The sequence below is a fragment of the Esox lucius genome, chromosome 23 (assembly GCF_011004845.1).
Source record: "Esox lucius isolate fEsoLuc1 chromosome 23, fEsoLuc1.pri, whole genome shotgun sequence".
Classification (NCBI taxonomy): Eukaryota; Metazoa; Chordata; class Actinopteri; order Esociformes; family Esocidae; genus Esox; species Esox lucius.
The window spans coordinates 17,940,087-18,058,650 of record NC_047591.1 but is presented as its reverse complement, the minus strand read 5'-3'; the positions used below and the strand labels follow the sequence as shown (position 1 = coordinate 18,058,650).

Below are 118,564 nucleotides of genomic sequence, written 5' to 3'. Positions count from 1 at the left end.
TGGGATAAAATTAGGATAGGGCAAAGAGAACTGCACAAAAAGTTCATGCTGAATAATGGCAAGGACTGTGAGTGCGTGCGTGTGCACGTGTGCGCATGCAGTGCATTCAGAAACACTGCATCTCAGCCTTGACAAGGTCACTTTGCCATAGTTTTGTAAGTGTTAGTGAATGTTTGAAAAGGTTTCATGCAGGCTTTGCAGATTGGGTTTATTCCAGCTTTATCACTGCGTGCTCTCAGGCCTTGTCACAATTGTAACCAATTATCTTTCATTTTTATCCTCTGAGCCAAACTATTGTCCAACTCCTTTAAACAAAATTCCTCTTTTTTGATTTGGCTTATACAGAAACCTTTTAGTTTGCCAACAATCATCATGTCAGTCAAATGGGAGTAGATTGGATTGAACAGATCAAACTATGGCTCCCTCCTCTTCATGAAAGTCTCCTGTTTCCATAGTTTCAAGCCAAATGTAATATGTTAGCTAAGTGCTACTATGTGTGTGTGTGTGTGTGTGTGTGTGGGGGGGGGGGGGGGTTACTGAGAAATTCAAACAATAACAATAAGTTATTTTGCTAAATAATAGGCTTTTGCTTAAAATAAGTTACTGCATACGTGAGACCCCAAGAAACTGCCCAGGCCTACATACCTTGCCTGATATGAACTGACCAGGAACCACCTTCATTCCCCTTCAGTCCTGATAAAGATCTCTGGCTGTTCTATTTTTACTAAGCTGGTGGGGAAGGGGGGGGGGTGCTGGTGCTCGGTTTGTTCTTGTATCAGTCATGCTACCTGTTTATGAGGAAAGACACTTTCAGCCACATGTGCTGACAGACATAATGTTGCTTGATGAATATCTCCCATTAGTATTTGTGCAATTGTTGACGTGCCTGTGCCCATATACACATTACACTGAGGCTCTGAGTTCACGGATTTAGCGTGGGGTTAACGACATTTTCGCACACTTTTGAAATAGCGTTTACTCACGTTTTCATTTAGTTAATTATCGTATACCCCCTTTTGTTGCGTTCCTAGCGTTTTACAACGCTAAGAACGTTAATATTATTGATCTAAATTATTATTTTGCGAATGTTTGGAGTCATGCTCGTCATGTTCAACTGCGCACGCTAGCGTTGTTTTCACTACTCCAGCCACCTGCTTGTGCGCCCCCGACAGACGTTAATCAACTTCATTTCAAACAGGTTAGTACAAATCTTTGGCACAGGCCAATGCAAGCTACTAGCTATTTCAATACGGTGCAGACGGAAAGGCCCGACATAAGGAACTTATGTGCATTCACCTTCGCGTCTGTTGTAGAAAAAGAAAAACGCACCCAAAACAAAAAACAGACTCGTGGAAAATGAATGTTTAAATGGTAAAGTTGATGATATTTCTCAGCTGGCTGGCTAGCTACTACACATTCTCGTAACTGTAGCTCAGTTAGCTAACAGTTCTCGGCCGTTTGGGTGAAACCTCACAAGTAGCTAATGTAGTTCATTTATTTAATCAGTAAATTAGTGCAGTGAAATACAAACCATTAATAATTCGTATGCCAATTAAAACCATTTAAAACTTTGTTTTACAGAAAGTACTGTTTGAGGGACTCGGTGATGCTGAGACGGCCTCAGTGCGGGAAGGGACAGAAAGAAGACCAAGGTTAGTGCTCTGATAGTGCTCAGATTTGCGACCGATTTGTACATTTATTAATTGTTTATCATCAGTATATCCGCACCGGTGTACTTTAGCTGTTTACAATGCGTATTTGCAGTGCAGCTCATATGCGATAATAAACATGAATGTGATTAAAAGGTGAGGCATTTAAATACGAACCTTTTCAAATGGTATCTTTTGTGAAATCGGTGTCCAGTCCAACTATTTTTGGAGGAATGGCGTGATGTGGATTTAGTGGAATTCATAGAAAATTACACTAGGCCTTCCCTCTTAATAGACCTGCATGAAACGCAGTCATATGATACTGTTAAAAAATATAGTTTTGGTTTATCAGTGATCATTACTCTTAATACAATCACCCAGAGGAGTTAATAGATTACTCTCCGTTTAACCACTACATAATTGTCTGAGATATGATCATGTACTGTATGTGTAGCCTATCATCTGCAGACTTCTACCCCTAGTAGATTGTAATAATATTCGCAGAGTGTTCGGGGTCATTATTTTGCTGAAGAGAAGGTTTTATAAGTCAAAAGTTGCCATTTTCTTGTAAGGCTTCCTCTCACGAAGCATGTAATTTGATGCCAGGTGTCTCTGCCGAATGCTGACCAAGTACTTCACTGGATTTCTATCTGTCACTCAAGGAAGAAACCTTTAACAAAGGTTAATCTGATTGCAGACAACTTTTGAGTTCTTACACTGCATTTTCTGTCTTCACCTTGCCCATTTTCTTCAAGGTTCTGTGACATTACTTCTAACCATCTTACAAGATATCAATTACCTTTTGGACAACATAAGAAGTGATTGTTAATTCTATTCTTTAGAAATCAAAGAGATCTCATATCTTAGATTTCAAAGCACAATAGTTTTACTTCCAAAATATGTTGTTTTTTTCGGATGGGTGTGTGTCTGTGTGTATTTACGTTCTGGATAATTCACAGTAATATTATAGCCAAACCTGGGGCAACAACTATTGTGGTAGGCTGTGCAACACTGTAGCCCATTTACCTTGTCCTATTATTAGCTCAATATTAAGCAACTACAGGGAATAATTAGGGACACGATCTTGACTCGTTCTGTTCGGTTCTGCTCTTGGCAACAGTTCAGAATCACGAGTTATTACCAGAATGTAATTCACGTGGCTACAGATGTAAACATCTCTTACCATGCCGCGTGTTAAATTGAAAATATATAATGAAACAGCCGGAACCCAAAGTCTCCTCTAGAACTATTGTTTGGTCTGTGGATGTCACATATATAGCGGATGGTGCTGAAAGGACAGCTCCGTCGCTTTGGCGCGAGGGATGCGCATCTTGTGTCAAACCAAATACAAGAGGATTCCTATAAATAATTAGTGTGTGAAATGAAAGAGTACTGTCTGGGATCAAAATAGAAACCGATGCACACCAGACACGTTTCTCTGTGCAGCAATCTGACAGGTTGAGAACCAATGTTCAACATCTTAGAGAAACATGAAGGTTAAAAAGTTGCACTACTTCGTTTTCATCAGTGTATACTATTTTGATTGCTAATCAGAGGTCTTTGCTACATGCAAGCAACATGTGCAAGTGTGAAGTGATTTAACACATCCGCACTCGCACTATAGCAACAGTCAACCTGTGTGCGGAAAAGGAGAGGGTGTGTCCTTGACGTCGTTTCTCAGGAAAGACGCACATTTCGGACCGGGTTTACTTGCTTGCTATTCTGCACGGCGTTGTGATGACGTTGCCAAATAGGGACACGAAGCTGAAGGTGACAAATCAATACGGTGAATGGCAGTTTCGTCCGATTTTATCTATCCAAGTTTTGAGCATGATGAGAGTGCAGAAACTGAGACACACGCAAAAAGCGCTGCCTTAGGCTTGGGTTACTGGCTGAGTTAACTCGTGCAAGGAGGAACTAGAGGGACGACAAGCTCCCGATCCCGTTCTTCTAGATCACCAACAACGATTGGTGGAGTAGGGTAGTCCTACTTTCAGTAAGCGTAATGGGAGCTCCAGGCTGATTTTGGAGTGGCTGCGCTCAGCTGAATCCTGAAGGGCTTTTCTGGAAAAATTTTAACGGAACTGGGTGTGTGCAACACCGGGTTAGCTGTTACTCTGGACTGCACTCGACATACTGTCTTTATCAAGTCATGTCTTGTAAAGAGCGATGGGCAAGTTCGACGACAACGAGAGGATAATCCTCAACGTTGGGGGAACCAGGCACGAGACATACAAAAACACACTGAGGACCTTGCCGGGGACTCGCTTGGCTCTCCTCGCCTCGGATTCTGACATTGAGTCTGTTTTGGATCAGCTGCAACAAGTCCCCGGCTTCATAGAGTACAACGCGCGAAACAACGAATACTTCTTTGATCGCCATCCGGGGGTTTTTGCCTATGTCCTTAATTATTATCGAACCGGGAAACTACATTGCCCGGCAGATGTATGCGGTCCGCTTTTTGAAGAGGAGTTGTCCTTTTGGGGCATCGATGAGACGGACGTGGAGCCTTGCTGTTGGATGACATATCGTCAACACCGAGACGCGGAGGAGGCGCTCGATGTGTTCGACATAAACGTTGACAATGGAGACGAGGACGAGGAGACGGGGAAGAGATTTGGCATTGAGGACGTGGTTGATCCTAATATCAGCCGCTGGAAAAAGTGGCGACCTGTGATTTGGAATCTATTCGAAGATCCCTATTCTTCCAGAGCGGCAAGGGTAAGAGCGCGCGGCCGCTTGTAAGGAGAGCTCAGATAACGGTCGAAGCACAAGTTCCCCCTATCCTTTGTTTCCACTAAAAACATAATCACATATTAAATCCCCCTAATCACAAACGAAATATAACAAAACTGTTACATTCGTCCATTTTGAAGTTTCGTTAAAAAGAACATAACTGATTATTCACATTTCCCCCATATAGTCTACCTTCAAACTTTTTTTGTTTTATACTCAATATTGTGCCTGTTTTTGCCGTAGGCTTCACAATTCTGCACTCAAACATGCAAATGCACTTTAATTGTTGTGCGTCCTTTATTTTATATTCAGCTACACTGCTTGACCAAGAGAATGAGAAATGAATAAACTAATGGATACATTAAACAAACAATAGCACTTAATTCAGTTTTTCCGCACCAAACGTGTTTTTCTACCTTCTATGACAGTTGGGTTTGATATTGAACATTCGCATGATCGGTTTGCTGATCGGGGGTTGATGGAATGGTATACAATATCTTGAAACAGCACGTTGATAACTTGTACCATTTATGTGCAATCCCCTATCGGGAACTTTAGCCTATGTTATTGTATTAAACACATTTTACACACACGGTTAAGGCGGTTATGTATTAAAATGTGTAAGTAGCTAAAAATATCCACTCTTTAAATGGTTATCCAATAACATACGCCACAAGTCTAAATTAGTATATAGCATGAATATAAAAAACACTTTGATTTGATTCTGTTAAAGTAAATTCCATTTATGGTCATTTTAAAATATTAGCCTGTATAAGAAATCATTTCAGTCGTTAGGAAATGCAGAGGGCATTTCTGTAACTGGTTGGCATCCATCCATGAGCTATGGTGGAGTAAAAATCGAGTTTGCAGTCAATTGCTTCTTTTTTGACATCTGACCAAAGTTAGGGCCAGCCTTCTACATATGTACCGCACCTTTCTCCATGCCAACTGTATACTCACGTGACCAGTGAAGGACACTAGTAGCCTGCAGTGCAGAATCAGGACACAAGAGGCTCCTGGCTGCCACCCTGTCACAGTGTGTACCCCGTTGTTTTTAGAAACTATAATTACTCCCTCTGCCATCTCACTCCCACCTTAATGGTCTTGCTGATTTTCAGCTCATATCTCACTAGCAGCAGGCCCATTTATAGCACCCCATGGGTGGTGCCTCTAAGCAGACAGGTCTGTTATATATTTCTTCTTCCAATTTTACCTACTTTTTTTTTACCATTCCCAATTTTATGGCGTCCAATCCGTGATCATCACTTTTCCTCGTTGTATCAACTCAGAAGTAAGCTGGAAGCAGCACACAGCTTGCTCACCTCAGAAGTAAGCTGGAATTGACACGTTGGATCAGAGGACCACATCTGAGCGTGCAGGCGCCTGCCAACTGCCACCAGGGGTCACTGCAGCGTGATGAGGCGAGGCAAACTCGCCGACCATCCCTTGAGACAGTTTGCACTATTGGTGCTCATTGACCTGGGACAATAACGCAGATTAATTGCGATACGGACCGCTGCGCTGCTTAGGATGCCACACAGGTCTGTCTTAATAAACTCAGGGCCATAACCGTTTGGGCTGATATAGATACAAAGACATGACCTGTACAGATGTTAGTTATTAATATGATCTCTCTCTTTCATGCACCTTTCTCTTTCATCCTGATTAAAGGTTGGGATAGTTGTCTTGCCGCCAGCACCGCGTGTATAGGGCGCGCCAGACGTGTTTTTAACTAAGTCTGAAGGGGGAAGGGAGGGGTGTGTTGGCTTTGAACTTGTTCTGCACCTCGCCTTCTCCCATCTCCGTGTCAGTCTATATCCAGGGAACATTTAGTGGGAGGGTATACGGCGATGACACACACACACACACACACACACCCAGATCCCACGTCAGGATTCAGAACCGAGAGACACAAAGAAGGAATTACGAACAAATTCCCGGCTCAGTTATCAGCGGTGGTACTTCTGTAATTGCCTTGAAAGAGGCTGCTTCCCCCCATGCTGCTCTGATAATGTTAATACCATGTTACAGTGGGACGTCCGTGGTGGATGTGTGGTGGGCAGGAGGAGGCCACCTGGCAGTCTACCTTTGATCCCTAAACACTGCCTCATGTTATTCCCGGGCCCCTGGGACTTACTTTCTCCCCTTGATTGCTTCAACCCTGAGATCCTTCACCTCCCCGGACGGGCGACAGGACCCCTTGGCCGTCTAATCCTCCCGTGAATGGGTGTTAAAGTGGAACAGTGGGTATTTATTCCCATTGGAATAAGATGACCGCTTGGCATTGCGGGGACTCCTCCACCCAAAGTCGCTGTTATGCCAGAGAAAGACTGATGTGAGCAGGCATAGACACCAGGGGAAGTCCATGTCAAGCACAAAATAACCGACCACTCCCCACTTCTCACATGACCTATTTCCCATATCTAGGATGCCGAACACAGGTCCTGGTCAGTTATTTTGTGGGTCATCTCCTCTCTTGTCGTGATGGGTTTTATTAAACAAGTGTTTGAGCTTGAGTAGTTCTCTAAAATTGTTTTACATTTCTTGCCAAACAGAGGTAGTAATGATGAAAGTGCTCTCCTGACGCCAGCTAGTCTTCCCTTCAACTTTGACCTTTTTAATAAATTGGACATGAGTAGCAACGCACCACATTGAGGAGAGTAATATATTGTGTGCAGTGCATGGTGGGGGTTATGGTGATTAGTGAGTGTATGTGTCCAAAAGGGCACACTTTTCTCTGACACCCTATTGTCTTTAGTGCACTGCTATTGGCCAGAGACCAGCAGTGTCCATTATAGGGAATAGTATCTTTTTAACAGGGCCATAATGATTGGCACCCTTGAATTTAATGATGGAAAAAACTGCCTTAAATAAATAATGGATTTATAAAAATATTGTTTGCTGATATAGTAAATTATCACTCAAAATGATAAGGGACAAAGCAATTTGTACCTCGTTTTCTATACCTGCATGCTAGGATTATGGCGCCAAGATTTTCTTTTTAAGCCGTCAGAGAAGATATAGATAATGGACTATTCCTACAGTATATCAATAATATTCCCAGATTTATTATACCTTTTCTCTACACACATGGACTGCCTTCTTCAATTAAAACCAAATGTTTTTAATGGGTTATGTTATGGATTAACAAACATTAGATTTTTTGAATTTTAAGAATTTAAGAATTATTTCCTGATTCAACATTTATTTCCCTGAGCAGTTTTATCAGAATAAAAATAATATAATTCCCTATTATTATGTGGAATTGCTTTCTCATTTTATTATTTACCAAAGGTGCCACTGAATTTGGACCTGATCGTATGTGACTGTATGACATGAGTTTCTCCTCTTCTGACATCAACCTACAGACATCACAGTTTCGTAGTGCCTATGCTCACTGAAAGTCTGTCACAAGAATACCAGATAGAACTGGGTAACCGATGACCCATTGGAGGAGAAGCCTTTAAAAAGAGTTCCATTAAATCCCCACCCCGATGTCACACAACAGAACGCCAGTTTGCTCCTCCATCTGTGTATGCTTATGCTAGCGCGTAACGACAGCAGTTAGTGTTTGTGCATGTCTTCTGTGGCCTACGGCCCTCCCTAATGATTAATCCATTTATTATTCTCCCATTCATGTCTGCTGAGTAGCCTATGCGCCTAAACTGGGCTTTGCGCGCACATGTGTGTGTGTGTGTTCTCTGTGTTCTCCTGTGTTGTTAATCTGTTTGTTTGTCTCTCCTTGTATTTCCATAGTTTGCCGTAGCAGCAATGGGATGGTAAACCCCGCCCCCCCCCCCCCCCCCCCGTTCATTATCATTTCGTTTTGCGCCTGTGGAACTCAAAGCGGAGTTTCCTCTCCCGTTGCCCGACCCGGACTCTGTGCTCCGCTCTCTTTTCATTCTCCATGATCCCATCAGAGACTGATGCTTTGCTTCCCGCCACTTAAGAGGTTAAACCCACACCCGTCTGGGGTGCCACTGCCGCCCACCCGCCCGCCGCACGCCTGGAGATGCTCCCGACCCCCCGGCCTAGGCTTGCGCTCACTCAGCCTGTTGTCATGGCAACACCCTCTCTCTTCCTGTTTCTCATTCAGAGCTGCCCGGTCCATGAAACCGATTGATTTCAGGAATTCGCTCAACCGTGACTCACCCCCACCAAACCCCCCACCCCCCCCCCCCCAACCACAACAACGCTCCATAACATTTTATTTACTTGAATATTGGATGCGAGAAAGGTATTAAATCCTTCTGAGTGCCAATAGTACCTTAATCTCCATGCATGTGTTTTGAACGGCTCCAGTACGGTGCTGGGTGATGAATGTTATGTTTGCCTGCTTCTTCCTGTGGCAGATCGTCACGGCCACAGGTGTGTTAAATTGAGACTGCCTGTGTCATTGTGGCTCCTACGGCCCTGTTCCGCCATTGCCGGCATGTAGGCGTATGCCAAGTCGGGGAAAAGTAACCTGGGAATGTTGCAACAACTGACTTCTGTGCCCACTGACTAAATTCAGCCTGACATGTCAACAGACAGACCTGACGGTGGGTTCAGGATGCAGGACAAATGGCCGGCTGATGGCGGGTGGCGTCAGTGTGCTGCTGGGTATGTTTGTAGCCACTGCCAGTCAAGCTAATCTCTTCCGTCAATCATCCCACGCCACACTCTTTTGGAGTGCAATAACTCACGGTATTAGAGCGGTACGAGCCACGCTGTTTCCTACAAGGAGCCAGTGTTTTGGCCTTTGACACCCAAGAGTGTCCTTTATTTTGCGCCAGCGTTGATGATTGTCAACAATATCACGGCATGTAAAGATGTTTCATGGATCCGTTCTAATCAAAGCATGAGAGCTTGTCGCAGTAGTATGTAGAAAGGAGGGTGTCTTCAGCATTCTCTCATGATAACCAGAGGGTACGTGTGTTTTTGTGCAAACCTTACCAGTGAGAAGAAATTCAGTTTTTGGGCTTAGCGGTTAGGTTTAAGGTAAATGTTATAATTCGTTGTTTTGTAAATTTGTTAGGGAAATAGGATTTTCAATGGGAATGGTGTAACATTTGTGTGTGTTTTGTCGCTAGGTCTGCCCTTGTTTTATTAAAGTTATGAAGACCAGAACTTAAAATGCAACCTAATGATGAAATTCTGCCCTTCCCCAAGTCAAAATATTTCTATTTTTGGCTTAGACATTAGGTTTAGGGTTAAAGTAAAAATTAGGGTTAGAGATTTGAGGATTAAGTGAAATGTTTGTATGTGTGTGAATATGAGAAGGTATGTTCCTGTATTCTTTTTGAGGGAGCCTGTCCATATATGCATGACTTAACCCCACACCTCAGGGAGAAACCTAAGAGCTGGTCTACCGCTTGCAGAACTTCACCAGGATGCATTTGCTCTTCCCTTACTCACTCTCTTCCTCCCTTCATTCCTGCATGCTCCATCTTCCAATGCCCTGGTCTAAATCTGTGCTTCTCAAATCTCTCCTGGGGAGCCCAGCCTGGTCACTGTATTCCATGTATTCCAGAGCTAGCACACCTCAACTTGTCAACTAATTATTAAGCTCTTGACTGCTGGATTCAGGTAGTTATTTCAGGTGGCTAGTTCAGGGCTACAACCATGTTCTGAGACGGCTGGGGGTTCTGAGATGTGCTTTGAAAACCACAAATGGAACAATATTCATCAGTAAAAACAGACACTTTCTAAAGGACCACATTGCCAAGAATAGGCCATTGAGCATGGAGGATGGAATAACAGCTGTCATCCTTGTCCTGGAAGGACAGGGCCCAATGGGTTATAGGAAGTCAGACATGTACACATCCTCTTGTCCTCATCCTTAAGAGATTCTGATTTGTTAGAGCAGTGTCCCCCAAATAGTTAATGTTTGAGAAGAGGGGGATTAATGCTACACCCCTCTCACAGCAAATGTTTGAAAAATGCCTCTGACGCGTGATGGTCGAGCATGATATGCATTTGAAGTACACCAATGTGACTTTAACATCTAGTGCATGTTACGGAAATGTGACCTCAACTTTGTTGTTATTGGAATATGACTTGAGCATATGACCTCAACGTGAACACAGGGGTCCAGAGATTATATTCAGAGAGTGGGTGAAGCGAGTGGATGTATACTTTTTCACCCATCTAGGCAGAAGTACATACCACGCCTGGACACATTTCAAGGAGAGCGCTTCTTACCATCTTTGTGTCTGAATCTAGAGTCTGTTGATTACTTCCAATGGTGACACGCTTGGTAAGAAGTTGCCGGAAACGGAAAGAACACCCAGTCGAAATGGAGAGAAGGAGCTGGATCAAAAAAGCAACCCAACATTCACCACTGAATGTTAGCGTAATCGACTCATTTTGCACAAATTTCATTATAACATAATAGGCAAACTTACTGTTTCACAGACTTTAGCAGAGTTGCACGCTTCCTGATATAATTTGATGTGTTCATGGGCACTGCCTCCTCTCCATTCTCAGGACCGGTTCTGTGCCACCTCAGTTTCACCCCTCCAACCACATGACTAGCTTGCATATTACATTGGAAACTGCACTTTAGAGTGTTCCGAGGGCAAGGGAGATACTATATATCACTCCCTCTCATGAATGCATGGATGTAATGGTGATGGCATGCATGTGAAAGGTGTGTGTTCCTACTTCCCACACCGTGCTCCTGTACCGCCAAGCTGGGCCCGACATGCGCGGGCCACATTAGTTTTAATAGAAACACCATTTGTCTGGGAGGGGTACTACATTATTAATGCCCCTTTACTGTTCACTCTAAAAGATTGAGTGCCTCTCAAGGACAATGGGCTTATTACGCATGCCGTTTTTCCTTTGCTCTCCCTCTGTTCCTGCGCTCACGCATTAAAATTTGATTAATAAAACCGATTTATACTTTTTCAAAATTGGCCCGCAATTGGCTGTCAAGGAACACTTTATCAGTGGGAATGATGAGTTTGGGTGTTGAACTCTGGTAATGCTTAAATCCTCTCACTTGACAGTATCATATTTATGTTTAGCTTTTTTATGTCAGGATTTACTGTATGGTGAGTTTTCAGTCAAAGGCCTCACCATTTACTGGGAGTGTCCACGTTGTTGTTAAGAACTCTGGGTAATTTGCCAGAGGAGTTGTCATATTTAGAGCCTTGAATATTCTCAGGACTCACTCCCCCCTTCTCGTGTTAGCAGCCCTTTGATTTGCATATCCAATCTTTCATTTACTTCTTGGAGTGGAGAGAATTTATTTTACAGACTGGGACAAAGGCCAGGCAGCAAACTGAAAATGTCATGGCTGCTACAGGAGTGGCTGAGATGCTTGACAGCGAGATGCCGAAATGGAGTTGTCACCTCCTATTTCTCCTGATCAGGGGGTGGACTGATCACATCACCTCCAGACAGCTGCGCTTCATTTGAAGCAGTAAAACGTTGCAAAGCCCCCCCCCCCCCCCCTTTCCCTTTCCCTTTCCAAATACAAGTGACCGAATGCTGAATGATATCATTTATTTTCCTTGTTTTTCTGAAGTGTCTTTGTCAAATGCTAGTTGCACTCCTTGTAATCCTGGCAACTAAAGTAGGCAACTTTCAAAGACTTAACTAGGCAACGTTTTCACGTTTTCATAGACGAGGCTTAAAAGGGATGCCCATTATTTAAGGCAGCCAAACGGAGCACAGTGGGCGGCCAATTAGAAGAGAGGCGGATCACCAGAAACTGAAAACAGAAAGGCAGAGGCAGAGAGAAAGCGAGCTTGAAATCTCTGATTGATCATAGTCAAAAACCTTCAGGCCTTCTGTGCAGTTGTGTGCAAGAATAATGTCGTCTTGTGATGATGGTTTCGCTGGGGTCAGATTTTAACACCCACACCATGACGTGTGTTGTCATCAGTGTATATGCTGTCATTAAAGGTGGACTTTATGTTTTGTGTGTGCTAATCCCCTTTAAGTTGGACCTGGGCCGTTAATATTTGTCGGGAACGGGGAAGGATTGCAGATCTAGAATTGGGTCCCTTATCTTATTGTCGTCCCCATTAATGATTAAAGGTCATTATGCCACAGGACCGTTGGAAGCAAAATAGCCTCATAACATCAAAGAACCACCACCATTTCTACTGTATATATGAGGTTCTTTTGTGCTTATGCATTCTCCTTTTGATGCCTTTACTAACTACTTGGTACGTGGCCCAGAGACCAAATTTTCATGTAACCTGACTAAAGCTCTCAGTCCTATCAAAGTGCCTGTGTAGGCTGGTATAGGCTGGCCATACGTTTGCTTTTGCTTGGTAGCATAAAAACAATGCTCTTTAACCATGCTAACTAGTGACGGGTTTAGTGTTAAAAGATGAAGTTGACACACTGATACACTATGACCCTATTGTGGTTTTATTCACACATATGAATAACCTTTCCAGTGTGCCTCTTCGTGACTGTGACAAAGGGTGGTTAGTGAAAGCAAACCCTTCCAGCTTGGATACTGACTAAACATTTTGGCGTCTGAATTGGCATGTTTCGTATAAAGTGCACTGCCTTTGACCATAGTGCCCTGATTAAACGTAGGGTACTATGTAGGGGTTAGGGCGGCAGTTGAGATGGGCCCTATGTGACCGAAGACTCTCTGGAGGTATTCTCAGGGAGGAAGCGAATCTCTCTGAGGGTTTAGTGAGCTGCCGCGTCTGTCCTCTGGCAGAAATCCGAAAGTCAATCTCGTCTTCACTGCACGTCAGAGGACCGATCACTCCATCGGAGATAGAGGTTGATTCTCAATTTAATTTCCTTTACTTCCCACGTCTTCATATCCTCCTCATCCTTTTTCTCAAAATTGATTGGCGGAGTAGATCAGCTGAAGAGCATTGGAAACTTCCGTAAATGTGTTTTTAGAAAGAGGCGAGGAGATGACTCAAGGAATTAAGGAAATACAATCAAGATGCAGGCTGATTAAAAAGGTTAGATGGTCTACCTCACCAGAAGCCCTAGTCATTTATTATTTTTTTATAAGGTTAACAGGTCGGTGATCAATGTAAATATGGGAGAATGGGAACAGATGTGTTTTCACGTTATAAAGTTATTGTTGACAAGTCTTCAGGGTTGCAGTAGTGTTTGAGCTGGGCTTTCCATTTTGGATTGCTTAAGATCACACTTCTGTGTAGGTGAATCTTGGCACCACGAAAGACAGTGAAAGGGGCATTAACAGGTTTTTTTTCAATCTCAGGCTCAAATCAGTTACTTTGCATTTGGCTGGCTTTATACACTTGAGGCCTGTCCTTTTGTTCTCTACAGTAAGTTGGGGTCAACTGAAGACAATCAGTGACATGGTTACATTCCTTGGCGTTTGTAGTGGCGGCATAGATTTTCAATGTAATGTTAGGAAATAATGAATAAAGTCAATCAGATGGTTTTATGTTTCAAAATAAAGTCCAATGTATATATAATCAGAAAACAATTTGTAAATCGCTAGCTTCTATGGGCATCCGAGATGATGTTTGATATGTAAATTAATACAAATAACTCAGTGAAATTCTACGAGCACCATGTCCAAGTTGTCACAAATTTGATTTATTATTCCTGTGCCCTTGGAACAAGGTCACGTTACATTCACAGAGATGGGTGAAGGGAGATGAATGAACGTTCTGAAAAAAACTAAATTTTTCTAACACTGGCAAAGGTTGTTTTTCTTTGTGTTCAAAATGGGTACTGCTTATACCAGCTGAGAATGCCAACGTTGGTCAAGGTTGCCCTTTGTATTTCTTGAGTTCACAATGCTGTGTTTTCACAAAACCTTTCGGTTTCGTAAAAACCTACCAATTTGCATTCTTGGACCACCTAATACAACAACGTATAAACATAAAAAACTAACAGCCTCTCAATGCTAGGGTATCTCTGGGTTTGTCTGTTTTTACGTTTTAGTAATTTGGCAGATGCTCCTGCCCAGAGAGATGTTTGCGGGTAAAGAGCCTTACTCAAGGTAGCAACAGAAGCAGCTGAATACTGCATGATATGCTACATTTTGAATGCAGCGTGTTCTGTGCCTGGAAGGAGGCCCTTCATTGGTCTGGACTAAAAGTCGACAGAGCCCGTGTGAAGGTTTATCTATAAAAAATGGTGAGAAAGGCTAACTGTGTAACAAGGTGGAACATCCTATCAGACGTGCAGGGGCCTGCTTGTGCATGGGGAGGGCGGTCAGGACATCCGACAGCTCACACCTCTCCCGGGACGGGGATACATTGGCGAGTGCATGTTGAGACAGAACGCCGCTGCATTAAAACCATCTGTCACGTCCTACTTTTGCGGCGCCATGAATGTTTATTGACAGGCTGAGGCGTTGTCAGCCCCTTGGGCTTCAGAGCGTGCCACCTTCAACGATACCCCTGCCACCCTTGACGCTTTACAGCAGGCCCACTGACATTAGAAAACTGAGACGCTGTAGGGCTTTGGGCGATTGGAAGGTTTTATTATCAGCTGTGGGTCGACCTCTGATTTGCTGCTGGAGAGGCGACACGTGCTTGTTCTCTAAAACAGACAGGGGTCAAAGGGAGCGGGTCTTCGGGGAGCCACCATAATGGCTGCTGGGCTCACAGCCACGCTGTGACGAACCTTCGTAAACCACTGAGGTGGTTGGTCACGCGCCCCCTAGGTGGCTGTAAGATTTTGTGAGCCGGCCCTCTTAGCGTCCTCTGCCTCCGATCTCTTTCTAGCTCAGAGTGACCTTTTTGCTCTGCCCTCTGAAAGGTTCCCTGGGGGCAGTTTTATGTGGCGCACTATTGAGCAAGGTCAGAACGGTAAAATAGCGTTTGGAAAATAGTTGGGGGGGGGGGGGGGTGTAAGGGGGAGGGGGGAGCGGGGGAGGGGGGGTGTTCGACTGGGTTTCTGAGAGTTTCTCCCACTGTACATTTATATGATATCAAGTAATTTTCTCACTAACTGTATTGAAATGTTTTTGTTACAGAAATGCTGACACCAGAACGCCCTCTCTTCCATTCGGGAGGCGTTCTGTCTATTTTGAAGTTTTTTGCACAAACATGCAAAATTACATACAATACATACATTCAACTGGTGAGGACAGGCCAGGGTATTAGAGAAAGGAAGCAATTAGTTCATTTACAAGCAGGATCCTTGAGGCATTTATTGATTTATATTGCTTTTTGGATGAAACAAATGTGTACAGGAATCAGATTTTTCTTTACATGGGTTTACTTTCAATTTTGTGATGTTTAACAATAACAGTGGACATGGATGTCTACCCCAATCTACTTTTACCCTTCTATTTACAAATGATGACTCAGTGATATAAGCCCCTCCCCATGCCTGGTAAGCATCTGAGTGAAGCATCATTCCTAATAGATAGCATGCTAATTAATTTGATGCCCTCATACAAGGGTTGACGTGAATGGGGAACTCAGACAGATGGGATGTGGAAAAGTACTACCCAGCACTGTGGGGTTGGGCAAGTCTAATCTGCCTGATTTAAACGTTGCTTTCGATTGGCCCTCTCGGCTATGGCTGACATTAGCGATGTGTACGGCTTCCATGCCAAGCCCTGGTTCTCAGAAATGTTCAACAGTGTATGAGAGGATTTCTCTAACCAGATGCGTGTCGGGTGCTAATGCTTTTTGGCGTATGCTGCTGCTTAAAAATGAGTCCCAAATGGCTTAGTGGCCCTGTCAGAACATGTGCACAATGCATAGGGACTAGGGAGCCATTTGGGACACGGTCGCCGGCGCTCCTCAGAGTAAACACGAATAAGGAGAGTTTTTAAATAGACACTGGGCTGAACTGAAGGGCTTTTTAATCCTCTACGTCCTTGATCCCTTCAAGCCTGTTTTGGCCGGTAGAGAGACATGACTAGCTTGGAAAGGTATAACTGCTTGTTTCCCTCCCAGACACATTTTCAGATACAATTGACATTTCAGGAAGGGCAATATTTTAAAATGTACTGTAGGTTTCCTAAAACTGTCGTATAATAACTTGTCTGTCCCATGCTGGGTATAGAACTAGTGTAAAAACAAGAAGAGTTTCCACATCTGGTTTTCAGGGGAAAGAAAGTTTGGCCGAAGATTCTGTATTCCTGAAAACTAAAAACGTTGGCTTTCTGCCAACGACACAGTGTTGACCTGGTATTGAACTTTTACTTTCATTGTACACAATGCCTGCTAGATAAACTAATTGTTCATTCATTGTAGCTCGTTTGTGTGTATTAATGTGATTCTAAGTCTGTAACCTCTGTGGTAAACTGTTATGTCTCCAATTTACCATGTTCCCTCCTGTTGCCTTGGTGATCCATCAGATCAGACCGCCCCTGCCAAAGGAAGCTGTTTTTTGGGGGGATCCTTTTTAGGAACTGGGTGAACTCTCAGCAGGATTGGATTCGAAAGCACCTCCCTAAAATACCATCATTCTATCACTGTATGATTTTAGGAGCACTTGGATGCCCAGCCTAGTCATCCATCAGAAAGGAAAGAGAGACAGGAAAAAAGAGACTGGGAGAGATGGGGGTGATCAGAAATGGAGATAAAATTACAAAGTCACTAGTCTCTTTGGCTAAGCAAAGTGAGTTGTTAACCCCGGAGGCTGAAGTGAGCCTGATTTCAGTTGTACAGCTCAACTTTGAGAAGATTACCTGTTTGAGCTTATCATGGACAAGTGTCTCTCGGACAAGCTGAGTGACATAAATGGGTAACTTTCCCTTTTGGCCACACATTTGCTCACTGATTCCTTTACCAGTTTTCTATTTACCCCCAGTCATTTTCCCATGGTCTTTCTGCGACACATTTATATTTGATTTCAAGCCCTCGGATTTCACACGAAAGTAGAATCACTTTACATGAAGCAGACCTTATTACTCATACGTAACTACGAAGTTGTGCATGTAATAAAACCACATAGAGCTACTCTTTTACATTGTAGCCCTTTTTGCAGCTCTGATTGACTTAGAGTCAGTGCAGTCATCAGATGTTAACTATAGGGGGGCAGAGTGTTAACGAATGCATCATACTGCACATTTCTCTTTGTGTTTGACACTACTGTCCTACTAAATGCAGTGTACTAACTGTCCTACTAACTGCAGTGTCAGGTATAAACATTGTGGTGTGTCTGGCCTGTTCACGGACGCTCTTTCAGCATGTAAAAGGATGCCTTCTTCGCTGGCACCCTCGTGCCCCCCCCCCACCCACCCACCCGTCAGACAGGCAATTATGCTATTCACTCTTCTCACAGCCAAACTAACTGCCTGTACCGTGACACTCTCTCTTAGGTTCTAATGTCATGCTCTTCCATGTGTAGTGCACTAGTCTTAACCGGGGTCCATAGGTTCCGGATGGAGAGTAGTGTCTTGTTTACAGAATGGGTTGCCATTCGGGACACATCCTCCAAGTTCCTTTAACACAGTTCTGGAGTGAATCCTGCTAGAGGGTCTTCCGCTGAGCTCCAGCACCGCTCAGTCTGAGTGGCTATCAAAGCCGATGAGACATCAACGTGGAAGTGGATGGGCCCCATCTGTTTCCCTGTTACACACCTGGTTTACGTCCCAAATGTCAGCCTGTTCCCTTTGTAGTGAACTACGTAGGGATTACGGGGACATTTGGGATGCGTGACTGTTCCTCCCTCCTCTCTTGGGACTCGGGATCTGATTCGATCACTACAGGAGCTCCTGTCGCAACTGTCTTGCTAATCTCATGGTCTCATCTGCTTGCTTCTCATTAGTGACTGGTAATAATTGTGTCGTGCTCTCACATACACTGACTTCAGTTAGTCTCTCGTGGAGAATCACATCCCTTGATGAAGAATTTAAGCTAATTCGATTGTGTGGATGTCATATCACTATGGCACTCCCAAGCATAGTCTGGGTTCTGGTGCATTTTTGTAATATATACATTTTACCATAAAGAAATGTATTGAGTCAAATCTCCCTTTTTTTGTTGCTTTTTTTTAAAGTATTGTGGAATTTTAATGAGCAGATCCTTCCTGTCTTACTGACTGGACTGTTTCAGAGTGACTGATTTCCTACAGGAGACCCATGGCTCTGGAGAGTCCCTGCACCGCACCATCTGTGCCATACTTGGACTAGGCTAGCGAGGTAGATATCACACAAGCCAGCAACGTCACTCCAGACTCTGTAACCACAGAAGTCATGAACAAATAAACAAACAAACAGCCTGACAGTAAGACACAGATGGACGTCACATCTCAGACTCTGAGGGTCCTTAGAGCGACAACATTTAATTGAGAAATTAGAAATCTTCTCAAAGCCGCGGGAGATCAGGGAAAGTCCTCGTCGTCTCCGCGACTGTGACCTGAGTCGACCGCTGCTGGGCTTGTCAGAGTCATTGCCTTGATATGTCCCGCGATGCATTGCTTGTTCGTGGTTGTCGTCATGCCACTTCCCTGATGTCTGTGAAGAGACCGGGAGGGAATGGATGGACCTGCTGTTCCTCGCTCAAAACCTTCCTTTTCAACTTTTTTGGAAAGGAAAGAAAAAGGTGCAGTGGTCTCTCAATTTTTTCCGGAGCCGTATATGCTATTGATACACCCTTGGACGCCCGTATCCCATATTTCACATTCCATAATGTCATGACACCGTGCAAAACAAGGCCTGAGGAACTCTCGGCCGGGATGCTTGGGTTGCGAGAGAGTCCCAACATGTTGGCATTTTGCTCACCGGTCATTCATTTGGGTTCTCTCTTAATAGAACAGTGGTCAATCCTCTGAGGTGGGTGAACAGAACAGCACCACAGATCATCCACAACCTAATCTGCATTTACCTATCAGCCAAGCATGGAACTTCCCTGACCCATGTATTCAACACATCCATTTTGCCCCACAGTGTCCTAAGTAGGGGTACGCTGTTCCACCAGACTGTTCAGACCCATTTTGTTTCCTGGGTTTATTCCAATATCCCTCTACCCTTTCTGAGGAAATAGATCTGAGCCCAGGCACCGTAAAAACCCTCACAGTCGAGGATTAATAATATATGGGACGTTTTATGGACAAGGGAGTAAAATTACTCCGGTGAAGCCAGTGAATGTGACAGCCCTGGGTGTTGGTAGCAGGTATGTGAACTGGTGGTGATGGTGGTGGCCGCGGCGGATGGGGGAGCAAGGTACGACTCCTGCCCAGCAACACTAGTGGTATTCTGGTATGCCCCTCCCGCGGCCTCACTCCCACACAGCCAGATTGAGAAGGGTTTGGGCAGTGGGTTCGACGTGACCCTAACGTCAATGGACAGCCGGCCTTGGTTTTTTTAACACAGAGGACAAGCTGTATCCCCATTGGCACCCTATTTTGTGCGCTACATCGAGCTCTGTTCAAAAGTGTCGCACTATGATGGAGGTGTCAGTCGACGTGGGTTGGCTCAGAGAGACAGGAGTCCCCTTGAGATGTTTCACGGGTGTTACAGGCCGTAGCCTGACGTTGCGTCGTCTCTGATCATCTGTATCCAGGGTAATGTCAGGTCTGTGCAAAGACGTGTGGAATTAGACTATTGATTCGGGGTGACTTGTCATAGTAGGTATGGTACTTGACATACAGTATTTAATAACTGTAAGCAGTGGCGGCTCCTGATTAGCTGAGTATTAGGAGTGATGCCAAGGATTGGCAGAATGTTTTTATTTTTATTTCAACAGACAGACACCCACTACTATTTCAGGTTTCAGGCCTTTGACAGTGTCTTGCTATCCAAAGCCTAATCACTTGTTGAAGAAGCGCGGTAAAGCATCAATACATCACCTCTAAGCCCACTGACCAAAACAAGTCTGAAAATGTATTTGGAATAAAATCCCGAACCATAAGTAACAACAAACCTCTTTGAAGGTAATCTTAAAATTAAACACTAAAGCCCACTTCCTCAGCCCAGTAACCTGTCGCCAAGGTTGCCTTGCTTGCTGCAGAATTTGTCATCTCAGCCATTCTAATGAAACCGTTTCGCTAGCTTGAGGAATCGATAATAGCTAGCTAACATGAGCTGATGCAGCTAGTGGATCTGTAAAATGCTTGCAATCACCTTAAATGCTTCTACAAAGACCTCTCAAAACTCTGAATAGAATAAATTGACTTATTACTTTGCATTGTGGCAACACTACAGACCAGTAGCCTGTTTTTTATGGTTTAGAACGTGCATTCAAAATCGGTTAAAATGTCAATGTTGTTGTTTGTTGTCCCGTAAACACAGATTTTCTTATGTTCCTTAACTGTCTGCTCGAAAGCTCCACAGAGTTTATCACTGTTGCTCAGCTTTTATATCCCAATGAACTTCCAGGTTGTGTTCCCGAATACTAGCACGTTACAATAGCTTCCTTCTAGCAGTGTTGCTCATATATAGCTAAAATGTGGCTAGCTTAAGTGAGTATTTTACATGTGCTCCGCTCCGTGGTGTGGTTAGGTCTTGCATACCGGGGCTACAGCACCATGTCTTTTTGGAGTAGCCTTGGGCCTTTTGATCCAATTCCAAACATAGATTTGAATTATTTTGGTCTGATGAATTTGTATCACCACACACATAGCTGAGCGACGATGGCTGCTTGGTTTGTGAGATGACATTAATGAAGCTAGGATGGTGTTAAGAAACACAAGCAGCAAGAGCAATGTGGGTTTGGATGTACTACTCCCCCAACTCCCCCACCTCCCCAGACCACAACGATTGTCCCAAGTCCCTAGTATCTCGCAAGTCCGGTTACATCCCTGGCTCTGCTTGTGTTGTCACTTATTCCCAGTGCTTTAATTAGGATTTGGGAGGTGGCGGGGCCCCACAACCAGGGCCCCATTATGGTCCGGGTGACACTGGAAATATGTAACCTTGAATGCAATCCATTGTCTAGGCTCTAGGACCTATCCCAAAGAGGATAAAAATGCTTACAATGCACTACTTTTGACCAGAGCCAGTTTGTCCAGTGCACCTGGTCAGAAGATTACAACTAATGTACTATATGGGAATATATGCAAACACTAACTTACAGTCTTGTTCTTTTTGTCTGTCCTTCCCTCTGAAGGTAGGTGTTCTCCTTCATTCAGAACCACAGAATGGTTGGGATATTCTAGAGTGAGAGAGAAAGAGAGAGGGAGACTAAATAAAAAGCATTTAAGGCCAGAGCTATTTTGTCCCCTGGCCTCCTTTTGGTTTGGATGTTTCACAAGAAGGTTCTGAGAAAATATGTCTTATAAGGTCAAAAACGGAACCACTAGGTATTTATAGCAGCTCCCATTGTAGACGGAAATTCAATAACAGACAAATCCAAGGACCGGAATTCTTCCAAAGTTGTCATCAGTAAAACGGCTCCAATTCCGATTTTTCACAGACGTGGTGTGATTTTAAATGCACTTGCTTTTGTCTTTACCCTTCTGTCCCTCAGTACAACACCCCCCCAAACCCCAAATCATCCCACCCGTTTCTCAGCTGGTCCAAGGCTTTAGCTGAAAGTAGTGTCCGCAGCTACGAGTACACCTGTCATTGAGAATGAGAGACCTCTGGCTTGGCAGTAAACACTAGTCCCCTAGCAAAGGACACGTTTTATAGTGCCCTATTGTGAACTCCTCCAAATAGATGTGATTATGGCCTGTGAAAACCCATGCTACAGTGTCCTGACAAGTTGCCGTCGTTTTGCATATATCCCATTGCTCTTATAATAGCAATTCTGGCGGTGCGTCACTGTGACAAGGCCATCGCGGTCCAACGTGCTGCCGGCTAGTGCATTGTATCAAACTCCAACCGTGAGTCATTTAATTGCTCACTGTCATATTATAGCATCGGCAGTTCCACAAGCCCATGGGAAGAGTAAGCAACAGGCCATTGTTGACACAGATGACAAATGCAGTGATTCTTTACCGTTTCATAGCCTTGTTTGGTACTGTATCTTACTGAGAGAGGAGGGCATCTACTCTGGTTCCTCAGTTATGATGTGTAGGGTTTGTGCTAAATGACAAGTTAAAGGATTTTATGGGGAACGTTCTCTATAAAAGGCTTTCTACATCAATACCTTCTAACGGCAAATGATGTCAACATGCACAACAACAACAAAAAAAAAAACTCAGTAAGTGCGAGGCTTCTGTTTCCTTCTGAGAATCCCTGTCTGCTGGCTCACTTCTACAGTGTATTTCCTCTCAGTACTGGCTTCAGTCAGGGCCTCTTTATAAAAGTGTTGTTTTATATTACATCGTGATGCTGAACGTGGGAAATCAATAGTCACTAAATCAGAGGGCAAATATGTAGGTTCTGGGGAAAATGTTAACACTGTGCACTTAAAATGAGTCGCTCTGTGTATTGTTTGGTCGAATCGTTCACAACCCCTGAAACAAGGGGCCCGAGCACTAAATAAAAAAGGTATTACCTCAAATATTGTCTGTTTCTCGAAGCTCCGTACTGTCACCTGGAGTGGTCGGGCCTGTTTCAAAGCACATAATGAGAATGGAGCAACCCCTCACCTGAACCCAAAATGATCTGTCAGGACAGGAAGAGGTGCAACCCACATACTCTAAATACGCACGTATACACAAACACCCTGGACACCAGGTTTCTGTATGTCTCCGGGACTCATTTTACCTTGACCTACATTTTTCTCACAGAGGGTTGTTCTAACACTGGGCTGCTCAGTGCTGGTCCTGGAGATCTACCGTCCGTTCGATTTTCTCTCCAACCCTGGCGGCGACCAACCCGACTTGGCGTTCTATCCAGCACGCTGTTGGAATCAGGTGTGCAAACTTAGGGCTGAAGAGAAAATCTACAGGATGGTAGCCGTCCAGGAACAGGACTGAGCACGTGTCCTGGCCCAGCGACCAATCAGCTCTTTTAGCATGTGTTTGCATTGTAGAAATCGCCCGAGAGTGATTCAGCTCCAGACATCGCTGCAGAGAGGAAACATTTATGGGTTGGGCCTTTACCCGGAGCATTGAGTTTGGGTATCCAGAAAACCTTTACACACCAGTATGAATATCCATGTATGTCCCGCCACCCTTCTCCCTTCTACTCCCAAACCCCCACCTCCCTGGATTTAAACCCCCCAGAACGCTATCCAGCCCCCACGGCGCAGTGCTGTTAGACGAGATATTTGGAGTCTTGCTGGAACTTATCCCAATGGCTCGCCTCTCATGTTCCCTGCGCCCCTCCTCCTCCCCTTTTTTCTCACTTTCTACACCCCCCCCCCCCCCCCCCCCCAACCCTCCCCCCATCTGAAGGAAAACCATTTAGCTTTTTTTTTTTTTTAACAGGACGTGTATTTATGTGCCTCTCTCTTACAGCTGGTACCGCAGGTAAAACCGAGGGATTGTATCTGGCGGGTTGTATCATCCTGTTCTCACAGCCTGGGCTGGGGCTGTGTTTATTTATAGACATTTTCATTTGTCAGATCCTTGGCCAACCCCTCAGCCAGAAGAAACGTGAAGGTCCTTTTTTTTTTTTTCTATCGTCAACATTTTTAGACGTGAAGTGAAAACACCAAGTTAAGGTGGAAAATGGCAAGCCTAAGAGGTCAGATATTGGCAATTTGTTCACCGGCCAGCAACAGAAAGTGGACCTCTGAAGACAGAAATAGCCCTGTTTCCCTGCCAAGTCATCTTCAGCCAATTTACTGGAAGAGAGAGCCCTGGTTTGTGGTGTCCTGGTCACAAGGCAGCCAAAGGCACTCCATGTCTCCCAGGGCCTGCATCATCCAACACCTGTCACAAGCCCTACCTGCTTACAAACCCATAAATATATTCCACATGGCTTTCACATCATTGGCTTTCCTAGTGGACAGTGTGTTTTTCACTTCTTCGAATTCCACATGGTTGGCTTGGCACGGATGCTTTGGAGGAAAGACGGCAACTGCATGAATCTGCTGGGAGTTGTTTCCGATGAGACAGGCCTTTTGATACAGCTAGATAATATGAAACGGGAAGGAAAAGGGCAGAAAAGGAGATACTATATTTGTACTATATAGATAGATTTATTGATACAGTAGATAGATCTACTCTCTGTTTCCAGTATATATTTGCAAGCATGTGTTGGGGTGGAGTTCCTTTTTTTTGGAGCAGCACGCAACATCGTTGCATTCCATGTAGAGAGGATCTTCGTCTTCTATAAAATCGCCCCGTAGCTACTGAATATGTGGAATAATCAGAAACACGACTTACCAGGTTGATATTATACACGTATTCGCTCCTATATCCGTTAAAATACAACATCTTCCTTTTCTGGTCGCAGACCAAATGCCCCATGTTAGGTAAAACAAGATTGCTACACTCTGTTTCATACTCCGCTAGGTATGTCTTTCCCTAAAACCAGTGCTCCAATTCCAGGGAGCATGGGGCATTTGGGGTCAAATGTGTGACCCCAACAACAATAACTTTGGTAATTTAAAACCCTACATATATCAACTTTACTATATGACAATATCCACCATTGTCTTCCTGTCAGTGTTGACGGGCATTTGACTACTCCTCCCGGTAAAGCTCTAATTCGTCCTTCTGTGATTAGTTAGAATTAGTTGTCTTTGTTTAGAGCAGTGGTGTCAAACCGGTTCCGTGGAGGGCCGAGTGTCTGCAGGTTTTCACTCTCACCTTGTACTTGATTGTTTAATTAGGTCACTAATTGGTTAGTTTCTACCCTCACCTGGTTGTTTAGGTCTGAACTGGGAACCAATTTATAGGAAAAACCAAAAAACCTGCAGACACTCGGCCCTCTGTGGAATCGGTTTGACACCCCTGGTTTAGAGCAAATGCAGAGAATTACAACATCAAACCAATGTTGGCCATTGGAAATATGAAGTGTGTGGTGTGTCGCCGTGGACGAGAAGGAGCGCTGGGGCGTGTCATCACAGAGAAGTGATCCCATTGGTCATCAGTCATCTCTGGGTCGCAGCGGAGGTGACTGATAGTCACCGTGGAGATTTGGGAAATTGTTTTTATCCTGGTCTGGAAATACAGAAAAGATCAAAGTAATTTCCTTCCCACATTGCTTCCTCCCTTTTTGTCTTTCTTTCCTTTCTTTCTTTGTCTGACCTAGAGAGACAATGACCTTGAAGCAGTTGGATGTCCATGCTGCTTCGGTCTTCACACACACACACACAAACACGCAACAAACACACGTACATGTGCACACACCCACACAGACGAACACGCTCACTCACTCACACGACACTCAAACGTGGTAGAAAATTACACAAAAACACACAAGAAGCAGTTCACTTACGCCCCACAACGACGCGTACGCGCACTGCATTCCCGTTAGATGAGCTCATCTGAGTTGTAGCTGTCCACATCCAGGGAGCAATTCATTTGATGTTCACCCAACACCCGTCTCCATGGCTCTACATGCAGCCTTGTTGTGATGGTTGTCATAATCTGGAGGGTAAACTAACCGTTCGCTCCATCCATTGTGTCTTTTAAGAATAGATGAATCACCTTTAAATCAATGCCTGTGCCTAGACCCATCATAGTTGTTTGGCAAAGACGGGCTTCGTCCGGGCCATGGTTCGTCCCTCTCATTGCCCTATCTGGATCCCTTTGGTCCCTGGCCAACAGCAGAGAATGATTTAGGCCGATTTGGGACTCTGTCTCAGGCACCGGCGGAACTCAGCCGGGCTGGGGGGACTGGGGGTACTGGGGGACGGCAGAACTAAAGGGACGGCAGGACTAAGCCGGGCTGGGGAGACTGGGGGACATGGGGGTCTCGTTTAGTTACGCTCGCTGTCCTCCACGCCCACACTTTTCGTGAAGAAGCGTCTCGAGGGAGAATGTTCACCGGCTCACTGGTACGTTTACCAAAAATTTATTTGCATCACCTTTTTTTTGGTGGTGGTGTTTGTGGTGTTGGTGCGGGGTGGGGTGGGGGGGGGTTGGATAACTGGTCATTGGTGCTTTGGGTCTTCTGTGTTTTTGTGCACTAGGTTATATCCTCCACGAGCTCACTACAGGCTGGTTGGTCTGACTAGATGTGAGAGTCCTTGATGGCCTCCCTGCATGTCTCCTGACACTCAGTGTTGATTTTTGGCTTGGAGTCAATGTCTTAGGCTTCCTGACTCCCTGCCTGTGTGTCTGTTTGCTCTCAGGTCTGTCTCCCTGCCTGTGTGTGTCTGTCTGTCTGTCTACCTGCCTCTCTTTGACTGTCTTTCTACCTGCCTGTCTGTCTACCTGCCTGTGTGTCTGTCTACCTGCCTGTGTGTCTGTCTGCCTCCCTGTGTGTCTGTCTTCCTGTCTCTCTGTCTGCCTGCATGTCTGTCTGACTCCTGCCTGCCTTTCTGTCAGCCTGCCTGCTGGCCGACGTGCCGGGTAAGGCAGGCATATGCGATCACTGTCTGCCGGTACGTGCCTGCATGATGCTTTTGCGAGGGAGCCGAGCGATCGCTGCTCCCAAATGTCATCTCTTGCTACTCTGGTTGTACGGCAGGCTATAAGGAAGTCAGACAAGCGTGTTAATTCACAAAAGCCCCTCATTGAAGTGCAACAACAACAGGTTATTGTATGACCGTTAGGATTAGCAAGGTGGATACACAGCATTTGAACAGCGCTTATGCATGACGGACTGCATTCTATTCTTGCTTCCTCTGGAATGAGTTGGAGAGAATTTCTGTTGGGAAGTTTGTCATTTAATCTTAATCTTTGTTTGTTGGGCCTTCTGATAAGTCCATGTATTTGGTTTCAAACATTCAGCGTTACATTAAACCTGTCACAGTATCTCTTTAATCTGCATTTAAAGTATTATTTTTGTATCTTCCAGTTCCGGTACTTAACTATTTATTTTCCAGTAGAAGAGACTGTTTCTCTGGAATCTTTTACAGTAGGACTTGGATTATCATGAATGGTTAATTCGTTTTTCTTCTGCACTTGAGAATGATTTTTCTGGATAAATGTATGATTAGTCTGTTTCCTTTTTAACTCCATTATTTGAGGAGGAGGTGTGAAGATAGATTGCTGGACTGGTTTCTGGTTGCCTTTGTCGTCTTCCATCCCTCATTGATAGGGTTTTCCTTGCACCTGACCTGCAGTAAAGTGACTGGAATTCCTTACTTGGAATTCCTGTCTTGGATTTTAGTAAATAAATGTGCTTATAGAATATGCAAATAGAATACGCACGTCAACTCAGAAAGAATACTGACATTGAAAAAAAACAATTCTATTTAAGTATCAGTTTTCTCCTGGAACAGGCAGGTTTATACTGTAGTTGGGAGTGTACAGTATCAATGTGTTATGGATTGCAGGGAATGTGTTACATGGCATTAATGATATGGAATAATTTAACCTATAAAGATTTGTACACTTTACACCTCATGAAAGACTCTGAACAATGATGGTGTATTATAAACAGATTTCTAACAGCATTGTTAATTTTCACTTCACTGCCGTCTCATAACACAGAGCTTACTGAATTTGTAATATGAATTTAGGTAGCATGTTTTACCTGAGCACCAGCCTGTGCTGGTCTGGGATCTGATTGCAAGCACAAGTGACATGAATAATTCAACGGGTTCTCCATAAATAGATTCATGGGGATGTGATAAACACCCGATCACTTTGATCCGGTTTTGACGATTTTTCTTTTTTCTTTTTACAAAAGCTCATGGAGCAGCTTCATTTACTCATACTCAAACGGATAGCACATGGAAATGATCATTTGCTTGAGTGTGAGGTTGTTGTCCAGATTTCCCATAATGCACTCTGTGACCTCTGAATAGACATTGTGTGTTTTATGTCTCTCTTCCCTGTGTATGTAGGTCACAAGTAGTGCACTACATGGAAAATAGGGTCCCATTTGGGACATACCATTGTCTCCCAGTAGAATAACAGACAGCAGCAACCTATATAATAGTGCATTTATAACACGGGCAAACTGTCTTTGGTACTGGTTAGCCGCTCACGTAGACAGCGGATTTATATTCCACTGTGACGAGGTGTTTCGCGCTTTCCCATGTTCACGTCCCAGATGGATTCACGCCGTGTCAGGCTTGCTTTCAGTGTTATGAATGTGGATGGACGCCCTTTATTGGCTTAAACCCTCTGTTCCACCCCAGTTTTCGGCGCATCCAAAGCGTGGGAATTGTAATTCAACACCGGCATGCTGTCAGCACAGGCCTCATTCCCATGACCTTCAGTGTACATGACTGGGGAAGATCAGTGGTCACCGGCAAATCTCCCTGAATCTAGCAACGGCATTGGTTAGCCCAGGCTGTTGTTTTACTGTGTGTAAATAGGAACAGCGGGGTACAATCGTCTCAAGATCCCTTCCCTTCTGGGATATTCCTAGCCGCTCCTCTCTCCGCTCTTTTGGGCTCCAGGCTGGACTGGAGCACAGAGCGACAGCTGCTGATGTGAAAGTGAGGTTGGCTTCTGTGGCGGACACCGCTTCCCGCCCCACATCACCCCCTCACCATGACAACCAGCACGTCTGACTCTGGGAAGCAAGCGTTTGGGATGAGGCCCGCGCGGACGTTGACTGGAACAAGCAGTGGCATTTATCCGCTGGCCTATGGGACGACGGGCAAGCTCTGTCACACCTGTCCTCGTCCTCAGAACGCTTACTCAATGGTAACTTATGTAATCTTTTGCGCTCGCGTCTCCATAGCAACTGCTGCATCCTCATCCGCCTCACCAGGCCGCCGCCGTAGCCAGAATGGTGCATCAGACGTAGCAGTAATAATGCCTCTTGATAACACGTCAGAAGAAGGAGAGAAAGTGAGATCTGAGGAAATGTTGGACTGTCTTCGGCGTTTGTGATGTTATTTCAGCGTTGACATTTGTCCCGATACCATATTTATTCTCGCTTCAAAGCTGAAGGTGTGTTACGTCCCACAGACCTCACAATGTGGGCATTCTACCTGCTCCAAACGCCATAATTCTATTTTTGAATTCCTTTACAAGTGTTGGGAAAGGGGAGGGGGGAAAAAACATAAAAAACAACAACATAAAAATACAACCATTATCAATCAATCGTTTGAATAATCAGTCATGTCTCTCCGGTTGTCAGCCTGGCAGGTGTAGTGATATAGTGCAGCTCTGTCAGACAGACGTGTCAGCTTGTCTTTATGGCTGTCCCTCCCCATTCAGCTGGGGGCCTCTAATAACTCATGTATGGAAATGAATAGAAATAAACTGAATGCATTTCTCCATTGATTCGAAATGCCCAGTTGTGGTTATAATTATTTGTTTGTTCTAGACCCGCAAAGCCTCGCAAAGCTCCCTGATCCCACCAGCCTGCAATCTCCTAGGATCAGAGTTCAGGGGGCTTTGCAAGGCTGTATTATGTTCTCCTCCAAGGTAAAAGAATTTTGCAAATGTGATTTTCCCAAGGCAACAGTTGTCATGTCATCCCCCCTGAAATAACGCAGTGCCACCATCTGGACCAGTCGGTGTATTTTTGTAAAATGGCAGGTCGCGTCATTTGCCTGGGCTTAGTCATCATGGGCCAGTGGTTCCTGAGATACATTTGCCCGGGCTTAGTCATCATGGGCCAGTGGTTCCTGAGATACATTTGCCCGGGCTTAGTCATCATGGGCCAGTGGTTCCTGAGATACATTTGCCCGGGTTTAGTCATCATGGGCCAGTGGTTCCTGAGATACCATCTGTAACTTAAGTGCAGTATTTATAGAAGTCAGTTGTTCCCTTCGCTGACTTCATCCTGGGGGACAACAACCACTTGCTCAGTAATTTAGTCAAGATTTGACCCGGGGCCTTCAGGGGGCCATTTTGGATGTTTTGGTCGCCAAGGACCTGGTCAAGTTAAAGGGCGAGAGAAATCCAGTCAGGTGGAAAGAAATAACCCCCGCCCTCCCTGCCTTCTTAGCTTTGACCTTGAAGAAATGGGCCCAGCTTGTTTAATTTCCCTGCCAGGCCTGCAGGTTACCCAGCATTCATTCCCCTGGCTGCATACTCGAATGGTCGGGACACTTTGGATGATGAACAGGGATAATTTACGCCGTCCGCCTCCACGCGGAACGGCACCACCCACCACTCGTCCCCAGCGCCTTTCAGACTGCAGCACTTGGGGTATTGGAGAGGGAATGTCCTCCCAACCTCTGAATGTCCTCCCAACAACTGTTCATTGGTGACCCGTTTCAGTAATGCTTTACAAAAAAGTAATATTAAAAATTTAAAGTAACGTCATGTCAAATCTGTAGCAAATTACTATCAGTGGAATATTAAAGTTCTTCTCATTTAAGCAGCGGTTTTATTTTTGATCAAACACTGTTGGAAGGAGTATGTGTGTGTCTGTGTGTGTCTGTGTGTGTCTGTGTGTGTCTGTGTGTCTGTGTGTGTCTGTGTGTGTCTGTGTGTGTCTGTGTGTGTCTGTGTGTGTCTGTGTGTGTTTGTGTGTGTGCTCGTACCCGCATGTGTGTGTGCGTGCTTGTGAACGCGTGCATGAAATTGCTCGTGCATGTCTATTATATGTCCATAAACTTGATTTGCCATTTAGAAGACACTTCTGTTGAGATCCACTTGATGAGATGTTTGTTTTTGTAAATGACACTAAAATATGCATGTATTCCGGACGCACTGGGAGAGCTGAACAAAGGCCTGAAGCCTAGATTCTGACATGGACTAGATACACACACATACAGAGGCATGCGTTGCACACACACAGACACACAAAAACATGCAGACAGGCATAAACACACGCTGGCCGACAAGACAGACACAAACACACCTACTGATCAAGAAAGTGGAGCATGTACTCCTTTCTTCTCACTTCTGTTGTCTACCTGGAGAAGTCTTCTGAGAAAAGATCTTTGTTTGCCATTGCCATTTTGATCCATTGTCAAAGCTGAGAAGACAATGTGAGTAGGTCTTCACAGACTTACTATGGAAAAGGGTGCTCTTATTTAGCATTTCCTTGTTTCAATATAAGCTAATAAGGCAGGAGAGCATCCACGCATTTACTTTTTTGTGACAGTATAGAGTACCTTGGCATAGTTACCTTTATATATGGTTGCAGGCTCATACTGCGAAGGAGCTGTGACTTCTCTGTCAGGCATCCGTTATATAATTCTCCTTGTTCATTTAGTCAAGCTCACTGTTATCTGTAGCCACAGCATACAGAAAGGTGTGTCTGGGTGTCATCCTGTAGAGTATTTAGTGACGAAAATGGGCAATGGGAAAGCAATGCGGCGTCGCAGATAGTTTTGCAATTACCTGTCTCGCACGGCCAGTCCATCAATGCACTGCTTCACCATTACGCCGCTATGCATTGGCCATTGTCTCACCCCTAATGATAGTCACGGGGCCCTTGTCTCACCCCTAATGATAGTCACAGGGCCCTTGTCTCAACCATAATGATAGTCACGGGGCCCTTGTCTCACCCCTAATGATAGTCACGGGGCCCTTGTCTCACCCCTAATGATAGTCACGGGGCCCTTGTCTCACCTTTAATGATAGTCACGGGGCCCTTGTCTCACCCCTAATGATAGTCAGGGGGCCCTTGTCTCACCCCTAATGATAGTCACGGGGCCCTTGTCTCACCCCTAATGATAGTCACGGGGCCCTTGTCTCACCCCTAAAATGTGGCTGTAGAGTGGAGATGGCCAGTAGGGGGGAGATGTGGACGTGATGTATGTGGACGTGATGTGTGTGTCAAAATGCGTATTAGCAGGTTGCGTCCCGCGTTTGAATTGAAATTGAATTGGTGTTGTTTTAACCCCTGACCTTTGACATGTAAAGGTTTGAAATGAGAGTTAGGAATGGGTCACCTCTTCTCTGGGAAAATTCTTATACATAGCGAGGCACAAGTGAATGCCTGAATTTTACAGTTCGTCTCTATACTCTTGTTTTTGGGGGAACCTTGATGAACTGAGAGTCTGTTTTTCATCCCCCCACGTACATTTTATGAGCAAAAGTAACAATGAATTATTCAAATTAGAACGTCTGGAAATTTGATAGGCTATTTTTAGACCCGGCATCTGGTTGGTTGCCAGAAACTGATGGGGTTTAAATGGGCGGACCGCGGCTCACATGTCACCACGGTGAAGGAAAACAGTCTGAGGGAGACAGTGACGAAGAAAAGGGTAGAGAAAAGCATTAATCTCCTTCATACAGGAAGGTTTTACTCTCCTAATCATCTTGACTCAATGTTGATTCAACCTTTTCTCATTTGAATCCAAACCCATCCGCTTTCTGTTTTGAATGCCAAGCATTACAGATATTGGCTGTTTGTCTGTAGGCACAGAAATTCCTTCTGGGTTGTGTTTAGGGAAAAAACGGGGGAAAGTCCTTTCCGTTCTCTGCAAAGAACACAACCATTCGTTCCCCCTTGCCTTTCTTTCCTGATTTCAATAGCTCTCTCAATCGCTTTCTGTTCATCTCTGTAGTTATCTCTCTCTGTAAATTCAATTGAATTTAAGGAGGCACTGTGGAGGCTTTGTATAATCTCAGCAGGTAGTTGTTAAAGTGACTCTGTGTCAGGAGAAAAGGAAGATCCAACAATTTTGTGTACTACTTCACCTATTCTGTAATTCCTACTGCAGATTACAAATCTAAATATGTAATATACAAATCGGGTTTGCTTAATTTCCCAGAATGTATCGGGAGCATAACTGACTTGGGAAAGTTCTGTACCGTATAGTGATTGGAAATCATGTATGTTCCATGACTTTGGTGGGGAGACAATACCCAGGGTTTGTGTGTTCCATGACTGTGGATGGGAGACAATACCCAGGGTTTGTGTGTTCCATGACTGTGGATGGGAGACAATACCCAGGGTTTGTGTGTTCCATGACTGTGGATGGGAGACAATACCCAGGGTTTGTGTGTTCCATGACTGTTGATGGGAGACAATACCCAGGGTTTGTGTGTTCCATGACTGTTGATGGGAGACAATACCCAGGGTTTGTGTGTTCCATGACTGTGGATGGGAGACAATACCCAGGGTTTGTGTGTTCCATGACTGTGGATGGGAGACAATACCCAGGGTTTGTGTGGGTGTCCACTTAAACCAAGGGACAAGTCATTAGCTGTCCGCTGTTGGTTGCTGTCACTGATGTTTCCCATGAAGAGTAATGTGTCATCGTCTCCCGCTGGGGTTTGAGGCTTTATTCCGGTATGACAGTGAGATTCTTCATGGTCTCTGAAGACTTGCGCTGAAAGTCAATTATTTGGTAGGTTAAATACATCTGCCATGTCAGTTGTAAATGTAGCCATCATGTAAGTATGGTTTGCTTGTTTAAAACACTGTTTAACTGGAGTCAATGTTATTAAGTACTGGTATGTTTGTCTTAGTAATTACAGGTATGTTTGTCTTATTAAGTACTGGTATGTTTGTCTTATTAAGTACTGTTGTGTTTGTCTTATTAAGTACTGTTGTGTTTGTCTTATTAAGTACTGGTGTGTTTGTCTTATTAAAGGGATAGTTTGTCAAAAAATCTTTTTCCAGTCCCCTTCCCTTCCAGTTGGTCCTTCAGGCACATCATAATTTTTTTAAACAATCCCTCATTCGTCTCTGTCTTATTCAGTAATTAGCGTTATTCGGATCGTACAAATTCATGATTGTTCACAATTATATCTATCCATGTGTTCGTTCGGAATTAGTTCATGTATACACAGTAAAGGAATGTTAGTATTCGCTAGCTAGTTACCTTGTTCGTCTTGGATATTCACCTCGGACAGTCACCTTGGCGATGGTGAACACGTTAACCTCGAACACTTGCCCAGAATATCCTGAGGCAATGTGTACTTGGTGTATTACAACACAGATATCAGAAGTATTACTTACAATCTGTCCACGGGTTGAACTGAGTATCTGGATGGAATTTGCCTTCAGTCCTCTTCACGATCCTCTGTATTAAAATGTTTCTTGTAAAAATTGTATGTCTCGTTGATTTATCCATTGATTCTCCCACAATACATCTTAAGAGAGGCAGAAGTATTGTCCCAATTGCAGAGCAGGTCGAATTTAATTAACTCAAGATCCACAAGCAAGCAAACGAGGAGGCAGAAGTCGATATCGATCAAAGAAAATCCAAAAGTTCTAAGTTTATTCAGCAAACGCACTGAATAACACCGCGTCACCCTGCACAATGAAATTCTTGTGACATGACACACGACATCTACATAGTAAGAATTAAGAAATATATAAATATATTAAAAAAATATAGCAATACTATACGTAAGCGGAAACTAGCAGCAATTTTATAAAGCTAAGTTAAGCAACCTATCTTCACATAGCTTGTTGAGGTTTAAGTTCACGCTCACCTCGATGACATCACTGCCGAAGAACAGAAGCTGTGTATGGTGGCTGTAAAAAATTGTTTGCTAGTGCCAGTTTGAATTCAGCTAATTGCGGTTGCTGTTTCGTCAGTGTACAGTTTAAAAAAATCTATGCTACTGCAACATTATGGAATGTAGTTTTCTAATAGATTTCTGCTTGCAGTGCAGCTTTGCAATAGTGGTACGAACCGTTTCCATTCATGAATTTGGACAATGCTAATAACACTAACTACAGACTGGGACAACAATAATGGATTGTTTAAAACAATTGGCCTTCTGGAACATCTGTTGATATTTGAAATGGCAGGAAAATAGGAATTTTAAGTACTAGTGTGTTTGTCATATGTACTGGTGTGTTTGTCTTATTAAGTACTGGTATTTTGTCTGGTATCTTGTCTTATTAAGTACTAGAATGCTGGTCTTATTCCGTACTGGTATGTTAAGTACTCGTATACTTTTATAGTTATGTGCTGGTATGTTTGCTGTGCCCTTTTACCTTCTCTTGTCTTGTTATCCTTTCTGTTAACAAATTCAGGCTTTGGCAGGAACACAACATATGTTAAGTTAAATAGAGCACACGACATGAAAACACAGGCCCGGTCCACATAGTGTGTCTAATGACCAGGTCTGTGTGTGATTGTACTGATGGTCCTCTGATCTTATAGGATTTTGATCAGTATCCCCCATGTTATGTACTGGGAGTATCATGTTTGTGTGTCTTTGGGCATTTCAAGTGATACCAAGAGCATTCTGTAGAAGCAGTATCCTGACCATAACTATACGCCGTGAAACTGGACACGCTCAAAACTCAGCGAATCTCCGGTGAAACCATAAAAGGCTGAGCCGAGATCAACCAAGAGAGGTTGTTTTAATGTAAAACAAATGATAAAAAGACAGGATGTAAGTAATCTGAAAGACCCAAAGTAGATCTTCAATGTGAATGTCATTTTATTTAAGTGTTTTTATCCAGTAGGGTAAATGTGCAATACTTGTCATTGTCCTGTCATCTACTGTATATTAATGAATCTATTAATAGCTAATCATTTGTTATTGTCAAGAAAGTGATATTTATCTTTCTATTTTAGAGTACAAAACGCGTTCATCAAGCTATTAATGAAATTGTTTTCTAACTGATACAGCCTAGCTACCTGGTTAAGCGACTACTGGAAGTATGAAAGAAATAAGAGGAATTCACCTCTGTTCCAAATTACATCTTGCGTAGCGCATTTATTTTGCCTAGCAAACAGGTCGCCATTTGGACCCGTGTTTCCAACAGATGATGGGTGTCCAGTTGAGGTGGGGCTAACGGTCCCATTGATTGGTGGAATCTGACAGGATTTTGCAGAGGAGTAGTCATCTGATCTGTGTTTTTTATTTTTTATGGACGGATGCCAGGGTTTGTCCATCTATGTGTGTTGCTGTGCCAGCAGTTGATGGAATATGTGTGTGGAATTGGAGCCAAAATGGACAGTTTCCAGACGGAGATGGATCTGTTTTGTCTTCACTGGGAAGATTGTGCATGATGCATAGGGCTCCATTGTGAGTGTGATAAAGGTCTGAGGTACCACTCTTACGTGATGAAATAACCATGCTCCCCAAGTGAGTGCCTGTCACATTAGCTTACCAGGCTAGCAAGGTTGTTTTACACAGGAAACCTGGATCCTAATTAATTTGGTCCGAAAGTCCCTATGTTGAAGTTATTGATCAATTGAGTAAATGTTGTTGCCTCCGGTAGAAATTTCATCCAGGATGTTTGCCTGCCTCCCACTACACATTTATTGTTGCTCCTGGATCCTACTGCAAGCTTTTATTTTCTACCCCAGTTTCTCGTAACAGACCTCGTTGTGTCAGTTAGGCTTTCCAGCTCAGTCGTATATTCCTAATGTCTGTTGGCATAGCCCAAGTGTCTGTTGGCATAGCTCTAGTGTCTGGAGCTCTAGCGTTTGTACGTATAGCTCTTGTCTGTAATTATAGCTCTAGTTTCTGCAACTAATGTCTGTAGGCCCAGATCTAGTGTCTGTAGGTATAGCTCTGACGTCTGTAACTCCAATGTCTGTAGGCATAGCTCTTGGGTCTGCTTTCTTTAGCTCGCATGTCTGTAGATATAGGTCTATTTTCTGTAAATCTATTGTCTGTAGGCAGTTATACCTCTTGTGTCTGTAACTCTAGTGTCTGTAGACGTGACTGGGGTGATGTTCCAAATGGCTCCCTATTCATGCCTGTGTGTGAGGGAGAAATATACCACAGGGTGAAATGACAGTTACCACCGTTCTTCACAAAGTCTTCGCAGGCTAAGAAAGGGATTGTTCGGTGGTATAATTTAAAAGGGTGCTACATTCAAAAGGAGGGCATTTCCCATTTTGTGAACAGTCGACATTGAAGACGGGACATCCGGCATTTGTGCCATTGTCTTGTGTTCTGTTGTTGTTCCATGGACTCGACAACTTTATTGTTACTTGCTGAAACCATAGAATTAGTAATTGGAATGGAAGCAATGTGTTGCAGCAAAAATGGCAGATGTTGCCTGGAGTGAAAAAGAAAAAGCTATTAGAAGCTTTATCAAATGGATAGTTCAGGATTTTAAACCCATTAAATATCTACTAAATCTACCTATGAGTTCCTTCATACTGGACAAAGAGAAATAGAATTGGGAACCACAAGTGCATCTTTTGGCCTCATAGAAAAATCCCGAAGTATTCTTTTAAGGTCGCCGTGGTTACTTGATCTGCCAATAACCACCATGCTAAATCTCCTTTTTATTCCAAGCCTTTTGGTTCATTGTTGCACAAGAACGTGAAGCTTTTGGGGAAGAGAATTATAAATCTGTCTTTACATTTAGTTTTTAGAAAGCTCATATGACACTGGAGAGTAAATCACATTATAACTGAGCTTCTGTCCATTAGGACTTCCTTGCATGCCTGCTACTTAACATTGTTAAATGTGCTCCATGATGTCAAGTTCTGTCGCTGCCTCGACCGTGAACTTGGCCCTATAGATCTAGATTCAAATTGTTAGTACCCCGGTTCTCTTGGTGAAACACTGTAAATTCAGAAGGATTTATTCATAGCTCCTTTGCGTTGCTGGATGCCTGGTGCCTTTTCAAAACGTGGCCTTTTCCTGTAAAAAAAAAAATGTATACAGGTTGACAAAAAAAAAAAAGGAATGACGAATGTATGATCCATGGGAACACTGCGTGGAACCAAAATGCACTGATATAAATGGGTGACCCACATAGTGCCGAAGAATGTTGTGGGACGTCATGATTCGCAGGCTGAGCTCCAGCACTCTTCCACTTCCCAGACGAGCACTTTGGACCAGTCACCAGAACCCGTGTTATGCACAACAAGGCAGTGTCACATGACTTCCTCTGAGCTCCGGAAGGAAAGGAGAATTTATTGGAAGAAAGACGGCATCTGTGGTACACACATATCCGCAAACACACACACACACACACAGAAATATATGTACATACACATATTTGGGCCAAGTTTGGAGTGTGTCTGCTAAGGAGCTCCATTCCAAACCAAACAGCGCTGTAATATACGTATTTGTGAGTTACATTTTCATGGAAGAAGAAACGTTATTGGCATGTGTACATATGATTGATCGTTTGAAAGGAAGAAATGGCTTCGCTAATTATTCTGATGTTTCCTGGTAGTCCTAATGGGAATGAGGCGGCATGCGAAGGAGACCATTTGCCTTGCGCTTTCACATTTAGACTTGGTGCTTTTAATGTATGACTTAGTCTTTAATGTATGACTTAATCTTTAATGTATGAGTTAATCTTTAATGTACATGTTCTTACAGGGCCATTGTGTTTGATGTCTCTGTGTGTGTCTGAAACATTGATTTGGTGATGGCGATGTGAAGTGTGTTGGTAGAACGTAAATTAGACTATATTGTATGCACAAAGACAATCTAAATTATGTTAAACATTTATACTACTAAACACTATTATTTTCCTTTCAAAATGATAAACATATACTGTACACTAACCAGCTGCCATGTGACCATACTAGACACACAATACACGTCTGCCTGGTTTAACTGTGGCCTGGGCAGACACGTAACCGTGGCGTCCCCGTCTCTGCCTGGTTTAACCGTGGCCTGGGCAGACACGTAACCATGGCGTCCCCGTCTCCGCCTGGTTTAACCGTGGCCTGGGCAGACACGTAACCGTGGCGTCCCCGTCTCTGCCTGATTTAACCGTGGCCTGGGCAGACACGTAACCGTGGCGTCCCCGTCTCTGCCTGGTTTAACCGTGGCCTGGGCAGACACGTAACCATGGCGTCCCCGTCTCCGCCTGGTTTAACCGTGGCCTGGGCAGACACGTAACCGTGGCGTCCCCGTCTCTGCCTGGTTTAACCGTGGCCTGGGCAGACACGTAACCGAGGCGTCCCCGTCTCTGCCTGGTTTAACCGTGGCCTGGGCAGACACGTAACCGTGGCGTCCCCGTCTCTGCCTGGTTTAACCGTGGCCTGGGCAGACACGTAACCGAGGCGTCCCCGTCTCTGCCTGGTTTAACCGTGGCCTGGGCAGACACGTAACCGTGGCGTCCCCGTCTCCGCCTGGTTTAACCGTGGCCTGGGCAGACACGTAACCGAGGCGTCCCCGTCTCTGCCTGGTTTAACCGTGGCCTGGGCAGACACGTAACCGTGGCGTCCCCGTCTCTGCCTGGTTTAACCGTGGCCTGGGCAGACACGTAACCGTGGCGTCCCCGTCTCTGCCTGGTTTAACCGTGGCCTGTTATCTACGTAGAATGTTCTATTAAGATGATGCTATCTGATTTGGCGCACTCAAGAAGTGTTTTTTTATGTCAATTCGAGTCGATCTGCAATTTGTTTGATAACCAAACTGAGTTAGTCTTTCTGTTATGGGCGTACTCCAGCCTCATATGTCTACGTCATTGGTCGACATAAGACAGCATGTAAGTGGGGATTGGATGTGAGTCAGAGAGCTAAGCGCATACCACCTAAAGTTAGGAGGGGAAAATGTATAAAAGTTATATGCCTTGTTTACATAAATGAACACAAATGATTCATACGGTAACTGGTCATTAATGCCAAAACTTAAAAAAACATGTAAAAAGCATGAACACTTAAAACACGATATTGTGAGGTAATTTCTAAGTCTTCAATTCTAATTAGCTAGATGGCATTTTAAACTATAAACAAAAACAATCTGAATTGTGTTAAAATTACATTTTTGTATTATTTACATAATTGTTTTTATTATTTACATACATTTTTATTTAACATTATTACATTTTAGTCATTTAGTAGACCTTCTTACACAGAGCGACTCATAGTAAGTGCATATACTTTAAGCTAGGTGAAAACCACACAGTTTAGTAGTAAGTGCATGATAATCAATGAATGACATATCGGCAAAAGTCAGTTCTGGAAAGAAGGACGTACAAATATTAAACATAATAAGCAAAGTTTACTAAAGACAACAGAGGTTGTGGCAGTCAAACTATTTTAGCCAAGTTTATGTTAGATTGTAATTAGAATGTATTTTGCTATCTGACATTATCAATTGAGCGGTAATAAAAAAATCTTGTAATCATGTTGGATCAAACTGTATGATAATGTTTTATGCAGGGCTACAGAGAGATACTAGGTCGACAATTAGTGAGGTTGATTGCTACATCTAGAACTGCAACAACAAAACATCTGCAGTCTGGTTGGTGAGGCCGCCTTGTGGTACACGTTCCACATCACATAGTTAAATTGAAATCATTACATTCAATATCTTCACTGTGTTTCTATGCATGCTTAATTAACACCCATATTTACAGAGCACATAGCATATTTTTGTTAGATTAAACAACAAAATAAGCAATGCAATTTCTGACAATGCAATGCATGACTATGTACACCGATCAGCCATAACATTATGAAGTGAATAACACTGATAATCTTGTTATCATGGCACCTGTCATTGGATATATTAGGCAGCAAGGGAACCTTCTGTCCTCAACGTTGATATGTTAGAAGCAAGAAAAATGGGCAAGCTTAAGGATCTGAGCGACTTTGACCAAAGGGCCAAATTGTGATGGCTAAACGACTGGGTGAGAGCATCTCCAAAACTCCTTGTGGAGTGTTCCCGGTCTGCAGTGGTCAGTACCCATCAAAAGTGGTCCAAGGAAGGAAAAGCGGTGAACCGGCGACAGGGTCATGGGCGGCCAAGGCTCATTGATGCACGTGGGGAGTGAAGACTGGCCCATGTGGTCCAATCCAACAGACGAGCTACTGTACCTCAAATTGCTGAAAAGGTTAATTCTGGCACTGATAGAAAGATGTCAGAACACACAGTGCATCACAGTTTGTTGCGTATGGGGCTGCATAGCCGCAGGCCAGTCAGGGTGCCAATGCTGACCTCTGTCGACTGCCGAAAGCGCCTACAAAGGCCACGTGAGCATCAGAACTGGACCACGGAGCAATGGAAGAAGGTGGCCTGGTCTGATGAATCACGTTTTCTTCTAAATCACGTGGATGGCCGGGTTTGTGTGCGACTCTTACCTGGAGAACACATGGCACCAGAATGCACTATGGGAAGGAATCAAGCCGGCGGGGGCAGTGTGATGCATTGGGCAATGTTGGGCAAAATGGTTCAGGAACACAACAACGAGTTCAATCCATCCCATCAAGTCCGATCCATGGAGACCCCACCTCGCAACTTACAGGACTTAAGGGATCTGCTGCTAACGTCTTGGTGTACAGTATTTCGCCTTACCTCCTGATGTGATTCTGGTTTGGCATGTTAGGAAAAACTACAGTATGCATCATGCAGATCTGGCCTTCTAGTCCCAAGGTGTTAACATGCTGAAATGCTTAGGCTCTCACTTTATTTGTTTATTTGCTTGTTGCGACAGAAGTCACCCATCTGCTCATAGTAATGTGTTGCTGTACATATTACATTACTTCACAGAGAAGCGCAGGAATTCGGTGTGAGTTGTCAGGCAACACTGTAGCTTTCATCCTCTAACCTCAGATCTTCACAAGAGATCGGTCATTCAGTCTGGTGTGGGAGTGGGCTGTCTTTTTTGTACCCCACAACCACAATGGAATAGATAAACTCACTGACCCCTTTTTAAACCAGTTTCTCCATCAAAAGCAAAAAGGGCTTTTGTTGGATAAAATCTAAATTTAGACATTTAAGACATCCCGGAGTGTTTCTTTTAATCCAAAAGAACATGTTTTTTATTTTTTGAACTTAAACCTCCCTTGGGCCAGCCCTGGTCTAGGAGGGTAAGTCATTGATTTGTGATTCAGTCTGCGTTCTTCCCTTCTGACACTGGATTACAGGTGGTGTGCTGCACTTGACTGAAGTAAGACAGCTGGGTGGGCTGTAAAGTTGATCCCATACCCCTTAGGCACTTGGATAAATCATCGTTGACGTTTCACCATATTGCTTACCCCAGTTATTTGTTTAGGTTTAGTGTCAGTAAAGCTTTGGTTGTTATATTGTTTGCAGATCTCTTTCTGGTCTTGCTGATTAACTATAATTAACTGCTGGGTTTCAACTATAGCTTGTAGTGAACGTTAATCGAAATGTGCAGTAGGAGGTTATGGTATGTTTATCTGGCTACATTACTAACGAAAATGTTAAACTATCCCTGCTTTTCAATGCTTCTTTCTATGTAATGGTCATTGGCATTACACTGTAATTTACTCAGACATGTTCGTCTAAACTGAAAGAAGTTTCTGTAATTTGTTTGACTTGGCGTGTAGTGTAGGTCAGCAGAGAACATTCACCACACACTGTTTATGTACTTTTTTCAACAGTGATATGCCAAAGCTTAAGCTTCTCGTAAACTGTGTACATAACATGGGATGTTCAACACATTTTCTCCTCCATTTACCTGAGGCAAATCTATGCAGTCAACCCTATTGTGCATCCTGTTGGCCAATCACGTGATTGTTTGGGGCTGGAATACACCTGCAGCAGAAAGGGAGCATGGTTCAAAGGTCTTTGAGGAGAGGAAGCTAGGAGGCTGAAAATGCACAAAAATATCCTATTATGAATTACTTTCCCCATCATGAAGAAAATGTCGGTCACTGTGGTGGACTTTCCAAATTAAAATATAGTGATCATTTTGTTTTAAATTAAATTTAATTAAGTAGTATGAATATTTAGTGTATTTTTTTCTAAATTGGCTAAAACAGAAGCTGTTTGGAGGTTAAATGGGGAAGAGGCAGATTTTTCTAGTCTCCCCGTGGTATGTTGCATGCGAGTATTGTTTATGTGTCCGGAAAGTTATTGCTGTATTCACTGTCACTTCAGGACCAGAGGGCATTATCTATCACTTCATGTCCAGAGGGCGTTATCTGTCACTTCAGGACCAGAGGGCATTATCTGTCACTTCATGTCCAGAGGGCATTATCTGTCACTTCATGTCCAGAGGGCATTATCTGTCACTTCATGTCCAGAGGGCATTATCTGTCACTTCATGTCCAGAGGGCATTATCTGTCACTTCATGTCCAGAGGGCGTTATCTGTCACTTCATGTCCAGAGGGCGTTATCTGTCACTTCATGTCCAGAGGGCGTTATCTGTCACTTCATGTCCAGAGGGCATTATCTGTCACTTCATGTCCAGAGGGCATTATCTGTCACTTCAGGACCACGTGGCATTATCTGTCACTTCAGGACCACGAGGCATTATCTGCCAGTGAAAATAAGTGGATGCTTCTTGTAAATGGGACATTCTAAAGGCAAAAGATAGATTCAAGACGATTCAGTGGATACTATTATTACTACAACCATGTGAAAGTGACAAACAGAGACATTTCCATTTTTGTCCAAAACAATATGCGATGAGATCCTTTGATTTGATGGCCTGCCCGTTTACCATGGATGGCCATTAGACTCACCACTTTTTGCAAATGCTTAGCTTACTTGCAAGGCGATGACATTGTCTACAAGTATGATTGGGAATAGAGTTTTTTTCCTGATAAAATGTGATTATGAAACTTGAGGTACTAGTATCTCAGCTAGTGAGGACTAGCACAGAGGTAAAGCCACTAGGCAAAGACACTAATTAAAGAAACTCCACTGTGCCTCAACAACAGCTGCTGTTTAAAAGGTGACTCATAGTTCTAGGAATATCTCTTTGTCTCTCTCTTTGTCTCTGTCACCTCGGTATCTTGAAGGGGTTCTTGATCAAACGCTCATCAACGCGTCACTGAAACCACAGGTAATAACGCAATGCGTTTCTGTACAGCTACGTCATTCTAGCTGGATTTGGAATCTGTAATTTGTAGAACAAGGTAATCTACTATGACCTGTAGTTCTTAGAAATGTATAAGTGACTGAAATGGTTCTGAACAAAATCCCCCATCTGTTTTTTGGCCCTCTCATGCCATGTTTGACCTCTGACCTACTACATGCAGGTCATGCAAGCCAAACATGGCATGACAAGAAGGACAGACTGTTGCTGGGTGAACGGCTGTTTGTCTATTGGCTGTGCTTATAAATGACGCTCTCTCTGGAGTCTTTTCAGTTTGATGTAGGTGATGTTAATTAATGTTGCTACTGTTCTCTCTTTCCACCTTTTCTCTTTTTCAGCCTTTCTCTGTGATTAGTGAATAGATGAATAAGAGGATGCGTGTTGAATGTATCGTGCGTCATGAGCGGCAGTGACAAAACAGTTTCCCCTTTAAGATTCTCTCTCTGTTGCCCCTCCCTCTCCTTTTCTCCAGTTTGTGGCCTTTGCATCCTTGTTCTTCATCCTGGTCTCCATCACCACCTTCTGCCTGGAGACCCACGAGGCGTTCAACACCATCACCGTCGTCAACAAATCCGAGTCGGTGCTCAACGGCAGCCTGCCGGACCTGGGCCTCGACTACATCATTGAGACGGACCCGGCGCTCACTTATGTGGAGGGTGTCTGCGTGCTCTGGTTCACCCTGGAGTTCATGGTGCGTGTCGTCTTCAGCCCGGACAAGCTGGAGTTCGTCAAAAACCTGCTCAACATCATCGATTTTGTGGCCATCCTGCCCTTCTACCTGGAGGTGGGCCTGAGCGGGCTGTCGTCTAAAGCGGCCAAGGACGTGTTGGGCTTCCTCCGGGTGGTGAGGTTTGTCAGGATCCTGCGTATCTTCAAGCTGACACGCCACTTCGTGGGGCTTCGTGTGCTGGGGCACACCTTGAAGGCCAGCACCAACGAGTTCCTGCTCCTCATCATCTTCCTCGCCCTTGGGGTCCTCATCTTCGCGACCGCGATCTACTATGCCGAGCGCATCGGCGCCAACCCCAACGACCCCACGGCTGGCGAACACACCCTGTTCAAGAACATCCCCATTGGATTCTGGTGGGCCGTGGTCACCATGACCACGCTGGGCTACGGCGACATGTACCCAAAGACGTGGTCGGGCATGCTGGTGGGGGCGTTGTGCGCCCTGGCCGGTGTGCTGACGATAGCCATGCCCGTGCCCGTCATCGTCAATAACTTTGGGATGTACTACTCTCTGGCCATGGCCAAACAGAAGCTGCCCAAGAAGAGGAAGAAGCACATCCCCCAGGCCGCGCAGGGAGGATCGCCCACCTGTGTCAAGGCCGACCACAACACCGCCTGCGACAGCCCTCAGGGCGACCTCTGCCACATGAAGGGGAACAGGGCGCTGGAAAGCAACCGTTTGGGTGAGACCACCAGCCCACCTCTGTTGTAGCACTTAGTGGGAAGATGAACTAGCTCTGAAAACGGAACATGTCTGGATGCTCAAGGGGTTTTTCAAATTGAAACTGCGGTGGAACCCCTGTCAATGATTCTTCAGATAACCATCTGAGAGAAAAAAATGAACCCCAAATGGTTCTTCAGTGGGTTGTTTGAGAAATCAATAGAGTTTAAATTTGAAGAACCCCTAAAGGAGCCCTAATGTTGAGGAGGGACAGGGAAGTCTACTGGTTAGAGCGTCTGTAACCAAAGGATTGCTAGTGAGAAATGTGGAAAGACTATAATTCTTTCCCTGAGAAAGACAGTTGGTGGTGAAAATGAGAATGTTCTCAGTTATACTTACCTGGTGAAATTCACCCTAACAAGGACCTCTGCCTCCCTCTTCATCCATGTCCTCACCTCTGCTGCCCACTACTCTGTCAACACAGATAATATAATACCCTAAATATATATACAGTAAATAAAAACACAATCCTCTATGTACCTTATATTTCTAGAACAGATTCTCCACAATGTCCAGAATCTGCTGTTTTTCTGTTTTGACAGATAATTAATTGCGCCCACCTGGTTTCCCTGATTAGAATGAAACCATGTGAGAACACAATGGCACTGGCTTCCAGGTCCAGGTTTGCGTTTGCGGATTTTGGGGTGTACATGCAATACACGGACAGCGGGGTAAGGAAGAGAAAGGGTACATGGGGGATCTAGTTTCAGATGCAAAATGGATGGTTATTTGATGTCTTTCAAAGGACTGGAAATGTCCTCTGCCCAGAAAGCCACTACTGCCTCTGATGCCCATCAAAGAGTGAGCACTGTTGCCTGGTTTTCACCACTGACTCAGTTTCACTACTGCCACACAGCTGTCCTCGCGTATCCAGGGATGGGCAAATGCTGGAAAAATAATTGATGGGTAGAAGATGGGGGGGCAGTGAAATATTTATTTGCTAATAAAGTTTTGGACAATCACAGAAGCAGCATTTGGCTGTTAGGGATTGTTCATTTATGTACAGTCTGTAGGTGGCTGTGCATTTCCTCCAGGCTTCCAGGCATCTTTAATTCCATCTGACATGTTTGATATTGATGGAAATTAGTGCTGACCCCTGTGTTCTTCAAATCCTGCAATTGCTCAGGGTTTGAACATGCTTTGCAGTTTTTTTTTTGCTTCATCCGAATTTGCCATGTTACCCACACTTATTTAAACAGACCTCATGAGAAGTCAGCATGATTTATTTTTGACTGTGGGTAATTTGAAATGCAATGAAACTACATTCATTGTTGCAATGAAATTATATGCTGAATTACAACTTTACAACATTTTTAGATGTATTAATCTGAGTCCTAAAGTAGCTTTTCCATGATGGTGTGAGTAGTTCTTTGTGAATCATTTTTATATTCTGGCTAGCTCTTTTATAGGCAGACACAATTGTTTAGCGTCTTGTCCATTTCCCCTTTTTACTCCTCTCCTGCTGTGCACCTGGTCCTCATGGCATTTTAGCATGTGCTCTTGATGTAGGAGGCTGTTTGATGTGTGTCCTTATTCGATCCCTCAACCCTGGTTTTCTCGTGTCGCCCCCCCCCTCGGGGTCACCAGTGCTGTCTGCCGACTGCAGTGGAGACAGTGACCTCACCATGTCCCCTAGCACAGAGGAACGGGTCCCCATACGCAGGTCCAGCACTCGGGAGCAGGAACGGAGGAGCGGGGGGACGTGCTTCCTGCTGCCCGCCGATGACTACACCTGCCCTGCAGATAGTAGCATGAGGAGAGCAGGTACGGTCCTACTGCCAAGGCATCAGGAGCCCTGGCGCGTTAGACCCCGCCTTTGTGGAGTTGTTCAGTCCCGTTTTGGTTTTGAAGTGCATGTTGTCGTCTTCCATTGCGCTCATCTGTTGTTTGTTGTCATGTTAAGACCATTCACCACTGCATGTTTGTAACGAAAACATTACACACAAATTTAAGTTTGCCTCAAATGAAGAGGGTTTCAAGGTCACAGCCCTGTCGGTGCCGTAATGATGGCGTGATTAGTGGTGTTGTTCAAACTGAGATGTTATCCCCAGGTCTTATCAGTGTGATTCCATAAGGCAGTCCGGCCTTACGACTGTGTCCAGATTACTAGGGGCCTACCCTTGTGTTGTGAGCTGCGTTCGGATGAACCGTGAAAAGTCTCATTCCTGCGCCTGCCCACGTGTTGAATTCCTCTCAGCAAAGTGCCAGATAAGGGAGACCAAGAGGCCTTTGCCTGCTAATGTAATCCTGCTTGAGGCTACGGAGGGATGTTGCGGCGGCTGTCCTATAGTGTCTCTGTCAAAAGGTCATGTTGCGTGACGACCCAGAATGCCCACCACTGAACCCTATGCTAGAGGTCATCACAAGGTTATCAACCATCCAGAAAGAGATCAGACCGAGTGTGTGATAAGCCTTCTATCTCACAGATTGGCCAACCTCGCAGCGTTTAACGGGGAGCGAAATGCAATTGGATCTCTGTGTCCCGCCCCGAAAGGCATATTAAATGCCACCATTGAAACTACAGAAAACACCGTATTGCTGAATACTAAGCACCACATGTATGAATAACAGGAATAGAGGTCCGTGTTGTATATTAGCTTATGGCCGTGCCTCTCCAGATTGGATGAGTTGGGTAGTCTCAGTACCGCTGGACCCAAGTTCAGTTGACGACCAAATTAATGTAACGCCCTATTGTAAAGTGTCTCAAGAGGACAAAAAAGTGACAATTTGATAGAAAGAGAAATTAACTCTGAGGACTAATAAACGTTTCGGCTTCAAGCGTACTTCACTATCTTAATTCCAGTGCTTTATCTCTGTCATCGTGAGCAGTTAATGTTGTGGTAATCTATTCCGTACTCTAATGAGGAACTCTGTTACGCTACGGCTAATTGCCTCCGATCAGAAGTTAACTGCCTCTCCAGTCGAAGGAAATCTAAATCACATGCGAACACTGGATTTGCCGTAAAGTCTGGCGGTCAGCTCACGTCTGAGGAGGTCGGTGTGTAATTGCAGTATGACAAGGTCACTACCAGGATTGGGGTCAATTCCATTTAAATTCCTGTTCAGTCACATTGGAAATGGAATGGACCCCAACCCTGGGTGCTTGTGTCCAGTAATGCTGTGGCAAAAGGGATGTAACGTCTCTCAGATCTAAAGATCCTTTTCTTAGGCCTCATGCTACTGTCTCCCCCTGAGGGTTTTCCCTTTCAGTCACGCTTTTCTAATTGAATTGACCCGGTAATGTAGCACGCGTCTCTGCTTAAACCTACGCACGTATATGGCCTATGTTTGTAGGTTAGTTTAGGATGTTGACGCCACCTCTGGACTGGTCCACCTTACATTGGGCTTGTTTGTTCGGCGTGACCTGGTTCCCATTGGTCCTGCTGTGAAATGACTCCCACGACATGGGAATACACATATTGAGTTACTGAACAGATCATTTACGTTGTTCTTTTCAGTACAGAGTATTTCCTGCATGTGTTTTCAATGTGTGGCATGTATGGTTTCATTCGGTGCCCTACCGTGAGATTGCCGACGGCTATTTGTCATACTGTTGCCTAAATTAAAGGACATTACTGCCTTCCTCAGCCAATATTCGCAATAATAAATAAAAAATAACATTGCATATTGGTTTAGACTGCCTGTAAGCGTTTTGTTTACGTTTAATGAGCTTGCTCATACTGCCGAAATATAATAAATGTACACCGATCAGCCATAACATTATGACCACCTGCCTAATATTGTGTAGGTCCCCCTTTTGCCACCAAAACAGCCCTGACCCGTCGAGGCATGGACTCCACTAGACCTCTGAAGGTGCACTGTGGTATCTGGCACCAAGATGTAAGCAGCAGATCCTTTAAGTCCTGTAAATTGTGAGGTGGGGCCTCCATGGATTGGACTTGATGGGATGGATTGAACTCGCTGTGTTCCTCAAACCATTCCTGAACCATATTTGTTTTGTGGCAGGGCGCATTATCCTGCTGAAAGAGGCCAATGCCATCAGGGAATACCGTTGCCATGAAAGGGTGCACATGGTCTGCAACAATGCTTAGGTAGGTGGTACATGTCAAAGTAACATCCACATGACTGGCAGGACCCAAGGTTTCCCAGCAGAACATTGCCCAAAGCATCACACTGCCCTTCGTCAGCTTGCCTCCTTCCCATAGTGCATCCTGGTGCCATTTGTTCTCCAGGTAAGCGATGCACATGCACCTGGCCATCCATGTGATGTAAAAGGAAACATCATTCATCAGACCAGGCCACCTTCTTCCATTGCTCCGTGGTCCAGTTCCGAGGCTCACGTGCCCATTGTAGGCGCTTTCAGCAGTGGACAGGGGTCAGCGTGGGCACCCTGACTGGTCTGTGGTTACTCAGCCCCATACGCTACAAACTGTGATGCTCTGTGTGTTCTGACACCTTTCAGAAAATTTGAGCTACCGAAGCATGTCTGTTGGATCGGACCACACGGGCCAGCCTTCGCTCCCCATGTGCATCAATGAGCCATCATTTTCCTTCCTTGGACCACTTTTGATAGGTACTGACCACTGCAGACCGGGAACACCCCCCAAGGATTGCGGTTTTGGAGATGCTCTGACCCAGTCGTCTAGCCATCACAATTTGGCCCTTGTCATAATCGCTCAGTTATGCTTGCCCATTGCTTCTAACATATCAACTTTGAGGACAGAATGCTCACTTGCTGCCTAATAAATCCCACCCACTGACAGGTGCCATGATAACAAGACTATCGGTTTTATTCACTTCACCTGTAAGTGGTCATAATGTTATGGCTGATCGGTGTATGCCGATTTGTGTTCATTAGCTGCCTAGAATTCTACATAATTTTAACTAAATGTCACAGTTGATGAACTTAACAGCACATGGGTGGACCAGGGATGCCTTGACATCATAGGATCAGCAATGGGATGGAATGTGTTTTACGCTTTGGTGTGTGTACTTAACTGTGTTTATATTTGTGTTAAACCTAGAAGTTCAAAATGTCTGTATTACCTCTTGACTGTTTTATGCACGGCATCTTTTAATTGTTGCACCATTATTATGGTATACGTTCAGAAATGATTTAATGGATGCAATATATTTAAAACCGCTCAGATGCAGAGGTTGTGCTCCCATTGAACCCAAACACACACAAAGCCTGCTAGTAAATCACTCTGGGCGGGGGGGGGTTCTTGCTGGTACCAAGTACAGCCCCTCAGGACGGCGCTGTGACATGCCAACAGTCTGCCCCGGCCTGGGGTCGCCTGCTGCCCGTTGCCTAGTCCCGTGCCAACCAAAGGGCGCCCGTATATCATCACTGGCTGTGAAACTGTTCAGCTGTGCCCTCATATCTGCCTTCTCGGTTGGCAGTTGCAGCCGTGCAGCAGCGCTTCATGCATAAGGCATGGGGTCCTTTCTAGTTTTCAGCTCTACACGTCGGCACAGACTGGGGCTGCCCTTTGATCCGCCTGTTCGGCTGCTTCTGAAACGCTTAATCCAATGGAGCCGTTTCCAGTATGGAAATGATGCCACAATTCCATTAGCCTATGTTTTCTTCCTGTCTCGCTGTCATGAGGGGCATGCTGGGTAAAAAACATTCTGTGCGGTTTGTTGGTCTCTCACTGACGGCTGGTCACATAACAGGACTACTGATGGAAATAGTTTGAGTTGAGTTGGCTCCCACCATCGGGCAGGCATAATTTGCTCATCTATATAGGGATGGTGTGATACTGGAACTCGGATATTTAATTACATCATTAGAAAAGCAACATCATTTCCATCAATGTCATTTCCATCCCCATCACTGCCATTGTTCTGATGCTGTGCATTTATTAAATCCACTTGTTTGCATGTCCAGTGTTTTTTATGTTGGCTTTGTCGCAGCGACTTTGTATACACTGTGGTAATGCTAGAGATCATTCATGAAAAGCTGTCTGTCCATTAATTATTCTTAAAAAAATGAACAAACTTGTAAGACATTAAGCAACTGTACTTCAGTGAATCAGAAACACAGTAATGATGCCACCATGTAAAACCTCCATGTTGGAATAACTTTGTGAGCAGTATGAGTAATGAATAGCAAACGTATTTAAAACGCATTCAGTTAAATGTGCCATCTAACCTGTTTCATGGAAAACAACGTTTGTGCATTAATGTACCATGTTACTGTATGTTGCTCTCTCTCACTCCTGTCTCCTGTCTTGTCTCTGCTCACTTGGCTGGCTCGGACTTGGAAAACGTGACCACGTGCCTGTGTTTGTTCATGTCCCGTCCATCCGAAGGCTTTGAGAAATCCCGAAGCTTAAGCAACATAGCGGGCTTGGCTGGTAACGCCCTGAGGCTGTCTCCGGTGACCTCACCCTACGGTTCGCCTTGCCCGTTGAGGCGCTCTCGTTCCCCCATACCGTCCATCCTGTGATGCCTGGCCCAGATGAAGGCTTGCCTTCACACCTACACACTTTACCCCCCCCCCCCCCAAATAAAACACCACACAGATGTCCACTTCATAAGCATTAGCAATTTCTATCATCCAAAGACATGAACTGATTGGTGATTGGCTGAAAGCCATACTTTATCACACCGTATGCTACTACTATGGGGTATATACAGTAGTATGTGGTATATACAGGATATACAGTAGTTCTAATTACATTGGTAACCAGTTTAAAGTACCAATAAGGCATCTCGGCAGGTTGTGGTGTAAGTGCCTGAATACAGCCTTTTGCTGTGACATAATGGTCATATACCACATTTCCTTTTACACAATGGCTTCATTGAGAATACTCTTGAGCTTCCTTACAGTAACTGCAGAACAGCACTGTCTTTGTCCTGACCAACGACAAGTGGAACTGTAGGTCAGGTGACCACCCCTAAAGTTGCTTAGCTCTGGGTCACGTTGAATTGCCATTAGTGCGATATCATTATACTTTTATAAAGGCAATAAAATGCTTATTGAATTGAAAGTAGCAATTCAACAAGAAAAAAAAAACATATAAAATAAGGGACGTTTAGAAATTGCCACATTTATATCATTTGAAAATATGTGCTTCCATGAAAAAGGGAATAAGAAAAAGATGTCACTTTGTTCTAGCTTCACTTGACTGTGACTTTCATCACTTTCTTTTGTGTGGGGAACCCGTCACAGACTAATGCTTTGCCTCACGCGTCCACACCTGTCTCCCTGTCACCCTGTCACCCCCACTTGGCTGGCCCTGGTCATGTCTGCATGCATCATCCTGTGTCATCATCTGCAGGCTGTTGGGAGAGGAGGAGAAAAGAAAGAAAATACAAAAACACTGGATTACAGACCCCCCCCCCCCCACACACACACACAAACACACACACACACATGCGAGTTATGCCTGTTTGCTACAGTTTATTTTCCTTTCCTGTGATACTCTTTAAATGTCAATGTCTGTGTTGCCAAGCTGAAGTGTCTCTGATATTGTTTACTCACAGATAACTGCAAAGAGGTTGTCTTTACTGGTTTCACGCAAGCAGAGAGCAGCATTCTTTAATGGCTGGGGGGAGGCACTGCCCCAGTGGAAAGGTAACCATGTCGTTCTGAATGGCATCCGAGCTGCCTGCTGAACGCTGCTGTTGATCCCTGGCGATCATGTCTGGCTAATGGAGTTTTGTTTGGGTGCGTGTGCAGGAGGGGGTAATTCAACAATTGCAGCCACGGAAATGACACCACGGCCACTGCCGCCATCTCCACATAATGACTTGTGATTTTATACCGACATTTGTGCGTGCACAGACATTAATTTCACATGCACAGTAAAAACACACGTTAGTGGTGCTGGAAACGGTCCCGGCGAACCCCAGCCTTTCTTTTATTAAAAGAAGTTTAATTCATTACTGATGGGAGATTTTATGACACGTGTTAATTGTTACTGATGCTAACAGGTGTGCCGCATGACAGAGGACATTAATGTTGGGCAGTGCACCTCCAGTGTTATGTCTACTTACAGTAAAGTTGCTAAGCAACTAGCACATAGTCAGAGTCATCTCACACTTGCTCAATGCAGAAGCCAGCCTCCCGACCAGCGCTTTGAATATGTCTACAGGAGTAGAATTATTGAATCACCCCCTCCCATTTCAAAACTGGGCACCGATTGAGACTTTGAAATGATTGACTTGCACATTCTTAGAATGTTGTAGATTTGTATATATATATATATCAATATTTACGTATTAATTTACATGAAAAACAAATGTCTGTATATAAAAATAGCATGAACCTGCATGTCGTTCAAAATATAATAATAGATACTATTACAAAGAAAGATGCATTTCTGATATTTAGAGATGTGACCTGCTTTATATTTTGTTCAGCTCTTTCTTTTCCTATTTCACTGACGGCGGGATATAAAGTCATCAGCCAATTAGTGGATTATCAAGAGTTATTGGTGTGTGGATCCTATTGGGTTCAGCAGTGTCACTCAAGGATTTGAACCTACCGAAACCCGGAAAGCCGTGACAGATTGTTGACTGTCAAGTGCCAGGCACCCAATGACTCTGTCTACTCAACAAGAACTGTCTTGGATATATTGGACATCTGGACATGGGATTTGGAATATTCTGAAAATATCGGAATGTTGTATTTTTCCTGGATTCTCACTGTCCTGGATACTGACCAAAGCGGTCTGCTGCCACACACGCGCACACACACACACACACACATGCAAACACACAAAAAAAACATTTAAAAAAAAAGGAATTGTCTTGGATAACAAGACCCAGCTACTTCATATGTATAGGTATTGTATTTGTTAATACAAAAAATATGAAACAGCACATGGGCCATGACGCTGTTCTCTCTCTCTGTCGTCTGTCCTTTAGAAGGCGAGTCAGGTGAACGAGTTGTGCTTTAAGCTCTGTATTAATCACTGGCCATGGGATCCCAACTCGCAATAAGTGTTTTTAGGATGTATACGTTGAAGCCCTTTGTGTTCATAAAATGGAGTGTATTAATATATTAATTCTGCATATACTGTATACAGTATAGAGAGACTTAAATGCGATTAATTAAATAAATGTGACAAAATGGTTTCATCAACATCAAAGCTTTAGTTTCCCTTACAAATTTTGGTGTATTCGATTTCATTGCTCTGGTGTGCGTTTAAATGTGTGTGTTTTAAATGCCAGGGTAAAATCTATACAACACTGTTATTAAGCAGAAAAAATTTAACCAGTATGAAACTCCTTAAACTCTTACTGCCAGTTAACACATATAATGAAGAAGTTGTTCCTAGTTGAGATGTTATCCTTGACAAATATAGCCCAAAAGTCAGATATAATTTGCAATACTCATCCCAAACAAAAAGCACCGTTTCGCACTGTGAATTTAGCTACTTGCAAAAAGAAATTAAAGTACAGTCTATGTAATAGGACAATACTAAAGCACCCCTGCATTGATTTGGTAGTGAGGGTTAATTTTTGGCGATCAGTTATTGGGGGATTACAATACTCATGTTGGGTGTAACCTGAACAGTGAAGCCACAATCTCCTCCATAATTCTTTCTGTGTAGTAAATTGCTGCTTAACTCTTTAAACAGGGGCGCCATTCAGTATCTATTCTTCTATGACAAAAGTGTAATCTTAAAGGTGTTTATTTTTGGAATCCAGAACATGTATTTTTGTGTCTCTTGTAGAGTACATTGCTTGGTTTACTTGTATAAGTTGTGGTAGTCCAATGCTGTGCTTCTTTCAATTATGTCCACAACTGTCAATTGGGGATTTGATCCAGGTTCCTGTTTTGTATGTTTTAGTGTGAGAACAATTCTAGTTCTCTAGTTGTCTGTATTTGTGGAGCCATTTGTTGGCCTTCTGAAGTGCATGCTAAAAATACATTGTCAAATTGTTAAAAAAGAAAAACAAAGACATATCACATTCAAAACAAATCTGTATAGTGTAAAAGTAAATACCATGTGAGAAAATCACATAAACATATTTATCTTTTAAGCCATTGTTGTTTCTTTTCTTCACACAAATGCTTGCTGGTGTTTTCTGCTGGAGATGCTAACACAGAAACTGACCAGTCTGTCTGTCATTCATTTACCATTCAATTGCTTACTGACAGCTCAGTGGATGGGGTGATCTGATGCCAGCACCGATTACCCTGAAGAGTTCCCACCCTGTACCTACATTTTAGTCATTTGACTGACGCTGTTGGCCCAGAGGAACTTCATTATAATTAATTTTTTTGCAGTGGGAAGACCGGGGCTGAATGAGCCGTTTGATAGCCGGGGATGATATGAGGGACACATCAGAACTGTTGCCAGGACACTGGGGCTAACACACCTACAGTTATTATAAGTGGGATCTTTTAGACCAAAATACCAGGTATAGACATTATCCATAAATTACAATGGATTTTATTCCATTAAGCAGCTGCCTTTGTTAGCTGCAGGGAGTGAGCACAGTGTCTGTAGCAAGCTGATCTCTGCTAGCTTGGGAGTTAGCCATAATGTAATAATATACATAGCTAATGTAATTTCCCTAGTCAAAAATGTGGGTGTGGGCAGTGTGGAATTATGATTTCTTTTTGTCATCTTGCTTGCAAGTTGTATCCAGCATTCTCTGGTCATATCTGGTTAGAAGGGCTTTAAAATACATTGGGAACATTAGCAATGCTAGTTGGCGTTGGCTACCAGCAAAATAACCGAACATGCCAAACAGGAATGAAGCTGGTACTGTGCTGCCGCCTTCTGGTTTCAAGCCTTTTAAAACAAAAACGTTTCACAGGAGATCGGCAGTCTGTTCAGCAAGATAATTGGCCGTGGCAAACAAACATAGTTATTGTAAGATAGCTAATTGTCTTTTTAACAAGTGACACTATTTAATCCTATCCACGAAATGAACAATGATCCATTTTCATTCGGCTTACTGTGCCCCCTAGTGTACTCCTTCTCCTATACTGCTATGGCCAATTTTCAACAGTAATGATGGCATCCATTTTTTTTTAATAATGAAATGTGTTTCCTCTCAAATCCGTACTGCCTCTCAGTCTCCAGCTCACGTCCGGCAGCAATTAGCCTACCTCCCCACCGGCCTCTCTGAGACATCCCAACTATCTTTACACCCGTCACCATGGAAACTGGAAGCTGACGTGTCTTGGAGATGCAAACAGCTGGGGATCGAAGTGTGTTTTTTTAAAAGGCGAGGAACTCCACATACCCCAAGATGTAACCAACCCATGCTCTGAGTGATCAAGATATCCTTTAGACAGCCGTGGTGGGTGGGTGGGTGGGTCCAGACTGAGGTGTCATAACTCACCCCCTTCCGAAGTTAAAATGTTTCTGTGACTTTGCCCTTGAACTATATAAACAATTGAACACACTAATGGTGGCAACACTGTGTTCATAAGCGTCATCATTTGAACATCAACTTTATGACTTCATCACGGTTCTGATGTCACTACTCCAACAGCGGACTTGGTGTACTGAAAAATTCAAATCACTGCGTGTTTTGTGCCATTTAAGCAATGCTTTCAGTGCAGCTTACACTGCATGCAGTGGAATTTCACCCCATTCTATTCACTTGAAACAAGGATGCAGTTCTTTGGTAAATTGTTGTGGGATACTGGTATTGTCCGTCAAGAGGGGAGCTTTTTGAGCTGCATGTCTCATGTCTTTTTTTTTCATGTACGGTGACATAGCTGGCCTCTGTGATGGTGCAGTCTTCTGTTCTTATGGATTATGAGGACAATTTTATATGTGGATTTTTTGGGTGGAAGTTGTAAACTACCCAGACAGTCAATTTACATGTATTTAAAGGTGCACTATGTAGAATCTTGCCTTTAAAATTTACAAGACTGAATTTTGAACAATGACATGACTTGTAGAGGAGCTCCCTCCCGTTCCCTTACTCAACCAGACCAGAATAGTATTATCTAGTCCAGGGTGGTTTGGGGTGGGGGAGATCATACTGCGAATGTCAGAAGAGTATGAGGACACTTCAAGACAATGCAATTTTGCAGTAAAAGTATTTTAAATATCAACTTAAAACACCAACTGCAGTTGTGTTTTGGTAATTCCAGCTTGTATTTATGATAGTAGTACAATACTCTCTATATGGCCTCTTTCATGAAGAAACTTAAAGAGGCTTTCTTTGGCCCTGGACATGCTCAGTCTGACAAAGTGGGCTTTAGGAAAGAATTGTTGAACAGTGTTATTGCAACTTCACTGGCTGGAAATAACAATGATTTTTTTTTTCAACCTATTGTACATCAACTGTGTCAACTAATCCACCTACCAATATGATCACTATGTTAAAAAGGACAAACATTTGACTCATACACTATATTGATTTGTGGCATAGTTATGGGTCAGGATAGACGGTCGACATATTCACAACACACTAACATGTCATGAGCAGCTACAATCCAGTCGTGGTTAACAAAGATATTTGCATCTGATGAACGGGAACACGTTTAAATCATTGAACCAAAGCTCTCATATCCAGAGTGGTGCTTTAATCCTAATAAGTGGCGTGTAATAACTGTGGTACAGGCTGAGAGCAGTGTAGTCGAGCAGGGAGCAAAGTAAATCACGGAGCAGAGTGGCTCTCGTTTTTTTTACCATTGTTTCAGGTTCCATACTTGGAACGCGACACAGAAAATCTCTTTATTGCGGTTACTGACGACGGGGCCTCGGCGGACAACCGCAGGGGCTTGGTGTAGTGGTTTGTGCTGAGTGGCGGAATGCACTAGAACAGTAATCATAGAGTTATAGCTCTCCCAAACACTGATGAGATGAGTATTGCCATAATGGCTCGCCAGTTATGATGTGATTCATTGTCTGGTATCTGTTACATCAGCCCAGTCATTTCAGCAAGTGGGGAGAAACACATGGCTATAGATATAGTTGTCATTTTTTTGTATGTGTAGTGTTGATAGTATTCAGTGTCTCTCCCTGATACCCATCACCCCAAGGTCTTGTTGGAAAGACTATACCACATCTCTGACAGGGAAACCTTAGTAGTCAATGTTGTCACTGCCTTATTCCAAATATGACTGGATATACAGTATGTATAGTATTATGAAAATGGAGATTCTAGAAAGTTCCTGTTATGTTCCAGAAGCCTGTGTTTGGGCTTATTTGTAAGTGTCAGAGGTTAATTAGGTTGTAATGGTCTAATTAACCTCTAAAACAGCGGCCCCAGAAGCAATCATAGTTTTGCCTCTCAAACAAAGACTTCCAGCTTGTAAAACGGGGTTACAAAAATAATGAAAGGTTAACTTTGAGTGTATATTATTGTACTGTGTTTGCTAAACATTTAACACAACTATTGTATGTAATAATGGTTAGCAATTGGGGAAGGCTGCAGTTTATAAGTTCACAAAATGGAATTCATCTGCTATTTGAAGTACCTAGAAACATTTTATATATTCTTAATATTTCTTTTAGCTTTACTGGCTGGCACAGGTGGGAGGATAGTCTGTCAGCAGAAAGACCTAAGCTGCAGCAGAAACATGTGCGTGGCGAAACTGTTGCAATATAATAAATGTTAGCTAACATTGTGCGGCTAAAACTGTGACGGTTTGGTAACAAATTGACATTGAAATGTTTTTCTGATTGTGATCAGATTTTATGAGTGTGAACATTAAAAATCAGAACAGTGTCTTGATGAAGGAATGCATGCCAGTGGTGCAGGTATGAACAGGGCTAAAAAAATAACAAGTAGGCCTGTTATTTCGACTCCTAAATCAGGGTTCTCCGCTAATAGCCAACCATGTGGTCCTCGATACAGTGACGAGCAAGTCTCGGTGTTTCCGAAGTGCAGCTGCACGACAGAGATTAAGCTTTCAGAATCGTGCCTATCCACAGCCTTGCCCCTCCTCACGTCGCCATAGAAACACACCCAAGTGAGACTCTGGCTAAGGGGTCTGATGTCAATGACAATTCCCCAGTGCAGGAGCCTATAAGTGGCTTCTCTGTGTCTCTTGTCTGTGTGCACGCGTGTCATCATCAGCCGGCGCGTTCGCATTCATTACTCTTCGTTTCTGTTGAGAGACACTGGCCAAATGACACATCACGTCGCATGATGAGAAATTGTAGGAAACGTCCTGCCAGCTGCTATGAACGTGACATTTATTTCCTTGGCCTGGCTGGATGTGTTGTCCAATCAAACAAGATCCCCAGTTGGCTGATGTCCACACGTCCTGACAGTGTCTGAGCAGCGTTTCTCATCCGAAATCACAGTCAAAAGAGGCAAAGTTGCCTGGTTCCTCTTTAGGTTTTTTCTTCAATTCCTACAAGGTGGTTGTTCCTGGCCACTGTGCCTCATCATTTTCTTTAGCTCTGTGTGACAACTGCTGATATACAGTAAAACGTGATCAAATAAAGGATTTGCTGCTATGATCAAACTGATAACAGCACCAATCTGTGGTGACCTTGATTATAGACAAGATTAGCCAGCAGTTAATAACCTCTACTATAGACCAGACTGTTTAGTAATCAATAACCTCTACTAGTAGACCAGATTGACTAGTAATCAATTACCTCTTCTAGTAGACCAGACTGACCAGTAATCAATAACCTCTACCAGTGGACCAGACTGACCAGTAATAACAAATCTCTGCTTCTTAGGAGATTACCCAGAAAAATCAGTTGAGGAAAAAACTAAATATCTGAACAAAACAAGTAAGTCACATCTGGTAAAATCTCCTTGATGGAAACATTGTGGCCAAATTGCAATTGGCTTTCAATTATGTGCCACATATTAAGCTAAATAGGAAATTCAGCTAAACATCAGTTGTAGATTAAGCTGAGCATTGGGACAGACTGGAATTTATTTTCTTTTTTTGGTGTGGTATACAAAAATATCATGGTGATACTCTGGAAAAGAATGGTACACAAATATGTTTGGTTTGATAACATGGCATATTGTCTGATATACACATGGCTGGAATGGTGTTTATATGTAATATAAGTAAGCAAGCACAATACCAATGTGAATGAATCGCCTGGCAAAACCTCCATAAGGTTTAGATATTTTTTTTCTTTTATGCTGATGCTGATCTCACCGTTGTTTTCTACAATGGCCAAGGATATTCCACCTACTCTACTCTAGTCCCTAATTCCAGAGTCAGAGGAAGTGGGACTAGAAATGCACATGAGGCAGCGTCCTTTCGAGACGTCACCGACGAGCAAACAAACCCGCAGTGGCTTCCGTACTGTCGGAGAAAGTGCAAACCATCAGGACAGGAGGGATCATTATCGAATGGTTCTCAATTAGTTATCACATGGCGACGCGGCTCTCTTGTCCCCCTTTGTGCATTTCTATAGCACTAACTAGGTTAATAAACCACCCACAAACCCTATACTTACACTCCAACACCTGCAGCCACACCCACTCATAAATAACATCTGCACACACATTTCCTGTACCTTCACCTTTGAAGAGGTATTACGTCAAGGCTAATGAGGCAGATAATATTACTCACAAGATCTTAGAGCCTGAAAAAGGCCCCAATCTTCCTGTGCATGTCGTGCATTTTTATAATTATTTTATTGTGCAATTTTGTCTGTACTCTACTGGCATTTCTCGACCTTCATTCAGGGCGGTTGCAGTTGGTGGGGGTCCCTTTGGTTGATGCTTGGCAATGTGGGTGGTTTGATTTCTTGCCTGTTGGGCCCTGTCCGGGGCCTCCCCCGGATAGGGCCACAGTGTCACTGGACCCCACTGTCTCAGCCCCAAGGTCTTACGCTGCTATTTTATTGTGCTGGGGAGTAGGTTCAGTTCTCCTTCTCCACTATAAATCCTTGTAGAATGCATTTTCTAAATTTTCCCTGTCTCCTGACGTTTTATACTTAGGAGGACATGAGGTTCTGGCCCACACCTGCGGGAGTACCAGGCTTGAAAGACCAGTTGCTGTCCCTGTCCAAAGTCCACCTGGTTGTGTTGCTGATCAAGACGATACCTGACAATTTCAGCTGTCACTGTACTGGGCTTTCATCCTTCTTAGGGAGTTTTTCCTAGCCACTGAAATTCAACACTACTGTTGTTTGCTCCTTGGGGTTTAAGGCCAGATGTTTTGTAAAAGCACTTTGTGACAACTGCTGATGTAAAAAGGGCTTTATAAATACATTTGATTGATTTGATTTATAATATAATACATGGCTCAGCTCTTAATGACACTTAGGCCTCAGTTATATATATATATATATTATATATTATAAATATTTGCATGAATACAGAGATGAAAGAGAGAAATGTTTTACCTATTTTCTTTTGGCATGTGTAGTCTTCCATATGTAGGGTTAGGCTTTTGTACTTACCTGTACTTAGCTTACCTTATACATAGACCTATGTCCAGAAAGATTCCTGTGTTGAGAGGAATCCCCCTCTAACAAGTTGAACTAATGCAACTGTTAGTTTGTAGCTTCAAACATCAGCTCCCAACATAAGTTTGAGTAACCACACAATTTCAGAAAGCAAGATCTTGGCAACACAAACTTACGGTATACACTCACCTAAAGGATTATTAGGAACACCTGTTCAATTTCTCATTAATGCAATTATCTAATCAACCAATCACATGGTAGTTGCTTCAATGCATTTAGGGGTGTGGTCCTTGTCAAGACAATCTCCTGAACTCCAAACTGAATCTCAGAATGGGAAAGAAAGGTGATTTAAGCAATTTTGAGCGTGGCATGTTTGTTAGTGCCAGACGGGCCGGTCTGAGTATTTCACAATCTGCTCAGTTACTGGGATTTTCACGCACAACCATTTCTAGGGTTTACAAAGAATGGTGTGAAAAGGGAAAAACATCCAGTATGCAGCAGTCCTGTGGGCGAAAATGCCTTGTTGATGCTAGAGGTCAGAGGAGAATGGGCTGACTGATTCAAGCTGATAGAAGAGCAGCTTTGACTGAAATAACCACTCGTTTCAACCGAGGTATGGAGCAAAGCATTTGTGAAGCCATAACCTTGAGGCGGATGGGCTACAACAGCAGAAGACCCCACCGGGTACCACTCATCTCCACTACAAATCGGATAAAAAGGCTACAATTTGCACAAGCTCACCAAAATTGGACAGTTGAAGACTGGAAGAATGTTGCCTGCTCTGATGAGTCTAGATTTCTGTTGAGACATTCAGATGATAGAGTCAGAATTTGGCGTAAACAGAATGAGAACATGGATCCATCATGCCTTGTTACCACTGTGCAGGCTGGTGGTGGTGGTGCAATGGTGTGGGGGATGTTTTCTTGGCACACTTTAGGCCCCTTAGTGCCAATTGGGCATTGTTTAAATGCCACGGCCTACCTGAGCATTGGAACGGGAGCTTCGTGCCCTGGATTTACATCCCATAAATCTCCATCAACTGCAAGATGCTATCCTATCAATATGGGCCAACATTTCTAAAGAATGCCTTCAGCACCTTGTTGAATCAATGCCACGTAGAATTAAGGCAGTTCTGAAGGCGAAAGGGGGTCAATCACAGTATTAGTATGGTGTGCCTAATAATCCTTTAGGTGAATGTATGTCTTGAAGATGTTCAGTAAATGTTCGCTTGTCTGCAGATTAACATGAAGTGGCGTCATGGGTTATAACTCTGCGATTAATTAGAGAGATAAGACACTCTGGGAAATATTTTAATACGGTTTTCCTCGGTAGTGTTACACTTTCTCAGCCTGTATTTATGTGGTCCCACTGTTTCCGTTTTGAGTTAATGTTCTAGAACCGTCTGATGTTGTGTGTCAAATCCAGAAGATTGTTGATATGAAACTGTAGCTTATTGTATGGTCTGCATTCCACTGTATCATCATACAAACAGGCTAATAAAACTTTCCCTCACCAACCTATTAGAAACAGTGCACCACGGCACCTGCATCATAAATCCACCCCCACAAAATAGTCTGTTGCTATGAGACGATTGACTTGATTAAATCAGGCATCGTAATGGTGAATGGGATGTGTATGAGGTGCACTCCCAAGGTCAGAGCTGAGATAAAAATGGTCCCTGTGTCTGCACGAGCAACTCATGGAATTGACAATCTTTTCTCTGCGATAGCGCAGCGCTTTCGAAAGAAGTTCACACGCTTAATCTAGTCCACCGCAGTGGGTTCAAATGACATGCACTCAACGTGTTTGTTTCATTTGTTCATTTGGTGTGTATGTGTGTGTTGTTGTTTCGTATTGATGTAAGTTGTCAGAAATTCAAAAGGTACATATTCTTGCTAAATCTGTACAACAGTCCTTGAAAAGCTCTTAATAAAATATGAATACGTCTACAAGTTTGGAGGTTTTATGTATTCTCTCCCAAAACGTTGCCACTGTGGCAAAGATTTACACATATCTTAAAGCAAAATACAATGTGCCAGTGCTTCAAGCACTTGGATGATCCAACACTCAGGTCCAAGCCACACACAGATTATTGTGAAGCAGACAGGCCAGCAGACAGGCCAGCAGACTCCTTTTGTCAAGCAGGCGCATGCAAAATGAAATTCCTGTAAAAATGGCAGTGGAGTTCTGCAATGTTACCATTATAAACAATATAAACTCACTAACTACTGTAGTAAAGAATATCAAGAAATAGGCTGCACACTGACTTGTATCAGTTATAATTTATTCTGCAATGACAGTCCTGGATGAGGTGCACGGCCAAGCATGCTTAGAGGGGACAATAAAACTACTGTAACCTATTATATGTTTGTCTTAACTTGTCGCCAAGGCTCTAGAAGATAAGAACACTAGAACCCTTTGTTGGTGTGGTTAAAACTGTGTATCAGACGTTCTCCTGTTTTGTTTTTACTTTTTAATTAAACACAGTTAAAAACAGACAGGAAAACAAATTAAAACAAACAGGAAGGAAGACAGAATACGGGCAGCATAAAACACAGAACCAACAAAAGATTTTAGAAAAATAACACTCCCAATGACTCACCAATGCTCTAAGATTCTCTGGATAATCACTGGGGATCTCGGTCTATCAGGTCTTCCAAAAGTCAGAGAAGAACTCACAAGACCACAAGCTACGCAACTTAAGTCCTAGGGCAGCCCTAGGGCAAATCCTAGGGTTGTGACACAATAACATTTGGTAAAGTCCAAGGGGGGTGAAAATGTTTCAGAACCACCGTATGTGCTTTTCGTAGTCCCAGATAAATTGACAATTGTTGTGGAAATCACTAAGTGGGAAAGGGACAGAGACTGTAGATTATTTTCACAAGTAAAGCTTTATTCAAGCAATTAACAGCACTCTCAGCAGAGTCAGGTCAACAGTTTCCGTTGAAGGTTGAGCTCAGGCCTATATACAGTGGGGAGAACAAGTATTTGATACACTGCCGATTGTGCAGGTTTTCCCACTTACAAAGCATGTAGAAGTCTAATTTTTTATTATAGGTACTCTTCAACTGTGAATGACGGAATCTAAAATAAAAATCCAGAAAATCACATTGTATGATTTTTAAGTAATTCATTTACATTTTATTGCATTGCCCAGGCTGTGTGTTTCGGGTCGTTGTCATGCTAGAAGACCCAGCCACAACCCAATGCTCTTACTGAGGGAAGGAGGTTGTTGGCCAAGATCTCGCAATACCTGGCCCCATCCATCCTCCCCTCAATACGGTGCAGTTGTCCTGTCCCCTTTGCAGAAAAGCATCCCCAAAGAATGATGTTTCCACCCCCATGCCTCAGGGTTAGGATGGTGTTCTTGGGGTTGTACTCATCCTTCTTCTTCCTCCAAACACGGTGAGTGGAGTTTAGACCAAAAAGCTCTATTTCTGTCTCATCAGACCACATGACCTTCTCCCATTCCTCCTCTGGATCATCCAGATGGTCATTGGCAAACTTCAGACGGGCCTGGACATGCGCTGGCTTGAGCAGGGGGACCTTGCGTGCGCTGCAGGATTTTAATCCATGACCGCGTAGTGTGTTACTAATGGTTTTCTTTGAGACTGTGGTCCCAGCTCTCTTCATGTAATTGACCAGGTCCTGCCGTGTAGTTCTGGGCTGATCCCTCACCTTCCTCATGATCATTGATGGCCTACGAGGTGAGATCTTGCATGGAGCCCCAGACTGAGGGAGATTGACCGCCATCTTGAAATTCAGATATTTTCTAGTAATTGTGCCAACAGTTGTTGCCTACTCACCATGCTGCTTGCCTATTGTCCTGTAGCCCATCCCAGCCTTGTGCAGGTCTACAATTTTATCCCTGATGTCCTTACACAGCTCTCTTGTCTTGGCCATTGTGGAGAGGTTGGAGTCTGTTTGATTGTGTGTGGACAGGTGTCTTTTATTCAGGTAATGAGTTCAAACAAGTGCAGTTAATACAGGTAATGAGTGGAGAACAGGAGGGCTTCTTAAAGAAATACAAAGAGGTCTATGAGAGCTGGAATTCTTACTGGTTGGTAGGTGATCAAATACTTATGTCATACAATAAAATGCAAATTAATTATTTAAAGGTGACTTTCTGGATTGTTGTTTTAGATTCCGTCTCTCACAGTTAGGGTACATATGATAAAAATTACAGACCTCTACATGCTTTGTAAGTAGGAAAACCTGCTAAATCGGCAGTGTACCAAATACTTGTTCTCCCCACTGTATATTCAGTACAGCACACTGTGTCCCCCTCCCATGCATTTTTATTTGTGAACTTCGGCAACAACAAGATACCTACAGCCCTCGAGAAGTTAGCCAAAGCTATTCCTATCTGCTGTAGGCACATCCTGTACAAGTAAGCAGAGCCGAAACACACAATGGCCTTACTAAATTACAGGATTATACTTAGACTAAGCAATATGATTTAATTGTACTTAGGAATAAAATTTCTACCATACAACATAGTTTACTACAATAGTTTACTACAAGACCTTGGACATTAAGTTTGGGTTATTCTTGAACTAATAAAGCAATTGCAGGATTTAAAAAAAGTCTTAACTCTTTCTTGCAAGTTCATTGGTACTGGTTCTCCAAAATTGTTGTTTCAGCTGTGTCCATCAGTGCATAAAATTTAGTCTCAAACAGTGAAGAGTATCGCTTTATAACTAGAGATACAGGTTGCAGATTTTTCAAAAGGGGAAGGGGAAGTAACCAAGAATGAGTGGATCTCCCCCACTGACTTGACCTTGCCATTTTTGTCTCTTATAAAAGGTTACTTGGGTGTAGAAATATGGTTGCAATAAAAGAAGATGATCTGAAGATAGTTAAAGGAGAATTTCAGCTGATGGTTTCTCACCATGAAGAAAGGTTATAGGCCTACACAAATTGTGATCTGATTACCAACTTCAGCTAACCTTAGCTAACATTTGTGTTATTGGAGGCTGAGGTCAACATAGTTTTTTGCTAGTGTGGCTAAAGTCAATGTTTAATGAGAACTAAACCATGGGTTGCAGTTTCTATTTGTCCATATTGTAATGGTGAGGAACCATCTAACATCATGTTTTAACTTTGCTTTAGTGATATTTGTAATCAATGCGGAATGAAAAAAATCCTGCAAAAGAATTATCTGAAAAAATAAGTAAATGTTCAATACAACATCTCAATAACACGTGTTTTAAAAAAATATATATAGATCATTTGTAGTAGTGACAGGTATGTTGAAGTGCGGTCAAATTGGTTGGCTGTTTTTAGCAAATGGCCTCTGCCTTAACACAGAATCTATTCTATTATAATTTATAAATGAAAGGTTAACTTTTTTTTTTACCCTTTTTATGTTCCAGTGCATCAAAAATAAAATGAAGGAAATTGTGAAAAATACAGTGGATTTAACAGCTTATGCTTTAGAACAACTCACTGAAACATGTCCTATATGGCACACTATTCCCTGTGTAGGGCACTATAGATTGTGCACTACAATGAGGAAGGGTGCGGTTTGGAATGTCAACTAAGCCTGCAGCTAAAAAGACCATAATCTACGGTACGTCCAGAAGAGTAGGCTGTCACTACGTTAAATTAAAATGGGGCAATTTATTGCGTCGTGGCTACCGTGAACGCTGCAAGTTATTGAAAAACTCATTCCAGCTCATTCCTCCATCTTCAGCCCCCGTCGAATGTTATCTAGGATGTGAAACATTTATCGTCCCTATGAAGTAACGGGCAATTAAGCTGTCATTTTCCTCAACCGCTCCTATAATGTAAAGCACGCATGAATCTTAATCTCACTCCATCTGGGCTATCATTTCGTTCAACGCCAAAGCCAAGCATTATGTTCACAATGATGAAATGATTGTGTGAAACAGAGCTATTCAGACAATAGATGTCCTCCGAATTGACTTCCTGGATCCAAAATGGTATCAAACATGTTTGTGTAGTGATTGTCCTTTTGTGAGAGACAAATATTTTTCAGTCCCGCAAACGCAAACCTCTGATCAGGCCTGGAATGAAATTGGTGAAACAGTTTGTAAGATGTACAGGCATGTCTGAATAAGGTTAAAATATCTGTGGGCCAGTGAATTGTAGGTCAGAGAAACAACAACAGAGCAGCCTCTTGAATTAGAAAGCAATAGGAAAGTAATGTGTATGTTGAGGCCAACTGGGCATTGCTATATGAGGAGCGGTGGTAATAGGCAAGGCCAACATCCATGTCTTCACACGCTTTGGAGAGCATGTGTCAGTGGGTGAGAAAATGTATCTTTAATTGAGAATTAAGAGATGGCAAGATGTAATTCACGGAATCCATTTTTACTGCTGTTAATTAGCTAGTGGATTAGAGCCAGCATTTCTTTTATTTTGTGGAGATACATTTGAATGTTTAAGAGGCTTGAAGAAAGTTTAACAGAAAGCTTGTTGGTTTTTACCTTACCTCTTTCGTTTTCTGTACATTTTTGCTTATATAATGCTACCCATTCAAAGTTACCAGGGGCCAACCAGGAAGGATTTAATCTCACCCACAATGGGGAAACTGTGTGGAGGAGAACGATCAAGCCAGGGACTCCGTCCAGTAATGGGGTAAGAGGATCCCAGTGGGGAGGAGGGAGCCAACTGGTTCGCCCCTGGCAGATGCTGACGACACGGCTGAAGAGATTTGTTTTAGGTTAGGTATGTGTCTCTAACATGGATTGGCAGGCCATTGCATAAAACTGGAGCTCTGTAGAAGGCAGCCCTGCCTTAAGCTGTTGGTTTAGGAATTCGAAAAACAATAAGGAAGCATGTGCCTTGTGACCTTCGCATGTGTGTAGGGTGGGAATCCCAGGACCAATTATGAGAGATACAAGTAGATGTCTATGGAATGTTTGTCAGTAACAGTAACATCTTTAAATCAGCTCTTGTCGTAACATGTTAATCATTTTATACATTTTTTGTCAAAATTCAAGTAGCTGTATTTTGTCTGTTCTACAGAAAATATATGAACAGATAGAAACCATAGCCCTAAAATCCCAATCCCTTTTGAAAAGGTGAGTGGGTTTATCAAGTGTCATTCGAGCAGCTAGGCATGAATGCAAACTTTAGAGGGCCTATTGATTGTGAGGCGCCAGACGAGATGGCCCTCTATTTCCAGTATAACGAAACACAATCGCTCTGAGAGTGACATCCTTGTTCACTCATAGACAGGCATTGAATGTCCTGGTTCCCTGCTTACTCGGGTTGCGGAGTGTGATGGAGAGCCAGAGGTCAACGTGTGTAAGTGAACAGTTACAGCTTACTGGCATAGGGAGATGCCTCCAGGTGGAAAATATGTTACAGGTGAATAAGAAAAAGATTTCCCTAGTCTGTCTGCCAGTTCATAGTTTGCACCTAGTCTGTTAGCTGCCATTCTGGATGCAGTGTGGAGTACAATTGGACGCTGGACATCAGACACAAAACAAGCGTCCAAAACAGTATGGTGAGCTTTTTTTTTTTTTTTTTACTTAAATGTTCCCCAGTAATTAGTTTATGTTGAGAAGAAAACCACTGCAATGGACCTTTAAGTGAAATTTAAACCTCATAAGACTAAGGGGAAGAATGAGAGACACTTAAACGGTCTTAAAATGAATGGTACAGCCTGCTTTCTTCACTGCAACATTTGGCAGTTCTAGGAAGAAGATAGGAATACAGTACGTTGGGGCTCCTTGATACACAAACAATATACAAAGATTTTGATTTCTTGAGAACAAGTTGATTGACATATATGAACAATTTGAAGATCTGAACCACCTTAGGGCTATGATTATTTGTATTTTTTGAAAAGCTTCATGTTTAATAATTGTATGTAAGACATTGGAGTGTTCTTTGGAGTTGTTGCTCTACGAGGCAATCAGTCCTTGCTGTTATTCATCCCTGCTCACGTTCATTTCCCCTGGCATTGACATTTGATTCCCTTTAATACATTCCCTGGTGTTAAGGGAAGGTTCCATCTTGTTTTTGCACTAAATGTTAAACAGGCGTTGGTTTGCATAGCTAAAGAGTGTTAATTTGAAGCCAAATTTATCCCAGGGCCTTCAAAAACTGTTTCCAGTGTTTGATAGCTGCTTAATAATTCTACTGCTTGGAGAGAATGGCGGGCTGGGCAATGTGCAGTGTTAAAAGGCATTTCAATCATTAAGTAGCAAATGTTGATCTCCTTCCAGAGGAACAACTCATTGCAACCTGGGTCTGATTCGTGTTATGCCAAAGTCCGAAGGGGGCCAGAGGAAGAGGAAAATCTAACATTTGACAGCAGCATGCAAGCCAAACAGATTGATGCGTTGTGACCGTGGATATAGAGTATACAGTATTTTTATCCATTGATGGGTTTTGAAACAGAAGGGTTTTGAAAGAGATGATGACATGTTACTGTAGCAATGCCTGCAGTCCTGACCTGAGTGGGACCTGCCATCTAGGGGTTGTGTATCTGTGGTTGGTTAGGCTGTCAGTTTGACTTTTGTAAAGAAATGTAAACAATTCCTTTTCTTCCTCTGAAAAGCGCAGACTAATCTTTAGAAAGATTTTCTTGAATTCTTGACAAATTGCTGTGAAAAAATGACAACACTCTCTTTTAAAGGTTGATATCTGAATGTAATCTCTGTTATTTTGACACAAATCTGCATCGGCCAGTTCTTGTGATTAGTTTGTAGGTTTCATCACTGTGTCAGTGACACTAGAAGATTATATTTATTATATTGTGAAGTTTGTGTGTACAATATATAAAAAAACAATTGTTAGATATCCAACTATACCAGGTCATCTTAACTGATCTCACTATACTCACTGTCAGATTAGCCACTCAACACTTTCTTTAACAGTAAATTTACTCACGCACTGCTACTGAAGTCAACGAAGTGCATATTTCAAAGATGATCTATCAGATTTTACATTAGCTGGCATATTGGAATTACAATTAAGAAAATAACAATAACTTAGAATTGGATTGTTTTTTCTACATAGAAGATGAATTCAGAATTTCAACAAATGTGCAATTTTAAGCATACTGTATATGGGACATGTTTTCTAGCCAAACAAAGTTCAGAATCTCCAAATACATTTTATGAATTACAAGCTCTAAATCTCTGGGGTAAATCTCTTCTGAACTTCAGCACTTAATGGACCTCACCATCCAATTACAGAGAGTCTGTTAATTCACATTGAAAAGCTATTGATCTGAGTCAAGCGTCAATGACACAGGTCACATCAACTATGGCCAAAGAATCAACAATTGTTTTCTAATGCAGACGGGTCATTGACACGTCTGTCATTTAATGCTTTATTAAGCATGGTCATTTTTTCTTATTTTCTATTGGTTGTTCTCAATGTCAAATTACGCAGATAATTGACTAGCGCCTTAAACCACTTCAAATGTGATTGCTAATGTCTCAGGGTGGTGAAAGAAAATTATAACTTTTATTGTTCAACTGGGTTTTGGCACTAATGAGTTGTTGGCACTTTGAAATTGGGGCTTTGTTTTTAAAGATTTCACTTCAGAACTGCTTGCTTTCTGTTTGGTACAGCACATTTGGAATTTATTCTGACCCCTTAATGTGTTTATTAACTTATTCTGAAATGGATTAAATATATACAGTGGGGAGAACAAGTATTTGATACACTGCCAATTTTGCAGGTTTTCCCAAAATGCAAATGAATTATTTAAAAATCAAACAATGTGATTTTCTGGATTTTTGTTTTAGATTCCGTCTATCATAGTTAAAGTGTACCTATGATAAAAACTACAGACCTCTACATGCTTTGTAAGTAGGACCTGAAAATCGGCAGTGTATCAAATACTTGTTCTCCCCACTGTATAAACATGCTGTGTATACAGTATATACTGTGTATATTGTAGCAAAGCACAGTATGGGATATCGTGACAGGCAACTATTGCCAGACCCCATGGCTCTTTATGGCATTTTATCATATAAAAACAAGAAACAGTTAATCAGAATAGATTTTAAATAGAACATTTATACAATAAAAATGAATTTCTTTTTTTATCGAAAAGGCAATTCATTTCTTGTGAAAAACATTTTTGTTAGATAAAGGCTAACAACTAACAACCGTTATCACCCACATTCATGACGTGTGCAACACATCAAATACTAATCGCTCCAATATGTCACTCGCCAAACATCTAAGTCAGTCTGCCAAACAACTCAAATAAAAATGTCAAATAGAACTGATTCCCTAAGAACCAGGCAGTTACATATTAATACTACTATTCTGTTACTTCTGTTATTTAGTTACATGGCATTTAAGGGAACTTATTATAAAGTCTTACCCCCCGTTGCATTTCAGTGCACTGGTTTTGTCCAGCGCTAGTTAGATGAAGCCCCGAAGCTCCAGCATGCAGGCATGATTGATGACGATGTGATGAGGGCCTGCAGTCTCGACACATCGCAGCGGTCACCCGGCTAATGGCAGAATTAATCCTGTTACCTCTGAGATGCGTAACATTTTGCCAAGGTTTCAGCCCTAAAGCTCTCACCGTATGTGACACCTAAGCGTCAAAGTGTGTGAAGAAGCTTAGGAAACACTGTTTTCTAAAGTTGCGCAGTATCAGTTCTCATCACCTCTGGGCCCACACACTCCACAAACACACACACGGACATAAATAACATACGCCTTGTATTATGTTTGAGCATTTCAGGATGTCATGCGAAGGGCATTCAACTTTGTATATGCCTTTATAATATTTTTATTTTATTCCAAGACTTGAATCAATTTAATGCATTTCATAAAACCTGTTCTGCATCAGGAGTTGTCACCAACTGTTTATATGTAGATATCCTAAAACCTCACAAAGCAAACAACTAGGAAACACTAGAAAGAAGAGAAGATGTGTCCAACTCTTAGACCTTCTAAGGCCACATTGTTCATCAATATATTTACATCTTCAGGGTTCGGACACACTGTGGCCCACCCAGAGATAACCACCAACAGTGTAAACCAGGGAGGAGATAGATGAGAGAATGGTTGTTTACAGTACATCTGGGTGAGAAACTGGCACTAGCTGTATCACTTTCTGTTGGGAAAAGGAGCTTGTCTGATTGGTCGAAATATCAATTGCTGAAAACATTTCAGAGTTTTGCCTAAGACGTGGCTTTCAGTTAAGAACTACGTTATCAAGCAAATACGGGGGCGATAATGTGAGGCTTGTGGTGACGTATGTTGCATGTACCAAAGGCTGGTGGCATTTCCGCTATGCTCTGTTAAAAGTTAATTAGCAATGCAGCCCTTTCTGAATAATAAACAGCCAAACAAGACCTGCAGTAAGCATAGTGAGGCTTCGCAAACAGACTTTTCCAGGCTTGATCTGCTTGCTTTAAATCCACTGGATATGGTATCTTGCTCAATGTACACTGGATATGGTAGCGTGCATTAAACAAAAAAATTCCCCCCAAGGCTATTGGTCCACTCCGATTGTCAGTTTCCTTTGGCTGCCAATCCTTCAGGGCGTGATTTCAGAACCGTGGCAGGTTTGTGCTCTTATCGCAGTGCACTATAAGAGCACAGCCCCCAGCTCTCCAAAAGCGTTTTTTGGTTAATTAAACATCTTCGGTTTTCACTGTGTGAGTGTGGAGTACCTCTGGCACCGCTTTCACCTGTAAATACCTGGTAGTGACTTTTAAAAAACGATGGAAAAAAGATGGGAGTCAAACTCCACCCCCCCAACCCCCACCCTCTCACCACACACACACACGCGCACACACACATGCATCAATTCCGTGGTTGCCCATAGAGCACTACATATACTTTGTATCTGAGCCCAGGAAAATAGCATAGTCCTACAGTATATCCATCTTTTTTTTATTATTATTAGAAACGGTCCATTCTTCTGAATTTTCCTCGTAGGACACAAAAATCATATTCCGTAACACGTCTACTGAAACCTGCCTGAGGTGAGGAAACACAGGCAGCCATCCAAGAGAGACGCAAGACGAAATAAACAAGAGCAAAGGCCTAGCCATGGTACTCTTAGTCATAATGGTAAAGAGGCCTGTCATGTTTGAATGTGTTTAAGAGTGAGTGCATTGTTCTTAAGTGGGTTAGCGGTGGGTTGGCGTGTGTGGGGTCAAGTGACTGCTTTGTCATCCACTCAACTGCTATTGCTACTATTAACACTATTAACGCTACTGCAGTCATGACACCACCAATGATGATGATAACTGTTTAGAAAACTGACTGAATTGCTAGTTATCATATCATGATCATTTCCATTTGGCTTGTTTTTCTACTCTTCTCCCTCTTTAACAGTTCCACAGGAGGTGGTAGTAAGTAAGAATTAGTTCTCAGTGAACATACCTAAAAAAATAAAAAGGTATAGGTACTCCTGGAGCACTCTTAAATTATTTAACCATTAAATATGTTTTTTTTTTTTTCCTGTTGCCCTCAGTGATTTTATGCTTGACAGTGAGCTTGACAACTGTCGCAATCGATTTCAGCGTTGCGGAGGGTTGCCCAAAATGTTTGGGTGTGGTATGGCAAAGTGTCCACTGGGGTGGCTGCATGTTTTAGAGAATTTTAACTAGGGACAGACCAATCATAGGTAATTATCATGAATAATAAGTAGGGACAGACCAATTATAGGTAATTATTATGAATAAAAAGTAGGGTCAGACCAATCATAAGTAATTATCATGAATGATAAGTAGGGACGGACCAATCATAGGTAATTATTAACTATAGCTAGCCATGAGGATAGTTAGGCAAATACCAAGGTACGCTGGTCCATTTTTAGCATTTTTTTTTTTATTTATTCAGCAAATAATTGGGTACATATTAGAAATGCCAAGGCAAAGGCATATATTTCTGGTCCAAGTCTTGCCCTAAATGTTAGGGACCCAGAGATCATCCATACCACCTTTGTCTGAGTCAGTATAGCATTGAATTAGTGCTGTACATCACTGCACCGCACTTCCAGCTGTGAAATGATTGTACATTGTCCAAACAAAAACTTCAACATCTATAGAAATACTCTGAAAATGCATGAAAAAATATATAGTATTGCTTCCTCTAAAATAATTGATTCCTGAATTGACAAAGAAAATGGCTCATTGTTTGAATAGCTGAAGGCTTGGGTAATTTCCGATGCCTTTTTGTCTCATTGATACAGTACCTTAGGATGAAATGGTTTGTGCTTTTGATTACATTTAAATTGATCCTTTCTGACAGTTCCCTTCCGCCAGGACTCTACCAGCTTTGAATATCTGTTAATTTCAAGATGGCAAATTCTTGTCAAACACAAAGCCTCATACCTTGACCCCAAAAGGTTCCTCCTCAGATCAGTGTGCCTTTTGAACATGGGGCAGTGGGGTTCTTTCATGGTGTCTAAATGGTTTAGATATCTGAGTCGTGAGAGGGGAGTAGTAGCGACACACACTAATGCTCAGAGGCTACACTTTAACGACGGCGGGTACATGTTCATCCTTTCCGGCAGAATTCTCTAGCAGACGTCGTTGAAGGATTTACACGGGACCGCCATAGCCAAGCTCCTGTACATCCATCCTAAATACAGAAAGAAGCATAGAGGCTTAACAGTGAGCTCAGTCAATTTGGAGCACGACTCAGTGAACTCCCTGGGTGTGAAGATATGAAATTGGGATAGCACAATGGTTCGTTTTATTAAGACATACAGACACTAGACCTTCTCAATTGCCAACTCTATTGGCTCTAGAGCAATACTTTTGTGACTGTAAACATAAGAGCTGATATACTGTTTGTAAGGCCAGAGTATTGCCTATGTGCCAGAAATAGATACAGTGATTACAGCCCTGAACAAGCTCTATAGTTATGAGATGGATGCTTTCCTGTCCTGTCCTACATGTCAAATTAGCGACAAACGTAATGAGCTACAAGGAAACCTGTTCACTCTCCCCTTTATAATCATGTTATTTTACTCTGCATGACATTCACAGAGAAACCAACACACTAGATTTTTGATGCAGTCCACATTTTTGGGAGGGCCGTTTTGTCTCAACAACACTGGATAAAAATCCAGGAATGCGTCTTTAGGATTTCTGTATTAGAGAATAGTATATCCTGTAAGCACAAGAAAAACGACTTAATGCCGTGGGGTGGTCTAGTGGTCAATGCTGCCATTATCAGTCAGTATGGTTCAAATTTTGTGAACTGTCCTTTTAACTCATCCCCCTCCCCATATCTTCTTGCTATCACTGTATCATCTTTAAAATAAAAAATAAGTGGTACTTCCTTTGTCAAAAGTCCTTGAAACCTACCCAGCCATCGTAAACAAAAAATGTGAAAAAATATTTTGTCTACTGAAATATAGTAATTAAATGGGAACTTCACTAATTTTTGCATTTGTCCTAGTTGCACACTTTGGGTAATTTGTTTTATATTGAAAACATTTGGTTCACCAAAAAGGGGTGAAATGTCCCTTTAGTAATCAAATTGCAGTTTACAAATGTGTATTTACTGTGCCCTTGGTCTAGACAACCATGAATTGTAACTGCTTTCCTTGTTAAACTTAGCTACAACGTGAAAGTCAAGTCCTTGATTTTCCTTCACAGACTGCACGTTCAGATATGAAGAAGACCCACACAAATCGGTCCTTTTCAGGACGATTTCAAACTCATCCATCGGATAGCAAAATGGCCGCAGGGGATGTTGTACACAAAGGTCCCGTGGAATGTGTCGTACAATCAGAAGGAACTGACCGTCCTCATTCGTCATGTAGGACTTATGAATGGAGTGTTCCCACAGATAACCCCAACTGGTCAGTCAGGTCAAAGAGATAGGATGCTGCCTTGCGTAAGGCCTTCTCTGTCAAAACCTCAGCAGTGTATGTGCAGGACCATCTGTCAAGCCCACTGACAACCCACTGGTGCACGTTTCACTCTTTCACCCCTTTCAGAGCTACTGAGCCAAGACACGCAGAGGCTTGGGCGCGTCAGGGTTATTCCTTAAACTGATGTATTCTTACTGATTAAAGGACTGGGTCCCCATGTTTAGATAAGTAGAGGAATGTAGGAGAGGGGGATCTGGTATTTGTCTAAAGGGGGGCATCCTTGACTGGTATCAGCAGATTATAGGGTTAATCGTTTTTGACTTTAGAAATTGCCATCACAGGCGCAGGTTTGTGTCGCATAGTGGGGCTTGAGATATCGACGTCCCTGGACAGAGGTGCACTACGTTGGTGTAGCTGCGTTCATCAAAGCTCCAGAAACTGAGGCAGGACAAAGAGGAAACAGTGTCAGTATATAAGAACCAGCCCCATACAGTTTAGGTTGATATTCCTTTTTGTCCTAATCATGGGCCCTTCCAAAATGTTGTGTGAATTACAATATCAAAAGTATTCATGACTGTTAAACATAATCAATGAACTGATCAACATTGTCTGTCCTTTAGAAGTATGCCCTTTGCCATTTTAGGAAGTCTTTGAAGTGCGGTATTGTAATTATTTATTGCCATCCCTACTGCATTGGCTTTGAGTGCACATTGCCAAAACCATTGAATGTTGGATACGGCACAGGTAAATATCATTAGAGATATTTCCAAATGACACACCATGTCCCAAAACAGTTCAGTGGTCTTCTGTTGCTTTAGGCGGTTGCCTCTCCAGTAAACAGATGGAGACAGTATTTTATCTGAGCCTCTGGAAGCCATCCTTACGTCCTCTTCACACTACCATATACAGAGTAAACTAGACCATCACTTAAAGCATATTTTTGGCATGTAACGATAGACAAGGCAGTAAGAGGGTTGTGGGCTTGAGTCGAGGGATCCGTGGGCACATCAGTTGGAACACATATCAGTGTTGTCTGTCCAGAAATATTGTCATAGGCTACATACACCACGTAGTCTCTATAAAATATATTTAGCAGTACAATGCCAAATAATAAAAGTTGTCTCCTTGTTATTTCTCTACTCGACCTTAGAGGCATAAGGTAGAATAAACCAACAAACTAAAGAAAATCTGCAGTATTGCCCTAGAAATTGGGTTATTTTGTCATTAACTAGCCTACACAACACAATGCGTTACTCAGTCTCTCAGTAACAGCATGCACCACCAACAAAATAATCTATCGGCTTGAGTATTATTCAAAACTATTCAGGATTCAGAAGAGGCCCTAATTTACAGAGGTCAGTGGAGGACCGTGATGTATGCGAGTGTTAACCTATTCACCAACAACCTAAAGGGAAACATTATCATTATCATAGATTGCCATATGGAAAAGCTACGCTTCAGGATGATGCCATCTGCCAGTATGGTTGCTGGCAACACCTCTTTTTGATATGGTGCTTACCAAGTTCTTTTTATAGCATGGGAAGGGTGAGGACAGAGGCTTGTCAGCTATGCAGAGGACCACCAGTGGTAGCCACCACCACAAGCAGCTTCCAGCTGCCACCTGTCAAACTCATTCCATGGAGGCCAAGTGTTTGGCAAAATGTTGTTCTCTCCTTTCAGTTTGTGTCCAATTACTATTTAATGTAGACAGCGAGGTGACAGGAAGTCCTTACTAATCAGTAAACTTCACATTATTTGTATTACTTTATGGCATTATTTGTATGACTGTGTACATTTTCACAACTCCTAAACTTTATAACAACAAAAATGCAGTTGTTTCAAAACTCAGGACACATTTTGAATTGAATAAATCCTACAGCTACTTTCTTTCATGAAAATGAACCAATGTTTTATCTACAAATACATGTTTAACATTGAAAAAATTTCCCTTTCTGTATATTTATAACAGATGGTTTCCATTCACCTAATATTTGTTTGTTAAAATGTTATTCTGAAAATTCTGCCCAAACCTTTCCTCTGTGTTGTTAAGGACCAGGGGTTCCCCACTGTGGTCTTGGTCACCAAAAATACTGCAAATCATATTTCTTGTCCTAGCAAGCTCACCTGGCTCAATAATGTCATTAATATTTGATTTGATTTAAGGGTAAAGCAACATGAAAAACAAAATGTCCTCCCCAATGAGTGGAATGAGGAAACACAGCTCTAAATGCTTTAAGCTGTAGAGGTCTGTCATTTTTATCATAGATGCACTTCAACTGTGAGAGACGGAATCTAAAACAAAAATCCAGAAAATCACATTGTATGATTTTCAAGTATTTAATTGCATGACATAAGTGTTTGATCACCTACCAACCAGTAAGAATCCTGGCTCTCATTCTAGATGATGATGGTCAATCTCCCTCGGTCTGGGGCTCCATGCAAGATCTCACCTCGTGGGGCATCAATGATCATGAGGAAGGTGAGGGATCAGCCCAGAACTACACGGCATGACCTGGTCAATGACCTGAAGAGAGCTGGGACCACAGTCTCAAAGAAAACCATTAGTAACAAACTACGCCATCATGGATTAAAATCCTGCAACGCATGCAATGTCCCCCTGCTCAAGCCAGTGCATGTCCAGGCCCGTCTGAAGTTTGCCAATGACCATCTGGATGATCCAGATGAGAAATGGGATTAGGTCATGTGGTCTGATGAGACAAAAATTTAGCTTTTTGGTCTAAACTCCACTCGCTGTGTTTGGAGGAAGAAGAAGGATGAGTACAACCCCAAGAACACCATCCCAACCGTGAAGCATGGAGGTGGAAACATCTGCAAAGGGGACAGGACGAATGCACCGTATTGAGGGGAGGATGGATGGGGCCATGTATCGCGAGATCTTGGCCAACAACCTCCTTCCCTCAGTAAGAGCATTGAAGATGGGTCATGGCTGGGTCTTCCAGCATGACAACAACCCGAAACACACAGCCAGGGCAACTAAGGAGTGGCTCCATAAGAAGCATCTCAAGGTCCTGGAGTGGCCTAGCCAGTCTCCAGACCTGAACCCAATAGAAAATCTTTGGAGAATGTCTGTATGGAGGAGTGGGCCAAAAATCCTTGCTGCAGTGTGTGCAAACCTGGTCAAGAACTACAGGAAACCTATGATCTCTGTAATTGCAAACAAAGGTTTCTGCACCAAATATTAAGTTCTGCTTTTCTGATGTATCAAATACTTATGTCATGCAATAAAATGCAAAATAATTATTTCAAAATGTATACAATGGGATTTTCTGTATTTTTATTTTAGATTCCATCACACACAGTTGAAGAGTACCTATGATAAAAATTAGGCTTCTCCATGCTTTGTAAGTGGGAAAACCTGCAAAATCGGCAGTGTATCAAATCTCCCCACTGTATGTAAAATGGCACTGATCATGTTTCATTTAGAACTCTTCTCCAACCAACTGATGTTTAGCCTTCAAACAAGTAGACCTACAGCATTCATTATTTCAAAAATAACCATGGCAACAAGGACAAACCGGTTCCACAGAGCTTCAGTGACCATGAGATGTATTGTGCAACTCATAATGGGTGTTTTGTCCACATTTCTTTCCTTGTATCTAAATGCTTAATTGCAACACAAGAAAGAATGTTCAGTCAATGCCACATAGGCTTGATCCCAGTGTAGAAGAGAACTGGTTGTTATACAGCCCCGTTTCCAAAACGGTTGGGATGCTGTGTAAAATGCAAATAAAAATAGAATGCACCGATGTGCATATCATTTATCCTTATATTTAATTGAAAGTAGTACAAAGACAACATTTCAAATGTTCATGTTTTTGGAAAAATGCATGCCCATTTTGAATTTGATGCCAGCAACACGTTTCAAATAAATTGGTAAAAGGGCATGTTTACCACTGTGTTGCGTCACGTCTTTGTTTAACAATACTCTGTCAGTGTTTGGGAACTGTGGAGACAAACTGCTGCAGTTTCTAAAGCGAAATACAGCTCTGGAAAAAATGAAGAGACAACTGCACCTTTTTCTTTTCTTTCCAAAAAAGTCAAAAAGGAAGGTTTTTCACGCCTAAGGGCCTGATGATCACAGCCATTCAACTTTGTTTTTCAGCCTTGTCCCTTGAATACAGAGATTTCTCCGGTTTCTCAGAATTTTTTATATTATATTATGTACCGTAGATGATTAGATCCCCAAACTCTTTGCAATTTTACGGTGAGACATTTTTATCTTAAATTGTTGCACTATTTGCCTGCACAGTCTTTCACAGACTGTTGAACCCCTCCCCATCTTCTGAAAGACTCATCCTCTCTGGGATGCTCTTTTTATATCCAATTATGTTATTGACCCGTTGCCAATTAACCTAATTAGTTGTGTGATATTCCACAGATAACTTTTCCAGTGTTTTGTTGCCCATGTCCTAGCTTTTTTGAAACATGTGGCTGGTATCATGTTTCAAAATGTGGGCATGTATTGTCCAAGAAACAATAACATTTCTCAGTTTCAACATTTGATATGTTGTGTTTGTACTATTTATTACTGAATATAAGGTTTAAATGATTTGCACATCACTGCATTCTGCTTTTCTTTACATTTTACACAGCTTCCCAACTTTCTTGGGAACAGGGTTGTAGAAGAAATTGGATGATTTCCCTCAAAACCTACAAAAAATAGGACAGTTTTCAACACCACAACTGTGATTGCAGCCTTGTGAAGAGAATAATGCAGAGGGAAACCAACAAATAAAACAGCATTAACTGAGCTCCAAAGAATATATGCCCGAAATACTTGACCCTCTTTGTTCATAGTAATCATAATAATAATAATTCATTAGACTTGGGGGAAGCTTATCTCCATCACCAACAGTGTGTTTTCATGCTAAAATGTTTGGAGGTCAAAGGGTTAGGGTTAAAGTATAGATTTATTTGGAACTATTTGTGTGAATATTAGTTTCACTATTTAAAAATGACAACACTATTTATAAACGGACCCATCTGAAAGACGACACCCTACTCCGGGCGATGTCCCTATCACTGTCCGCAGGCATTGGGATCTTATTTTAAGACCGGAGTAAGAAGAGCGACTCCGACACCACCCACGGACCCCACTGTCCAGCTTCAAAAACAAGACACCACTGGGATGCTAGGTGGTACGTGGCTAACAAGCCAGCATTGGGATGCTAGGTGGTAGGAGGCTAACAAGACAGCAGTTGGATGCTAGGTGGTAGGAGGCTAACAAGTCAGCACTTGGATGCTAGGTGGTAGGAGGCTAACAAGTCAGCAGTTGGATGCTAGGTGGTATCAGGCTAACAAGACAGCAGTTGGATGCTAGGTGGTATGACGCTAACAAGACAACACTGGGATGCTATGTGGTGTGTGGCTGGCATGAGCATAGGGTCTGATTTGTGATGGTTCCCACTCTTGTCCACTGCCCACCCGGTTGTACTGTGTTCCGAAATCATGGAGGTTGTAATGGTTCATGTGTATCACATTTAGTCTTTCCCTGTTCCCTCCCTTCTGAGCCTCCAGGATGTAATGTCCAAACCTTTGAGTCATTACCGGGGAAAAGTAGAACTGATATCATGATCAGTGTCTCAGGGTAACCTCACTTGTCCTTTCCTGCCATCCTTTCCTTTTCAGTTAACCATTAGTGCTGTGAAGAGTTGAGGGGAGGAAAGAAATGAGGGGAGGTGAAAACAGTTTAAATGAAGTGTAACTATATGAACGTGTTCAATTCCCATGTGTTAACACTTTATTGAGACCTTGAAACAGATATTTAAAGCAAATCCCATTGTCTGCCATTCGTGAGACAGTGGTGAACTATCATTTTATAGTCATTAGTGTTTTTACAATAATATAATTATTGACAAATTCAACGCTGCAACAGTTAATGATATGATCTACCAGGCTTATTTCATACGGTTATATGCTTTTTAAAAAGACCATGCACAACCAATTCATCTCAGGGGTCAGCTGTTTGTCCTGTTGCCCATAACATCAGATCCAGTTGTACTGTTACTAGCAAAGACAGCTGCTCGTTCTGGAAGGAAAGTGTTTCTGGACAATAATGGCCCTGCTTGTGCGTTACTGCTTGGTGGGTTGACAGTGCTGATCTGTACCTCAAAATGATGTGCGCAAATAAAGACACATTTTGAATTATAATTTTTTTTACAATATATGGTGAAGCATTAAGACATCGAAGGACTTTCTGCCCCCAACATCCAATAAATCTAATAATTCAGTGTCTCTCATATAGGTTCTATACTATACTATATTATTCCTAGCAATATTTTACAAGCAATATCTTCTCCAGTAAGAACATTACTGGGATTTTGGAATCTTACTTTGAACTCCCAACTGAATTCATTTAGGACAGGTTCCTTTATACTTTTTTGCCCTCCACTAACAGTCCAAACATAAAGTGACTGTGCCATCATAAACAAGGACAACTTCAATCTCAATTTCTCTATTTTTTCCTCTAATTTGACTTCTTTCCCCTTCTTTCCTCATTCCCCACCCTCTCTCATCCCCAGTTCTGACCTTGGGTTGTTTCAGTATTAACCCTGGATGAGACCTTTTCAGTATGCAAACGACAATGGGGAGAAACAAAAGGATGACATGGAGTTGGATGTGGCAGATTCACAAGAGCCACTCACTAGGCGGAACTAATTGATACGTTTAGCCAGGCGGACGGTCAGGTGAGTGAGTGGGGAAGTGAGGAGTCTTCTACCACAGAACGCCGAAAGGCGCCGTAGATAAAGTGCCACAAGGACTCGACATAACAGGTGGATACAAGGTGATGTATCCTCTCCATGTCCCAGACGTCTTTTGACTCGGGAACATTTTTGTGTTTACTTTGTGTAAAATTTACTCCGACCAATTTAGTTATCCCCAAGTGCCCGGTGTCGCCGCGGGCAACCAATCTGCCCTCAAAGTAAGGTGTAGTCACTTATCCAATTCCATCTGATGGTAAGGTCCTGTGCGTTCAGGTAGTTGACGTACATAGCTTTTATTCCCTCTCTCTGATTCTGTACCCTAGCCATGATGCTGCTGTCTGGTGGCTCTTCTCCTATCATATCTGTCTTAACAGGTCTGTTCCACAGCCATCCAAAATGTGATTAGTAAACTATCTAGCATGCACACATACACGGACACTTGCGCACATGCACTCCTCAGCCTTTACAACACTCTAGCCTTTGTTTTATTACTCAGTCTACATTCATTAGGACATGTCTTCCAATACAAGAGATAATCTGAAGGTCTTTAGGGTTTTATCCAAAATGGCACCCTATTCCAGACATTGTTGACTACCGTTCTCACGGAACTCAGGTGAAAAATATTAGATTATAGGAAATAGTGTGCAATTTGTTACTTAACTAAATTATCTTCGGTTCTTTACCTGGGGAGGCTTTGTGTGATGTTATACATCCATAGATCACTATTACTGCTAATAACTTGCCTCACAACATTTATTAAGCACTTAAGTTGCTACCTTTCACATTACCCATTTCACAATAAATGTAGCATGTGTAAATGTGTTGAAAAAATTGCCAACTTATGCAAGCAGTGGAAGATTGTGAGGACAAGCTTTGAGTTGTGAAGGGTCAGAAACTATTTATAGTAGTCAGTCACAATTCATTTTGTTCAACAAGCTAAATGAAGGTCAAAGTTAAGAATAGTACATGTACACTGAAAGAAGATATGAAAACTTACTGATTTACAGTTCATAAGGACTTCATTCAAATAGGAATAGAAGTATTTGGCCCTAATCTATAATCTCTGGATTTCACAGTATTCAACTCAGTAAGCTTTGTGGGCATGTGGAAAATGTATGCAATAAAAAAAATTGGCAACTCACAAAACACTGGACTTTTCATGTTGCATTTATATTTTTGTTCAGTATAAATATGGTGTCGATATCAAAGTTCCAGTTGGGGATCCTAAATGTTTTTGGATTTTGATAGTCATTGAAATAATTCTAATTAGCTGTAAAATAAATAATCTGTTACTGTAGAATTTCCTGGAAGGTTTCTTCATTGCTGCAGAGATTGCCTTGACAAAGGAATTAACAAAATGTCTGTGGGATCTTAGTATTGAAAACTGCAGATCAGGAGAGGGATATTAAATAATTTCAAAGGCATTACATTTAGCATAGAACACATCAATAAGAAATGTAGACAATATGGCACTACCAGAACATTGCAGAGATCAAAATGTCAAATTGATGTCAGGGCAAGATGAAAGCTCATCAAGGAGGCTAACAAGAGGTCAACAGCAACATTAAATGACAATGAATAGTTCCAAATATTTAGATCTTGGCACAAACACTGCTGCTCTTGGCCAGAAAGCTGAAGAATGTCACCTTTCAAATGGGCAACAGTGGGACTCACACAGCCATATCAACCAAAGAATGGCTTACAATTTTTTTTGCAGACAAGTTTTTTGCTCACTTGGGTATACAGTCTCTCATAAAGATTTACCTTTTAAAGTACATGTCCCTAGACTCTGCGAAATGCATGATAGCAGTGCAGCAATATGAGGTTTTAGTGTGTTATCACTGTTTAGTATTCTTTTGTTGCATTCAAATATTACGCTAGGAGAAACAGTGTCAGTACATAACAAGGCATTGCTTACTTATACACTCCAGTCATATATCTTTGGAAAGCTTAGATTCACAGCTATCTGTTCAGGTCACCATAATTCCGAAGTACCTTCGAAAAGATTACAGAACCAATTACCTTCTCTATATTTTGTTGGGTTATAGATTTAATAAAAAAATGTATTACATCAATTATTTTAGTTTCAGGTTGTTGTTGTGTTTAAAGATGAGTCATCGCCCAAATCTGCATTCTAGTGCATTCTCTATTAAGTTTTGTTCAAGGACTTTTCTGTATTTTTCTCAGTTCATCATTCTCTCAATCCTGATCATTCTCCCAGGTCCTGCAACAGAGAAGTATCCCTATAGCATGATCCTCACCATATGGATGGTATTAGCCTGATAATGAGTGGTAGCTTGTTTTCACCAGACATAGCACTTGGCATTCAGGACTAATAGTTTGATTTTCTCTCATCAGACCTCAGAATACTGTTCCTTATGCTCTCAGAGTCCATCAGGAGTGGCGCCCGTCCAACCACTTTACCATAAAGGCTTGATTGATGGAGAGCTGAAGAGAGGATTGTCTTCTCTAGCAGTTATTCCCATGTCTGTAGAGAAACTCTGAAGCTTTTTTAGAGCATCCACTGTGTTCTCCCCCAGACCAAGGCCCTTCTTTCCCAGTTACTTAGTTTGGCCGGACGCCCAGCTCAAAGAAGAGTCTTGGTGGTTCCAAACTTATTTTATCTCACAATGATAGAGCCCACTGTACTCCTGGTAACTTTCAATGCTTTTGCAATGGTTTTATATCCTTCCCCAGGTCTATGCCTCAACAGAGGTTTCCTTAGACTTCATGGTTTCGGTTTTGTTTTCCGACATTGCACTGTGAAGTGTTGGACCTAATCTACATGTTTCTATTTCTAAATCCTTTCCAATCCATTGGGTTTGCCGTAGGTGGTCTCCTATCAAGTTTTAGAGCCATCTCACTGATTATCAAAAGACACAGGATACATCTGAGCTCACTGTGGAATGTCATTGCAAAGGGTCTAAGACGTATATGAGATATTTAAGAATGATTTGTTTAAAATGTGTCATTAAGGTGTGTTGTGTTTTAAATATATCAGGGTTTCCAATTATAAAGGAAATTCTGAAACATAGGGGTCAAATTCCTTGTTCTGTTATATATTGGACAGATAGCTGTGCGTCTTTCCTATGATATACAGTTTAGGTCAGCAATATCTTGTTATATTCTGACATTGCATGTTATTGGGTTAAATGCCTCTAGGAAAAATGTATTGATGATGACAAACGTGTGATAGCACACAGAATGCTACCATTGCTGCACTGCTATCACATACACTCACCTAAAGGATTATTAGGAACACCATACTAATATTGTGTTTGACCCCCTTTCGCCTTCAGAACTGTCTTAATTCTACGTGGCATTGATTCAACTAGGTGCTGAAAGCATTCTTTAGAAATGTTGGCCCATATTGATAGGATAGCATCTTGCTGTTGATGGAGATTTGTGGGATGCACATCCAGGGCACGAAGCTCCCGTTCCACCACATCCAAAAGATGCTCTATTGGGTTGAGATCTGGTGACTGTGGGGGCCATTTCAGTACAGTGAACTCATTGTCATGTTCAAGAAACCAATTTGAAATGATTTGAGCTTTGTGACATGGTGCATTATCCTGCTGGAAGTAGCCATCAGAGGATGGGTACATGGTGGTCATAAAGGGATGGACATGGTCAGAAACTATGCTCAGGTAGGCTGTGGCATTTAAACGATGCCCACTTGGCACTAAGGGGCCTAAAGTGTCCCAAGAAAACATCCCCCACACCATTACACCACCACCACCAGCCTGCACAGTGGTAACAAGGCATGATGGATCCATGTTCTCATTCTGTTTACGCCAAATTCTGACTCTACCATCTGAATGTCTCAACAGAAACCGAGACTCATCAGACCAGGCAACATTCTTCCAGTCTTCAACTGTCCAATTTTGGTGAGCTTGTGCAAATTGTAGCCTCTTTTTCTGATTTGTAGTGGAGATGAGTGGTACCCGGTGGGGTCTTCTGCTGTTGTAGCCCATCTGCCTCAAGGTTGTGCGTGTTGTGGCTTCACAAATGCTTTGCTGCATACCTCGGTTGTAACGAGTGGTTATTTCAGTCAAAGTTGCTCTTCTATCAGCTTGATTCAGTTGGCCCATTCTCCTCTGACCTCTAGCATCAACAAGGCATTTTCGCCCACAGGACTGCTGCATACTGGATGTTTTTCCCTTTTTTCCCTTTTCACACCCTTTTCTTTGTAAACCCTAGAAATGGTTTTGTGAAATACTCAGACCGGCCCGTCTGGCACCAACAACCATGCCACGCTCAAAATTGCTTAAATCACCTTTCTTTCCCATTCTGACATTCAGTTTGGAGTTCAGGAGATTGTCTTGAACAGGACCACACCCCTAAATGCACTGAAGCAACTGCCATGTGATTGGTTGATTAAATAATTGCATTAATGAGAAATTGAACAGGTGTTCCTAATAATCCTTTAGGTGAGTGTATTTTCTAACTCTAGAGAAAATACATTCCTGTGATACATTGTTGGTTCAAGTGATTCTATCTGACCCCACGGCTCATGGACTTAAAGCAGGGCTTCCTTTAGAATTGTATTTCAGTGGGCCATGCTTGCCTTATTAAAGCGTAAATAAACACAATGATACAGGCATTAGATATTTAGACACTACTTGTCTGGGGGAATATATACTCCAGTGGGAGAATAGATTGTATCACACGTCCCCATTACTTTTCAAGCAACTTTTGAATAGGCGCACAATTGTGATCTGAATTCAAGCACCATTAAAGTGCCTTGCCTTGATCCTCTATGCGTATGACAAGTTAGTAAATGTTTTATAGAGTATAGAGTATAATAGGAAAAAAATACACATAATAAAATGGCAGTGTACATCCCCTCCAAAAATTGGTAGATGATATAAAAGAACAATATTGTTAGTGCATAATCTTAGCCGGTAAAAATAGACAGTGAGAATAATAGTAGGTTTATGACGAGGCACTCCCATGCGCAAGCACACGCCAGCACACACACACACACACACACACACAAAACATTATACTTCTATATATATCCTTGGGACAGAGGATTAACAGAGCTAGTTATCAAATGTGCAATAGATGGGGCAAATTGGCTATCTGGCAATTTGACACACTACGCCAGATTTCTAGGGAAATGGTTCAGTCCTAGAAAATGATAAAACCAAGAATATCGTTTTACGATGGAGACTCAGCATGTAGCAAAGACAACTGGCATCGAAGTACACGGTTTCATCGTGAGACGTCTAACAAGAATTGGCATTGTAGGTATGTTGCACATCATAAGATATAAACTTTTGGACAGCAAAATACACTCTTGTTAAATTTTATTGTATTCATTTTTATTTCTATTCATTTAAATTTCTTATCGTTTTGAACTATCATCCAGGTGAATAGCTCTCAGGTGTACTCAAACTTTTGACTGGTACAATATATTCAGATGGATAACATGCTTGGCAGCTGTAGTAATCAGGTAGCAGCTCGGACAATTCATAAGGAGTGATGAACATGTCACTTTTGAGAGCATTTTGCAATTTATTCTAGTCTTTGGCAGCAGAGAACTGAAAGTAATATACCCATATAGTGTATTACTTTTGATCAAGGCCCATACTGTGGAGGTGTGGTCAAAAGTATTGCACTATGTAGAGGGTAGGGGAACCATTTAGAGTGCACGTTATGGTGGCAGGCATTTCAAATCCCTTGGCATGCAAAAAATCAAACATTTAAACAAATCTTAAAATGCCTTAAATAATGCAGACCCATAGTTGTGTGGTGCTAAGTGAAAAATCCAAAGTGACTGGAATTATGTAAAGCAGTACGCTGGCGTCTTTTTATAGCAATGACTGACTCCTCGTCGTCATGGAAACCAGCCGCCATAATTCAGTGTAAAATATTGCATCCATTCATTCAGTGTTTTGTTGTGGTGTATGGGCGTGTGTGTGTGCGTGTGGTACAAGTACACAACACACTCACAGCAAGACTCCTGGATTGATGTTAACATAAACCAACTCTTAGTGTTGGTTAACAGCATTGGCACACAGGAAAACCAATGCCAGTTAAAAAACCGATGCAATACTGTGAATCTATAACCAGGCCCTGCCTAGATGCTGTAATTCAATAGAATTTTTGAATTGTTTGATTTGAATTCTTGTATCAGGGGGAACATACAAACTATATTGAAAAATCTAAATAAAATCACTATTTGTCTTACAGCCCTGCTATTTTCAGACAATGTGCTGCATATTTCAAAACATAGCTGCAACCCCTGCAGACTCCATCATCCAATTCTTTAGGGTTTACTGGGTATATTAATTTAGAAAGGATATTATTTGGATGGTGTTGATGGCGCGAGAGAGGGCTTTGAGCTGGTCCTCCTCCTCTAACAGCAGGTGGTTTTTCACCACCAAAATAACATACAGTGTGTATGCTAATATAATCACAGTTTACCAATGGTTAGAACTTAGAAGCTGTTCTGGTAATAATTGTGTGATCCTTCTGTCCATGCTAGTCTATTAGAATTGTAGCCTACAATAACCTTCCAGAGGCCTGGTAGATTCCAATGTTTTTTCAGAGGCCTGCGTTGGTACACAACAACAAACATTTACATTAGACAGCGGCATGATAGAGTCCATATGAAACAAAATGAAAGTAATCATATATGGATGGTTTGACATGATCTTTGGTTTCCTCTATTATTTTATACTTAATTTCTCACTGGGAAGTATACACTTTAAAAAACGATCTTCCACAGCCGTTAGCATTAGAATAAATATTTTGAATGGCTACACCCCCAAGCACACAATGTTCTGTCTTCTGGCTCCTCTCCGAGATTGAACTTCTGCTGGAGATGTGTAAACCATGTAAATGTAACTGTTTTTAGTAATGATGCATGGGCACTTTGAATCAGTCCTGCTGTTAGTCTTCCAAACTGGAAATATGAAAACAGATAAAAGGTTTAAAGGTCCGTGAAGTCTTACATATATACTCTACGTCAATGATTTTTCTGCTCAATTGTGTGTATTATTCTTCTTGATGGCCAACATGCCAGTGCAGCAGTGAAAATACAGAAAATGGAATAGAAAAACATCTGGCTAGTGATGCAGACGTCTAAGAACTACCTTGCATTTAACATTGAATAATTTACTGTTGACTTATGGATATACTTAATTGAATACAACAATGACAGGATGGATGTGTGTAGAGCACACAGAGAATTTGCTCATGTAATTCTTGGCTATTTTTAGTGTGTCCTAGTCATTCATATTTGGAGGGATTACAAGATTACTCTGATCTTGGGGGTAACAGCAAATTTAGAGTAAGTATTTTTAAGTAGGTGTGAAACAGAGAGGGTGTAATCTCTTCTGGAATAGACGTTTGCTTTAAAGGTCCAGCAGGCTCAATCACGGTACTTGGGAAGGGAGTGTACCCTTCCAGCTATGCGATGTTGGAGTTATTGCAATGAGGTAAGACCACAATAGCTAAGGAGAAAAAGGTATTGTCAGTATAGGAGAAAATGACTGGCCATTTTGTCGGTTTCATTTTCAACCTGCTTCACCAATTCCCTTAATTTATGTAGTACGCAGATGTAGGTTCATAATTTGAATCAGTTGGAACTTTTAGGTATGGATTGTTCTAATTAATAGTTAATTTATTTTCTGTAGGACCAAGGGACAAACCTCTTCAGCCTGGTGTATAAAACAGTGTAGCGATAAGGGAAACATTGTGAACAAAGCAAATATTATTTGGGACAGGAACTCCAGAGAGAAGCCAATATTCCTCAAAGCCTTGGGATTCCTTGTGATGTCAGTATGTGGCAGAATGCCATGCATCTCTGGGTAGGATTGATAAGGAAATCCTGGAAACCCCATGCAAGCAGAGCTAACCTCAAATAGCAGGTGATTTAAAGAAAACGAGCCAGCCAGGATTTTTTTTTCCCAGACAGGATGTTTTCAGATAAACCATCAGAAAGGGTATTGAAAGAGGAATTAAACAGAATTTTAATTCTGTTTAAGCCAGTCCACCATATTTAATTGTTGAACTACCAAAATGTAACATACAGTTGCAAAACAATCAACGTCCCGTCTCTGAAAAAGTCCCATAGCGACATTGTCGCCATGCAAGACTTTGCCACCGCTTGTGTTCAACTAATTACTTTGGATAGGCAACATGAGCCATTTTAACTATTGTAACTAATGTAAGGGTATATTTATATGCACATTGGAAGTGTCTTTGACAAACTGTATTCCTTCTTGCCGTAGGTGGCACAGAAGGGCCCAGTTTGTGGAAACTTTTACAATTCATTTACATACCATTTTAAAATATAACATACTTAATCAGTAGGCTAGATTGTGTAGTCAAAGCTAACAATATAACTGATGTTTTCATTTGAGTGTTTCTTTTTATGCTATTGTTAGAGTTCGTCTGACCCAGAACGCAGAGAAATCACACTGACTACGTTAGCTAGGTCCAAAAGGTTTTAATGGAGAAACAGGGTACTCAGAGAGAACTTTAAATGCAGAATCAGGGCTGGGAAACTCCCGGCAGGTCCGAAGCTGGAGGAGAGCTGACGGCGAAGAGTCCGAGTGGTTACTGGACACGAGGTGGAGAGGAGTGTACTGATGGTGTTCGTAGGTGGAGGCGAAGGCTGGGTGGTGAGGCTGGAAGCTAGTAGGCGCAGTAGAGGAAGCAGCAGGTCTGAGCGGGAACAGGAGAGAAACACAGGGTAAGTACAAACTCAGGGAACAAAAGGCTAACTAGGGTGTGCGAGAATACAAGGATGATATTAGCGAACAACTGGAACTGAGAGCCAAGTACAGCATGGGTAGTAGATAACGAACTGGCGCCGAAGAGGTGATCAGCCCGGGTTTAAATATTGGTGGAGTGAATCATGTGGATGAGCTGCAACTGCGAAGATTGACTGTGCAGTGAAGACTCTGCCATGCCCCTTGACCTACTGAACACACCTCCAGCACTCCTGGTGGAAAAACCACAAACAAACAGGGACCGAACCACCCGACTCAGGGCGGAGGGGGAGCAACCCATAACAGCTATTGTATTTTTATATATTTTATTTTTCTTTGTGAAGCACATTGAATTACTTCTATGTATGAATTGTGATATATAAATAAACTTGCTTGCTAGTATCGTTTCGCAAAAAGAGTATAACTTGTTTATTGAGTTTAACTTGTCAGTTGTCTAATAAGCAAGACAGCGCAATGTGCTCACACTTTCAGATCCTGTTATTCATATTTTTTGTTTCCGTCTGACTCATGAATGATTGTATTTCTTGAAATGACATTTTTCAGTCTGTTGGAAAAGAAAATGTTGTTAGCAGCCCTTGTAGGCAAGTTAGCAAGAAACACTCATGCACTGCTCTTTTGCACTAGCTTATTGTCATGTTAGCTACAAAAATGTTAAGCATAATATAAATACCAAACATCGATATCCAATACAGACAAATTGTTAGCACCTGTCTGTTGTCCTACCTCGAAATTGAGCTGACATCATATGCTGTATCCCTTCATGCCTTGATCATCTCACACCCCACGTCACCTACAATCCACAAGCAGCCTACTTAAAGAAGGAAATCTTGGGAGTTGCAGGAATTTCCATCAACGGGCAACATCAAGACGGATAAGGAAAGTTAGGAGTTAGATGTATCCTGGAGCATGCATCAAGCAGACCAGACCACCAGAGGTAACTAGTGCTTCCCCAAACAACTTAACTTTCAAGCAGATCCACTGTGACCAAAACAAACTTTACAGGCACACTGTGGGAAATAAAGGCCCATACAAGCTCAACAATTACATCCCTACTGCAGAGGTTCCCCAGACTGGGCTTACACCAAACTGTTCCAATCATTGCATACTAACATTTGTTTGATATTGTCTCACCTAAAATGCACAATGCAAATAAGGAAATCAGTATGTTTGACCACAATCTAAAGCAACTCCTCCAGTCATTTGTTCTTGTAGAATGACATTTGTTGCTGATACTGACATGGTCTTGTTGAATCCAAGTAACCAAAGGTAGATTGTAGGTTCGCACTCAGACTATGCCCATTAGAACACCAGAGATACATTTCCAGACTTTGGGTAACAAGACAAGGTCGTAAATAATACTAGCTTTTTTCACATTCAGTAATGGAGAAAACCAAAGTAAAATCCTGGGCAGGCGGAGCTGGGGCCAGCTTCGTCGGCTGGGGCCGTTGGGCCGGAGGTATGTGAAGCGTCATCCAGTGCGACTTCAGGAGCAGAAGGTGAGGCCTCAACATTGGTCAAGTCGCTTGGATCTTCAGGCAGAGCACTAGTAGAGTAGTAATTGTCAGATGGGTCAGGCATTATTTCAGGTAATGTCGTAATGGGGCCAGAATTTCATTGGTGTCCAGATCGAATGTAAAGGCAACATTCTGTCTCAATTAAGCAATATCAGAACCCTCGAAACTCATTGCAAATTTACCAGTGTTGCCATGCCTACCTTCTGCAGCAGCACCAGACTCATTTAACTGGAGCAGTGAGAACAGATGTTCAATAGAAAGGTAATTTGAGGACATTTCTGAAAAAGGAGAATGTAAAATCAGGCACAAGAATAGTAAGTTCAGTGAAGGTTCAGGCAATGTGGTCAAGTTTAAGAAGTGATTCTTAAACTTTACACATGTACCCCAGTCACAAATTGTTTAAAATGGTGTAAATCCCAAACTAACTTGTTTTATGTCATATTATCTTCAATTACGGAGGTGTCAAAGGCAGCACACATTGTTGAGTAGTTCCAACAACTTTCTTAACCACTTGCTACATAAAGGCCACAACAGTGCAACCATGACTGATTCCGAAAGACATCTTTCACCAATCCATAAACAAACCATGTCACCAAGTAGGTTTATTCTCCCATTGCATTTTCAACTAACCAAGTAGCAGCTTCTTACCAGTGGTAAGTCTTTGCAGTGAAAAAAAACCCTGCTGGAAGGGGGGACAAAAAGACATACCTTAAAGACTGCAGTGAGATTCCATCTTGCTTCTGGGACTTCTCAACATGAACACAAGCAACTAAGGAGATGTCACAATACACATACACTTATATCAGGAATTCTAACAAAATGATATCACTAAGTGGTAAGAACTGAAGTTCCATCCTTGTATAAAGGGTATAAAATGACCTCCCATGATGGCTAGAGGTTCCCAGGGAAACAGTTATAACTCTACTCAAATGAAAGGTAGCACCTGTAACCCATTTAAATGTGAAAGTTTTAGATGAAAGACCAAGGGCTACTGCAGCATTGATATCTATTATCCGTAACTTCGTTCAGGAAAAGCTATTAAGAATTAACAATGTTGAGTAAATTTCTCCCACACAGCTACCAGAGTGCTTCACAGAATACGGCCCACGTGAATTCAATTATTTCTTGTCAATTCATCTAACTCGGCAGTCTTTGTGAACTAACGATTACCAAATTTGGACTGTGTTTTGTTAGACTGCTATTGTTTGTAACGCCACGAATTATGTTCTTTTGCATGCTGCAATCTCTGCTACATGAGGCCTTTTGGTTTCATAGCAGCAACGCACCCCAAAGGGAAATTTAAGACAAAAGCGTTCCGTTGGCAATTATGTCAGAGGCTGGGCAAAGGTCACTGGATTTGTTTTCTGGAACTGTCGGTATTGTTCATCTGATAGAGCTTTTTGAGTCTTCCACTGCATTCTCTCTAGTCAACATTTCCAGTCCCTTCAAATTTCTAGCCATTACAAGATCTCCATAACCTTTGGCACAACATTAGGATTTTGTTAGTGCAGGATAGAAGAGGAGCTAACCCCCTATATGCCCTGTGGCAGTACTTCCTGGAAGAGGTTCAGGAGAACAAAAATCATTGACTGAATTCTCTTTTATTGTTTCAATTCGCAAGGTCACAATTGATATACTCGTAGATGTACTGTGATTGTGGACATTTCCACTCAATCCGCTGCAGGAAAACCAACTCCGTTTTGAACTAAGCAGTTGAATAAGCCCATGGTTTGTGCACAGGAATCCGCTGCGAGGCCAGAGGTGGTGCTAGCGGCAGCCTTCGTGGAGGGCTCGTCGGCTGCAAGGCCAGAGGTTTCACTAGTGGCGGTAGAATCACTTGTGTCTTCAGGCAGTGGAATAGCAGAGTTGTCGTAGGCCGCCGTGACTTGAGATGTTGTCTGAATGGGGACAAACACGCCCTTGGACGGTTCTTCATCAGTGTCCAAATGCACTAGGGAAGAAAACACAAAAACAAGAGCACAGTTCGGAAAAAGGAGCGCACCTGTTCTGCTTGCTTAAGACAACATTTTGTGGATCATCATCATGCCTCAGCCTGCATCCAGGATACCAGTTCTTACAGACTGAAAATTATTCAATCAAGGTCACTACTGGGCAGAAGTAATTTCTTAAACCATGGCTCTTAGTGGTTTACTTGGTACTGGCAATACAATCACATCATTGAGAGCCATATCGTCACTGATGTGCAGTTGATTAACAGGCTACTTCTACTTTTCCCCAACAATAGTCTTATACTACAGAGAACCACTATTCAACATTGTGGCGGCACGAATACTGTTGTTCTCCAGTTGTGTCGTTTTCAACTAACCAAGTAGCAGTATAAATTGACAGCTATGTTTTGTAGTAGTTCTTTGCAGGGACAGAAAACACTGCTGGAAGGGATAGACAGAGAGACAAAGACATACTGACCTTGAAGACTCTGGAGTGAGTTTCCATGTTGCTTCTGCGACTTGTCAGCAGGAACACAAGAAACTAAGGAGTTGACATGTCACAATAAACACACACTTAACAAGGGGATTTTTGAAAGACTTCTGGTCAGGTTTCTGGCTGAATACAGACAGTGAAAGTAAAACGACAATCACCAACCTTCCAAGACCTCAAGGAGCACCACAAAAAGCAAAACTCTTTTCAAAGCTCCCATGTTTTCAATAACAGCTTTCGTTACCAACAAGTATTGGTTTAGTGCGGCCTGTAAGAGGCTTAAATAGGCCAACGGACACACACCTGAAGCCAATCAGGATTTTACTTTGGTTAATGTCTATAACCTTGTTCAGGGAACAAGGTGCCACAATGGGGAGACGGATGCGTCCAGCATTTCGGTGACTACAAACACAATCACGTCTGATAAGGCCTTACAGGTGTGCAGCCGCCAGGAACCCCACACCCTCTGTTATATAATATGCCCAGCTACACCGGTATACACAGATTTCACATGCGCCCTCTGCAGCAACTTGAACAGAGTGAGGCCCAAAATGTGTGGAACTTCTTTACCTCCCTCGGGGAGAAATGGTTATAGACATAGCCCAAGGTTCCCTTTTGGTCAGTCACTTCAGTGCCACAATGGAGATAATGCCCAGTGCCGCTCAGACGGAATAATGACGTGAGGGGCCAAGGCAACCCACCCAAAAAAAGATGGGCCATTGGAAAACAGGCCTGATGGGCAAGGCTGCCAGGCCATCTGTCCCCCGAGCCAAAAGCACCAATGGTTCGAATCTCAGCCACAGACCAACCCTGTGCTTTGTAAGACTGCTATTGTTTGTTACGCCACAAATTATGTTCTTTTGCATGCTGCAATCTCTGCTACATGAGGCCTTTTGGTTTCATAGCAGCAACGCACCCCAAAGGGAAATTTAAGACAAAAGCGTTCCGTTGGCAATTATGTCAGAGGCTGGGCAAAGGTCACTGGATTTGTTTTCTGGAACTGTCGGTATTGTTCATCTGATAGAGCTTTTTGAGTCTTCCACTGCATTCTCTCTAGTCAACATTTCCAGTCCCTTCAAATTTCTAGCCATTACAAGATCTCCATAACCTTTGGCACAACATTAGGATTTTGTTAGTGCAGGATAGAAGAGGAGCTAACCCCCTATATGCCCTGTGGCAGTACTTCCTGGAAGAGGTTCAGGAGAACAAAAATCATTGACTGAATTCTCTTTTATTGTTTCAATTCGCAAGGTCACAATTGATATACTCGTAGATGTACTGTGATTGTGGACATTTCCACTCAATCCGCTGCAGGAAAACCAACTCCGTTTTGAACTAAGCAGTTGAATAAGCCCATGGTTTGTGCACAGGAATCCGCTGCGAGGCCAGAGGTGGTGCTAGCGGCAGCCTTCGTGGAGGGCTCGTCGGCTGCAAGGCCAGAGGTTTCACTAGTGGCGGTAGAATCACTTGTGTCTTCAGGCAGTGGAATAGCAGAGTTGTCGTAGGCCGCCGTGACTTGAGATGTTGTCTGAATGGGGACAAACACGCCCTTGGACGGTTCTTCATCAGTGTCCAAATGCACTAGGGAAGAAAACACAAAAACAAGAGCACAGTTCGGAAAAAGGAGCGCACCTGTTCTGCTTGCTTAAGACAACATTTTCTGGATCATCATCATGCCTCAGCCTGCATCCAGGATACCAGTTCTTACAGACTGAAAATTATTCAATCAAGGTCACTACTGGGCAGAAGTAATTTCTTAAACCATGGCTCTTAGTGGTTTACTTGGTACTGGCAATACAATCACATCATTGAGAGCCATATCGTCACTGATGTGCAGTTGATTAACAGGCTACTTCTACTTTTCCCCAACAATAGTCTTATACTACAGAGAACCACTATTCAACATTGTGGCGGCACGAATACTGTTGTTCTCCAGTTGTGTCGTTTTCAACTAACCAAGTAGCAGTATAAATTGACAGCTATGTTTTGTAGTAGTTCTTTGCAGGGACAGAAAACACTGCTGGAAGGGATAGACAGAGAGACAAAGACATACTGACCTTGAAGACTCTGGAGTGAGTTTCCATGTTGCTTCTGCGACTTGTCAGCAGGAACACAAGAAACTAAGGAGTTGACATGTCACAATAAACACACACTTAACAAGGGGATTTTTGAAAGACTTCTGGTCAGGTTTCTGGCTGAATACAGACAGTGAAAGTAAAACGACAATCACCAACCTTCCAAGACCTCAAGGAGCACCACAAAAAGCAAAACTCTTTTCAAAGCTCCCATGTTTTCAATAACAGCTTTCGTTACCAACAAGTATTGGTTTAGTGCGGCCTGTAAGAGGCTTAAATAGGCCAACGGACACACACCTGAAGCCAATCAGGATTTTACTTTGGTTAATGTCTATAACCTTGTTCAGGGAACAAGGTGCCACAATGGGGAGACGGATGCGTCCAGCATTTCGGTGACTACAAACACAATCACGTCTGATAAGGCCTTACAGGTGTGCAGCCGCCAGGAACCCCACACCCTCTGTTATATAATATGCCCAGCTACACCGGTATACACAGATTTCACATGCGCCCTCTGCAGCAACTTGAACAGAGTGAGGCCCAAAATGTGTGGAACTTCTTTACCTCCCTCGGGGAGAAATGGTTATAGACATAGCCCAAGGTTCCCTTTTGGTCAGTCACTTCAGTGCCACAATGGAGATAATGCCCAGTGCCGCTCAGACGGAATAATGACGTGAGGGGCCAAGGCAACCCACCCAAAAAAAGATGGGCCATTGGAAAACAGGCCTGATGGGCAAGGCTGCCAGGCCATCTGTCCCCCGAGCCAAAAGCACCAATGGTTCGAATCTCAGCCACAGACCAACCCTGTGCTTTGTAAGACTGCTATTGTTTGTTACGCCACGAATTATGTTCTTTTGCATGCTGCAATCTCTGCTACATGAGGCCTTTTGGTTTCATAGCAGCAACGCACCCCAAAGGGAAATTTAAGACAAAAGCGTTCCGTTGGCAATTATGTCAGAGGCTGGGCAAAGGTCACTGGATTTGTTTTCTGGAACTGTCGGTATTGTTCATCTGATAGAGCTTTTTGAGTCTTCCACTGCATTCTCTCTAGTCAACATTTCCAGTCCCTTCAAATTTCTAGCCATTACAAGATCTCCATAACCTTTGGCACAACATTAGGATTTTGTTAGTGCAGGATAGAAGAGGAGCTAACCCCCTATATGCCCTGTGGCAGTACTTCCTGGAAGAGGTTCAGGAGAACAAAAATCATTGACTGAATTCTCTTTTATTGTTTCAATTCGCAAGGTCACAATTGATATACTCGTAGATGTACTGTGATTGTGGACATTTCCACTCAATCCGCTGCAGGAAAACCAACTCCGTTTTGAACTAAGCAGTTGAATAAGCCCATGGTTTGTGCACAGGAATCCGCTGCGAGGCCAGAGGTGGTGCTAGCGGCAGCCTTCGTGGAGGGCTCGTCGGCTGCAAGGCCAGAGGTTTCACTAGTGGCGGTAGAATCACTTGTGTCTTCAGGCAGTGGAATAGCAGAGTTGTCGTAGGCCGCCGTGACTTGAGATGTTGTCTGAATGGGGACAAACACGCCCTTGGACGGTTCTTCATCAGTGTCCAAATGCACTAGGGAAGAAAACACAAAAACAAGAGCACAGTTCGGAAAAAGGAGCGCACCTGTTCTGCTTGCTTAAGACAACATTTTGTGGATCATCATCATGCCTCAGCCTGCATCCAGGATACCAGTTCTTACAGACTGAAAATTATTCAATCAAGGTCACTACTGGGCAGAAGTAATTTCTTAAACCATGGCTCTTAGTGGTTTACTTGGTACTGGCAATACAATCACATCATTGAGAGCCATATCGTCACTGATGTGCAGTTGATTAACAGGCTACTTCTACTTTTCCCCAACAATAGTCTTATACTACAGAGAACCACTATTCAACATTGTGGCGGCACGAATACTGTTGTTCTCCAGTTGTGTCGTTTTCAACTAACCAAGTAGCAGTATAAATTGACAGCTATGTTTTGTAGTAGTTCTTTGCAGGGACAGAAAACACTGCTGGAAGGGATAGACAGAGAGACAAAGACATACTGACCTTGAAGACTCTGGAGTGAGTTTCCATGTTGCTTCTGCGACTTGTCAGCAGGAACACAAGAAACTAAGGAGTTGACATGTCACAATAAACACACACTTAACAAGGGGATTTTTGAAAGACTTCTGGTCAGGTTTCTGGCTGAATACAGACAGTGAAAGTAAAACGACAATCACCAACCTTCCAAGACCTCAAGGAGCACCACAAAAAGCAAAACTCTTTTCAAAGCTCCCATGTTTTCAATAACAGCTTTCGTTACCAACAAGTATTGGTTTAGTGCGGCCTGTAAGAGGCTTAAATAGGCCAACGGACACACACCTCAAGCCAATCAGGATTTTACTTTGGTTAATGTCTATAACCTTGTTCAGGGAACAAGGTGCCACAATGGGATAATTTACTAATTGTAGGATATTATGTGTTTAATAACAGTTAACCCCACAAGTCAAATATGATGACATTAAGTCAATATAAATAATTGATTGAATATTTTTTTTTTTTAAATGCATTGACAGAAGGCCATTTGTAACTATCTGAAACAACTGTCATCCTAATGGAGCAACACTGGCCATTGCATTAAACAACAATTTAATTGTTGATGGCTACTAACATATCTCCCTCATGTCCGCGAATGTATCAAGACTTTGACTATCTTTGTGGAAAAGAAGAAAGATAATGCCCCATACAGGTTCTCTATTGGACCTGGCCGCAACCCTCCAATACAAGAAAACAGTTATTTCCCCAAAATGGAATTGGGGAGGGGACTATAGATTAGGTCTTGGTCAGTGCGTGTGTGCAGGAATTAGGTGTGTGCATGGACTCCAAGGGACTGATGTGGGAGAAATCTGGAATCATTTAGCGTCCTGTCATTGAAATCCAGCTTTTATCAAATTAAAATGATTGGCCCAGGGGGACAAAGAATCAGTCATAGGAACCATTTACAAAAAAGCGACCGCATATGGGTCCTATATTTCCTTTTATTCAAGTGTAATCCGAAAGAGAATTTGTTACAATAACCCCTTCTGTCAAAATATATATTCTTGATATATTTCTAATTCAGATGGCGTCCCCAATGTCTTCCTTTGCTTTTATAATTTATGATTAATCTCTACAAAACTGTCAGAAACCATCTCAGGTAAAAGTCACCTCCCTGAAGACACACCACGTTATGTCAACCTATTTATCTGTAAATAATATTGAGTCATTATTTTTGATGCATGGTATTTGTAGTTTATTCAATCTACAGTCTCCTGATGTTGTCTTGAGCAATTCGAACTGGACAGATATATCTGTAACCCCACTGAGCCTCTCCAGCAGATTAGGTGTCACAACCATTGGAATGTCCTTCAAATGAGGAACCTCCTCCAAAGGAAGATTTCTAATTTTTTTTATTAATAATACAATTAGAGAGTTTCATCCCAAGGCGACTTAAAGCTAACATTTACATAACACAGCTGTAAGACTCAAAGAATACATAGTAGAGACCTATCCAATCCTATAGAAAATGATGTAAAATAAGACCAGAACTGTAAAACATTGCTGATATAAATACGAAATATAGAGAGATTGCCTGCCAGAAGAAACCTCTGTTACAGTTGTGCTTCAATCAAGCTTATCAATTGATCATTAAGTCATGATTGGCTTCAGGTGGTTGTCAGATTATAGGGCAATTAGTAACCTATATAAGACTCTTACATGCTGTGCTGTGACTTTGCTTGCTAATAGCAAAGGCTATTGCTGACAACATGGGAGCTGTGACAGGCAGTCTGCGTTTTGTGGTGATGGTTGAAATCTTTAAAGGTGAGTTCTTTTTTAATTTGGATACATTTGCCAAATTTTAAGAGTTTAATGTTACGGTCTCATTGACAAATGTCAACTTGGGTTTTCTGTAATCAATATTAAACCTATTGTGAATTAAAATTCCTCAGTTTCTTGCTTCCCTGTTGAAAAGTCCTGGAAGGAAGATGGAACCTCTAAGAGATTTCTAGGTATGTTTGTTTCACAGATATGTTCTTACCCATAATCATGGTATTTTGTCACTGGGGTACTGTTTGCTGGGTGGTGATGTCTTCAGAAGAGTTAGCGTTTCTGCTATGTTCACTTGTGTTAGTGGGACCTCAATGGCATCTAAGATAGTATTTAGTAAATGTTTAGGGCATTTAAAAAAAAAAGCCTTATCAGATATATATTAATGGAATGATCATTTTACAACACTTATCTGCAGAAAGTGTGGGTGTATGAGTGCGTCCTAAAATGCCTGAAAATATATTGGTCAAATGGAAAACTCTACACTCTCACATTGCTAACATTACAAAAAAATAATCTCTCCCCAAATGAACAATAGGGTTAAGGTTGTATACTTTCTAAAGCTTTTGTAAGTCGATCAACACAAAGTTGAGATAGCGAGTTCACTTGAAAGGGAGAGTTTATATGAAAGAACTGCTGTTGTCATTCAGTTTACTTGCACATGGCAGAAGCCAATTTGTGACATCAGCTTTAAGTTTGCATTGTGAGCCTAATGTTAACATTTTATATATGTATAAAACATTCGATGTTTAGCTGTTGACTTGCCCGACGCCACCGGCGAAGAAGCCACGACCGGCTGTCTCGACACCACCGGCGAAGAAGCCACGACCGGCTGGCCCGACGCCACAGGCGAAGATGCCACGACCGGCTGGCCCGACGCCACAGGCGAAGATGCCACGACCGGCTGGCCCGACGCCACAGGCGAAGAAGCCACGACCGGCTGGCCCGACGCCACAGGCGAAGAAGCCACGACCGGCTGGCCCGACGCCACAGGCGAAGAAGCCACGACCGGCTGGCCCGACGCCACAGGCGAAGAAGCCACGACCGGCTGGCCCGACGCCACAGGCGAAGAAGCCACGACCGGCTGGCCCGACGCCACAGGCGAAGAAGCCACGACCGGCTGGCCCGACGCCACAGGCGAAGAAGCCACGACCGGCTGGCCCGACGCCACAGGCGAAGAAGCCACGACCGGCTGGCCCGACGCCACAGGCGAAGAAGCCACGACCGGCTGGCCCGACGCCACAGGCGAAGAAGCCACGACCGGCTGGCCCGACGCCACAGGCGAAGAAGCCACGACCGGCTGGCCCGACGCCACAGGCGAAGAAGCCACGACCGGCTGGCCCGACGCCACCGGCGAAGAAGCCACGACCGGCTACCCCGACAACAACATTGATGAAGCCACGACGGGCTGGCCTGTAGCCATGACCAGCACCACAGGCACAGTATTCATGAATGTCACAACTGACACTACCGACGCCACCAGCGCAGCAGTCCCGACCGACACCACCGGCGCAGTATCCATGAAAGTCAGAACTGACACGACCGACGCCACCAGCGCGGCAGCCACGACCGACGCCACCAGCGCGGCAGCCACGACCGACGCCACCAGCGCGGCAGCCACGACCGACGCCACCAGCGCGGCAGCCACGACCAAGGCCACCGGCACAGTATCCATGAATGTCACAACCGAGGCCACCAGCGCAGCAGTCCCAACCGACACCACCAGCGCGGCAGCCACGACCGTCGCTACTGGCACAGTATCCATGAATGTCACAACTGACGCCACCAGCGCAGCAGCCCCAACCGACACCACCAGCGTGGCAGCCACAACCAATGCCACCAGCACAGTATCCATGAATGTCACAACTGACACGACCGACGCCACCAGCGCGGCAGCAGCGACCGACGCCACCAGCGCGGCAGCCACGACCGACGCCACCAGCGCGGCAGCCACGACCAAGGCCACCGGCACAGTATCCATGAATGTCACAACCGTGGCCACCAGCGCAGCAGTCCCAACCGACATCACCAGCGCGGCAGCCACGACCGTCGCTACTGGCACAGTATCCATGAATGTCACAACTGACACGACCGACGCCACCAGCGCGGCAGCCACGACCGACACCACTGACACAATATCCATGAATGTCACAACCGAGGCCACCAGTGCAGCAGCCCCAACCGACACCACCAGCGTGGCAGCCACAACCAATGCCACCAGCACAGTATCCATGAATGTCACAACTGACACGACCGACGCCACCAGCGCGGCAGCCACGACCGACGCCACTGACACAATATCCATGAATGTCACAACCGAGGCCACCAGTGCAGCAGCCCCAACCGACACCACCAGCGTGGCAGCCACAACCAATGCCACCAGCACAGTATCCATGAATGTCACAACTGACACGACCGACGGCACCAGCGTGGCAGCCACGACCGACGCCACCAGCGCGGCAGCCACGACCAAGGCCACCGGCACAGTATCCATGAATGTCACAACCGAGGCCACCAGCGCAGCAGTCCCAACCGTCATCACCAGCGCGGCAGCCACGACCGTCGCTACTGGCACAGTATCCATGAATGTCACAACTGACACGACCGACGCCACCAGCGCGGCAGCCACGACCGACGCTACTTGCACAGTATCCATGAATGTCACAACCGACGCCACCAGCGCAGCAGCCCCAACCGACACCACCAGCATGGCAGCCACGACCAATGCTACCAGCACAGTATCCATGAATGTCACAACTGATACGACCGACGGCACCAGCGCGGCAGCCACGACCGACACCACCAGCGCGGCAGCCACTACCAAGGCCACCGGCACAATATCCATGAATGTCACAACCGAGGCCACCAGCGCAGCAGTCCCAACCGACATCACCAGCGCGGCAGCCACGACCGTCGCTACTGGCACAGTATCCATGAATGTCACAACTGGCACGACCGACGCCACCAGCGCGGCAGCCACGACCGACGCCACTGACACAATATCCATGAATGTCACAACCGAGGCCACCAGTGCAGCAGCCCCAACCGACACCACCAGCGTGGCAGCCACAACCAATGCCACCAGCACAGTATCCATGAATGTCACAACTGCCACAACCGACGCCAACAGCGCGGCAGCCACGACCGACGCCACTGACACAATATCCATGAATGTCACAACCGAGGCCACCAGTGCAGCAGCCCCAACCGACACCACCAGCGTGGCAGCCACAACCAATGCCACCAGCACAGTATCCATGAATGTCACAACTGCCACGACCGACGGCACCAGCGTGGCAGCCACGACCAACGCCACCAGCGCGGCAGCCACGACCAAGGCCACCGGCACAGTATCCATGAATGTCACAACTGAGGCCACCAGCGCAGCAGTCCCAACCGTCATCACCAGCGCGGCAGCCACGACCGTCGCTACTGGCACAGTATCCATGAATGTCACAACCGACGCCACCAGCGCAGCAGCCCCAACCGACACCACCAGCGCGGCAGCCACGACTGACGCTACTTGCACAGTATCCATTAATGTCACAACTAACACAATCGAAGCCTCCAGCGCGGCAGCCTCAACCACCACGACCGACGCTACATGCACTGAATCCATTAATGTCACAACTGACACTACCGACGCCACCAGCGCAGCAGCCCCAACCAACACCACCACGACCGATGCTACATGCACTGAATCCATTAATGTCACAACTGACACAATCGAAGCCACCAGCGCAGCAGCCCCAACCAACACCACCACGACCGATGCTACATGCACTGTATCCATTAATGTCACAAATGACGGCACTACCACAGCAGCCCCGACCGACGCCACCAGTGCGACAACCGCAACCGATGCCACCAGCACAGTATCCATGAATGTCCCGACCGACGCCACCTGCACTGAATCCATTAATGTCACAACTAACACAATCGAAGCTTCCAGCGCGGCAGCCTCAACCACCACGACCGACGCTACATCCACTGAATCCATTAATGTCACAACTGACACTACAGACGCCACCAGCGCAGCAGCCCCAACCAACACCACCACGACCGATGCTACATGCACTGAATCCATTAATGTCACAACTGACACAATCGAAGCCACCAGCGCAGCAGCCCCAACCAACACCACCACGACCGATGCTACATGCACTGAATCCATTAATGTCACCACTGACACAATCGAAGCCACCAGCGCAGCAGCCCCAACCAACTCCACCACGACCGATGCTACATGCACTGAATCCATTAATGTCAACTGACACAATCGAAGCCTCCAGCGCGGCAGTCGCAACATAGTTTCTGCATGTTTTGTTTCTCAATTAAACTTAAATACTTGTCCTTAGTTGTCAGTGATTTTGACTAAGTTATTTTTGAGCAAGGCCTAACTGTCCCTCGTTTGAGGTTAAATGCACAGTATGTAGGGTTGGGTAACTTTTTAAATGTAATCTGTTAGTTACATGTTACCTGTCCACATTTAATCAGTAAATAAACTTTTTGATGACTTAAATTTAGTAACATAATCTGATTACTTTTAGAGGATTTACTTATTAAGAGGCATTGGAAAACAAATGAATAGCCTATAACCAACTGAACACCGTTAGCGGGATCAATCAATGTTAGAGTTTACATAGCTAGCCAAAAACGGAATTTGCATTTAAGCGTGTAGGCCACAGTGCCTTTGGAAATGGATTTCTAAACCATTGATTTTTACTTCAGTATGATTGGGCTACATCTCTACATTACACTCTAAAGGTCTGTCAGATATTCAGTCATTCCAATTAATCCAATGAACCTTGATCTTCCAGAATCTGACTTTTTAGCTTAACATAACCCAAAATCGAATGATGTTTTAGCCTTTTCTGTTTTTTATTCATGTTTTAATTGCTTCAAAACATTGTTGAAAGATAAATACTGACATTGTATATAAATATTAAGATATCCGTAGCTTTTCGCGCATAAACTAAATCTGCAGTAGTCTGATGATTTGCTCAACAACCAACAATGTTGCAGTAACCCCAAGCACGCGAATGCACGTTTTGCAATCGTGAACACCCGCGTCGAAGTAATATTTACCCGCGCGAACGTAACCTGCGATTATGGCCATCAGTGATGGATTTTCAAAACGAAAATGAAAGAAATAAACTGTGATTATAAACCTGCAATATTAATTTAAAGTAAATGACATGTTACAGCTATCTAACAAATAGTAGCCTAATCTATTAAAATTTTCTGTAAAAGTTATTAGCAACTCCTGGCTGTTCGGTGCATTTGATACATTGAAAGATATAACACCAGGTAGGCCTATTGCCTATCATTGTCCTGAGAATTATGCGTTTAGTAGATAACTAAATAACATTTTATATGACTCGGCTAATATTATCGAAGATATATTCTGTTACCAGCCATCCAAATAACCAAAACCGGAGAAATCTAAACTAGCGCTTCCTCCGTCACTAAACTGGTTATGCGCGTCCACCTTTGCGCGCATGATGATCTCACACACACAACTGAGGTGCGCAATTCATATTTTGGTTCAAACAACAATGTTTTTAACATAAATTAAAACCTACCACGTGTCATAATTATTTCGTAATCATACATTTTTTCAAAATTATCTGTAATCCAATTACATTATTTTTGTTGGTAACAGATTACTGTTTTTTTTGTAATCAGTTACTCCCCAATTTATATGGTAGGTGTTTATTATTGTTATTGTAACGCAGCATATAACGTGGGTCGGTATATTTAATTTCGTCAAAGATTTTAACATTGGTCACATGTTTTCAAATGTACAAAGTTATTTAAAATATAATATAATGTGGCATGTTAATGCAGATTTTTCCTCGTCCCCGCTGCTGCGAACACCACATATAATCCTGGAACGCCTTCCATTCGAAGTTGGCCTTGTGGGAGGGACTTTAAGTAACGTCTGTCATAATTATGTTTTTAGCATATAATATCTCGAGTCCGGTTTTCAAATGCTGCAGAGTCAGCCGGAATTCTCGCACTGTTTACTACATTAAAATGAATAATGCCTTCATGGGTGATAGCTAGTGATGGGTGCTGGCGACATCTAGAGACATTATCCGTAACATCCTTGAGATTTTCATATTGTTGCATCGTCGGTTTTCGTTAAGTGATATTTCCGTATGTCTATGAAAATACTGCTGGCATGAAAATACTGCTGGCATGAAAACGCTCAAATGCGGTGGGCATTTCCAGGTTTAGGAACCACAGCTTCGCTTAAGATGTTACTGCCTTTTTAATAACATTGTAAGCTAAACCTTTGTGATATGTTCCATGAGTAGACACCGCGTCTACCTCCACTTAACTGTGTACTCATCACATTTTCTATTCGGTGTTTAGGCCTATACGAAACGCCCGCTATTTACTGGTAGTCTTCCAATTCCCTTACACGTATTAGGCCAACAGGTGTCGCCAGCGTGTTTCGAACATAGACGGTTTCGAATCAGAGAATCGTTTTTCCATGCACATTTTCAATTGGCTCGTAGTTTCGGACAGCTTCGTTTCTCCCATCACGAAGTAATAGGCTTCCTACGGTAAAATAAGTTTCTCACAGACCGGTCTCCAAGAATCTCTGGTGGTGGTTTTAGTGGGATTTGATCAGGCTGCCATCTACTGGACATGACTGATATGTTCATGATACCCCACAGTAAAGAGAGAAACAATCGAAGCGAAACATCCAAGTTCTTTTAAAGGCCATTAGCAAAAGCTCAAAACTATTTAACTGCTAAAAAAAAACATTATATATACACATTTTTGTTCCCAAATGTTATCAGATTTTAAAGCGTTAATGTTAAACAAAAAAACACGAAACCGTTTTTGACCTGTAAATGATGTTTGAAGAGAAGGTCGAATTCTCCAAAAGCGTTCAGATTTTGGAAATACAATATTGTAAATGTATTGTTAACATTTGTCGAAGAGATCATTATTATCCTGCTGAGTGATAGGGTCCACAATAATGTGGGCTTTAATGTCGTCAAGAAACATAGAGTAAAATTATGTTCTCAATCAATTTCATTGTAATGTTGTTTTGCACGTATACATATGTGCGGAATAAGGGATATCATTTCCTTTGGCTTTATTTAGACAATGTTTAATATCAAATATATTGTAACTTAGTTTACATGACTATAGTCTTGATATGAATAACACGCATTTTGTTTGAAATATAATTTTACTGAAAACAGCAGGTTGATTAAGGGACGTGTATAAAAGTGCAGGTTTTTAATTTAATATTTCTGTTTGGATACAAAAGTAACACATCACATCTGTATGTTACATAGTTTTGGTACAGTAGATACACTCAAAGTCTATAGCATTCCTGTAATCGGGAACGAAATCGTGTTACATAGGAATTACGTCAGGAAGTAAATAGTCGCACTTGCGCGCGCGTAGTAAGACCATCTCGTCTGACATAAACAACATGGCGACGTCCTTACAGCGCCTTACGTTTGTTGGGAGCAGTCTTTTAAAACGGAATTTATTGAAGACAAACGTCTTAACCAGGGTGAGTCTGAATATTCCGATGGTTAGCTAACATTTTAGGTAAATCTTGGTAGAATGATAAGCATAGACTTAAAAAAATAATAATAGGGATATCTAAATTCCCGGCAGCATGGCCTGTGATCTGCTGTGCTATTTCTTCTAGGGACACTTAACACTGCGTGCAAAATGAAAAGAAAATCAAACATTACGGTACTTTAAAACAGTAAAACTACCTGTTCCGTAATATGCTAGACAAGGAACCTCTATGACTTAGAATGACGAGTAAAACTTGGACATGCTATAAAGGATTATCGTGTAGCTAGCTCAGTACATGTGTAGCTAGTGTAGAACTAGATGATTTTAATAGGAATATAACTTCACGTTTCCTCCCAAATTGTAGTCCCTAGTTGGATCACGCAGACTATTAGCTACCCAGGCCGCCAACCAAGTGGTGTTAAATGTCCCTGAAACCAAGGTTACCACGTTAGAAAATGGACTACGTGTAGCATCCGAGGATTCTGGTTTGTCGACGTGCACAGTGAGTAGTACACTCTCATTATTCAGTACAGCTGCCTTGCTGTAGCAGTGTGCTAAAGCCGTTGTGATCAATTAATTCCTTGCAGGTCGGTCTTTGGATAGATGCCGGAAGTCGTTATGAGAATGAGAGAAACAATGGCACAGCTCATTTTTTGGAACACATGGCGTTCAAGGTAAAATTATAGCTACTAGACAATTTCAACAGCAACTGCGGTCAATTCACTATTACTCTGTTGATGCAAATTCGATAAGCATGTTTATCAGTGACATGTTTGGCAGGGTACAAGGAAGCGGTCACAGCTTGACCTGGAACTGGAGATTGAAAATATGGGGGCCCACCTAAACGCGTACACCTCCAGGGAGCAAACTGTGTATTATGCCAAAGCATTCTCGAAGGACCTTCCCAGAGGTACGACCCTGAACTATTTAGAAATGTTATGTCATCGTGTCACCAAACTGTGTGTGGCACAGGAAATCACATACCTCTGCACAAGACTGTGCTCAAAAACATTCTTCTCGCTTTATCCTCCAGCGGTTGAGATCCTGGCAGACATCATTCAGAATAGCACTTTGGGAGAAGCGGAGATTGAGCGAGAGCGAGGGGTCATCCTCCGAGAGATGCAAGAAGTGGAGACCAACTTGCAGGAGGTGGTGTTTGACTACCTACATGCCACTGCTTACCAAGCCACAGCACTGGGCAGAACCATCCTGGGCCCTACTCAGAACATCAAGTAGGACTTTTTGTCGTCTTGCTCTGCTAGGGCCTGGGTTGCTTTCACTACGGGACTGGGGTTTCTTCTTGTGACCAGGAAGCTAATACTCTCTTGGCTGAGTCTCATTTTTCTTCTAATTGGTCCCTAATGAGCATGACCCACAACCGAGAGCATGTTACAACATTTTAACATAGAAATGTACAGTGCATAACTACTTATTATTGTTCTAACTGTTCATCCTGCCGAATATATCCCTAGATTTGGTAAAGACTTTCAATTAAGACCAGATTGTCTTATAGGGGTTATCTATAGTTATGCTCTGACTTAATTTTTTCTTGTTCATGTTTAAAGAAGCATTAACAGAGGAGACCTTGTTGAATACATCACTACGCACTACAAAGGACCCAGAATTGTTTTGGCTGCTGCTGGAGGTTAGTCCTTTTACTGATGTTAAAGAACAAGAGTCGCATGCTCATCCATCTCACATCTCCTTCCATCTAAAGAAAAAGGGTTTCGTTTTGAAAACAAAATTAGTGACAATGGATTCCAGCCCTTTGAAACATCCGCATGAAATGTATTTATAGCTAAGTCACACCTTGCAAACCAGTCACTGGTTTAGAGGATAAAATGTGACCACGGACTCCATCCTACTGAAACAGATTGAGCTTTACATCCCCTTCCTGAAATGACCTGCTCCTCAATTGGATTGGAATTCTTTTGATTGGTTGTGATGTCTGAGATGGGTGTTTTTCAAGGAGCATGTTGATTTTAATGGGATACTCACGTGACCGTTCTTTGGATTTAAGGTGTTGTTAATATGAGAAATGAATAGATGGAGGTTATATTGTGCTAACGTTGTCTGTCAAACAGGGGTTTCGCACAGTGAGCTCATCGATTTGGCCAAGTACCACTTTGGGAATCTACCTGCCAAATACAAGGGAGAGGCCCCGTCCTTCCCGCTGTGTAACTTCACTGGAAGTGAGGTAGGACATAATTTTTCTCCACAAAGGCAAAGTGCACAAAATGTCTCCCTGTTCTAAACCTTTATTGACCGTTTTATTAAACGATTGGTCAGATCCGGGTTCGTGACGACAAGATGCCCCTAGCACACATTGCCGTTGCCGTGGAAGCAGTAGGCTGGTCGCATCCCGATACCATTCCCCTTATGGTGGCGAACACGCTCATCGGCAACTGGGACCGCTCCTTTGGTGGCGGTGTGGTAAGTTTATTTGCCGTTCGCGTGCCCAGCAACGCCGGGTCTCCCTCCGGGGTTGATTCCTCCTCTTACAGTCCGTTCGTTGCCCTTTGCCAGAATCTTTCCAGCAAGCTGGCACAGATGGCCTGCCAGGGAAACCTGTGCCACAGCTTCCAGTCCTTCAACACCTGTTACACCGACACCGGGCTGTGGGGACTTTACATGGTGTGTGAGCCCGGCACCATCAACGAGATGATGCACTTCACCCAGCTGGAATGGTGAGCACCGACTCAGGCCAGCTGCCTGCCTAAACGAGCAGAACCCAACCAAGTTTGGTGCTCGTACGGCCATGGAACCTTTTCGGGAAAGGTGGCCTAATCTGAATGGTTTTGGAGTGGTTAAGGAAATGAATGATTCAGTTTTAATATTTTTTTTTAGTTACAAAAACCAAATTAGCCAGGATTGGAATGTGACCGCGTCTGTGTGCACGCAAATCCTTTGGTGTGTGCCAGTGGTCTGTTGAAGAGGACAGTCGGACAAGTAGGCAGGCCTTTTGTTGTCGGTCTCTCGCTACCACATATTAAAAGCCATTCAGTTCCATCTCTAGAACCTGCAAACTACTGAACTGATTTGGTTATGTATCCACCTTAATTGCTGGACCTGTAAAGGATAATGTATAAACAAATCTGCCCTTGCAGTCTGAATCTGGCCAGTCTTTAGACTGAACAGAGGACAAAATAAGGTCTCACTAAATAGGGCAGAAACAGTACATCAACTGTAGCATTGCATTCATGTAAGACCTTATCCAGCCTTCTGCTCAGTCAGAGAAAATTGAATTCAGTCTTGAATAACACTAATATTTACTTTGTAATTTTTTTTTTTAACCCAAGGATGTCTCTCTGCACAAGCGTGACTGAGGGTGAAGTTGCAAGAGCGAAGAACCTCTTAAAGACAAACATGCTCCTGCATCTTGACGGTAATTTTCTGGGGGTTTTGTTGGAAATTGACCTTTTGGTGCCAATTTATACTTAAATGCTTATGGAGTTATCCAGTCATTCAAACCGTACTTAGAAGGCTTAGAATACATTCCCTTGTGTAAAATCAACTCCTAGGATCAACCCCCATCTGTGAGGACATTGGCAGACAAATGCTTTGTTACAGTCGCAGGATCCCACTGCACGAACTGGAGGCCAGAATTGACGTGAGTGAATGAACGTTTCAGCGACCCACTGTATCTGTGAAGTAACATTGCAGAGACACTCGTGTAGTGTATTGGGAAATTATTGCAGTGTCTTTATTTGAAATGTTTCTCTCAAAGGCCATAGATGCAAAGACCATCAAGGACGTGTGTACAAAATACATCTATGATAAATCTCCTGCCATCGCAGCAGTTGGTACGTGGGATTTCTGTTATCAAGAACAGTCAAATTATGCAGTTTTACTGGTATTTGTTTTCCCCCTTAGAAATCATAAAGCCATTGGGGATTATCAAACAGTAATGCAACTTCAGCTATAAATATACACATGCTTTTCATTCAACAGTGGCAGACAGTACAGAAACCATAGTATTGCACTCAGTCGAGACCTTCCAGTCCCCTCTGCTGCTCAGAACAACTGTATTTAGCCGTTTAAGGTTGTTACTATTTATAAAACTGTACGTTGTGGTGTTAAGATAACTGAATTCCATTTCTCTCTCGTTTCAAGGACCTATTGAACAGCTTCCAGACTACAACCGAATTCGCAGTGGGATGTACTGGATGAGAACCTGAGAATTGGCACTATCAATAACTAGGAACGTAAATAACAGCAAACCGCCAACTGTACAGTATATAAACAAGTCAACCTTTACAAACAGAGTATAAGTGGTTTGTGTTTTTTCCTTTTAATTTTATTATAAAATAAAGACCAACACAATAATGTTAAAAGAGGAACACGGGCTATTTGTTGTTGAGGTGCTTCACTTTTTGCTTTTTCCACCAACTTGTTCCTGGGCTGCCTTCTTGGCTTTGACCATCTCCACCAGTTCCTGTATTGGAGATGGGAGAAAGTTGCTTTAGTGAACTGCAGCTGGGACATATGTCACCTATCTTGTCCTCAATTGTTCACACCAAGATGCATTCAAATCACACGCGCACACACAGGGGCCCCAACGGTAACACAACGAGGCCCAACTCACCTTATACCTCTTCATACAGTCCTTCTTGGTGCGTCCAGGCACAGCAGCGGCGATCTTCTCCCACCTCTCTGTGGTGCTGACGGGGTAGGTCTTCAAGGCCTGCTCCAGCAACTTCTGCTCCTCGGTGGTCCAGGACGCGGTGTTAGCCTCTGCCCCTAGAGCGGCAACAGTCAAAAAGGAACACGGTGAGTGCCATAGAGGGCTGTCCAAACAAAACAAGTGATTGAACGATAAGCAGAGTCCACACACCACAATAAGAACTACAAAAGAGTGACACGAGAACTGCACTGTGTCAGGCCCGGTCCAGAAAGAACCTTTGACCATTGCTCCTTAGTAAAGGTGTTAGGCAGGTAGACACAATAGGGCACTGTGAAAGCATGCAGTTTGTGTCTACAGGTGAAATAAGTTACCAGCATGACCTTCCCAGAGTTGTGCAAGTGGATGAGCTTGATGGCCCTGTACAATCATTTTAAAGAGTCTTGTTATGGTGACATGACAGGGCTTCTGTTGGGAAATAAATATTACTGCTCTCATCCTTGATCTCTGAACTGCCTGCACCATATTTGTGGTTAGAGTGCAGGACCAGAGTAGACATTTGCTGTATGCAGTGAAAACAGAAGTCAGTACATGTTTGTGAAAAACACCTTGAATGCACCACACCATTACAGACTACATTTAATTCACAAGTCCGTCTGACAAGTCCATATTTCAGAATACTTTCATAGCAATCTGTCAGCATTTGGATGGGAACGTAGCTGGTGACCAAATACAGTCAGTCATGGATATAAAGACAATTGGATACAAGGGGCTTTTGGGCAAGAAAATGTACTACCTAAGCCTTGTGTTTGAATGAAAGCGTTTCGGCACTCACCGTCAAATCTTTCAGACGGAACTGCGTTGTCCACTGTTGGAGGTACTGCAGCGTGCTCCTTCTTGAACTTTTCAAAGGCCTTCTTGTTAATCTCATCTTTCTGGTGGGGGTCTAAAAACAGGTAAGAAATAAGTTTGTGTTGTTGCACAAAGATGCCGACATCTGGTGGCATGGCACATGGTGCTCACCAAGCTTTTGTAAATTCTTGGCTTTGTTGATGACATCTTTGGCCGTCCTTTTGATGCCACTGGAGGAGTGCAAGTTCATGTAGTTTGCAATAACTTCCCACCTAGAGAGAAAAAGGGGGAAAAAGCACTTCACTTCCAAAGGAAAGCTGCAAGCCTTACTAAACCAGCAGTTTCAATTTTCCCCTCTGCGAATAAAACAAAGCTACATTCAACAGCCATTGCATAGTCATGATAAAAAAAAAATATATATATACACTTCTGACATTTAAGTCCTTTAGCTAGACACCCTTATCCGGAGCCACTTAAAAGTAGTGGTGGTGTACTACATTGCTGCCCACCTCGGGTGTGTTTAACGCAGCCTTGGGAAGGGTACCTGGCATTAGTTCCAGCAGGGAACAGGTTGACCGCCTTGATGAGCAGCTGGAGCTCCTCCTCGTTCCAGCCCTTGCCTCCTGCCCCTCCTCCGCCTCCACTGGCCTGTTCGGCGGTGCGTGCAGATTGTCTGGCCTGAACCTCCGCGTCCTTCTCCTTCTGCAGCTGGGCGTTCACCTCCTGAACCTGTTCGTGTGGTCGGAAACAACGGAGCGAGGTTAATACCATTCACAAAACTGCACGTTGTAGTGTAAATAGCATTCGATACATGCACATCTGGATCCTTAGTCATGCACACATGCCAATGTGTGGTGTCATGTGCCATGTTACCTGCTTCTCCACCGCTACTTTGGCATCCTCCTTTGACCCTGATGCCAGTGTCTCATTTAGGGATTGAAGACTAGATGAGGAAAGATTCAAACAGAACTCTGTTCAACTCCAGATTTGTTTCAACTGTTGCCACTAAGAGAATTCAAAGAACCCTTTGAAAGCTATGAGAAGTCCCTTACCTCACCAACTCCAAGCGGTCACAAAGTTTCTCCACCTCTTCCATCATTTTGACACTGTCTGTTTCATTGTCACCAAAGTAGTTCCAGTTCTTTGGAAAAAGGAAAAGACATGGCAAGAACGTACTTAGATTAATCACACAATTTAAACCACATTACTGTCAGAAGAAACGAATGCCCTGAAGATGACAACTTTAATGAAGACCCGTTCAGTCAGCACCTTGCAGGTTGTCCGGAGTTTCTGTCTTTCTTTCTTGATTGCCTTCTTTTGGATCTCCTTCTCCTTCTTGGCCTGCTGGGCGACCTGTTTGGCCTCCTCTTCCTCCTTCTCTTTGGCCAGCCGTGCTGCTTCCAATTCTGCCTGCCGAGCCTAACAAACACAGAAATCCAATGAAGTGTGCTGATAGAAAACATGGGAAGTTTGTAAATAACCACGGCTGTGCAAATGCGTTGAACGGACCCGTTCCCTCTCCTCCTGTTCTTTCCTCTTGGCATCCGCTTTAGCCTTCTTTTCATTCTCCTTCCTGGCCTTTTCGTCGTCTTTGAACTTCTTTATTCTGGGATCAAGGCTGTAAGCGGTGTCTTTCAACAGAAACGCACACGGTGTCATTCCATGAAACCATCGGTCAGGTATTTAAGTAGAGTTTCTGTTGTTCATTTAAACGGGTATCATCTAAGCTTTGTCAAGTGCTCTCACCAACAAGTGTCCGTAGTCTGTTCATCTCTTCCTTCTTCCTGGTTGCTCTGGCTGCACGGTTCTGCTTTTCTATCCATCTCCTCTCATCACGACTGAAGAGATGAATGCAAACAAATCAGACACTACCGAGATCAAGATGCATACTTTGTGTCGATATTACTCACCATTCTGCCTTCTCCTTTTCTTCTTCATCCAGGTAAGAAAATTCTCTCCATGAGTCAAAGTTGTACCTTGATAAGAACAGGGTTACAATGAACACTGCAATATTGATATGCAATATTCACATTCCCACAAAATCAACCAGAAACCTAAAACTGTGAAAATATTCCATAATAAAGCAAGTAAAAAAAAAGAATTGGGCACTAAAAAGATGGAAGAGAGTAGTTTGCCTGCATTTTAAAGTGTTAAACAAAAGGCAATGGCCACTGAGTATGCTGATGCTTACCAAAAAGAATAAAAATTATCCACCTCCTCAAAAGTGGAATCCATTGATCCCAGTTTGGGCACATGTTTCTTGGAAGACCACCTGGCATTTCTCTCAAAAACAGGACTATACGCTTCAAAGAAGTTCTCCTTGCCTTCACCCTTTGAGGGCACACTGTTATCAAAGGTAGGATCCACACTGTCAAATGCTCTTCGCTTCACAGGATCAGATAGAATTTCTATAGCTGGAATGAGACAAAAACAACAGTGTTTGTTATAACTGTCTGTTTGTACATGTGAGTTATGAGACCAATGTAAAAGATGCCTTTATCCAAAGCAACGTCTTTGGATGTTCATGTGATCCCTGGGACAATACAACCCAACATGACATGGCTGGCCAGCCACACAAGCCCACTGTTTTTCAACATCCTTACCTTTAGTTATACAGGTGAAGTAGTCATTATCTCCTTCTACAATCTTCTCCCCGGCTGCTTTCCTTTTGTCAGGGTGATGTTTCAACACCATCGCTTTGTCTGTTGAGAAACATAGCATTACCTTGCTGCAGCTTTACTGCAGGAAAGAAAGAAGAATTACAATGTATGCACTCCAGTACTTAAGTAGTACTGGACAATAGTTTTGGCTAAAACAGAATAGTCAAATAGGTAAATATAATATTGAAATGAACTATGGATGTATACTCACGAGCAGCTTTGATTTGCTTCTGTGTTGCCTTGTACCTCATGTGAGCCAGTCCAAGGACAGCATAGTGATCTTGATTCTGAAAAGATAAACAAGGAGGAGGAAGATAATTACAGATTAAAAGTAAAACTAAATAGTATTCTTAACTATTCTGAAATGAATAGTCCTCCTGATAAACTACTAGAAGGGTGGATGCCCCTCAGACCACAGCCATTTGACTGGAAGACTGTACAGGCACAAAAACGGTTACTGGTGAACCCATCCTTTAACACTGACATGAACGGGAATGTACATTCTAGTAATTATATATCTATAGGGTGGTTACTACCTTCCAGTCTTTGGGGTCCAGTGTTCTCAGCAGGGGAAACTCCTCCAGCTGCAGCTCTTCATCCTCTGACTCCTCAGACAGTTCCTCCTCTTCCTCTAGCTCCTGGAAGGAGGCAGATACATTCCTGTTCCTCCTCTTAAGATAAGCTTCAAACCACCGACCCACCGGCTCCACCTCGATCTGCACTGAGGCTGAGGGAGAGCAAGAAGAGGACATCAGTTATCACTTCCATCTAGCTAGATTCTCTCTGGCTCGCATTCTAGAAAACGTATTTACCTACAACAGTTGAGAGCTGTGTAAGACAGCATCTATAACTATCCCAGAACTCTGAAATGTACAATGTACAGATAACGTTGTCAGTACCAAGTATTGACAGATATACAAACTTAAATAATGTTTTGGGTACATTATTGGACAAATACAAGGTTTCGAAATTGTTTATTTAGTAAGTTGATAGATTTATTGAAAGTATAAAAATGCTTACAAATAACCGAATATTTCCTGTAAGAATAATATCTAGCTCTACATAGGCTACAATAAATGTGTAATACAACGGTGGCGCAGGTGCTTTCATTCAAAGCTTAAATTTAGCAAAAGCAAACATGCACAGTACCAAGTGTGTCATTCTGCGAGTCAATAGGCTAGCAAAGCAAATTTACTGGAAGAAAGACTAAAATGACTAGCTATGTTGACAAGGGGAACAATTC

At 43.0% G+C, this 118,564-nt stretch overlaps 4 protein-coding genes and 1 long non-coding RNA gene across 6 annotated transcripts in view; 3 read left to right on the top strand and 2 right to left on the bottom strand.

Moving 5' to 3' along the window:
- Positions 1-3,279: 3,279 nt before the first annotated feature.
- Positions 3,280-55,119, top strand: kcnc2 (potassium voltage-gated channel, Shaw-related subfamily, member 2). Of its 2 annotated transcripts, XM_020042608.3 has the most exons (6): positions 3,280-4,370; positions 44,223-45,162; positions 46,788-46,964; positions 51,476-51,559; positions 52,653-52,743; positions 53,532-55,119. In XM_020042608.3, exons 1-5 carry the CDS (start codon positions 3,819-3,821, stop codon positions 52,709-52,711), a joined length of 1,812 nt encoding a protein of 603 aa, XP_019898167.2. In that variant the 5' UTR covers positions 3,280-3,818; the 3' UTR covers positions 52,712-52,743; positions 53,532-55,119. The 2 variants fall into 2 exon arrangements, with proteins under 2 accessions (XP_019898167.2, XP_010885580.2); XM_010887278.4 differs by lacking the exon at positions 51,476-51,559 and having other exon boundaries at positions 3,281-4,370.
- A 36,347-nt stretch (positions 55,120-91,466) lies between these two features.
- Positions 91,467-93,964, bottom strand: LOC105020335. Its single transcript, XR_828710.3, has 5 exons — positions 93,912-93,964; positions 93,464-93,541; positions 92,473-93,292; positions 91,802-91,961; positions 91,467-91,681 (listed from the first exon to the last, which is right to left on the bottom strand). It is a non-coding gene; the product is annotated as an uncharacterized LOC105020335 (long non-coding RNA).
- A 7,582-nt stretch (positions 93,965-101,546) lies between these two features.
- Positions 101,547-105,145, top strand: LOC106024903 (flocculation protein FLO11-like). The gene is made up of 4 exons (XM_034290263.1): positions 101,547-101,622; positions 101,751-101,810; positions 102,382-105,068; positions 105,101-105,145. Exons 1-4 carry the CDS (start codon positions 101,568-101,570, stop codon positions 105,143-105,145), a joined length of 2,847 nt encoding a protein of 948 aa, XP_034146154.1. The 5' UTR covers positions 101,547-101,567.
- Positions 105,146-109,052: 3,907 nt separating this feature from the next.
- On the top strand, positions 109,053-113,453 carry pmpcb (peptidase, mitochondrial processing subunit beta). Its single transcript, XM_010887281.5, has 13 exons — positions 109,053-109,174; positions 109,553-109,690; positions 109,776-109,862; positions 109,969-110,098; positions 110,222-110,420; positions 110,754-110,833; positions 111,273-111,385; positions 111,478-111,621; positions 111,715-111,875; positions 112,488-112,573; positions 112,710-112,798; positions 112,916-112,991; positions 113,302-113,453. The coding sequence occupies exons 1-13, from the start codon at positions 109,091-109,093 to the stop codon at positions 113,364-113,366; spliced, it is 1,452 nt and encodes a 483-aa protein (XP_010885583.2). The 5' UTR covers positions 109,053-109,090; the 3' UTR covers positions 113,367-113,453.
- Positions 113,454-113,463: 10 nt separating this feature from the next.
- Positions 113,464-118,564, bottom strand: part of dnajc2 (DnaJ (Hsp40) homolog, subfamily C, member 2) — a 5,453-nt gene continuing 352 nt past the window's right edge. The window contains exons 2-16 of the mRNA XM_010887282.5: positions 117,858-118,048; positions 117,533-117,608; positions 117,265-117,363; positions 116,853-117,075; positions 116,572-116,637; positions 116,408-116,499; positions 116,171-116,292; positions 115,931-116,080; positions 115,714-115,802; positions 115,535-115,604; positions 115,206-115,390; positions 114,833-114,933; positions 114,645-114,755; positions 113,774-113,928; positions 113,464-113,623 (exon numbers count right to left, since the gene is read on the bottom strand). Coding sequence (XP_010885584.1) covers positions 113,555-113,623; positions 113,774-113,928; positions 114,645-114,755; positions 114,833-114,933; positions 115,206-115,390; positions 115,535-115,604; positions 115,714-115,802; positions 115,931-116,080; positions 116,171-116,292; positions 116,408-116,499; positions 116,572-116,637; positions 116,853-117,075; positions 117,265-117,363; positions 117,533-117,608; positions 117,858-118,048 — 1,799 coding nt within the window. The 3' untranslated portion in view covers positions 113,464-113,554. The remainder of the gene's footprint in view (positions 113,624-113,773; positions 113,929-114,644; positions 114,756-114,832; positions 114,934-115,205; positions 115,391-115,534; positions 115,605-115,713; positions 115,803-115,930; positions 116,081-116,170; positions 116,293-116,407; positions 116,500-116,571; positions 116,638-116,852; positions 117,076-117,264; positions 117,364-117,532; positions 117,609-117,857; positions 118,049-118,564) is intronic.

Bases quoted from the DNA above. Each gene is read 5' to 3' on its own strand.
- kcnc2 (XM_020042608.3), top strand. From the start codon at position 3,819: ATGGGCAAGTTCGACGACAACGAGAGGATAATCCTCAACGTTGGGGGA. The intron at 4,371-44,222 runs GTAAGAGCGCGC...CCTTTTCTCCAG, and splicing joins ATTCTTCCAGAGCGGCAAGG to TTTGTGGCCTTTGCATCCTT. The intron at 51,560-52,652 runs GTTCGCCTTGCC...GTTTACTCACAG, and splicing joins TCCGGTGACCTCACCCTACG to ATAACTGCAAAGAGGTTGTC.
- LOC106024903 (XM_034290263.1), top strand. From the start codon at position 101,568: ATGGGAGCTGTGACAGGCAGTCTGCGTTTTGTGGTGATGGTTGAAATC. The intron at 101,811-102,381 runs GTATGTTTGTTT...TTCGATGTTTAG, and splicing joins AACCTCTAAGAGATTTCTAG to CTGTTGACTTGCCCGACGCC. The intron at 105,069-105,100 runs GTATCCATGAAT...CGACGCCACCAG, and splicing joins CGACCGTCGCTACTGGCACA to CGCAGCAGCCCCAACCGACA.
- pmpcb (XM_010887281.5), top strand. From the start codon at position 109,091: ATGGCGACGTCCTTACAGCGCCTTACGTTTGTTGGGAGCAGTCTTTTA. The intron at 109,175-109,552 runs GTGAGTCTGAAT...CCCAAATTGTAG, and splicing joins AGACAAACGTCTTAACCAGG to TCCCTAGTTGGATCACGCAG. The intron at 111,622-111,714 runs GTAAGTTTATTT...GCCCTTTGCCAG, and splicing joins GCTCCTTTGGTGGCGGTGTG to AATCTTTCCAGCAAGCTGGC.